The sequence below is a fragment of the Eupeodes corollae genome, chromosome 1, assembly GCF_945859685.1.
Source record: "Eupeodes corollae chromosome 1, idEupCoro1.1, whole genome shotgun sequence".
Lineage (NCBI taxonomy): Eukaryota > Metazoa > Arthropoda > Insecta > Diptera > Syrphidae > Eupeodes > Eupeodes corollae.
Window position 1 is genome coordinate 135948176 of NC_079147.1, and position 144179 is coordinate 136092354.

The window sequence follows — 144179 nt, forward strand, 5'->3', positions numbered from 1 at the left end:
TTGGATTAAAAAAGTTGTTAGTCGTAATTAAAATTTTAACAAGTTTTAGAATCATTTTTTTTGGTTAGGTTTTTATTTTTTGTAAAAACTGTTAATTAGATTTTCCTTAAAATCGTACTAAGTGTTGACCAATATTTTTTAAGAGATAAAAGTAGTTTAAAGCCAATATCCCAAATGTTTGCAAAGATATTTGAGTCGAAAATCAGTTTTAACCAACTTTTTTTAATTTTTTGTTTCGGTTTTTATTTTTTGTAAAAAAAACTGTCAATTTAAAAGAATGTTGAATACAATAATTCTTATTAGTAAAAATTAATTGGAAACCATACCTAATCTCAAATTTTTGAAAAGATATTTGAGTGAAAATTCAATATTTATAAACTTTTGTTTTTATTTTTTATAAAAAAATCAGTCCATTCGATTTTTCTCAAAATTTTACCAGATGTTAAAAACTTTAATTTTCGTGACACAAAATTGTTTTGGAGACAAAATCATTTTGTATTCGTAAAATTTTCGAGGTGCCAAAAAAACAAAAACTGTTCATTGGATTTTTTCCAAAACATATATCTGTTTGGTATCACGTTACAATATATTATAAAAAATTTAATTTAAGTCTTTACCGTTTTTAGTTCGTAAGATATTTAGGGTTAATAAAAATGTTCACCTTTTTTAAACTGCTATGGTATAAAAACCGCCCACGCAATTTTATCTGTATAACAAAATTTATTTATAGTCGATATCTTTTCTGGTTCTTGAGCTATGTCTCTAGGACTCTAGGGACCTTGAAACTTCGAGAAATGTCAAAATTTTCAAGTTGGCAAATCGGACCCATTACAATAACTTCCTAGATGAAGTTAATAATTTAATAACTAAAGTTGTCACTTTAGCCTTTGTAATGTGTACATTTAAGGTTAATATTATGTTATTTAAATTTTTGTAGCCTTCTTTAAAGGACATATTTAAGCGGTAAGTAAAAACTCGTCTATATGTTAAGTGTTTTGAATACTAACAGATACTTTACGGTCGAATTACAATACTCGAATCGTTTTTAAATATATTAAATACATCAATTTACATCAAGCGCACATAATGACCATAAATTGGTCACACTAAATGGGTTGGTGGGGTTAAATCATCGATTTGTTGACTTCTCAACAATTTTTTTTTTCCTCTTATCAGCTCCCAGCGCTACATCCCAGCCTGTGAGCACTGGTTAGAATTGGAAGAACGTCGAACATCGCAACGCGGGTGGTAATAGCAGCAAGCAACAGTAGCCGCAGCGATGACTGACTTCAACCACCAAGCTGTATAGCCTCCGGCTGCGGCGCGGCGGCGTTCGTCATCATCGTTGATTGGTACTACTTGATCTTGGAATCAAATTTAACTCGACTTGACGGCCAATTAACTCTCTCAGTTGTCTCAGCCTCAGTCTCAGTCTTGGTCCCAAACGTAGAGGATCGCGGACAAATTCTGATAATCTTATTAAAATCGAGACGCGCATCTTCTTGCATTCGAAAAGCATGATATCAGGATCTTCTATCTCTATCCAACTCATGACTTATAAACGCCGCGCGCACTAAGGAACCTTATCAGTGTTATCGACTTTTTCTTTATAAAAACCGTGTGGCTCGCTATATACGGTTAAATATCTCGTTATAATTTTTATCAAGCCGTTTATTTTAATTATATACATAAATTGTATATATTCAACAAAAGAAGTGAACATTAAAAACAAGTGTTTCCGGCGGCAAAATGAGGAACCGTCATAAGTGTTCAGTATTATTTTGTATGTTATCGATTTAATTATGATATTTAAGAATTTTTCACCTTAAATATAAAGATTCCAATTTTCTTTTTTAATAAAACTGAACAAATTAACTTCTTTAATTTAAATTAAAATCCTTGTTTTAAAAAATATTTGTGCAAGTTTATTCTCGGAAAAATAACGTTATATATTATATACATACAAATATACAACATGCATATATACAAAAAATGTCTAATATTTTGCTTTGTCGATAATTCTTATCAACATTGTACGAAAGTTTATTTTTTAATAATCTTTAGTTGTGCGCTGCTCAAAAAAATTATATTCAAATTTTATTTTAAATTTCAGTTTTTTTTTTCCTCCAAAATTCATTATTTTTTTTTTAATTCTTGGAAATATACGGATATCAGTGTCAATAATAATAATGGTGACTTCGCCTTTAATTTTATTTTTTTTTTTCTTGATTCAGATTCATTTTTAATAATTATTATCGATGCTGGTAGCACATTTAATATTATTGGAATAAATAAACAAATGCTATATGAATATGAGGGAAATGTTGCGGTAGGAGCGAAATCTCCACAGGACGATGATCATCCCGCACCGCCCGAATCTGGATGGGTTGTAAAAGGGAAATTAACACTACAACGACAAAGCTTGGAAACGCTTGCTGCAGCTGTAAGTTTGTTTTAATAACAAAACTATGTTTTTATAGGTTATTATTATTAGTTACGGGGTCGTATGTACTTATGTTGTAAACAAAATGAAAAGTATGTAATTGTCTATCTATACCCTTAGTCGCTTAAAGTGATGATTTCAGAAGTTTTACTTTTTCTATAACAACTTTTTCAGAAGACTTATCCAAATTAACTTTTTTGTAAACGTTTTTTTAACTTCCCATAGGAAGTTATTGTAATGGGTCCGATTTGTCAAATTGAAAATGTTGACATTTCTCGACGTTTCAAGGTCCCTAGAGTCGAAAAAAAAATTTTTTAGAAAGATTTATGTGCGGTGCGTGCGTGTGTACGTACGTTCGGACGTCCGTACGTTCGCGACGTTTTTTTTGTTGTCCATAGCTCAAGAACCAGAAGAGATATCGACTTCAAATTAGTTTTGTTTTGGCAGAAAGATGCAGAAAGGGTTCTCAGAAAATTGCGTGGCCGTTTTTTTGTTAAAACCAAATAAATCAAAAAAAAACTGAAAAAAAATGTGTCACCTCCAAAATTTTACGAATACAAAATTATTTTATCTCCAAACTAATTTTGTGCAACGAAAAATTAAGAAAAATCAAATTGACAGTTTTTTTATAAATAATAAAAACATAAACAAAACATTGCTTAAAGTTGGTAAAAATTGATTTTCGACTTAAATATCTTTTTACAAATAATAAAAACCTAAAAATGTTTAAAAATTAATTACGACCCAAAAAGCTTTTAGAAATTAAAAATATTGTCTTTAAACTCTTTTTATTTCAAAGAAAATATTGTTTGGGATGTTCAGCAGTTTTAAATTGGTAAACATTTGTTTTCGTCTAAAAATCTATTTAACAAAACTAGACTTTCAAACTTTCTTTATATAAAAAATATATAACAACTTTTTTAAACCAACACGAAAACATACAAACTTTTAAGCAAGACAAATCGACCGACGGGATGGGAAGTTATCAGTGTGGGTCGCATCCCAGCCTTTGTTTTTGTTTTTTAATCTTAGATCATTAGTTGATAATAAATTGTTAAGACTACTCCTTAGGATAATTTCATTCACCATTTTGCTATTGACCTATGCACAGAGAACAACCTAAACGTCTCATGGTTTTACAAATATTATTTTTTGGGCTATATTATTGTATTTTCGAAAAACCACGGCCGAGAATCGCCGTTGCTTAGAAAAAAAAAAACAATTGAACTCATTATTTAGTTTTGTAGTGTTTCATTTTCGCTTACCCTTTGAATTTTAAATCGGCATCTATTGCAGATAAAAAGTTATAGTGTTATATTATATTATTTATTACAAAAAGGTTTTGATAGAAATTTGTGACGGTTTGGCAAACTCATAATTTAAATATTTTAAAATGTTTCCTGTATTTTAAGATTTAAAAATGGACAGGATTATTAATTTTGCGTTTTCCAAAGTAAACGTTTATAAAACACATAATAAAATATATTTGTTCATGATATTTCTTTTAAATATGATAAATAAAGTTTTAACGTTGAAATTATGCTTGAAACAAACTCTACATAAATCATATAAATGACCGCCACACTAATTGTTGCAAGCATCGATTCTTTTGAGGTAGTTTTCGATCACTTCTTGACACATATTGGATGGTATCTCCACAATAACTTGACGAATTTTGATTCTTAAGTGCTCAAAAGTCGGTTATGATAGGACCATAACGCAACAATTTGTTTGTGTTTATTTCGTTCCATCTTCGTTTTCGAAGAGGTGAGGTCCAATCACACGTCCGGACCAAAGATTTCACCAAACAGTGACTTTGTTGATGTAATGGCATCTCTTCAATTACTTGAGGATTTTCAGAACCCCTAATACGACAATTCTGTTTATGAACATACCCACCGAGTGAGAAATGTGCTTTGTCGCTAAAGAAAATGTTGTTCAAAAATTGTCGTCCACCGCCTGTTCATGGTCAGCGGGCTTCAGTTATTGTGTAAGCTGGACTTTAAATGTATGAGGGTGTATTTCCAAATGCAAAATACGCCATAATGACAATCCTAATTCCTGAGAACGACGAGGAAACGACACATAGGGGTGAAGTGAAGTCGAATCACTTTCACTTACAGCAGCGATATTTCCAGTAGCACGAGCGAAACTGTGATGCACAATTGCACAGGCCTTACGATATCTGTTACCAATACAGTTTCATCAAATTTCTTCACATTTGTGCCAATTGCTGGCGTAGTTGGGCGAATATGTGAACCATAATCTACTCTTGCAGCACGATATATGGCTGTGGCAGAATCACTATTTAAGTAATAGGTTTTGACAGTTTGTATGCGTTATGCAAAAGCTAAGCCATCCGTTTTCGTCAGACTTTCAACTGAAAAAACAAAAATTGGTTTAAAAACTTAGTTTAACAGATATCGATTTCTAGCTTTTAAAACCGCTAAATGGATAGCCCGTTACCTGCAAAAAAAAAACTTAATTTTTCAAATTTTTTATCTGAAAATTGTTAGACCAAAAAATGATTTTTTTAATAAAAAAAATTAATTCAAATCTGTTGATTAATTCTTGACAAAAAAAAACTTAAAAACGGTTCTTTGGAAGGTAACCTAGTGGAGCAATACACAAATATTTTGTTGAAAGAAAGCCAAATTAAGAAAAAATAAAAGAGGCTGGGATGCGACCCACACTGATAACTTCCAATCTTGTCTGTCGATTTGTCTCGCTTAAAAGTTTTGTAGGTCTTCGGGTTTTGTTAAAAAAGTTGTTACTTGAAATATTCTTACACATTTTAAAATTACCAACAATATTATTCATATAAAGAAATAGTTTAGTTTGAAAATCTATTTTTGTTAAATAGATTTTTAGTCGAAAACAAATTTTTACCATTTCTTAAATTTCTACAAATTGGGTGAGTGAAATTAATTTAAGAGACATCAAGAACCGAACATCAATATTTACCAAATTTGCGTACAATTTTTGGTAGATTTTATTTTATTATAGAAAAACGAACTGTTGGATTTTTATAAAAAAAACTACTGAATATCGAAAACAATATTTTCTGTGAAATAAAATAGTTCGAAGACAATATTTTTAATTTTTGAAAAGCTATTTGAGTCGAAAGTAAATTTTTACCAAGTTTTAGTAATATTTTTTTAGGTCTTTGTTTTTTTATAAAAAAAACTCAATTAGATTTTTCTCAAAATTTTACTGAATGTTGACAACAATTTTTTTTTAAAAGATAAAATTGGGTTGAAGCCGTAATCTCCAATTTTTGAAAAGATGTTTGAGTCGAAATTCAATTTTTACCAACTTTGAGTAATGTTTTTTTCAGGTTTGTATTTTTTATAAAAAAACTCAACTCTCAAAATTAAACCAGATGCACAAAATTATTTTGGAGTAAAATCATTTTGTATTCGTAAAATGTTCAAATGGTAGACATGTGCATTCAAGAGGACACAAGCGTCCACAGGTTTTTCTCAAAACCAACCTCTGTCTATCAACTCCTACTCTCACCTCCCCGTGGTGAACATCGGGTGCCTAGTACGTCAACTAGAGATTGGGTTCCAACCCCAGTGGAAAGTTGTTGGGGCAGCAAACGAGAGAGGTAGGGAGAGGTGTTTCCACTAAGGCACCTCTCCTTATCCAGACGGCAGCGGAGGAATTCCCGAGATGGAATCAACGGTGGCGTCTATAGTTGCAGTAAGGTTGAACTACTTAGTGAACACCTCATAGGGCTTCTTCGACTTATTCGGAGCCCAGGCCTATAAGGAGCGGTTTTATCCGGCTCCCTATCCTTGGAGTTATACTTAGGATCTGGTGCTCCTGGTTGGGGGTTGTGCCGTCGGGGTGACCTCCTGGCCACATAAAAGCTTTCATAGTTGGGAAGCACCAACAAGCCTCGGATACGGACGGATATACTGTTGACAACCAACGCAAACGAATAAAGGACAACGAACTTCGGATATGCACGTGGAATGTTAGGTCTCTTAACAGACCACTTGCTGCCGAAGAATTAGCGGAGGCCCTAGACCGCTATAAGGCGGATACCACCGCCATCCAGGAAATACGATGGGATAGGCCGGGCAAAAAGAGGATGAAAAACTGCGATATTTACTATGGTCACTGCTACCATGAAAACCAACAGCGCTTATTTGGATGCGGCTTCGTCATTGGAGCCAGACTTAGGCAAAAAGTCTTGAGCTATAGGTGCATCAATAACCATACGCATCAAGGCTAAATTCGGCAACATTAGCCTGATATGCGCGTTCTTCTTGTTCTTAACTATGGACGACAAAGAAAACGTCGCGAACGTACATACAGACATCTTTCTAAAAATCTTTTATTTTGGCTCTAGGGACCTTGAATGGTCGAGAAATGTCAAAATTTTCAATTTGACAAATCGGACCCATTACAATAACTTCCTATGGGAAGTTAAAAAATCAAGAGAAACGTTGAAAAAAAAATGGATTGGTTCGTTGAGAAAATTCGAATTTTCGATGTATGCCAAAAAATATGTTTAGGGACTACTTTCATTTGGGTCATAATTCTTACATAATAGTTAAGTTCTATTATTAAAGATTTCTTTTGAAGATTTGTTAGTAATTTGACGAATAAACTACAAAGCAATTTCCTGTCAAAAAGAACTTAAATCTTTATTTTCAAACAATTTAGAATTTGGAAAAAAACTGCTAATGCTTTGAATTATTTTCATTGATATTTCTGAAAGAAAGACCAAATATTAAGGTTCTTAAAAGAAACCTTGAATAAGAGATCGATAATTTGATTTTAAGTTGTCTTTAAATTTCAGAAACTCGTCTTCAATTCAATCTAATTTTTTCACACAAAACAGTAATATTTTGGAATACGTCCTTAGCATCGGCTACAAGTTAGATAGAAATAAAAGACTCCCGAAAATTTAGTCCGAAGAAAATACGTCAAAAAAAATCGAGAAAATTCTTCATATCAGATTCTATTTTATTTTCCTAAGAAAAAGATTACAATTTGCTGGCAAACTTTTTCATTTTCTAGATTCTTTAATCTACGTATTGTTTTGTATAATTCTTCGCATTTATGCCTAAAAGAACAGAATATATTATTTTTGAAAAAAGCTACTTTTCAACACAATTTCAAGCATTTCTGTGTGGAATGCACCAAAAACCTTCTTAAATATTGTATTTTAATTCTTAGATATGGCATATTTAGAAAACTGTTGAAATGTTTGTATGTGTAGGGTCCAAATTATGTAGAAAGACCATATTTTACTGAACAACAGTGTTCTAAAATAATCTAATAACTTAAGTTGTTTAGCCCTTGAAGCACAGGGTGGGGCGCGGTTACTTCCTTATTTAAAAAAAAAATCATAAAAGTATTGACAATATTAATTATTTTTTCTGTGTATAGAAGTACATTTAAAGTTTTATTTTATTTGGTTTTAACAACGACATCTCGAAGGTGGCCACCATTCTCATCAATGCACTGAGATAGTTTGAATTTGAAATTGTTTTCCACTTTTCCAGCATATCTGTGCTTATGTCGGTGATAGCAGCACGAATATTATTTTTAAGATGACGAAGAGTCTTTGGACGATCAGTGTATACCAACGATTTGAGGTAGCCTCACAGGAAAAAATTACATGGGGCTAAATCTAGTTATCGGGCCGGTTTTCACGCAAAATATTCTTCTCCTTCCTGCCGTGTGGGCTGCGGCGCCATACCTACTGTTGAAACCACACTTCCCCTACATTCATTTCTTCAAGTTTGGCCCAAAAAATTGTGCTGACGTAACGTTCAGGATTGACCGTAATAGCTCTTTTGTTCTTTTCAAAGAACCATGGGCCAATAACGCTGATTCTGGATATTGCACACCAAACAGTCACGTTTCAATATCGCATGTTTTGTTTGTTCACACATCCTGAAATATAGAAATATGACTCATCACTAAAGAAAAAAAAGCCGTCCTGAGGCGGATTTAAATTTTTCATAAGAAGTGTGGCTTATTCTTTTAAGATTCCCATTAAACATGTTACTTAGGTCCTTAGAACTTATTTTGGATGAAATTGCAGAGTTTTCGCCAAGAACATTTGCCAGCTCCTCACACTTCATGGCAAGATTTCCCCTTGTATAGTTATGGTGTGCTGCAGTATTTGTTTTAGTAACAAATATAATTTTAATAATATATTCAAAGTAAATCTTAAGAGTGTCGAAAAATAAAGGTGGATCGGTTGTTTCTAAATGTAGCATATAGTTTGGTGTGCAAGCTGGTAATCGAAAATAATTTTTAAAAAATACCTCAGAATCCTTTCGACTTCTTCGAATTCCCCAAAAACCCAAACTTTTGCCCCATAAAGCAGTATGGAGGTAGCAATTTCAAACTATGTTAAATGTATTTATTATCAATGCATCGGTTCCACACTGAAGAAACTGCCCTTTTTGCATCTTATTTTGAAAGTCTTATCTCATTCTGAGGTTTGCAGTGACTATCACCGCTAAGTATTTATACTCCCGCACTATTGTAACATATTCTCGTTGATATCTCCATTTTTCGTTGTTTGCGTGCCTACCACCTCATTCCCTGAAGATCATTATTTCAGATTTCTTCAGATTGACGGACAGATTCCATAGTTTACAGTAGCTTTCAAAACTGTTCGTCGTTTGCTGCATTCCTTCGACAGATTCAGACAAAAAAAAAATATGTTATCAGCAAACATTAAAGCAGGTATTCGTTTGTTTCTAAACTCGATTCCTCCACCGGTCGCTTTTACGATAGCATTCATAAACAAAGATGAAGAGTAGAGTTCTTAAGACACATTCTTGTCTTACTCCCATTTGTGTTGTGAACTACCATACATACACCACATTGTTCTCGTACATTGCTTTTAATAGAACTACAAAAAATCGACGAAAAAAGCATACAATTTCTTGTCTAGTTTTGGCATCTCTGCCAAACTCGTTCGTTTTAGGTGATGCGCTGTCATGCGATTTTTTTAACATCGTACTTGAAAGAATAGTGCAGAGCTAACACGTCAACACTAGAGGCGCTATCTTTCAAAAGTCTGCCCAACTACTAGCATATGCTGATGACATTAACATAATCGGAAATACTCAGCTTTTGTGAGTATTGAAGCAGAGATGGCGAAAATGAGTTTAACGGTTAATGAGGGCAAAACAAAGTACATGCTGTCGTCAAGAAATCTCATACAATACCGCTGTCTTGGTCAAAACGTCACCATCGACAGACGTAATTTTGAGGTAGTCAAGGACTTCGTCTGCCTAGGCTCCTCTGTAAACGCATAGAAAACAACACCAGCGCTTAGATCAAACGCAGAATAACTCTTGCTAACCACTGTTTCTTTGGCTAAGAAAGCAATTGAGTGGTAAAGTCCTAACTTTCGAGGGACCTAAGTGTCGCTATATAAGACCTTTATCATCCCCGTCCCGCTATACGGTGCAGAAGTATGGACTATGACTAAAGCGGATGAAAGCAACTTGGGTCAGTTCGGGAGAAGAGTTCTTCGTGTGCTTTACGGTCCCGTATGCATCGAAGGTGAATGGAGGAGAAAATGGAACGACGAGCTGTACGGGCTGTACAGTGAAGGATAAAAGTCCAACGACTAAGATTGCTGGGTCACGTAGTTCGCACGGAAACCAATGCTCCGGCCCGGAAAGTCTTCGAATCCACACCCACTGTGCAGCGCAGTAGAGGAAGACCGCGGATCAGGTGGCGCGCACAAGTGGAAAGTGATCTCACTCAACTTGTGACCGAACTAGATGGAGAAGTTTGTTGGGTGAGGCCCTAGTTCACACAGGACTGTAGCGCCACCTTAAGTAAGTAAGTAAGTAATTCCTTGTCATTTACCCACTGCGTAAGCCTATTAAAAATCAGAGCACTAAATAGCTTCGCCGATGCATTCAAAAAAGAGATGCCTCTATAATTGTATTATATTCTTTTGTTAAGACGGCTACGAATTGAAAGAACAATTTTTACAGCAATCTCTTCTAATCAACAAATCGCCTCGAGCTTATCTAAGTAGACAAGTGACTTCACGTTACCCACAAAAAAAAAGTCCAGTGACTCTGCAGATACGATGCGTCACAGGAACTTCAAAATTATCATGATAATAAATTTGAACAATTTGCAAACGCTTTTCAGGAACAAGTCTATTAATTATGAAATGGCAAAACAAACTGAGCACAAATCAAGTGAAAGCTGTCAAAAAGACCAACTTAAAAAAAAAGTATTACCACATTGAAAATAACACGTTTAAAAAAACACCCGTTATTTAAAAACAATCTAAGTTTCGAATAAGTATGAAAATTGTCGTTGAATATGCAATTTTTTATCATATTTATGTCTATACGAATATTTTATTTATCTCAACCGGATAATAACTGGATTGTGTTGGTTTTTGATAATTACGCAGATTCACGTACAGGAAATTAGATTTTTAGAAGGAAGTTCATTAATTTAATTTAAATTATAAAATTTATATGGGTGAATAAAAATTAAGCAACTTAAGTACAATCAATTTTTAGTTGCTCAAGTTTGTTCTTGTAAAATAGTTTCCTTTAACTAGGATTCAATTTTAGTCAAGCTATTAAATTACCAAAGTGGCATTTCCAGTGCCATGGTGAATCATCTGCATTTTTACAAAAAATTGTCGTTCCATCTGCAATTTGTTTTGTATTGTTTGATAACGTGCTGATTAAAATCGAGCAGTTTTTCGCGACGATTGCAGCACTGATTACTGCTTGCATCCTAGCGTTTGGATTGGACGCCAATGCACGTTGCTTAAGCGTAATGTGGCACATTGAAATCTTCCAAAGAAACGCCCGGATTGTGCTGCCCTAGTGGGTACGCGTTTGGCTGGTAAGTCAATCGATGAACAATGTTAATCACGCAACGATACTCAAGGGAAAATTCTAAGGTGGTTCACGATTGTAAAAACCGATATGCCGTTTGAGTTAAACATCAATTTCCAGTCCGTTGTCAATCCTTGAATGTTTGTGATTGGTTATGTGTACGGCTTGAAGAACCAACTGCGTTGTTTGTTCCTTCGACTAATAATAGATCAAAAAAGAGGCTGGGATGGGACCCACACTGATAACTTCCCATCCCGTCTGTCTATTTGTCTTGCTAAATAGTTTGTAGGTTTTCGTATTTTGTTAAAAAATTTGTTTGTTAAATTTAAAAAATTTAAAAATTATCAACAATATTTCGCATTTATGATGAAATAGTTTGATTTCAAAATCTATTTTAGTTAACGAGATATTTAGCTGAGAACCGATTTTTACCAATGTTACTATTTTTTGCAGATTCAAATTTTGTGTGAAATAAATTGACTATTGGATTTTAATAAGAAATTTACTGAATGTCGAAAACTATATGTTTTGTGAGATTAAAACAGGTTGAAGCCAATATTTTTAATTTTTGAAAAGATATTTGAGTCCAAAACAAATGTTTTCCAAGTTTTAATATTTTTTTTTAGGTTTTTATTTCTTGTAAGAAAACTGACTTCGCTTTCTCTCAAAATGTTATCGAACGTTGAAAACAATATTAAATTAATATTAAATTGAAACCAATATGTTAATTTTTGAAAAGATATTTACGTCAAAAAACAATTTTTACCAACTTTTGTTAATTTTTTTTTAGGCTTTAAATTTTGTGCACAAAACTGTCAATTCGATTTTTCTTAAAATTGTTCCTATTGTCGAAAACAATATTTTTTATAAGTTAAAATTAGTTGGAAGTAATAATCTTAAATATTTGAAAAGATATTTGAGTCGAAAATTAATTTGTCCTAACTTTTGTTAAATTTATTTTAAGTTTTTAATTTTTTTTTACAAAAACTGTCCATTCGATTTTTTTCAACATTTGTCAGAATATTGATAACAATATTTGTTAAAAGATAAATCAGTTTGAAGCCTTAATATATTAAGTTTTTGAAAAGATATTTGAGTCGAAATTCAGTTTTTACCAACTTTGAGTAATGTTAAGGTTTTTATTTTTTATAAGAAAACTATCAATTAGAATTTTTTTTAAAATGTTATCAGATGTTAAAAACATTATTCTTCGTTGCACTAAATTGTTTTGGAGATGAAATTATATTTTAGTCCTTAATTGCATTTTTTCCAAAAATATGGTGGTTTGGTATCACGTAACAATATATAATATACCATTTAATTCAAGTCTCTATAGCTGTATTGTATCATGAGGGGTTAACCAAAATGGTTACCTTTTTTTTAAACTGCTATGGTAAAAAAACCCCGCTAACGCAATTTTCTTGAGAGCCCTTTCTGCATCTTTCTGCCTTATCATCCTATGGGAAGTTAAAAATGTCATGTATCACTAGGCACTTCATTGAAGAGTGCAACTTATGCACAAAATTAAATTAACAAAAACAGATTATTAAAAAAAATTAATTTTTAAATTTGTGTTTCCTTAAAAAAGTGTAATTTAATGAAATCCAAATTCTGCGTACTTACTGCTTCTTATGTGGAACAGAGTTCGCCGGGTCAGCTTGTATATTTCAAATAAATTTACTTTCATCGATACGTGTTCTACATTCCGATTTTTGCGATTTTCAAGCGATTTGATTTCGACCACATTCAGTTGGTGTGATTTGAATTGGACTTGAAGAAATTGTCTAAGAACAGTAGTCGCTTCACTTGAAGGAAATAACCCTTAGCTCTTTATATAACGCAATTGATTCGTGAGAAGTTGCAGCTTCTGCTTTGTATTTAAGAGAACGGACAAAGCATTTAAAACGATTTTTTAACACACAAAATGACTTCTCTATAAAATTTCGAGTAAAAGAACGTTCTTTTAAAAACTTTTACGACACATTCAGAAACTAGACTTCGACACCAGAGTTTTTCCCAACCGACATTTGGTAACTGCTTATCACAAAGAATCTGAAGCTAGCTATCATGTGCGCCAACAAAATGAAAATATAGGCACTAACATTTTAGATTAATTTTATTAAAAATCACACAACAAAATAAGAACATAATAAATTAAAAGAGTCTGGGATGCGACCCACACTGACAACTTCCCATCCAGTCTGTCGATTTGTCTTGTTTAAAAGTTTGTAGGTTTTTGTGTTGGGTAAAAAAAGTTTTTAGTTGAATTTGTCGTGAAAAGTTTAAAATTACCAACAATATTTTTCATATAAAGAAATAGTTTAGTTTTAAAATCCAGTTTTGTTAAATAGATTTTTAGTTAAAAAAAAAAATTTTTACCAATTATAGCAGCATTTCTTAAATTTTTAAAAATTAAATAAATGAAATTAATTTGAGAGATTTAAAGAACCGAACATCAATTTTTACCAAATTTGTACGTACTATTTCTTGTAGATTTTATTTTTTTATGAAAAAACGGACGATTGTATTTTTATAAAAAAAAGCTACTGAATATTGGAAACAATATTACCTGTGAAATAAAAAAAGCTTGAAGACAATATTTTTAATTTTTGAAAAGCTATTTGAGTCTGAAAAGTTTTAGCATTGTTTTTTTTTGTTAGAATGTAGTTTAAAGCCAATATCTCAAAGTTCTGAAAAGATATTTGAGTTGAAAATTTTTACCAACATTTAATCATTTTTTGTAAAAAAAACTGTCAATTCGATTTTTCTCACCATTCTTCAGAATGTTGAAAACAATATTTCTTATTAGACAATATAAATTTGAAGCATTTCCAAGCTTTTAAATGAGTCGAAATTCAATCTTTACCAACTTTCAGTTATGTTTTTTTTTAGGTTTTTATTTTTTATAAAAAAAAAACTGTCAATTAGATTTTTTGCAAAATTTTATCAGATGTCAAAAAATTATTCTTCTTTGCACAAAATTGTTTTGGAGATGAAATCATCTTTTATTCGTAAAATTTTCGAGGTGACAAATTTTGTGTCAGTTTTTTTGATTTATAAAAAAATTGGTCAATTGGATTTTTATTCCAAAAATGTATTTGTTTTGTATCACCATAAAATATATTATATACCATTTAATTCAAGTCTCTAGCGTTTTTGGTTCGTAAGATATTTAGGGTTAACCAAAATGTCCACCTTTTTTTGAACTGCTATGGTAAAAAAAACAACCCACTCAATTTTCTTGAGAGTCCTTTCCGCATCTTTCTGACTTATTATCTGTATAACAAAATTTATTTTAAGTCGATATCTCCTCTGTTTCTTCAGCTATGGACGACGAAACAAACGTCGCGAACGTATGGACGTACGAATGTACGTACACACGCACGCACAGACATCTTTCTAAAAATCTTTTATTTCGACTCTAGGGACCTTGAAACGTCGAGAAATGTCAAAATTTTCAAATCGACAAATCGGACCCATTAAAATAACTTCCTATGGGAAGTTAATAACTCCTAACTTCGGAGTTTCAAAATAAGCTGATTTGTGACAAAATGTGAAAATAAATGTATGTTTATGTTTATCTTTGGACTTGGTATTTATTTTTTAGTCGTTAAATGCAGCGTAAAAATTCATTGATGTCTTGCAATACAATTCTTGCTTCATCTTTACTAGATTTATTAAATAGCTTGAGCACTCGTGTGATTGACGCTAAATGGCTGGAAGACGTTGTGGAACACTTCTCAATCCATTTTTAAATTAAATTAAGAACGAGAACAATCCATCCCTGACTAAATTACTCGCACACATTAATAATTGAGAGTTGTGAGCCAACAGTTCCAACAGTTGCGCCGTAAAAAAAAATTAAGTGGCACAGGTATGGGTTGAACCCAAGAACTATAGCATGACAGTCCAAAGCACTAACCATCACTCCAAGGGTACAACACTCTTCTACTTATTCCAAAAAAGGAATTAACTTAAAGCAAATCTCTGGGCAATAATAAATATTTGTATGCACTTTTTTAACTTGCCATAGGACGTTATTGCATTGACGTTTCAAGGTCACTTGATCTAAATAAATGGATGCTTAAGTCATATTGGGTTATGTGATAAAAGATGAGAAAGTTCTCAGAGTCAGAGCTAACGAGCTTGAACTCGCATGTGAGATCTGGGACTCAGTTTTATATGCAAAAAAACGAGTTCACTCTCTACGATTCTGACTCGGTGATATGAGAACGATCTCAAAGCTCTTTGTATGCACTTGCACTAGTTAAAACAGTAGTTTCTAAGCGGTCAGTCGAGTCAAGAAGGAAAAATGTCTTCTGAAAGCGAAAATTAAAGTGTAATTATTAACAATAATGCTGACCATCTAAGTGAATTTATAACAATTTCTGCAACTAAATAATGTTTTACTGGAGAAGTCACAGTTACCAGTTTTAAAGGCAAGGAAAAGGGATGCTATGCTTTAAATCATAAAATAATTTAAAAACAAATTTGGCGAGGACACAAGTGAACAAAAAATTCTAAAAAAAGTATCAAATATGAAGTCTCGTTTAAAAAGCAAAATAGATTTAAAAAAAACTGGAAATAAGAAAATAATTCTTAATGACTGAGAAAAAGAATTGCTTATTTTGATGATTGTAAATTTGTCATCCGCGTTGCACGTAGGACGTAGCCTGTACGTTTATTGAGTAGTATCCTTTGCGGTTGACGTTATCCTCGTGGTGAAAGAAAGGTTTCCTTATACCCACATGTGTACAATCCAGAGCTCCAATTGCGTAAAGAAACTGATACTTACTCCTTCAAAACCTTTGCGCTTCTTCTATTTCTTCAGAAGTGTGTGCGAATATGATCCAATCAGTTGCACGGCTTGCGATTTTTGTTGCGACTTGCTGTACCACCCTAGATATAGTTGATGGATTGACACCAATGTCTTCACCAACACCGCTTTGAGATCCAGGATCTTCTACATAACGCAGAAAAATCCTCATATTTTCCATATTTTCTTGATGAGTCAAAGCACCACCTCTTGTTTCCAGGGTTGGACACCTGTTTCACTTAATCTATACAATTCTCGAAAATCTTCACCAATTGGTCATCTTCTATTTTTATAAACACGATTTGTAACCAAATTATTCAGAAACTCGACCATTTTGATAGTTGTTTATCAACTCGGTAAGAGAAAACCCATCCTCAACAATTTGTGAGATCGATTTCATGCAATCGAGCGTTTCGGTGAGAGATCGATCTCAACACTTTGAGTTAGAACTCACAGCTTGACATCGATCCCGGTCTCTGTATTTTTTTGCATACCACTCTAAAAAATTCTCAGAAAAGTGGGTAAAGAGCTTGAACTCATCATTTTGCATATGACCCAATGACTTCAAATAAATGTTGCTTTACAGATAATAGCATTAAAAACTGCAGAAACCATTTTCAAAAAAACTGAATGTTTGTTTTTTTACTATAGCAATTTAAAGAGAAGAGTGAACATTTTGATGAAACACAAAAATGATTGTATGCATTAAAGAGGTTTTAACATCTGATAAAATTTTTAGACATGTTTAGAAGCATTTTAAAAAGAAAAATACTACTAAAAGATTTTGATTTTCGACTCGCATATCTGGATATTGCCTTCAAATTAATTTTATCGTCTATAAAATATGATTTTGAATATTTAGTAAAATGTTTCGAATTTTGAATAGAAAATAATGTTCAACACGAGTACCTCTAGAATAAACAAAGGTATAGACTTCAAAATGAATTAATTGCATGCAAAGTATTATTTTTAATTAATATAATTTTCCTAGGGAAATAGAATCCTTATTTTTTTTTGTTGATTAAAAATGTTGGGAACAAGCTAAGATATTGAAATCAAACCTTTTTTATGGACAAAATATTTAATATCAATTAAGAGAAAAGACAACCAAAAATTAGTAAGAGCATTGCGAATAAAAATCATTTCTGCAAACCATGTCACTATCAATAAATGTGTGATCAATTTGCATATTATGTCCAAAACTTAACCAACCAATGATATTTAAGCATATTTCTATTAACATTGTATTCTCCTCTATCTCCATCAGTGACACAGTAATATTTAATATTTAATGGTGTATCAGAAGTCAGCTCTTTTTAAAAGAAAAGAAAATCACACATATTATGAAAATTCCGCAACTGAGAGCAAGTAGTGTCAATCAATTTAACCTCTGGGTTTTTATGAATGAAGTGTTTTGACGGATCGTCACTAAACATCTGTTATTAATCTGTGTTCATGGCATTTATTGCCGGTTTTACTTACCCTTATGTTGATTACGACTTTCGTTATCAAGAGCTTATTAAAATGAGAATGAAAGGAGAAACTGCATTATTTGATATCAGCTCAATATTTGTACTTAAAGTATGGTACAGTACAGCTGATATTATTTAATAGTACGTCATTATTTGTTATCAATTTCTCAAGAGTATTTTGCTGACCGAAAAGTCTATTAGGAAACATGTGTATGTATAGTATATAAGCATACTGTTGCGCTTGTAGTAGTAGTGTCTGCTAGCATGTATTTGGAAATGATATCATGGACTACTTATGGACATATTGAATTATATTGTTTATATTTATTTTGATCATTTTTCTGTATAAAAATTAAGAACACATAATAAATTGACGCATTTCTGTTGAGAAAATTGTATCTTTTTATTTTAATTGAACAAAAATTATTAGGTTTAATTGTGAAATAGCAGAATATAAATAAAGGATAATGGTTAAAAGTTTATATGAAGTTGGTTTGGCTTGGATTACATCCGCTTTCCGCAAGACAGTTCTTTTAAACCCTAAAGTTTTTTTTTCAATTTTTTTATTCTGAAAAATATGCTGATATCGATTGATGAAATAGAAACGAAAAACAGAGCCAATACAATTCTGCTAGAAAATGATCATCAGGGATGAAATGGGCTTAGGTGATAATTGTTTTGATTATTGCTACCTTATTTATTTATTTTTACCTTTCTCTATATAAAACTAATAAACACAGTCATCGTTATCTTATTTGCTTTGCTTTTCTGGTCAGACAACACCCGAAGGAAGGTTTGTTGAGGTCTTTGCTGGGCTGAATCAATTAACTCAGCTTTTGACTCCAACTCAATTTTTGACGTTGCAGTTCAATTCTCCAACACTTTGTTTCCTACCTCTGACCCTAATAAATATACAATCAGTGTATTACCGCCTCTAGGCAGATCAGACCATTGCAAATCGTATATGCAAATTGCTCATGTCAAAAAAGCCCAGTTAAAAGAAAAAATCCAATAAGAGAAACCAACTGGGACTGTCTCAACGAATGCTTCAGGAATTTTAACTGGTCACTGTGCTTCGTCGATAGTGACGTGGATTCCAGCGCAAAATTGGTTGCAAAATTTAATTCTTTGTGAAATGAAGAAAGATTTTGTATGTGACATCGTACATTCATCCTAAAGAATCAATTTACATTGCTGCAAAACCTTTGCCATTGCAGAGTTCTTAGAAATGTTGCAGGTTAGAGTTTCATCGCTTTGCATATTTAATAGCAATTTAAGTGCTGCATGGGCTGTTTGACCACCTTCAAGCAAAGTTACTGCGATTTCCGACGAAGCGAGTGCTAGTATTATTGAAACCAAAAAAGTTTTGAATTAATAGTTTGTTTGACATTATCAAGCACATGCCCTCAATTGAAATCAATACTGTATTCTAAATTTCTTCACTGATTTTTAAATTTAGATTTCCCATTTTACTCAAACATTTTCATCCATTAGATTCGTTTTTGTATTTCAATGCCTTACAATGTGTTTTAAACCGAGTTCATAAAACCAATTGGTAATTACTATGAGCGATCATTAGTTGAATGTCGCGCTCGCGCTTCACGCGTTTGTAATATCCGAATTCTTTCACGTTCAATTTGGTCTTTTGGGGTTCTTCTACCTTAATTGCTTCGTCTTATAGGAGGCATATCAAATATAAATTACTTTGTCACTAAACACTAACTAAACAAACACTAACACTATCACTTTGCACAACACGATATACGGATTTGTTTCAGCCGTTTATCAATTGACAAAAGCAAACTTAGAAGATAAGGTAGCAGAAGATCCAAGAAAAACAACAGCAAATTGAAATCCAAACTTTTTTCTTCTTTTTATTTCTTTTTAAATTTGATGAGTTCAAGTCAAATTCTTTAAGCCAACTACGTTTTAGTTAGAAAACATTTGTATGGAAAAAAAAGGGCTGTTTTTATAGTTTTTCCAACAATTATTGAAATTTTTCTCTTCGTAAAATCCTTCAACGAACATTTAAAAAAAAGAATTCGCCAAAGGCGTTGTTGAGTTATGTGGTAACCAACACATTTTGCTATTCATTTTTAAATTTTTAACTTCCCATAGGAAGTTATTGTAATGGGTCCAATTTGTCAAATTGAAAATTTTGACATTTCTCGACCATTCAAGGTCCCTAGAGTCGAAATAAAAGATTTTTAGAAAGATGTCTGTGCGTGCGTGTGTACGTACGTTTGTACGTCCGTACGTCCGTATGTCCGTACGTTCGCGACGTTTTTTTCGTCGTCCATAGCTCAAGAACCAGAAGAGATATCGACTTCAAATAAATTTTGTTATACAGATATTAAGGCAGAAAGATACAGAAAGGGTTCTCAAGAAAATTGCGTGGGTGGTTTTTTTTCCATATCAGTTTGAAAAAAAGGTGAAAATTTTGGTTAACCTTAAATATCCTACGAACCAAAAACGCTAGAGACTTGAATTAAATTTTATATAATATATTGTAATGTGATACCAAACAGGTATATTTTTTGACAAAAATCAATACAACGGTTATTTTTTATAAATCAATAAAACTAAAAAAAAATTTGTCACCTCCAAAATTATACGACTGAAATATAATTTCATCTCTAAAACAATTTTCTGCAACGAAGAATAATGTTTTTGACATCTGATAAAATTTTTAGAAAAATCTAATTGACAGTTTTTTTTACAAATAATAAAAACCTAAAAAAAAATGTATAAAAATTGATTGGCCTTAATTTACTTTTATCTTTCAAAACATCTTGTTGTCAACATTCAGTTAAGGTTTGAAAATAATCGATTTGACAGTTTTTGTACAAAAAATTAAAAACCGAAAAAAAAATTAACAAAAGTTCATAAAAAATGATTTTCGACTCAAATATCTTTTAAAAACTTTTAGATAATAGGTTCTAACTAATTTTTTCTTATAAGAAATATTTTTTTCAACATTAGGACAAATTTTGAGAAATATCGAATTGACAGTTTTTTTACAAAAAATAAAAACCTGAAAAAAATTTATAAAAGTTGGTAAAAATTAATTTTCGACTCAAATATCTCTTCAAAAATTTTAAATATTGGCTTCAAACTAATTTTATCTTATAAGAAATATTGTTTTCAACATTTGGTAAAATTTTTAAAAAATTCGAATTGACAGTTTTTTACAAAAAATAAAACTCTAAAAAAAACAATACCTACTAAAACTTGGTAAAAATTTACTTTCGGCTCAAATAGCTTTTCAAAAATTAAAAATATTGCCTTCAAACTTATTTTATTTCAGAGAAAATATTGTTTTCAATATTCAGTACTTTTTATATAAAAATCTAACAGTCCGTTTTTTTCATAAAAAATAAAATCTACAAAAAATAGTGCGCAAATTTGGTAAAAATACATATAGACAAACTTTTAAGCAAGACAAATCGACAGACGGGATGGGAAGTTATCAGTGTGGGTCGCATCCCAGCCTCTTTTTATATATAAGAATCAGCTAGACGATCAAGATCTAAATTATAACCAATTTTTCACATCATACGAATCTCGGAGAAATGTAAGGCTCTTGACACCTTTTGGTTTTCAACAAATCTACAGCAGAATTTTTCATAAATAACCTGAATAGAACCATAATATCTGCATCTCAGCAGACCGAGTGCGATAAATAACTATGTTGAAACTGGTAAACGGGCTTTAAAAATAAACCTTAATTAAGATAATATAAAAAAAAAACGTTTGCATAATTACTTTTTAAATAGCATTATATTTATTTATTTATGTATAAGGAGTGTTATTTAAAGGCATTGAAAATCCCTAATGCTTCATTCGTGTATTAGACTTAAGTTAACAGGAAGAAATAGTATTTCGAACTATTGAAGAAGTTCTTTACTATTGATTAGGTTTGGTTTTTTGATTTTATTCTATTCTATTTTACATAAAATTTGTATTTCATAATTTACTAGAAGCTTATATTTAACAAATAAATTTTCTTACCTTCACATTATCTATATCATAGTTTAATGTTTAATATTAAAAACAAAATGCTTTATATGATTTCAGCTTTCAATCGATGAAGTGCGACTCAATAACTCAGGTGAAAAGTTCCTACAAAACAAAGAAATGTATCCCCCATATAAGCCATTTAAAATCGTACTCACCAAAGAAGGGATTATATCGCATTTACTATTCAAAGACAACGATCCGATTTGGTCGACAAATTTGAAAAGGGCAATAGCATCCACGCTACAATTCCAAATGAAATCGGTTGGAGCTTTTGTTGTTGATGAGGTAACCAAAGGTAAAGCAGCAAGTAAACAATTCAAATTGTAACCAATTATCTCTGAACAGACGGGTATCCATGGCAAATGCTCCACTGAGTACTTTGTGTCCAACAAGACCAACTACATATCTATTCGAAAGACTCCTGAACTTAAAACTTGTACTCCGTATTCAGAGGCCGTACACATAACCCGCAGTAATGTACCACCAAATTTGTGCGAGTTCGATTTTCAAAAGAACGTTATAATTGGAAACGAAGCTGTCTACGGACTGCTGCCACACAAGGATACCGAATATTTTCTCAGTATGGCCCACGTAAGAGGCAACACTCTTATCCATACATTCGAGTCCACAGGCGAGGCGCAATACATAAACTCAGAGTAAGAGACTCACATTGATTAACCACCTACCCCCATACTTTCCCAACACAGTATACCTAATAGAATGTAATTTGTTTTAAAATGTTTTGTTTCATTTTTACCCCGCCACCCACTTTACAACAATGCTAATTGTTCAGACTTCTGTTGAACTTCCTGAACGAAACCACCATCGACATTCCCATCGATATTGAAACAGCAATGGCATCGACTATATCCGGACTAGAACTATTTCCATTGGATCCAAATGATCCAACTGGTGGCAGGCATCCGCAATTGCAGGAACATTTAAAAAGCAATGCATCGGTTATGCTCAATACAATGGCCGAAGGCCTGGAGAGTTCAGATTTGAAATTTGGCGAACCATATGACAGCACCCTGTCCGAGATAATAAAAGTTCTCTCACAAATGGATTACGAATCGCTGCAGAAACTTTACACCGAACTTGATATCGGAACGTCCTACCGACAAGAGACTATACGTAACATCTTCTATGAGATCATACCACGAATTGGTACAAAAGCTTCAGTACTCTTGACAAGGGACCTGGTGATGGAGAAACAAATAAAATCCACCACTGCAGTCCAATTGTTAATTTCATTGCCATTCCATATTTTTGAACTCTCTAAGGATTTGGTTAAAGAATGTGAAGCATTTTTATCTCTAGGTAAGTACTGATGTACATATTTAAATTCTATAATCATTGCTTTTTTTTAGGTCCTGACCGGCCCGAAGTGCGACAAGCAGCTATTTTGAGTTTCGCTACGCTCGTACATAATGTGTTCGTAGGCAGAGGGATATCAAAGGACTTCTTTGATATGTTTGTTCAAAAATATTTTAATCTATTTCTGAGTAAGTTATTTTAGTGTTAAATTGTATTTTAAAAATATAAAGGAAAAAGACAATTACAAAGCTGTTCTTTTGATCTTTTTACGAAGGTCCTGTTAAAAAAGAATCAATAATTTAGTTAACAATGCCACATTTCCGAAGCATTATTTAAAATGTTCCAAGAAATCTACCGTCACTTATATTCGAAACATTTTTTAAATTTATGGACACTCACGTGTAGTTCAAATTTAAAACCTTAACATTTTTGTTACATTGCTCTCCGTTTTTACTAAACAATTCCTTATTGAAATAAGTAAATAAATTAGGTGGTGGAATAATACGTCGAGAACTAGGGCCTAGTAACTTACAACTCTCAACCATTCCAACACTTCCGGCATGACAGTATAACACACTAGCCACAACGCCACGGGTCCTTCTTTATTAAAATAAGTAAAAAAAGAAGTTGTTTTGATTTAGTTTTCGTGATTTATTTACTAGCTAATCTAGATGAACCCCTTACTTTTTCATAAATTTGATTCTTATTTTTTATAAACGTCATTTTTTGGTTCATTTAAATGTTTGTTTTTAAAATAAATAGGCTTTTGATCAGTTAAAATACTAATAATACTTCCAGGCTTAAAATTAAAAATGTTTTCTGAAGGCGATAGCTTTCTTAACGTTGTTGAAATGTGCCTATATGATGTTAAAAATTATATCAATTTCTCACTTGGTGATAATTTTTAACTTCCCATAGGAAGTTATTGTAATAGGTCCGATTTGTCAAATTGAAAATTTTGACATTTCTCGACGTTTCAAGGTCCCTAGAGTCGAAATAAAAGATTTTTAGAAAGATATCTGTGCGTGCGTGTGTACGTACGTTCGTAAGTCCGTACTTTCGCGACGTTTTTTTCGTCGTCCATACCTCAAGAACCAGAAGAGATATCGACTTCAAATAAATTTTGTTATACAGATAATAAGGCAGAAAGATGCAGAAAGGGCTCTCAAGAAAATTGCGTTGGTGGTTTTTTTACCATAGCAGTTTGAAAAAAAGGTGAACATTTTGGTTAACCCTAAATATCTTACGAACCAACAACGCTAGAGACTTGAATTAAATTTTATGTAATATATATTGTAACGTGATATCAAAGAAGTATATTTTTTGAAAAAAATCCATTTAACGGTTTTTTTATAAATCAAAAAAACTGAAAACAAATTTGTCACCTCCAAAATTTTACGACTAAAATATGATTTCATCTCCAAAACAATTTTGTGCAACGAAAAATAATGTTTTTGACATCTGATACAATTTTGAGAAAAATCGAATTGACAGTTTTTTTAGAATAAATAAAAACTAACAAAAAAATTAATAGAAGTTAGTGAAAATTGATTTTCGACTCAAATATCTTTTCAAATCTTTGAGATATTGGCTTTAATTTACTTTTATCTTTCAAAAAATATTGTTGTCAACATTCAGTAAAATTTTGAATAAAATCGAATTGACAGATTTTGTACAAAAAATTAAAAACCTAAAAAAAATTAACAAACGTTGGTAAAAATTGACTTTCGAATCAAATATCTTTTCAAAAATTCGAAATATTGGCTTCTTACTAATTTTATCTTATAAAAATATTGTTTCCAACATTCGATAAAATTTAAAAAAAAAAATCGAATAGGCAGTTTTTTTTACAAAAAATAAAACTCTAAAAAAAAACAATACTAAAACTTGGTAAAAATTTACTTTCGACTCAAATAGCTTTTCAAAAATTAAAAATATTGGTTTCAAACTTATTTTATTTCACAGAAAATATTGTTTTCGATATTAAGGAATTTCAGTAATAATAAAAAATAAAATCTACAAAAAATATTACGCAAATTTGGTAAAAAGTGATACGAGTACATATAGACTAACTTTTAAGCAAGACAAATCGACAAACGGGATGGGAAGAAATCAGTGTGGGTCGCATCCCAGCCTCTTTTTTATATTTAAAATCTAGCAAAAACTTTTTGAAAACTCTTTTTACTTCAGCCACACCTCTTTCCGCTAAGCCGTTGCTTTGTGGGTGGTAAGGTGAAAAATTACTAGCTATAATGCCGTTTTATTTACAAAACTCTAAAAATTTACTGGAAGAGAATGGTGGTCCATTGTCACTACAAATCTCTCCAGGAAACCCAAAATATAAAAAGCTCGTTTTAAATTTTTCAATTTTTGACAAGATTTTGGAACAACTAAATTGTTACCATAATAAAGGCGTTGATTTTCTACTGAAAGACAATTTTTGTTATCATAAAAATAAATCACATCCGGAGACTTAATTTTTGTCTTCGAAGGCCATCATAAGCCATTAAGGGTCTGACTACGAATGCGATTGATATTTATTGGATCGTTTTCGGACATATTAAATGAATTTGTTAAAGTGCCCTCAATATTAGATAAATCGACAATGCATCAGCATGAGACATTTGTTGAGCTTTTTGTAGACTATCTTATAGTCATACATTGACAAAATGACAGCCCAACGCTGTAACCTAGCTGCTGCTACTGCGGGTGTACTTTTGTTCTGGTAGAAAATTTCCCGAAGGGGTTGATGATCGCTATGAATAATACATTTGTTGCCATAAATGAACTTATGGAACTTGCGCACGTCAAAAATAATAGCGAGAGCTTTACGGTGCAAATACCAATAATTACATTCTGAGGAACTTAAAGTACATGATGCAAACATGATTGGACGTTCTACTTCGTTAACAAGATGCGACATGACAGCTCCAAGACCGTATGGAGATGCATCTGCAGAAATTACGATAGTTTTTTCAGGGTCATACAATTCAAGAATACTATTTTTCAACAACCATTGTTTTTTTCTTTAAATATTTGTTCGCAATCAGATGACCAATTAAATTTGATATCTTTTTTCAAAAGGTTGTATAGTTGATCTAATTTATTTGAGAGATTAGGAATAAATTTCCTATAGTAATTTAAGAGACCCAGATAAGACTAGAGTTTAGTTAAATTCTTTGGATTGGACGCGTTGACTACGGCTTCTATTTTACGTTTACTAGGAGTTAAACGATTGTATGAAATGTAACGACCTAAATATTCAACCTCTTCTGCAAAAAACACGCACTTTTTAAGATTGACTTGAATATTATGATCGTTTAACCGACTTACAACCTTATATAAATTATTTTTACAGTCTTGTTTTGAGGTACCAATTACGATTATATCAATGTACCCGAAAGCATTCTTTATATTTTTTTTGACATGATCAGTGACGCTCTGGAAAATAGCTGGTGCAGCAGGCACACCTAACGGTAACCTATTACATACGTAAACCCCTTTTTTCGTATTTATTACTAGGTCTATGACAAAAGAACCTGACATTAGCCAGTTGTGCAAAAATATCTTCACAAATGGTTAAAGGATAATGTTCCATCTGAACATATTTATTTATGGTTTTCTTGAAATCCAAACAAATTCTTGTTAATCCATCTGGTTTTGGTACCACGACTATAGGACTGGTGTTTTCTGCATATTTAATAGGTGAAATAATGCCTACCTTACATAACCTATCTAACTCCAACTTGTGACCTGTGACTACCTGTAAATTAAATAAATAATTTTTAAGAAGTAAATGAATAAATAATTTAGAATAATCTACACGACTTATGATAGATTGACATGCTCCAGTGTCCACTTATATCTGCACCTCACTGCCTTCAATTATGACAGATGTAATAAGACGGGAACTTTTGTTTTCAGACAAATTGAAAATATTGTTGAGACTCAGCACTCTAGTACTCTATTTAAAGTACAACAATATTTATAATTCAATTCATCATATAGCATGAGTCATACACATCTGTCTACACTATAATAATTGTAATACAATATCATCTTCTTCTAAGCTTCTTTTTTTATCATTTAACTTAAGTTAGCTCTTCTCTATTTCTGACTGTCAAGCGCGCCACATTTAACTTTAATAAAACTTAATGTAAGTAAGTAAAAGTCTTCTTTAATCATTTACAAGAAGTTCAAGTTATAATAGTTCTCAATATCCGATCCCATTTATGAAAAAACTCAAGAGTTTCTCAAGGGAGACACCTGGGTCCATTGTTATTTGTCTTAACTGTTAACGACGTTATGAATGTCATTGGTAATTCAACTGGCTCTATTTGCGCTGATGGCATGAAAATAACAAAGGTTATTTTAACTCATATCTGAAGCTTACTCCAAAATTATCTTGGCTCCCATTCTCTCCGTCTGTTCTATTCACGACCTAGGAGTTGTTTGCGACACTCATTTTCATTATATCAAGTTTTTCGATAGGAGCGCTATAAAAAGTTCTTTTAAAAAAAAAACATAAACGATTGCAGATATCAATGAAATTCTTTTTTCCCGTCAAAGTACGTTCGATGCCATTATGCATGGAACTCGATTGCTTTTGCATAGCCACCACGGGCACGCTTGCAGAAGTACAGACGCTGAACTCAATTTTCAACGTTCGATATTCGTACGAAGTTCATCAATCGTCGCTGGCTTAAGCCATAGACTTGACGTAGCCCCACAGGAAATAGTCTAACTGCGTCAAATCGCACGATCGAGGAGGCCAAGCTACTGTAACATCTCGTGAGATAACACGTTCTCCAAACTTGGTTTCCAATAAATTGATTGTGACATTCGCTGTGTGGCTTGTGGCTCCATCTTGTTGGAACTACATGTCCTCCAAGTCCATATCATCCAATTGGGGCTACAAATATTCGGTTATCAGTGAACGGTAGTGATCCCCATCCACAGTAACGTACCGGTCTTGATCACCGCGGAAGAAACCACACCCAACCGTAATTTTTTCGGGATGCAATGATGAGTCATTGCTGCCTAAACAAAACATCATATTTTGATTATTGACGAAGCCATTCATCCAAAAAGGAGCTTCATCGCTCAAGATGATTTTCCGATGAAAATAAGGACCATTTTCAAGTTGTTCCTCAGCCCAACTCACGAACATACTACGTTTCTGGTGGCTTCAGTTTTTGCGTCATTTTAATCTTGTAAGGATTTAGGCCAAAATTCACCATAACGATGTCACAAAGATGCCCAACGCTTGAGAACGTAGTGTGAAAGACACATTTGGGGTTTCTGCCACTGAAGCCTTAGCGGCAGTAATATTCTCGACACTACGGCATGCACTTCTTTGTCTCACTAGCACGGGAACGTTTTGTATGTGCCTGTGGATTCAAATTTTTCCTCTAGACGGTCTATTGTTGATCTGCTAGGACGATTATCACGACCATAAGTTGGACGTAGCGCTCTTAACGTTAAGGCCACTGACTCCGAGTTTCGGTTGTAAATTTTAATAATTTTGACATATTTTTGGCTCCTTTATCTTTTCATCATGAAATGGCCAACCTTAATGAAGAGAAATGTGAAAAGAGCGGCAAGAAATATTGCGTCGTTTGCTGTTCCTGTCGCTCTACTTTTGTAGCGACGCTGTTGAAAATTCCAGTATCATTAACAATTCTAACTCATCTTTTGACTTCATTAAACGTTGGTCTCAAGAATTCTCGAACCCCTATGCTACTTAATTACTTTACACCACCTTTGTTATACCTCTACTTGAATAAGCTAGTGCAATCTAGTCTGGTCAACGCAGATATCATCGATTTGCACTTGTGAAGATCGCCTAAGACTTATTAAGCTACAAACCCTACAAAAACGCTGCGAAGTCGCTGATATTTTTATTCCACCCCAGCTTTTAGCAAATACCATAGACTAACTATTTCTTTAAGAAAATATTCCTATTTATACAAACCCAAGGTACGTCAGTCAAGCCCCTCTTTTTCACCTTCCTCATAACCATACAAATTATGGGTTTTTGAACCTATTTCAAGAATGCTTAGCTAACAACGTGCATACAATATCCGACTAGAATATCAGTCCTTCCTCCCTTAGAAACCATCGCTACAACTCGTTATAAGTTTGTTTTGTCATTAAAAACTAAGCATTATGTAAAACTTTTTGTTTTTTTATTTTTTTAAGTTACATCTTACAAACACAATTTAATATTTTATTTCAATTCTTTCAGACGAACATGACTATGAAAATAAAATGTTGTATCTGCAAGGATTAAGCAATTTGCAACTTGGTAATGTTGCCAACTATTTAGATCCAATAGTTAATAATGATGACGAAGATGATGATATTAAATTTTTAGCCGCTTGGGCTACATTACCCTTGGCCACAACTCGTCCAGACAAGGTCTAGCATTTAAGATCCGATATTTTTTTTATAGATGTTATACAATATAAAATGTTTATAATTTCTTTAGATCTACGAAATTTACTGGCCAATTTTTGAATCAAAAAATGCAACTCTTGAACTACGAGTGGCAGCTGTAACATTACTTTTAATTTCAAATCCAACTCCAGCTCGTTTGATAAGTATTCATCGGATAATCCAGAGTGAAACCTGCCCTCATATGATAAATTACTATAGAACAACAATTATAAGTATTTCGGAAACTACATTTCCCTGTTACCAAAATTTGTAAGTTACAATATTTTTCACAATTTGTTTTCAAAAATCTTTTAAATAGTTGGTAAGGCATTATTTTAAATTAATCTATTTCTATTATAACCTCTAAGACGCCGTCTTCTTTCCTACATGCATCGACATCTGCCACAAAAACCAGAACCACGTTACTGGGTAACGGGAAATTATATTTTTGACTATCGTGACTCAAAGTTCGGAATCGGAGCAATGCTTCAAGCTTTTATCGTTGGAGATCCCGTTTCCGATTTACCCGTCGTAATGTATTTCAAGTTTGACACAGAAGCTCTAGGCAAATTTACTGGACAATTAGCGGTAAGTTTTGTTTATCAAAAAAAGGATATACCTTCAAAAATTCATTCGTCATCTTACTAATCTTCTGTTTTTTTCATCAAAGCTTTACATAAAAGCTCGTGGTCTTCCTGATGCAGTTATTGGAAGGCTTATGAAGCCCGAAGCAAATACAATAAAGTTTGAGAACCTTAACAAAATTTTAGAACTTTTAAAAGCGCCTCGAATAGAAAATAAGCCTCTTCACTTAGAACTAATTATTCAAATGGAGGGCAAAACTGTTTTGTCATTTTACCTGAACCAACAGAGCTACATGAATTTAAGCTATCAAGACTGTAATTAAGCATCGAATGAGTATCTATGCTTTTTAAATTAATTTTATATATATTTTTTTTTAAGTGATGAGCCGTTTAAGCTTCCTTATTGCAACTGACAGTCATATAAATATGCAGACTGTGCGATGGCCTTTTATGACAAAATACGCTGCACCAACGGTGTTGGGTACGGCAGCTGATGTCTTATTGGAAACGACAGTTTTAACATCTTTAAGGGGAAACATAACCCAACACACATTGCCAAATGCCATAAAGAGGACTCATCAAATCGACGCAAGGTTAGATTTTACTGCAATTTATGTAGGTTTATATTTTTATCGAATTAAATTAATAATATTTTTAGATATTCATCATATGCATCTTGTCGCAGTCGGAGTTATAATCCGTTCTTAAATTTGGATCATGAAATTAATCGTGAACAAGGCTTTTTAATTTATGTTCCATTTAATAATGACGTTGTCTTGAATATATCAAGCCTTTGTGTGAAGTATTCATTTTCTAGGCCAGAGAAACTAACGAGTGGGATGTCTTTCAAATCAAGATCACTTACATCTACGAAGGGTTTCATCACTAAGTCGTCCTCTCAACCATTTGAAGAACTTATTTTGCCTGAAAGAAAACAAGGATTGGTTTGTTTTGTTTTACAAAATACATAGTTCCTACGATCTTAACACGCCATTGTTTTTTTCATTTTAGTTCCAGCTTTTTAAATACGATTCAGATGATCTGGGTGTATCTTTGGCAATGAACACTAATCATAACGAGCTTATTAAGTATTGTGGAATGCTTCTTAAATCGGAGTTCATGGAAAAGTATGTAAAATTACTATATTTATAAAAAAAAAATACTCTTTTACTTTCGATCAAGATGATTGGAATATAACAAATAATATTAAAATATTGTTAAAAAACACCCGTTATTAGCTTAGGAATGTTGATAGCTATTAATAATGGACTCGAGCGATTGATACAAATGTTTAAATATATAACATGTAGTAAGTGTTAAGGAAAAAGAAGATCTTTCTTCTTTAAATATCTCTAAATTGAGGGTTATAGTTATCATTATTTAACCCAGAACTTCTTCTTTAGTTAATTTTTAGTTTTTCAATGCTGAAATCCTTTTCAACAAACAGCTGATTGTTGATTTCAAATTTAGGATCATGATCGTTCTACTGAAAGCGTTCTTTGCATTCTTACCCGTCAGTTCTACTTTCAATGGTCAACTCTAACCTCGAATGCTTGATTCCAATCAGGAATTCCTTGATACCAATCAAAAAATTTGTGTCCAGTGACATTTCTATTTTGAAGTTTCAAAAGTAAACGTAAATATAACAAAGATTCAATATTTGTTTCATGATATTTCTTTTTCATTATAAAGTTTTAACGTTGACATTATGTTTGAAATACTACACCATTTAAATGACCATCATGCGAATTGTTGGAAGCTTCGGTTCTTTTAAGGTAATTTTAGACCACTCAAAAGTTAAAGGTTTATCTGCATAAACACGGTCTTTCGCGTAGCCCCACAAAAAAAAAGTCCAGCGGTGCCAAATCGCATGATCTTGGAGACCAGTTGATATCGCCTCTAAACGAACAGAAATTAACCAGAAAATGTCTCTTGCACTAAAGCCATATGCGGCCAAGATGTTTGGCATGTGGCACCGTCTTGTTGAATCCACATATTCTTCAAATCGTTTTTTTCAATAGCAGGCAAAAATAAGTCGGTTATCATAACGACTTAGATAACGCTCCGAATTGACGGTGACGTTTCATCGTCGTTTTCGAAGTAGGAAGGTTCAATCACACCTCCGGCCGCCGCCAATTGTTCAAGCACTCATTCGACCTATCTACGACGCGTATTTCTGAATGGTCAGCTGGCTATAGTTGTTGTGTGAGCTGGACTTTATTTGTAGTGTAGATCCAATTGCACAATACGACAAAATATGCGGTAAGACAGTCGTAATTCCTGAGAACGACGAGTAATCGACACTTTCGGGTCTTCGGAAACACTCTTACTAACAGCAGCGATATTTTCAGTGGTACGAGCGAAATGATGATGTCTCTTTAAATTTCTTCACAATTTGTGAATTTGGACGATTATGTGCACCACAATCTCCTCTTAAATCACGATATGTGGCTGTGGCAGGATCACCATTTTTGTATTAGGTTTAAACAATTAGCATTCGTTGTGCGATGAGGTAAGCGATCGGTTTTCGTAAATGTCACACTTTCCACTGAAAAAAAAAATTGGTTTAACAACTTAGTTTGACAGTTGTCGAATTCCAGCCCTACACTTTCGAAACCTCAAAATAGATAACCCACTATAGCAAACCTGTCAAAATAAAAAATAATGATTTCTATAACTAGGCTTAAAACAAAATATCCTCTCGTCAAGCACTTTCATGTTTAAAAGCTTTAATACAAAGATTTAAGATTTTCAATTATTTGTGAACCGATTTGTCGAGTTGAAAATTTTCGACGTTGCAAGGTCCCTACATAAAAATTATTCATAGAGATGTCTGTGCGTGAGTGCGATCAGGAAGTTTTTTCCGTCAACCATAGCTCAAGAACCAGTAGCGATATCGACTTAAAATAAATGTTGTTATACAGATAATATTGCAGAAAGATTCAGAAAGGACTCTCAAAAAATTACTTGACTTGAATTAAATTTTATATTATGCATTGGTGCGTGATACCAAAACAAGTATATTTTTGTGAAAAAAATCCAATTAATATTTTTTTTATAGATCAATAAAACTTAAAAAAAAAATAATTGTCAACTCGATTATTTTACGAACATAAAACGAAAAATAATCCCAAACAAATAAATATGCAATGAAGAATAACGTTTTTAACATCTTGTGAAATTTTGAAAAAAATCGAATTAACTGTTTTTTTTTTATAAAAAATAAAAACCTAAGAAATAAAATTAATAAAACTTTTTAAACATTAAATTACGACTGAAATATCTTTTCAAAAATTTGAAATATAGCCTTCAAATTTTTTCTAATCTGACAGTCAGTTTTTTCATACAAAATTAAAATCTACAAAAAATAGTAAGCAAGTTTGATAAAAATTGATGTTTGGTTATCGATATTTCGTGAATAATAGAAAATATTGACTTTAAATTAATTTCATTCATCCAATTTGTATTTGCTTATATAAGAAATAAAAACTTTTAAGAAATGCTACTAAAATTGGTAAAAATTAACTAAAAATCTGGTTAGCAAAAATAGATTTTATAACCAAACTATTTCATCATAAGGCAAACAATTGTTGGTTGTTTTTCATTTTTATTAGAATAATTTTACTAACAACTTTTTTTAACAAAACACGAAAACCTAAAAGGCTCTTGCAAGACAAATGGACAGACGGGATGGGAAAGTATCAGTGTGGGTCGCATCTCAGCCTTTTTTTTCTTTTCCAATTTTTTTTTTAAATTAATTTGTATTCCTTAATATAAAACTTAAAGCTAATTTAAACTACCTATCCTACCTATAAACTACTTAAAACTAAAACAACCACAGCAGCAAATCTAACGTTTTTTGTTTTTCATATTTTGTTATCTTTTTTATATTTTGTTTATTCCATGTTTTTTTAAAATTTTTTTATTTTATTTCTCCTTGTTCCACCATGCCTATTCTACTTAAAACTAAACCCTAAAACTATAAAACAAGTATGTAAGCCGGCCAAGGCTTAAAACCCCATCCCGACTACCCAATATCAAATGCCGATTGAAGCCACCAAAACTGGTTCTCCTGTTTCACCCTATCAGTTCGGTCCCGTTCGGACACAGCCCTACTGAACCGAAGGAGCTCTGCTCCGCCTTGTGCCATGACGTCCCGATTGTACAGGAGTCGCCTATCCATGGTTGATTAGCAGAACTGCCAATCTATCCTGCATCAGACCGCATCTATCTAAAAAGAGAAATGCCTCTGGTGGAATCCAGCCGCTCAAGCGTGCACTCTCAAAATACTCGTTGTTCGGATAGAACGCCCCAAAAATTAAATTGTTGGTCGAAGACATAGTTCTTGCAATGTGACCTCGAACGAGTTTTATCACGAAATTGTCAATTCTATTGATTCGAGCCCCGTTGTATAGGACCTCGTTGGAATAGTAATGCTCGTAAGAAGATTCGACTGTTCGATATTAACCGGTACAGCGCCAGCGTCGTAAAAACTGCCACTCGAACACCCGAAACTCCACCATCTGGGAAGAGGCAACGTTCAACCACACAGGACAACCATAAACGATCATCGGCCGTATGAGGGCCATGTAGCAAATTACCTTCACTCTAGGGTCAAGCAGACTGCTGAAAAACAGCAGTTTCGTCACAGCGAAGGCTGCACTAGCACTGGTCAGAGCAGCATTTCTATGACTGTCGAAATATAAATACTTATCGAACCAGATACCGAGGTACTACACTACTCGCTTAGTGCTGCCCGTGAAGATCAACGTTGACCATCTTGCGCCAATTCTTGCACTATCCCTCGTGGCCCTAGCCAACGGAGTCCAGAACAGGAATGTCTAAAACTTCTGGACATTTATTTGCAGTTTCCTGTTGAAGACCATTTTTAATTGAGAATGTTGTGGTAGAAGTTACATTGCCACTTTTGACAACAAACTTTTTACCGTTAAGCATATCATAAAGTATATATGTATAACAATGGCATGCTTATTCCAAGCCAGCTCAGTTTTAGGTAAAGACCCTCTAACCATACGGTGTCAAAGGCCTTTTCCATATCAACCAGAACAGCACCTGTGCATTGTTGTTTTAATTTATTCCATTGGATTTCAGAAACGAGTTTAGACGCAGCATGAATTGTGTTATGACCCGCCTTGAACCCGAATTATCCGGAATTATTTTGTTGTCCGTAGCCCACTTAGTCAGAACCCTATTGATGATCTTTTCGAAAACTTTGCTGATGCTCGGAAGAAGACTTATCGACCGGGTTGCAGTTGTCCTTTCGCTTTTTCGGGAGAGAATGAACCACAGCGGTCTTCCAATGCACTGGATAATATGCATTATTCAGTGCATTGTTGAAGAGTGTGGTGTAAATGTCAATTGCCTCCATTGGTAAATGTCTTAGTACAACGTTGGATATACCATCGACACCTGCTGACTTTTTATTTTGTATTGAATTGAAGATGAGCTGGAGCTCAACCTTCGTCGCTAACAAGGGACCTGATCCCAAGGGATCGTCATTGAACCGCATGAAACCTCGGTTCTCAGATCGCCATTGTGTAATATCATTTCGAAGGTAAAAATGAAGTAGCTCTGTTTTCCAGGTCGTGGTTGAGGCGAATGCCAACATTCACCTTGTACACTTGCTGGAGAGCAGCACGCACCTCCTCCACTTTTTCCTTCGGATCTTCAATTATAAGAAAGTCTTCTGGATTGCGCTGTCCTAAGTACGTCTCTGTTCTCTTCAGTTCTTTGAAGTTTCAGACAAGGAAGGTTCTTTTTCCTGAATATCTTGTTGATTTTAGGGAACATACTAGGGCCTCTTGAATTAACTGACCGGGTCTTGCGGTCCCAGAACTTGTTAATTGATACCCTATAGTTCTCCTTAATCAACAGATTGACATTTTTTTATTGATGACTTCAGTGTCCTAACCTCCAAGTCGTGTGGGTCTGTAAGTCGTCTGTATACAAGTTTTTGAGTCTTGTCAGTAAGCCACTCTTGTGCCTTCGCGGTGCGTCAACAGTCGCGTTGTAAATGTTGGTCAATTTCTGTATTTGTCAGGTTTCTGTTGTATGGTGGGGCTATGTCACTCGAACGAAGTTCTCTCGCTAGGGCGTTGGTGAAACGAGGACAGCGCCTCTTACTGTAATTGTAAGAATGCGTTGCAACGTATTCCTCTAACTCCACACGTTCGTTCGGAATCTGCATTGCAGCAGCCAGTCCGCAGTGATCACTGTCGTACTCGACTGTCTGTAAGCAGTTTCGAGAATGATTACCCACTTTGTCTGTTACTGTCAGTCTAGTGTCGTACAGCAAAAGATCTAGAAAGGAGCCGCTTCTTGAATACGATGGCTTTTCGGTAGCCAGCAGGTCGACGCCATATTCAACGCTGTAAAGATTCATCAAATTAAAAAGATGGTTACCTCTGGGATTACTATGTTGATTTCCCCAATCTTCATGTTTTGCGTTCAAATCACCGGCCAAGATGATATAGTTTTCTTCCAAGCTCAGCAAAGTAAGTATCCTGCGGAGCTCCAGCCACATAAGCCGCAATCATATACATCCGCTTCCCTTGAGCGAGAGAGATGCATACAACGCAAACTTCCAGCGTCTTGAGCTTTCGCAATTCATTGTTGTATATGACTTTATAATTAATGCCTTTTCGTATAAAGAGAGCGGAACCGCCACCTTGAGTGGAGTCGGGCCGGTCTTTTCTTACGATATTGTAATTTTTATTAGTCACTTTCTTTTCCTATTTGTCAAGGAAACATTAACACAAAACATGAATTCGATATGTGCATAAAATAAGTAAATAATTGAGTAATAAAGTTTAGCTTATAGTTGAATGAAAAAACATGATCAACTGTCATTTTTGAAGTCCCTAATGTCTAAACCTGTCCATTGAAATTTGTCTAGTACATATTGGAAGAAAACTCTTTGCTTCTTCAATAATTGTAGGGGATTATAAATGACGTCATGGGCGCTCATAAAATAGAGCAGCAAGCTAAAAATAGATTAATGTTTGCGCTTAGAGCGTAAGAGATGGGTTTAAAAAGGCCGAAAGTTACGAATTTGTATGTATTCAACTTTAAGCTCAAATATCTCAAGGTCTACAAAACTGCTTTAACTATTATATTCAAACCAGTCTTAGTTTATACAAAATTTGTTAATCTTATGTGTACTTTTTCTGCGCGTACGAGTGTCTTATTAACAAAAAAGCTTGTGCTTTATTTTCGACGAAATGATAATATTTATTGCAGGTATATAAAATTTCTTTCCTTAGTTTTCCATTTTATTTCAAATTATTTAATGCAAGATGTGAATTACTACATGGTTTTTGAAATATGTTCCTATTTTCTTACCCTATATTTTTCATTTCTAGTGGTTTTTCAAGAAGTAGCATCATAAACATACTCATGCATCTTTTTGGAGTAGCTCAACTAAGTTCAATACATTTGGGACATGATCGAAATTTTTCATTGTTAGTAACAAATGACAAAAGCACAAAAGTAAGAACTTTTAAATTTACTCTTTTTGTTTTTATTAATTACTTTTGTTTCTCTTTAAAGATCGAAGGATGTTTTTGTAATACTCAAATTATAAATGGAGACGATAATGTTGGACAACATTTTGATTTTACCATGATTCATACTGATGATATATCAAATGATATTTTACATAAATGGAATACAACAATGGACTTTAAACAATCTACCAAAACTAAATGGTATAATGTTATTGGCAAAATTGAACGTACTACTGGATCGGATGATAACGGATGGAAGGTAATTACATTTTTTATTTTTAGGCATTTTTTCAGAAATACTGCATAAAAAATCGAGTTTACAGAAACGGAATTTTACATAATGACTGCTTATAAAACTCTTTTTTGAAGGCATCAAACCATTGCTTCCTTACAATCGTTACATTTGAGTTTCGGTAAAATATTATTAACCTCCTATAGGAAGTTATTGTAATGGGTAAGTTTTGTCAAATTGAAAATGTTGACATTTCTTGACGCTTCAAGGTCCCTAGAGTCAAAATAAAAACTTTTTAGGAAGATGTCTGTGGCGTGTGTACGTGCGTCCGTACGTAGTCGTCCATAGCACAAGAACCAGCAGAGATATCGACTTCAAATAAAAAAAGAGGCTGGGATGCGACCCACACTGATAACTTCCCATCCGGTCTGTCGATTTGTCTTGCTTAAAAGTTTGTCTTTATGTACACGTATCAATTTTTACCAAATTTGCGTACTCTTTTTGTAGATTTTATTTTTTATATGAAAAAACGGACTGTTGGATTTTTATATAAAAATTACTGAATATCGAAAACAATATTTTCTGTGAAATAAAATAAATTTCAAGCCAATATTTTTAAGTTTTGAAAAGCTATTTGAGTCGAAAGTAAATTTTTACAAAGTTTTAGTACTGTTTTTTTTTTTGAGTTTTATTTTTTGTAACAAAAACTGTCAATTCGATTTTTTTTTAATTTTACCAACAATATTTCTTATGAGATAAAATTAGTTTAAAGCCAATACTTAAAATTTTTAAAGAGATATTTGAGTCAAAAATCAATTCTTACCAACTTTTATACATTTTTTTAGGTTTTTATTTTTTGTAAAAAAAATGTCAATTCGATTTTTTTCAAACTTTAATTGAATGTTGACAGCAAGATTTTTTGAAAGATAAAAGTAAATTAAAGCCAATATCTCAAAGTTTTGAAAAGATATTTGAGTCAAAAATCAATTCTTACCAACTTTTATACATTTTTTTAGGTTTTTATTTTTTGTAAAAAAAAATGTCAATTCGATTTTTTTCAAACTTTAATTGAATGTTGACAGCAAGATTTTTTGAAAGATAAAAGTAAATTAAAGCCAATATCTCAAAGTTTTAAAAAGATATTTGAGTCGAAAATCAGTTTTTACCAACTTTTATACATTTTTTTTTAGGTTTTTATTTTTTGTAAAAAAACTGCCAGTTTGATTTTTTTCAAACTTTAATTGTATGTTGACAACTAGATTTTTTGAAAGATAAAAGTCAATTAAAGCCAATATCTCAAAGTTTTGAATAGATATTTGAGTCGAAAATCAATTTTTACCAACTTTTATAATTTTTTTTAGGTTTTTATTTTTTGTAAAAAAAACTGTCAATTCGATTTTTTTCAAACTTTGATTGTATGTTGACAACAAAATTTTTTGAAAGATAAAAGTAAATTTAAGCCAATATTTCAAAGTTTTGAAAAGATATTCGAGTCGAAAATCAATTTTTACCAACTTTTATAATTTTTTTTTAGGTTTTTATTTTTTGTAAAAAAAACTGTCAATTCGATTTTTCTCAAAATTTTATCAGATGTCAAAAACATTATTCTTCGTTGCACAAAATTGTTTTAGAGATAAAATCATATTTCAGTCGTAAAATTTTGGAGGTGACAAATTTTTTTTTCAGTTTTATTGATTTAAAAAAAAACCGTTATATTGATTTTTTTCAAAAAATATACCTGTTTGGTATCACGTTACAATCTATTATATAAAATTTAATTCAAGTCTCTAGCGTTTTTGGTTCGTAAGATATTTAGGGTTAACCAAAATTTTCACCTTATTTTCAAACTGCTATGGTAAAAAAACCACCCACGCAATTTTCTTGAGAGCCCTTTCTGCATCTTTCTGCCTTTTTATCTGTATAACAAAATTTATATGAAGTCGATATCTCTTCTGGTTCTTGAGCTATGGACGACGAAAAAAACGTCGCGAACGTATGGACGTACGGACGTACAAACGTACGTACACACGCACGCACAGACATCTTTCTAAAAATCTTTTATTTCGACTCTAGGGACCTTGAAACGTCGAGAAATGTCAAAATTTTCAATTTGACAAATCGGACCCATTACAATAACTTCCTATGGGAAGTTAAAAATCGAATTGACAGTTGTCTTACAAAAAATAAAAACTTATAAGAAAAATTGGTAAAAATTGTTTTTCGACTCAAATATCTTATCGAAAATTTGAGATTTTGGCTTCCAACTAATTTTAACTTATAAGAAATATTGTTTAACATTCGAAACAATTTTGAGAAAAATCAATTTGATAGTTTTTTTTACAAAAAATAAAAACCTAAAAAAATTACTCAAAGTTGGTAAAAATTGATTTTCGACTCAAATATCTTATCGAAAATTTGAGATTTTGGCTTCCATCTAATTTTAACTTATAAGAAATATTGTTTAACATTCGAAACAATTTTGAGAAAAATCAATTTGATAGTTTTTTTTACAAAAAATAAAAACCTAAAAAAATTACTCAAAGTTGGTAAAAATTGATTTTCGACTCAAATATCTTATCAAAAATTTGAGATTTTGGCTTCCAACTAATTTTAACTTATAAGAAATATTGTTTAACATTCGAAACAATTTTGAGAAAAATCAATTTGATAGTTTTTTTACAAAAAATTAAAAACCTAAACAAATTACTCAAAGTTGGTAAAAATTGATCTTCGACTCAAATATCTTATCGAAAATTTGAGATTTTGACTTCCAACTTATTTTATCTTATAAGAAATATTATTGTCAATATTTGGTAAAATTTTAAGATAAATCGAATTGATAGTTTTTTTTACAAAAAATAAAAACTTAAAAGAAAATTTAACAAAAGTTGGTAAAAATTGATTTTCGACTCAAATATCTTTTCAAAACTTTGAGATATTGGCTTTAAACTACTTTTATCTTTTAAAAAATATTGTTATCAACATTCAGTAAAGTTTTGAGAAAAATCTAATTGACAGTTAGAAATGCTACTAAAACTTTTAAAAAAATGTTTTTTCGACTAAAAATCTATTTAAAACTAGATTTTCAAATTAAACTATTTCTTTATATGAAAAATATTGTTGGTAATTTTAAAATTTTGATGAATAATTCAGCTAACAACTTTTTTAACCCAACACAAAAACGTTCAGACTTTTGAGCAAAACAAATCGACAAACGGGATGGAAAGTTATTAGTGTGGGTCGCATCCCAGCTCCTTTTTTTACCTATAAATGACATTTACATACATATATAAAAAGTATTTCAAGAGCCAACAAAAAACTATCTCATTCTTTACAACCTACACAAAACACATCTGGGCTTCTGAGCACAAGTTGCAAGTCGAAGAAGTGTCTCGTTACTGATTACGCCTTAAAAAGCGATACATTTGTCCTGCTCACACTACTACGACTCTCCAAAACTTTTTGCACTGAAATTCACTCGGTACTGTATAGAAGACGCACTCCATCATTTTGAACCTGTTTGGTTCTATATCAAAGTACATAGACTGCACTATTCCTAAGCCCCTATTTGGAAAAAACTTCCAGGTATCCATTCCATCCAGAGATACCATTCCGCCTCCCTAATCATTGTAGCGTCTTCCAAGCTGAAATTTTAGCGATTAAAGAGGTCCTCTCCTGGCTAAGAGAACGTGATATCATTTTCTGATATCCGCATCTTCTCTGACAGTCAGGCTGCTATTAAATGTATTAACGATGTCTCAACCAAATCTCTAGGTGGCACAATTTACCAACATGCGCAGCCACAAAACTCATATGGCCTTTACTGGACCTAAGGCGCTCTAAAGACTCGTTATCTCAAAGTAGACTTCATATTAGCTCCTTAATAGGTGTCCTTACGGGACACTTTCTTATAGGCAGACACGCAATACGATTTGATGTTGCCTCAAATGACTTCTGCAGGAGCTGTATGGACGAAGAAGAAGAGGAACCAATCTCTCACCTCCTCTGCACTTGCCCTGCTCTTTCACTAAGACGCAAACTTCATCTGGGAGACTACTCTTTTGATAATCCCATCAGTGAACTTGCTAAAAAGGATATCAAATCTTCTTCGCTTTATAAGAAGCTCAAAATGGTTCGACTAGTAATTCTCTAGATTCATGTGGTATCACAATGGGCCTTTTCTTTTGTCCTAAGTAATCCGCAGCCACGTTAAGCTAACCTAACCTATAGAAGTCGGCAACAAAGTTTTGTGTTGTGCCAATTGGCAGATCGCCTTATTTTACTAATGTAAATATATTATGGGATCCCATAAAGATCAATACTTAAACCACATTTCTTTTCTATTAAGATTAATGATTTTCCGCACTTAGTAAAAAGTGACGCACAAACTTACTCTTATATCCAAAGACTCTGTTTAAAAACTAATTATATTTTAAAATTAACCTTAACGATAAGTTTGTCTTCAAAAATTTAAATGCCATATAATAATTATTAATTAACCAAAAACCTTTGATTTATCAATTTTTGTTTTTCACTTTTTTATATTTTCTATTCTAAAACAAGTTAAAATAATTCACACAATAAATTATGGTAACAAAATATTAAATAAATTCAGAAATTCGTCTGCTAAAAACTAACCGGATTTTTGTCAAAAATTATTAATATTTTGTCCAGTAACCTTTATTTTTAAAAACTTCTTGGCATCGACGATTAATTGTCATTCTTGAAAGCTGCAAAAAGAGAGCTCGTTGAAGTGTGCGTTCTCTTTCCAACCCTCCTTATAAAAACTGCCCACAAGCTCTCGATAGGGTTTAAATCGGGAGATTGGGACGGCCACTCTAAGACACAAATATTTTTTGTTGCAAACCACTCATTTAGCAGCTTTGAAGAATATTTGGATCATTATCCTGCTGAAAAACCAAGCATTTCCTCTTCAGCACATGGCAGCATTGTTGACTCCAAAATATCCCTATATTGAAAACAGTCCATATTTACTGCGATTTGATGTATCGGACCAACACCTGCACCGGAAAAGCAACCTCAGACCATCACCGAGGCACCACCGTGCTTAACCGTAGGGAGTACATTTGCTGGCTTTAAGCGTGTTCCTTTCGAGCGCCTTACTGTCATTCTACCATCGGAGTAAAATAAGTTGAATTTGCTTTCATCACTGAAAAGCACACTTTTCCATTATTATTATGCTTATAGTCCAGCTCAAATTATTTTTTGCAAATTCAACCCTGACTAAATACTTTAATTAAGAAATTGAAAGTCTTTCCGATGCATCTGTCATATTTTAACTTTTTACGGTGTTTTTCAGCAGCTTTTTTGTTGGTCGGAACGCATAAAGACCGAATTCCCTTAAACGACTCCTTACGATTTTGTTGATGTAAAGTGCGCTATAGATAAATTTAGATCCTCACAGATGTTTTTCGAGGACGCAAAAGAATCCTTAAGAACAAAATTCTTTACGCGTCTATCTGTTTCTACTGATTTTCCGCTTCTAATATTTTTGATAATGTCATAAACCGTTAAATTACGAATTTTCAGCATTTTAGTGATTACATTTTCTATTGTACCCGCTTGATACTTTTCTAACACTTTACAACGAACAGCATTTGTGTGACGTGCTTTAGCCATTTTATTAATCGAATTAATTTCTATTTAGACAGCTCACAACCTGCTTAGTTTTTTTAAGTAATTATGTTATCCAAATGACAAGAAAAACCGTTACCTAAACATCAAGACTCGAAGTTTTGTATAAAATCCGGTTAGCTTTGAACAGGGATATTATGGGGTTAATTTATATATTTTATATTTATTTTTTTAACTATTAGATAATTATTTTTTTCAAGTACTTATAAAGTATACTAATATGTTTTTGGAATAAACACAAACAACAAATTCAGTTTGATTTTTCCTAGTTGATATTGAGGAAGGCATTATACAAAAAAATCCGGAATCCGGTTTATAGCATCACTCTATGTATAATTATTTTGTTTGTTCTGAAAGATAATTTTTGTATGCAGTTTTGTAAAGCTTTTTAAGATATGTTTGATTTTTATAAAAAAGTGATGACCCGTTATCGATATAACGAATTTTGAAAAATATCCTAACAATGATGTTTTTGATCATGAAATATTATTAAGACAAGTAAAGAAGATTGAAATCCGTTCATTAATTCTTGAGAAAACTTACAAACAAAATAACAGTTATATGGGAGGTGCCCTTCTGAAGCAATACAAACAATATTTTTTTTAATTGAAAGAAGCCAAGATAAGAAAAAAAATTAGAAAAAATTTTAGAAAAATGAATATGAGTTCGTTTTTGAGAAAATTCGAATTATCAATTTTTGACCAAAAACATTTTTGTGTTTACTGTTATTTTTCGTTAAAAACAAATTTAACGTCTAGCTCGAATTGGCTTAAAATCTAAATTTCTAAATTTGAAGTCAATCAACAGAGAGATTAACTGAATCGGGGACCTACTTTTTTCTACTTCTCTATCCTCTTGCATAAGAAATCGTTTTGTTAGTAACAAATAAACTGTACAATATAAAAAATCGTACTTAGTTCAAAAGAGAATGTATTTATAAGGATATATTTTTGAGACAATCGGTTTCAAATTGTCTTGATTTATGAGCCCGGCATAGTTTAAAGATGCAGTATTGAGATAAACGCGTTTGAAGTTTTGAGAACCAAGTTGAAATTCATGAATAATTTTGAAATACATGAATAATTTACAAATACGATGCTAAATTCTACCTTAAGGTTATAAGAAAAAAATTTAAACAAATATACATCTATCTAAATAAAACTGTGAGTCTTGTTTCCGGACACTTTTAAAGTATTTCAGGTGTAAAGAAGTTTGTTTTATCAGTCAACCGTATAGGTACAATGAAAATGTTATCTTTGTTTATAAGCGTTTTCAAAGTCTGGTTAGTTAAAACCAACAATTTTAGTGTTTGAAGTGAAACTCATTTCTGATCAATAATTTTAGGTGCAATAAGTAAGATGCAAGGGCGGATCCAGACTTTTCATCAGGGGGGGTCACACACTTAGATGAGTTTTTACTTACCGCTGAAAAATGTTCTCTAATGGTTTGTAAAGGATGCTAACAAAATTTAATAATTGCTAAAATGACAACTTTAGTTATTAAATTATTTAGAACACTGTTGTCCAGCAAGGTATGGTCTTACTATTTAATTTGGATGGCTCATGAAAGCATTCCAAGATTCGAAAAGTTGTCTAAATATGCCATGTTTAAGAGCTAAAATACAATAGCTAAGAGTGTTTTTGGTACATTTCGGGCAGAAATGTAGGAAATTGTTTTGAAACATTGCTTTTTTCCAAAAACAAAACACATTTTGACATAGTTTTTTCGAACTCAATTTCCGGGTGTCTCATATTACTATCGTTATCAATCTGCTTACTCGTATTTGGATCTTATAAAGGCGTCAACAAAATTTAAAAATTGTAGAGACAAAAAGGTTTGGTTCTTGAATTTAAGGAAATAGTTGTATTTAATAACATAATTTATCTAAAAAAAACTAAATTAAAAAAAAGTAAGGTAAGTAAACGAATAAGGTGGGAAGAAAAGTTTTGCAGCACTCACAAATTACACGTTTCAAAGCTTTTATATCAATAGATATGAAACTTCTTCACTTAGCCATTATTTTAACAAAAGTGTCACTTGATTTTTGGGACATTTGTATCATTGAAATTCATGTTTAAATCTCAGTTCTAGAGCATAGTAAATTTATTTAATTTTTTAAGATCTTTTGTATTCAACAGAAAACCGATTATGAAAGAAATGAAATGCACGACTGGGACGCACGAACTTGATAATTTTCTCCAAAAAGTCTGTTTAAAAATATTGCCTATATTTTAAGATTTAAAAATGTACCTCCAAAATAAGTTCTTTAAATGTAAAATGTTCATAAACAAAATTAGTATGTTATTAAAAATTAAAAAAAAAATACATTTTTGATCATAAAAAATCATCATCAATTTGATCATTGACACGGAAAGAGAAGAATTTTGAAATCGTTCCAGTAGTTCTTGAAAAAACTTAAAAAGAAAAATTGTTTTTAGGGGAACCATTCTGGAGCAATACGAAAAGAAACCAAATTAAGAACAGAAAATTTTGAGAAAGTTTTAGGATATTCACATGTTTGAACCAAGAAATTTGTGCGGGGACTGCAGTTATTTTTTGTATTAATACAATGATAAAAACTCGCTACACTAATCAGCTGAAAATCTTAATTTCAATCAGAACAATTGTTTGCACTGTAGGGGTCAGGAACGACAGACAGACGGAAGGAATCGAGGTACCCACTTTTTTCGACTTCTCTACCGTCGTAATGTCATATTTGATTAAAAACTCTAGTTTGAAATTGCTTACTAATGCAAAACTTGCTATAAACATAGTTCCTATATATCGCAATAAAAATCACTTCACACATAAATAGTGATATGTGTGTCAAAAAAATGTAATAATAAAATTGAAGGCTAGTTTAAGGAATTCAAAGGCAACTTAATATAAAATTAATGATCTCTTATTCAAGGTTTCTTCTTAAGAACCTCTTTTTTCTTAGAAAAAAATTTTATGAAAATAATTTAAAGCATGACTTAAGTTTTTTCAAGTTCTAAGTTGAGCGAAAATCAAAATTTGAGTTGTTTTTGACCGCAAACCGCTTTTTCTTGAATTTCGTTAAATTACTAATAAATCTTTAAATAAAATCTTTACTTATACAACTCAACTGTATAAACTTTTTGGCTCATATGACCCCCCCCCCCCCTGGACAATTGGTCAAAAGTTGATGAATTTGTGCTGTGGTTTTGAAATAGGGCTGAATATCCATTCATATTATGTTCCTGGTCCTATATTCAGTCAAAAGTATTAGCAACAAAGTTTAAGGAAGTCAAATACAAATGTTGTTTTTTATATACAAAAAATAAATAAATTATCTACCAGGGTGGGCCATGACCCCTACTACCCCCCCCCCTGGATCCGTCATTGAGTAGATTTACATGCCTTAAAATTGTTTCAAAAGTTTAAATCGACTTTATTAGACACCAAGACTTTATTAGACACCAAGACCTAACCGGACATGTAGCAGCTGATAAAGTTGGCCGAAGTCTTAATGGCGTTTATTCTTACTTAAATATAGGAAAGATTCGTACAGATAAAACATAAATGGATGTAAAAACAACTTTAAAAACAGCAGTTTAGGACGAGCAATTTTTAAGTGTGCATTTGAATCTTGTGATTCTGGGGCAAAAAAAGTCTCCCAACAGTTTTAAGAGTTATTACAACTCGAGCTATTTTATACGAATTTAACTTAAGAAAAATCCGCTATACTTAACGAACAACGGAAAGTTATGCTTTTAGAGTTTTTCAAAACTTAAAAAAGAGGCTGGGATGTGACCAACACTGATAACTTCCCATCCCTTCGGTCGATTTGTCTTGCTTAAAAGGTTTGTAGGTTTTCGTGTTTTGTTAAAAGTTGTCTGTTAAATTATTCTAAAAAAATTTAAAATGTTTGCAGATGATGAAATAATCTTCTTTGGTTAACGAGACTTTTATTCGAAATCCAATTTTTACCAATTTAAGTAGCATTTCTTAAAAGTTTGTATTTCTAATATAAACAAATACAAATTGGATGAATGAAATTAATTTGAAGCCAATGTTTTCTATTATTCACGAGATTTCGAAAACCGAACATCAATTTTTACCAATTTTGCGTACTATTTTTTGTACATTTTAAATCTATATAAAAAAATGACTGTTAGATTTTTATAAACAAATTACTGAATGTTAAAAACAGTATTTATATTAAATTTTTGAAAAAAATTGAGTCGAAAATCAATTTCTTAAGTATTTATTTAATGTTCAAAAACTGTATTTTCCATTTTTTTTTTAAATTTATATCGAATGTTCAAAACAATATTTCTTATTAGATAAAATAAGTTTAAAGTCAATATCTCAATGTTTCGAAAATATATTGAAGTCGAAAATCAATTTTCACCAACTTTTGGTAATTTATTTTTTAGGTTTTCATTTTTTTGTAAAAAAAAGAACTGTCAATTCGATTTTTCTCAAAATGTTACTGAATATTGACAACAATATTTAAACAAAAAATAGTTTAAGTTGGAAGCCAAAATATCCAATTTTTGAAAAGATATTTGAGTCGAAATTAAATTTGTACCAACTTTGAGTAATGTTTTTTTTTAGTTTTTTTTAATTTTTGTAAAAAAGAACTGTCAATTTGGTTTTTCTTTAAATTTTTCCAGATGTTTAAAATGTTATTCTTCGTTGCAAACAATTGATTTGGAGATAAAACCATTTTTTTCGTAAAACTTTCGAGGTGACAAATTTATAATATATGGTAAAAAAACCACAAACACAATTTTCTTGAGAGCCCTTTCTGCATCTTTCTGCATTATAATCTGTATAACAAAATTAATTTGAAGTCGATATCTCTTCTGGTTTTTGAGCTATGGACAACGAAAAAACGTCGCGAACGTACGGACACACGCACGCACAGACATCTTTCCAAAAATCTTTTATTTCTACTCTAGGGACCTTGAAAGGTCCATAAATGTCAAAATTTTCAATTTAACAAACAAATCGGACCATTAAAATGGGCAGGTTCAGACGACACAAGATACTTGAAAGTTAGGCAAGTTTCGAGTATCTGTTTGACCAGATGCCAAACAATTACCTTCGAATTAAGGCAACTTTAATGGAAAGTTGGCTGGAAAGTTAGCCAAGAAAAATCTCCCTAACTATTAAGTCAAATCTTCTTCTATCAAAATAACAGTTGATAATGTTTTTTCATACAACTGAAAGCTGAACTTTAGTACTCTATGATTTATTTATTGTCTGCACAACTTCATTTGATACATTCTGTAAATGGGTCCCTTGTCAATTTGAAAAGAAGTAACTAATATTTCTTTACAATACAAAATACAAATCGTGATGGACTTGTAGCTTCCTTGAGGAGTGCTTTGTAGACAATAATTTTGTTGGTACTTTGTGTACTAAAGTAAAGTTCCGAACTTGAAATTCATGACACTTCAAAAACTAACTAGTTGTTTTGGTCAAAATGTACGTTCAAAGAATGAAGTTGACTGCAAATTAAATCCCTTATGTTGCCTGAACCTGCCCAAAAACTTCCTATGGGAAGTTAATAATCTGGAAAGAGAATGGTACGGTTTGGTCTTATCAGACGAAAACTATTTAATTTTAGTAGCTCTGATGTGTTAAAAAGCTTCACCACATTTGTTGTATAACAAGCTTGGACTGGAAATATCGTTGAACAATATCAAAAACTCGTAGTTGATTTTAAAGAATTTTTTTCAAATGCTTTTCTTAACATCTTAAGGAAATAGTTAATAATAAGAGATGGCAAAATACCCAGCAATATTTGAAAAAATTTAGAAGGTATTTCCCCAAATTTGTGTGCGTATTTAGTTAAAACCGAGTTTATGAACCTAATTTTACGATTTTTCCCGGTCATATTCTTTTGGGACATCATTTTTGATTTTGGCAGTTCTGTTAACTTGGCAATAACACAGAGGAACATGTTTTTTTAAACTAGTTATTCTCAAATTATGGTTTTATATTTTAAAAAAATCTCCAATCAAAGTATATTTAAGTTTCTTAAAAAAAAAGTTTTACAAAGTGTTTTCTAAAAGTAAAATATATTTTGGTCAAGAATCTCGTTAAGGTTTCGTCAAAATCTTCTATTCGTTCATTTCTTCTTCTTGTTCGAGTTTAAGCAGCTCTGATATGCCGTCATGCAACAATTTAACTAATTCAAATTCTGTGTGCCCCAAACGACGTCTATTAGAAATATCGATAATACCATCTTCGATTGCAGTGTGTTCGCCTCCAGTTCCACGAATTTGTAAATTCAATTCGTCAGATAGAGTTTTCAATCGATCCATATTTTTTGAAAGCAATGGTAGCCTTATATGCACAGAAGCTCGTAAAGTAGTTCCCAGGTTACTAGGGCATGCGGTTAAGAAACCATAGCGATCATGATGAGCAAAATTCAAACGTTCCTCTAATTCGCGCAAGCCATTTACCATTCTATGGTAAACGTCACCTAGAAAAAGAATTTTAAAAATGTTTTTTTCTTAAGTTAAAATAAAACCGTTTACCTATATCACCACTCGGAGTCTTTGATATAATTCGCAAATGATCTTCCTCGTTCACCCAAACTAAAAAAGTTTCAGCTGGATTGTGAAAAATTCCACGACCTGTTGGCCAGAACCGGTAGCAACCAGCGGTTGCAAGAAACTCGTCACCTTTGTGAAATAGAATCCTTCGACCAACCATTTCTGCTTGGGTGTCTGCATCCAGATCTTTAAGAGATAAATAAACACCAGCATGTTCACCATCCAACGACTCAACTGCTTCAATAACCTGCAATTTTCAAACACTATGTTATTTCAAAGGAAATATTTTAGCATAATACCAAAACCAGCCCACCTTTTGTTCGATTTCAACGTATTGGTCTTCGGTTATTTTGGGGAAGTAAGGATGGTCCACCAAATTGCGAGCAATGCGTATCCTTGTGGAAACAATGTACTTGTGATCCGGATCGAGGTTTTCGATTTCATCAATATCACCCCAATTTGAATCCTTCTGCAGACGTTCTTCGCCTGCATTTTCAGACTGCCCATGGTAATCTACTATAATGGGATCAAAGAGGCTCCGATAGACATCATAGGATGCCGCATCGGCTGCGTATATACCAACCGATGATGAGTGGTGCTCTAATCCAGATTTCACACAATCTAGTAGATTTGCCTCGACGGGTGCTGGGGTGAACAATTTTTTTAGTTCGTCACAAATTTCTTTTGTTAAGTGCTTGCGCAACAGAGAATCTGCACACTCCTCATCTGCCATAAGGGCTTTAAATCCTTTATCTATTAGTACTGCTACTTCATGGGGTGTTAGTTTCCTATTGAGAGAAATAAAATGTTGCATATAATTTTGGTATATAAGATGTGGAACTAAAATAAAACATTACACTTTTGATTTCACCGTTTCTAGTTCTTGCTCAAGGCGATTAATAGTGCGATTAGCTTCTTCAACCTCAGCTTTAAGAGCTTCATACATAGCATCATCTGGACACGTTTCACACATGTATTTGCGTACATAACGAATTGCATCGTCAGGTTTATTTTGCTCTTCGTAAAGTTTTATAAGTGACTTGCTGAGGGCATCAACAACGCCACTTCTTTCCAAATATTTTCGGAATTGGGTGCGCTTAGCTTCGAGCTGTATATTAAAATTATAACAATGAATTAAGTATAAATTAATTTTTTGTTTTAAATCTATAAAAATTGAGGACTCACAGATGTCATATTTACTAAAAAATAGTGTTTTTTTTTTTAAATTTCTGGTACACAAGATTTGAAAACGGTAACTTTATCAAAAAATGATGTATTTATTTTTAGTTTATTTTATGTATTAATTTATTATTTCGATCAAACAAACAATCAAAAGTAAACGTTGCTACGGTATTTTTAAGTAGTAAAGGGTACAGTGTACAGTGAAATGAGTAAATATAAAAATTGAATGCAGTACACGTCAGAAAATTATTGTATTGTAATCGGTCCCATTTTGACACTTCTTGACGTTTCAAGGTCCCTAAAATCTAGATAAAGGATTTAAAAAAAAGATTCTTGTGTGTGCTTGTGCACATCTTCAATAATAACGTTTTTGACATCTGCTAATATTTTTGGAAAAATAGAAGTGACAATAAACAATAGTTTAAAAAAAATTGATTTTAAAATCGAATATCTTGGCAATACTTTAAGATATTACATTTAAAATTATTTCATCTTATACAAAATATTGTTTTTAACATTTAGTAATTTTTGTTTAGTTCCAACTGTCAATTTTTTTAATAAAATATTAAGAGTCTACAAGAAATACTTCTTAAAATTAGTAAAAACTGATGTTTCGTTCCACAAAGAATTAATAAAGACATTCACTTCTTCAAATTGTTAATTGTTTGTTGTAAACGTAAGATCATGTTCTTGGCAAAATTGAATCGCTTTTTTTTGAACAATAAAAACTTTCAAAAAATGCTCGTTAAATTGTTTTTCGAACAAAAATTTTAGGAACAATAACTTATTTTAACACATGCAACATTTTGTTTCTAACTTTTAGCAATTTTTTAGAATAATTAAATTGACAACTTTGGTTTTTAACTTAAACTTTTAACATTAACTTCAAATTGTTTTATCTTACATAAAATGTTGCTTTTATTAATTGTTGAACTTATAAAAAAAAATTAAAAAACTACGGATGGGCAGGGATGGGAAGTTATAAGTGAAGGTTGCAACACAAGCTCAAATTTGAAAGAAAATTTAAGAACAACACCCACATAGTTAAACTAGAGTTAGTTCGGGTAATGTGGAGTGGTCGGATAATGTGGAGCACCAGCACCACTGTATTCGATTTCCTTATAGGCCCCATACACTACACATGCCTGCATGCGCAAGCACAAAAATGCGCAAACACTCTTTCCCCATACACTACGCATGCAAACTGTACAAAATTCAGTTTTGTGTTCACCGCTGAACAGAAAACTTTAAAAAATGTCAAGCTCCGACTCCGCTGCTGCGGCAATTTTGATTGCTTTAGCCCTTGACTGAGCAAATGTAGCACACACACCACTCATGCTTGCATGCACAAGCAAGAAAATATCAAAAATTTTTGATATTGCTCATGCCGCTTGCACAAACACACAGTTCACACCATACACTGGCAGTTTGCATGCGCAAGCACTGTATGCGCATGCAGGCATGTGTAGTGTATGGGCCCTATTAGCAAGAATGAGTTGAAGTATGTTTGTTGTTAGTTTACTAACACAAAGACATTTATCAGTTAAGGGCACGTACGCAGAGGTAAAAGGTTTTGCGCAGTTTGACTTTATTAGTTCATTTGTTGTGGAGTGCAGTCGATGTTAGTTTTGGTTCCGAGAAAAAAGTTTGTGAGAGGTAAGAGATAGAGGTGTGGTTGGTGTGTTATTGGCCTCTAAAAAAATTGATGTTTCAAAATCAACCTTACAACGGATGGCACGAAGTGGTAAGACAATAAGTGAACTTTTATCTACACTCTTGGGGCGGAAACCTGGAAGAAGAACTGGTGCAATATTTACATGAAATGGAAAATCGCTTTTGGGTTTTTTCTAGACATGATTTATGGAGCCTAGCATTCCAAATCGCTGAAAAAAAACAACATCCCCAATAAATTTTCATTACTACATAAGACCGCAGGAAAAGATTGGCTATACGGCTTTCTCAAACGCAATAAACGTGAAATAAGCTTGCGACATCCCACAGGAACTTCAATTGACAGAACCAGACGCTTTGCACCAGAAAATGTGAATATATTTTTCAATATTTTGGAGGGATTATATGAAAAATATAACTACCCCCGATCCAGAATATGGAACGTTGATGAGACCGGTTTAAGTATTGTTCAGTCCAACCAGCCGTATGTTTTGGCAAAAAAGGGAAACGCCAAATAGGAGCTTTAACTTCAGCAGAACGTGGCGCTCTGGTCACAGAGGAATTTTATACCACCCTTCTTTATATTTCCGAGAAAAAGAAATAATCCACTATTAGTGAACAATGCGCCCGTAGATTCCAAGGCCAGTTTTCACAGCTCTGGCTGGATTTAAGCTTCCATATTTTCAGAATGGTTTTATCACTTTCGTTAATTTGCAAAGCCATCAGAAGAGAACTCCGTTCTTTTAATTTTAGGTGGCCACTACACCAACACAAGAAATGTCGAGGTTATCGAAATTGCTCGTAAAAATTTTGTAGCGATTGTGACTCTTCCTCCACATTGCACCCACAAGATGCAGCCTTTAGATAGGGCCTTTATGGGACCTTTAAAAAATGCAACAACGAAGAAATCAGGCAATTTATGAGAGAAAAATCACGAAAAGTCGGGTTGGGTGACTTTGCTCCAACTGGCCAAGTCGCAGTTAGTGCCTTCAAATTTTGTGGAATATTTCAATTTAACATACATATTTTGTCGGAGGCTGATTTCTTAGCAGATGAGACTGAATCTGAGCAATCACATGCGGAAGAACCTCAAGGCCTTGACAATGAGATAAATAATGAAGAACACGTAAAATCTCAAAGCCTTGACAGAGAAACTATGAAGAACACTTTACTTCATGGGAAATTTCTCCTCCCCCAAAATGAAAGAGGATGCCTAAGACTAACAGAGAAAGAAAATGTGAATCACAGGTTTTGACATCTTTCCCATATAAAAACCATCTGCAGTAACAAATTGAGAAAGCTGAAAATCCACCAAAACTTAAATAGTGAAAAAAGCTACAAAGAAGTCAGAAGTGGCCCAATCAGACAAATCATCTATATCAAAACGCCACCGTTTGAGGATTCTGAAGATGGAATTGTTGAGTTTCCGTATTTAAGAGATACCCAATGCAATCTTTGTGATGATTCTTAGGGTGATGACAAAAGCGGTGGAAGATGGCTTCCATGCCTTCAATGTAATTTGGTTTGGGCTCATCAAAAATACACACCAAATAGAAGCACGATGCTCGTTTTGTACATCGTGTGACAAAACTTTTTCTTAAATTTGTACTAATTTACATTCAACATTTTACATAATTGCAATACAAAAATAATTTTATTCAATGGATTACAGTGTAATATCTATTTATGAATTATTTATAATATTTCAATTAAGAAATTTAGTTTTGTTTTTTTTTAGGTTGTTTTTATTACTTTTGTACCTCAATTATTTATATAACTTTATATCTTAAAAAATGTATGTTTCTTTAAAATTATTCAAAGAATTTATTACTTATCTGCTTAATAAGAAGTCAATATCTTAATTTAATTTATTGTTTGGTTTGTGTTTAATAAATTTCAACAAATAACTTGGATATGTGTTCTTCGTTGAATTATTTGTTTAATTTTTCCATTTCGGGTAAAGTGGAGCACTACTCAGCAATACCCGAACCCATGGGTACCACATTACTCGACACTTTACAGAAGGGCCAATTTTACAACTTTTCTAAACTTTTGTAAATATCTTATAAAACAATTAAAAATCAAGTACACGAGTGGGTAAATTTGCTGGCCAACTCTCCAGACAAATATATAACCTTGAAATCTGAACAGAAGACTTTTTGATTTCAAAGATATGACCGAAAATATTAAGGGTACTCCACATTATCCGAACTTACTCTATATGAATCCATATTAATGCCTTTTGGACAAAGAACTAATTTAAACTCTATTACGCTTTTAATTTTTACCAACAAGAATTGAACTTGATATACAGTACTGTGCAAAACATTTTCAACTATCAACGTAAAAAAACGTAAAAGTTGTCAAAAATTCCACAAAAGCACTGCGTTTAAAAAAACAATAATGATTTCAGCTGTGCAAAACATTTCCATCTAGTGGCCATTTCTCCTTTCGTTTCATTTTGATAACCGTTTATCTGATTTATTTTGAGTTTGGTAATTTTATACGTGTAGCTTGATTTGTTGAGTTAGTTTTTTTTAGCCGGGACTTTGTTCGTTAAAACTGTTTTTAAGATACATTTTTTTTTTAGATTGAAAAAAATAAGTTGTGGCGGGAAACAAATATATTTATCTTATATAAAATCCAGAATTTTGAGCGGTTTCTAAAATGGAGCATCACAAATAGAAATTTTCCATTCACAAATTAACTACTTGTAGAATCATCAAAAGTAGAAGAGGAAGGCCTCGAAGCACCACAGCAAGAGATGATTGAAGAATAACAAATTTCTTCCAAAGAAACCCCACGGCATCATCCAGGGAAGCAAAAATTGAACTTAAGTTACCCATTGATCCATCAACTATCAGACGACGCGCACTGCAGGCCAGAATGAGTGGTTTCCAGATATCAAAAGACTCATTTATTTAAATAAAAATGTAAAAGCTCGTTTGGCTTTTTCAAACACTCAACTCAATTGGAGTCCCCAAAAATGGGAAATGATCTTGTTTTCTGACGAATCAAACTTCAATATGCACGGATCGGGTAGAAAACAACATGTCAGGAGGCCAAGAGGTGACAGGCTAATACAAAAATATACTAAAGGGATAGTCAAACATGTAGGTGGTTCAATTTTGGTCTTGGGCTGCTTCTCTGGCCAAGGAGTCGATCCAGTTCGACAAGTGGAGGGCATAATAAAGTCTGATTACTGTGTAGACATCTTTTGTAACACCATGCTGCCTTATGGCAATTGGGAAATGGACGTTTCAACACGACAATGATCCCAAACATAAGTCGAAATTGGCCACAAAGTGCACTACAGAAAAAAAAGATTGAGGATTTACCATGGCCAGCCCATTCCCCACACCAAAACCCAATAGAGAACCTGTGAGAAATTGTGAAGGCAAGAATTGGTAGCAACATTTGTAAGTACAAAAGTGACCTATTTGCTGGAATTCAGAGGCAGTGGAATGACATTCCAAAAACGGTTATTAATAACCTTATACCTTCGATGCCCAGAAGATTAACAGCCGTTATATAAAATAAAAGGTTCGCATTTAAATATTAATATTTCCTTGCCTTAAAGTCAGTGTTGGATTTACGCCTAGGCCCGTGAGGCCCGGCCTAGGGCGGCATAATTTGAGGGGCGGCAACATTTTTGAAATGCCAAAATTTTAGAGGCGCAATTAAAAAAAATTATTGCTTGAAATGGAAAAAAATAATTAAAAAATAACGGTGATACTTATAGTTAAGTTTTATACAATTTTTAAAGACAACATTTTGTTTTACTAGCCAGTTTTTAATTCAAGTTAAAACTATGCACAGTTTTTGAAAAATTTAATTTTAAACTCAAAATTTGAGTAAAAAAAGTTAAAAAAAAGGTTTAAAGTGTAATTTTTTAATACTTCAAAATTATCTACCATTGTTTTTATTTCAGAATTTATCCATTTTTATCTGAACATTTAAAATTGTATGCGCACCCTGGAAGTGGAAATACTTCGTATTTGTCTAAAACAATTTATGAAGAAATTATATTGTTAATTCAGTGAAGTGCAATCTGCTAAGTATTTTGGTATAATTGTAGACTCTACGCCTTATATTGCACATGTTGATCAGCTTTTATATAATTATCAGATATGTTCGTGATAACGGTGAGATTGTTGAAAGGTTTCTAGAATTTCTACCAAATATCAGCCATAAAGCTAAAGATATTGAGGATGCTTTGTTAAAATCTCTCAAAAATAATGGTTTGGACACAATGAACTGTCGTGGTCAATCTTATGATAATGCAAGCAATATGTCAGGTATATATTCAGGCCTTCAGACACGAGCAAAACAATTAATCCTTTAACAGATTACGTTCCTTGTGCCGCTCATTCTTTAAATTTGGTAGGATCATATGCAGTTGAATAGGTAACAGAAGCTGTAGACTTTTTTTCTACTTTGCAAGAACTATACAATTTCTTTACTATATCCACACATCGTTGGGAGATTTTAGTGCAGCGTACAAATTTGAGAGTTGTTTAAGTAAAGAGTCTTTCTCAAACTCGTGGGTCTGCTCGACATGATGCATGTTATGCATTAGAAAAAGAGTGGTCTGCAATAATTGATGCACTGGAATTTATTGCCGAAAGCAGGGATGAGAAACCTACTACGCGAGCTGGAGCTACAGGATTGCAGCGGAAATTTCCGAATTTAGAAACAGCAATCCTAGTCATTATTTGGAATATAATTTTAGATCGATTTAATGATGCTAGTAAGAAGCTTCAAGAATCTCAAGCTGATTTATCATCCGTTGTTCAGATCTATAACTCTCTGGCTCTATTTCTTCAAGACATGAGAGACAGACAATTTTCTGATTATGAAGAAAAAGCCAAGACACTATATGGAGTTCACGATTATTATCGTTATGATACTCATCGCAAAAAAACCAGAAGAATTCAGCCAGATGAGTCACGGGTAAATGAAAGAACACCTTTTTCTGGACAAGAAAATTTTCGCACAAATGTTTATTACCCTATTCTAGACACTCTGAGTGTACAATTGGCCGGGCGTAAAAGTGCATATGAAAAGCTTTACGAAAATTTTAATTTTTTTGATGATTTATCCGAAATAGATACAAACGAATTGAAAAATCTTGCCAATAAACTAGTCAGTAAGTATCCTGACGATTTGGAAGAGACGTTAGGCAATGAATGTATACATTTACATTTTCAACTGAAAGATTCCTTAGCAAATACGAAAGATGTACGCTCTGCACAAAAAATATGCAATGTAATGCATTCACGGAGTCTTCGAGATGTTTATCCGAATGTGGACATTGCTCTCCGTATTTTTTTGAGTATTCGGGCTACAAATTGTTCAGAAGAAAGATCTTTTTCCACTCTAAAACGCGTAAAAACCTATTTACGCGCAAGCATGGGCCAAGATAGACTTAATCCTCTTGCATTACTGTCAATTGAAGCTAACTAGTCCAAGAAATTAATTATGACGATACAATCGACGTTTTTGCGCAGACCAAAGCCAGAAAAAAGAATTTTTAAAATTAATTAATATTGAAAAAAATATTTATGATTTCTCTGTTTAAAGTTTATAACTTATTTATCTGTCATGTTTATTATTTATGTATATTTAAAAAAATATATTCAATAAATGAAGTTATTTTAAAATAAAAATATTGGATCAAAATTAATGAAATTCAATGTGACAAAAAGGGCGGCGCACCGGACTGGGCCTAGGGCGGCAGCAAGCCTAAATCCGTCATTGCTTAAAGTAAGAAAATAGTTTGAAATTTTGTTGTGAGATCTAAATTGCAAATGTTTTTCACAGCAATTTTACCAACTATGAAATTATTTAGTTTTTTTTTGTTTTAGTAAAGAGCGTTAATTTTTCTCCAGCAATCATAACGTAATATTAAAAAAGTTTAGACAACTAAGAACATAATTTTGCTGTTTGATTTCTAAACAATTTTTTTTAATGAAAAATGTTGGAGGTTTTAGTTTCAAATGTTTTGCACAGTACTGTTTACTCGTATATCCTCTAAAAAAGTACTTGCACTGAGTATATCAAAGTCATTAACTAAAGACACTAGCTGGCCCGATCGATATTTTTATTGGCATTTTAAATATTTATCTACAATATTTACTATAAATATTCAAGCATACATTTCTTAAGTTCTTTCGTTTTTGTTGACTACCAAACATTTTTCTGTATTATATTTTGTATTAAAAACAACAATTATTTTGATTTTTAGGCCTGCCTTAACTTTACATACTCACCATTAGTTTTCACAAAACGACCACATACACTTGATGGCAAGATCATATTTGGTAAAACCTTAGGAGAGGAATCTTGTCCAATGGATGCATCAAAAGTTATAATGGTTGCCACTGCAGGGGTAAGTTTCATTCGATCATCCATTTAAAAAATTATAGCAAAACTAATATTTCTCATTTATCCAAATCTAGCCTTCAGAACATGCACATCAATATTTCTTAAATGACACCGAGCTCATCGATACAAACTATTGTCCAAAGGAAGTTCTTAAATTTAGTCCAATACCAACTTCTAAGTATTGCAAACGAATTAATTTTGAAAACTTTACGTCTATTACACGTTATGGTATCGATTTGAAATTTACTGATGTTGGTTTTTATTTAAAGAAAAAAAAGACACATTTTAGATTTAATTTTTGTCCTTTTTTCATAGATGCCAGAATGGTTTGCATTATGGTCTAACCGCTTAGATCATCTTGTATCTGCCCTGTCTAGCAAAAAGGTGGAACGATTGAATCTGGATAAGGAGCTTGATGTTTCTATTCAAACCCCTAACGACAATTTCCAATTGATAATTGGAGTAAACAATGTCACCTGGACCACCTATGATATCCCACTTCTTCAAAAATTGGATTCGAAATATGATATTTCGGAACAGCTTTCATATGATACTGGACTAAAAAGTAAATAATAAGTTAGCTAGTCTTTCAAATGTAAATCGTTTCTTCTTGTATTGTTCGAATTAAGGGTCATGTTCAATAATTAACGGAATGGTGAGCACTTTCGATGATCATCCCCTTAATATTAGCGAATATTTCAAACGTAATGGATCTTGTATAACGCTTCTTGCGGCAGACTGCTCCACACAACCAAAAATGGCAATATTCCTTATTCCACCAGCGGACGAAGAACAAACCAACTATGGCTTAAAAATTCATATCGGTGAAACGTTTTTAACCTTCAATCCTCAGACAAACGTGTCAAGCCAAGGTCCTGTTTACATAGGACTTAATAATACCTACAAAGTAGACATTAGGTCTAGTCCGTTCCATTATCCAAATGATAAAAAAGACTTTGAATTCAGGTAAGGTTACACTCTATCACAGCATAGGTACAATTATCTATTTAATTTGTTTTTGTTAATAATTTTCAGAGTTGGCGTAAACGAACAGAATATTATGAATATAGAGCACAATTCCATGAAATCAACAATACAATTCGATATGAACAATTTACTCAACTTGGAAATATTCGGAGTATTCAAAAGTAAAATCTGTGGTTTATGCAGCAAGCCTCTTAATCGGATCTCGGGCTATACTATTTGTGCTTAAAAGTGCACTTATAATAATATTTTTGACGTTTTATTCTTATTCAAATAAATAAATTAAATAATTAAATATTTTATTTTAAAATTAAATTTAAAGACAAAAATCATAGCATTATAATGTTGTATTTCATACCACTGTGGTATTTTTATTAAAATTTTGTAAATAAAATAAATATAAAACTAGAATATGCTATGAGTTTTTCTATTTTTAAGTAAGTCTGAGTGCTAACTTTCGGGGTAATATGCTAAATTACTTAAGGAGGCCCTACAGTCCTGTGTGAACTAAGGCCTCACCCAACAAACTTCCCCATCTTCTCGGTCCCTAGCTAGATGTCTCTAGTTTCGTGCTCAAGTTGGGTGAGGTCATTTTCCACTTGTGCGCGCCACCACTATGCTGTGGGTGTGGATTCGAAGACTTTCCGGGCCGGAGCATTGGTTTCCATGCACTCTTCGTGACCCAGCCATCTTAGTCGTTGGACTTTTTCCCTTCTGGCTGTACAGCCCGTACAGCTCGTCGTTCCATCTTCTCCTCCACTCCCCTTCGATGCATAAGGGAACGTTAATCACACGAAGAACCGACAAAAGGTGCTTTCATTCGCTTTTATCACAGTCCATGCTTCTGCACCGTATAGCAGGACGGGGATGATAAGGGTCTTATAGAGCAACACTTTGGTCCCTCGCAGAGGTCTCAATTGCTTTCTTAGCCCAAAGAAACAGCGGTTAGCAAGAGTTATTCTTCGTTTGATCTCAGCGCTGGTGTTGTTTTCTGTGTTTACAGCGGAGCCTAGGTAGACGAAGTCCTTGACTACTCCAAAGTTACGTCTGTCAATGGTAACGATTTGAACAAGACGCCGATGTTGTACGGCCTTTCTTGACGACAGCATGTACTTTGTTAACTTCCCATAGGAAGTTATTGTAATGGGTCCGATTTGTCAAATTGAAAATTTTGACATTTCTCGACGTTTCAAGGTCCCTAAAGTCAAAATAAAAGATTTTTAGAAAAATGTCTGTGCGTGCGTGTTCGTACGTCCGTACGTTCGCTACGTTTTTTTCGTCGTCCATAGCTCAAGAACTAGAAGAGATATCGATTTCAAATCAATTTTTTTGTACAGATAATAAGGCAGAAAAATGCAGAAAGGGCTCTCAAGAAAATGGCGTGGGTGTTTTTTTCCATAGCAGTTTGAAAAAAGGTGAGCATTTTAGTCAACCCTAAATATCTTACGAACCAAAACCGCTAGAGACTTGAATTAAATTTTATATAATATATTGTAACGTGATATCAAAAACTTATATTTTTTGAAAAAAATCCATTTAACGGTTTTTTTTATAAATCAAAAAAACTGAAAAAAAAATTTGTCACCTCCAAAATTTTACGACTAAAATATGATTTTATCTCCAAAACAATTTTGTGTAACGAAGAATAATGTTTTTGACATCTGATAAAATTTTGAAAAAAATCGAATAGACAGTTAAAAGCTTTAAAAGTTGTTTGAAAGATGTTTTTATTAAAATAATGAACTTTTACTTAACCGTGTGCGGTTTTCGTATACTTGGGTTTTCGTTCAATTGGAATCATGCAAATCTTTAAACACTTTCAAGTTTTGAAATATGTACTCCTTGTTAAGGGGACCACATTAATAGATGTATCCAAAGAACAGACAGATCAGGTAACGTAGAAGTTGGAAAATTTATTTGGCCAACGTTTCACAAAGCCGAGTGCTGAGTTGGCTTTGAGTTTTATATCGTCGTCGTTCTATGAAATCTCCCTAAGTCCATTTTCCGCAAAAATGAAATAAATACACTACGTTCATGCAAATGACAAAATTTATATTTTTTCAAAACTCCCTAAGCCTAACGATGCACCATTTTTAAAGTATAACGACGATATATAACGAAAATTAAGCCTTTGGTCATATTATAAGAGTCCAAGGACGCGAATAACCTCAACAGAGGCAATAGGTTCGAAATGGAGAAAGTATTGACGGAGTGAAGTTTTTTCTCGCTTTTGTGAAAAAGTAATTAATAGAGATTAATTTTTTCTATTAAGATCTTTTTACACTAGACTAAAAAACTGTCGAGGTCTAGTTGACTAAGGTTAGAATCATCGTCGAACGGATTTGAAATTTTGTGTGTCATCAATGTAAAGTGAGATATTGGAATTTTTAGAAATCAACTCTATATTATTAATATTTAGGCTAAAAAGGAGGGGACCTAAGTGGCTATATTGTGGTACGCCAAAGGTAGCAGGAAAAGGGTAAAAAAGAGCGCTTCTAAAGCGAACATTACAACAAAACAGGTTTAAAGCCATGAGCAAAAAGCTTGAATATTATAAGTCTGCGTTATATTGCGTTATATTGGACAATTTGGCAATTGTGAGTTGGGGTTACGAAGGTTTTCCACCTATAGTGAATACAAATTTACCTCGGAGTGTATCTCTCTCTTGAAAATTGAAAATTTAAATTAAGCTTAAGTTTCCCACGGGAATGGAAAACACGCAAATGCTTGCAAGTCACTTAGTGCATTTGTTAACATTCTCTGAAAGCCGGTGAGTTGTACGTACCAGTAGATGGCTCAATTATATCTTCATCTGTCTGTAATTTTTTATATACTCTGGTGCTTTATCTATAGTTGCTATTTTTGTTCATAAAAATTATTTTTAGTTAATGTTCCTCCCTCTAAGTGAAATTTATTCTGGTATTCTTTGCATATTTTTAAAATTTCTGTTTTTGCGTCATTATCTAAACTGTCTGCCTTTATTTCATTTCGAATGTTATTAAATCTGTCTTCATCTACTAAATTGTTTTAAAACTGTAGTACTGCGTAGTTGGAAACTGGTTCTATTCCCAAAGAAATATGATTTAATTTTGACATGTTTAATTCCTATAGCTGGTATTAATGAATTTGCTATAAATATTCCCTTCATAATTTCTTTTCCATAAATTAAACTGTCTAAATCTAAATTAATTTTTTGAATTATCTCTGTTCCACCTATATCGTGATATTACTATAAATGTCTCTTGTGTCCATATTCATTGGCAATATTATTTCTTCTCCATTTAATGAGATTACCAGAACACATGTCTCATAATCAATTTTGCAATTGTATTTTAATAACAAACCTCTACCCAAAATTTCATCTGTTGATAAATTTAAACTATCATCATTTACATTAAATGTATGTTCCAATTTCATGTCTTCTATGCGTAACTCTATTTTCGCTATACCTTTAGTTAATATTGATTCTTCAGACATACCATTTATCTCGCAATTTCTACCATACTCTACTCTAATAGTACCTAATGCATTATTTTTGATTATTGAAAAATAGGCTCCTGTGTCTATTAATAAAATTATTGGTTGATTTCTACCCTTTTATCTAAATTTTATAAAATTTGTTTGTCCTTCTAAAGTTTTACTGTGAATTATCTTCTTCTTGACATTGCCCACGGATTTTGTTGGCCGGGGACGTACACGTTTCCCTGAAAATTTCACCTGTCAATATTCCCTCCAACTCTGTATTGCCCTCTGCTGCTGTTGTTCTGGCCCCTATTTTGGATAAAATATCTGCTATTATTTTGTTGTGGCCTGTGAAATTTGAAAAGCTATTGACATTTCGTTTGAAGTTACCTCTGGGGTTACTTCTATCTCTCTGTAACCTATTAAAATGCATTATTTGTTTTGATTTCTAATTCTACTTGTACAGCATCTGAAAGCTTTGTTGGCCTTGGAGCTGTCTCTAGTGATTTGTATGGTTCTGTTAGACCATTCTTGTAAGCTGTCATTCCAATCTGACCATTCAATTTTATTATTACTTCCCTTTGCTCATCTCCTTGTCCAAATTTGGAGTTCATTTAAGGGGGTATTCTGGTCTAGAAATAAAAAAAAATCGATTTTTTTTTTCATATTTTCATAGTTTAACTATTTAAGAATATTTATACGAGAGGATTTTCCCAAATTCAAATTATTTTCGGAGAAATAAGTATTTTGCTGAGCAGCCATCCAAATCGGTTGGGCTGCAACTAATCGAACAAGAGACATAATGGGGTACTTTAAACGCGTTTTTCTCAGAACTGTCTTTTTGAATCTGATATCCACGATTTCTCAGGTTCTGCCCAACCGATTTACTTGACATTTTAAGAGAGTCTTCTTTAGGGACTTGTCTACGTCCGGAACTACGGTCATCTCCAAACTATCATTTTTACTATTTTTAACAAATAGAAAAATGTTCAAAATGTGGTACATTTTGTAAAAAAAAATGTTTGTAAATTTTCCGTAGTTCCAGACATTGCGACATTATTGTAGAATAATAATCTTTTAGTTTTTGATTTCAGTTTTCTAGGAGAGTTAAAATCGTGGGTATGGTCACGCACCAAATTTTTGAGACGCACCACTCCATCAGCTGATAACTAACGGAATTTTGATTTTTTTTTTTGTATGCTTCTAATGTGAATAAATAATATATACAAAAATTAATGGCCAAATTGTTGCTGCTTTTTTTTACAGCGCTTCAAAAATTATCTAAAGCTCATGTCTCTAGACCAGAATACCCCCTTAAGGAAGCTAATAGTGCCTCTATTCGTGAACCGTAAGTCAGAACTGATTGATTTCCTTGATAACATTTCGAAAGTGCATTGTGTAACATAGATGCAGATTTATTTGATTTGTAAGCAGTTTGTAGTATCATCTTCAAATCTTTAAATTTTGTTGGCTTATTTTCCCTAAGAATTTTATTTTTTACTGTTTCTGCAAGCTTGGTGGCTAGAATGAACTTTATTAATGTTTCTTTTTGAGTGTCATCCTTAAGAGTGTCGTTGTAGAATTCAATCAAACCCGAAAAATTATTTAGATCCTTTTGATCTCCTCGAAATTTTGGTATTGCCTTTGAGGCAGTAATTTAATCGAAATCGCCATGTTTTTTTTACTAATGTTTATTTTTGGATTAGGCTGCGAACTAGTATTTTTAATTTTTAAAAAACTATTTATCTGTTAAACTATTTTTTCATATTTATCTTTTAATTCTTTAATGTCCTTCAGGTCTGCTTTTTTTGTAATTTCTTTCCATGCCTCGTCAATTTGTTTGTATTTTGTATGTATTCTTCACTATATGTTCTACCTGGGGACTTTTTTAAATTTTTTAATAACTTGTCTAATTTTATATATTTTTATTGTTTATAAAAAATGTACATATTTTTTTTATTAAACATTACTAATATTTTTTAAAGCGTCTTTTCTTTCTAAAAAAAAAATCCAGGAACTATGAGAGTGGAGACGATAGGGAAGTAGAAAATGGTAGGGACCTAATCAGGTCCAAGTGAGAACACATCATTAAATTGGTTTAAATCTCAGACTTTTGTCTAATATTAAATTATATGGAATTGTTTCATAAAGCTTATTGCGATGTCTTTCTTAATGGCCAAATTTGGCATCAAATATAAATCGTTTCTATATTGTTGGACGAGATAAACTTTCTATGGGACCTTAAATTTAAAATTCCATATAAAATTTAATTTCCCATTTCGCTAGCCATACTAGAAACCTTAATTTGGTTATTGTTTTATAAAAGTGTTTCTTCGCGATCGTCACATACATTTAGTCAACACACATTATTTAAAAACAGTATCAATTAGAACTAATTCAGATAGAAAGTTTCAAAATATTTTATTACGTATGTATGTAAATAAACGAACTTAAAAACATTTTAATTCATGTAAGGCATTGACAACAAAAAAATAAAGATTTATGTTTATAAAAAAAAAAAATATGTATATGTATGTATATAAAAAGAAAAGTATACTACGTTAGTGAGGAGCTTTAAAATTAATTTGATATTCTCTATCTCTATGGAGTTGTGAGAGTAAATGAATTCTTAAATGAACAATGTTTTCCAAAGTTTGGTCACAAAGTTGACAGGTTATTGCCACTACAGATCCATCACTAAAAATAAAAAAAGAAACAATTATTAGAATTTAACAAAGAAATAAAAGCAATTTCAAGTCATACAATTGCTTCATTCTATGTAATTCACGGCAATGCACATTCAGGGCGTGCATACGATCGAATGATTCATCGTACAAACGTAGAGCAGAATGCATGGGAAAAATACACCTGGGTCCATAAATAAGAGGACTTTCAATGACATCTTTTTCGTCAGGTCGTACCCAAATATGATCCTGAGAATCCACATGCGTTTCTATATATTTGCGAGTTTTACTCAAAAGCCTTTAAGATGAAATAAGAGATAAGTTTAAATCACCAATGACTAAGTAAATTTAATTACTTTATAATAAGACTCTTAATTTTAGCCGCAAGATCAGCACGAATATTGGGCGAAACGGTTGGTTTATCATCGCCTGGATCTGTGTACAAAATTGTGTCCATCGAGTAACGAATTTGATTTATCTAAATAATTTATATTCATCATAAAGTCGGTCATGTTCTCCGAAATAATCATCTTACCAATTCCAGATCGGAAGTTAAAATCTCCGAGTCCAAGTGCAACACCATGTCGTGCTCTTCAAACAACGATTTATAGTTTTCATCATGTCCAAGCCCAGCTAAAATCGACACGTACTTAGATTTGCTGGAGTTCCTATGAATCTGCATAGTCGGACAAAATATTAAAGTCATCAGAGATGCAAAACCATGAATGTTTGGCATAAGGGTGGTTTGACGTGCTGTGAGCGAACTTCGATCCACCGACTCAGAAACACCAGCAGCCACAATTAACCGTTCATGAACATCCTGAGGATCAGCATCAACTAGAATTGAGTTAACTGATTCCCTCTCGACATGTACACCCTTCCAAGCACCTACACGAGTTGCAGAGAAGATTTTGGCTTCCAGCGGACTAAATGGACCTCGAAGAAAGATATTATTTAAACACAACTCTGGTGGTGGCGGATCGATTTCTAAGTCAACTTCTGGTTGAATAGATCGCAAATACTCCTCGTTCTGTTTGGAAAAATCTTCCTGCATAATTCTTTCAGCAACTGACTGTTTTCTCATACGTAAGTCATGATCAGTCTAAGGATAGTTAGAAAATAAATATATTATGAAAAAAAAAAACATTTATGTTGGTTCAGTCTTACCTTGGACATGAAATTCTCATCAGATTTTCGTGCTAAGCCTTTTTCGACGAGAATATCGTTTACAGTAGAGTTACCTACTTTAATGATGACAGAAGTCACGCTATTCACCACAGAATATACCTCCAATTCAACGACACCAGTGTCCGCAACTTCTTGCATATATTCCATGGCTTCGTCCAACCACTTTCCACTGGGACTTCTCACTGAAGAAGGCTGAACCATTGCTAGACAGCATTCATAAACACGAGGTGGAATATCAATAAGATATTCAGCTTCGAAGCTTAAACGACGCAATTCGGTGAAGTTGACAACAGAAGTGTTACCAAAATCAATGAAAAGTACCTAAAAACGATCATGATGGAATTAACATTCAAATAAAAAAAAACATCGAACTTACCCGGAATTCCAAATGCTGTCGAGAACTGTGTATAACCTGCACCACTTTTGCGCGATAATACTGATTTTGAAATGGTGCAGCAAGTAGCATACCCTTTGAGACTGCAGAAGCATTTCGGAATTTACGTTCATCAGCTTCAGGACAATTTAACAATGCTGTGATTTCTTTGAGACGTTCCATTTCTGTAAGAGGTTGGAAGTAGAACTTTCCACAATGTTCAATCTGGAATATAAGAGTTTCTGTTTATTTTGTCTGACTGTTTAATATTCATTTTTGTCGAATTTACATGCGTCAAATATCCACGTGTCTGTTTGGTAAAAACGTTTGGAATAACTACGAGTTCTGGGTTTTTGATCTGTTTCTTTGTTGGAATCCACGTGCCTTCAAACATAACACCAATTCCACGTTCTTCAGCATAATTTATTCCTGATCTAGCACTGAAATGAAAGAAATATAAACATTAAATTTGAATGCTTTTCAGTTCAGTCTTTACTGCAATTACTTATATGCGAATACTTACTCCATTACTTTAATGACAGTAGGAAGTTTTAAATGTCTCATTTTAATTGCTTTGTACACCTCCAACCGCACACTGCCAGGAACTTGAACACGATTACTACTTTCTCCCCCATATTCATCTTCGGGATCACTCTTAAATGTCACCAAAACTTTTTCACTTCCTGGCTGGAAACGTACATCGATATTTTTCGGATGTATTCGGGCTTGCTTGAAAAGGTCCTTAATTGATTTCGAATACAACTGGCCAATATGTTTTGTGTTAAAATTATTAAAGTAAACCGTGCTACATGGATCATGGCCAAAAATAGTATGATAAGTGGATCGTTCAGCTTCTGAATTATTTAAATTCGAACGCAGAAAATAGTATGGATAGAATGCGCCAGCTATCACAATTTTCAAAATTATTGTCTTTTCCCGATCAAGCCAATGAATGCGCTGATAGGCGGTTGTCTCTTTGATGCCCAAACCTTCTAGACGTTCCTTTAATTCCATAACAAGTAAGTGCATTTCTTTCATGGAACGAATATTTATGAAATAGCGATCAGCCCAGGTATATTCGCCAGATTCTTCGTTCATATTATGTTGTTCGCGCATCGTACACCAAACCTGATATTTGTTTCAATATTGTATTATAATTTCAAACAACTGAAAAATATCAGACTCACCCGATAAGCCTTAAGGATGGCAAATAAATCACTGCCTGAAGCATCCGCCCAAGCTAATTTTTGAGAGTAAGCTGCCAATTCGCCTCTTTTTTTGTCAGAGAAAGTGAAAATCGATTTAACACTCAATCCAGCAGCTAGATGAAAAAAATATATATTTTTTTTGTTTAAATTATAAAACACATTTAAATAAAAACTTTACCAATTATAATAGCTTCTTCAAGAACACTATAAATATAACCGAAAATAATCAAACGGCTGACACGAATATCCAAAGGTAAAGCAGCCATTACTCGACCAACAAATGATAAGTCACCATCTTGGATTGAATACTTTGCATTTACTGTTTTGTAAAGAGCACCTACTTCTTTGAGAACTAATATAGTATTATGGACGTCTGAGAGGTTTGGTGGGGTCATTGCTAGGGCGAGTATAACCGGCGGGGGTTCCATATCAAGAAGTTTTGCTTTTAGAACCAAAGTCTCTAAAGGACAACGAACCATTTCTGGTATTCCAAATTCATCCAAATAATTCTAATAAAATAAATATAGTTGAAATTGTTTATTTTGTTTCCATCTAGTGATTATGTAGATAGCAAAAAAGCGCTCTCACCAAATAAAATTGTTTCGATATCATTCTATACACTCTTCCGTTCATAACACGTCCAGCACGTCCAGCTCTCTGGCGACAATTTGCACGCGATGCCCAATGCAATTGTAATGATGTAAAGTTTGTACTTGTGTCAGTTATTAGAGATTTTGTCAAACAAAAATCAATTACTAAAAGAATACATATATATATTTTTTTATTATGATTAATTGTTTGGTTTTGGTTTTGAAATACCATATTTAACATCAGGTACTGTAATCGAACTCTCTGCAATGTTTGTAGCCAAAATAACTTTGCGGTGACCTGGTGGAGCACGATGAAAGATTTTTTGTTGTTCGTCAGGTGAGATCATTGAATGTAAACGAATTGGCATCAGTTTAACACCGCTACCTTGCCTAAAAAGTAAACAAACATTTTAACATTGTTTTTTACATTCCAAACGAATTGAAAGCACACAGAAAATACAGTGATCTCCAAAACATAACCATAGCATTTATCTACAGTTTTTTTAAAGTGTGTAATAAACTAAAAATTGTAACTAACAAATGCTCTTAACATAATAATAAGTTTGGCGTTATGATATGTTTGACCCAAAGTTTTCATGTGTTGTTATTATTATAATGCTTACATGTTTTGAATTGTCTCAAGTTTCTTATCCATTCTATCAATTTCATTTATACCTGGAAGAAATATGAGGATAGAAGTCTTTTGATTTGGATTATTTGAGCTTTCATGGCTTTCAATATTTTCTATAACTATTATTAATTTTAAAGCAAGTTGGTACATCTCATTACTGATTCCGGGTTCTTCGTAGTCTATTTGAACGTTCTAAAAGAAAAAAGAAAACAATGTTTAGTTTTGATTGTATTATTTATAAATTGTTATCTTGTATTATTAAAATTGTCTACAAATTATTATTATTATTTTATTACAATGTAATGTATTACAAGATAATACAATTTAAATCACTAGCTCCAGGACTATCAGCTTAAAATATAAATAAAAGAGTTTACACGAATTGAGAAAAAGTTAAATAAGCTTATCTAGATTTAATGTTTTTAATATTTTATAGACTAATTTTATATTTTCTTTAGATGGATTTTCCATAATATTTAGGATAGATTTGTTTTTAATAAATTTAGGAAGAATATGGTGGATGGTGAGTATTTCTCTGTTGTTGCAGAAGAGGCATATTGGTGGATCTTTTTTCTCGAATATGTGGCTGTGGGTGATCTTTGAGTGTCCCATTCGGAGTCGTATAAAGCACCGAATCATGGATGTTGAGCAATTTATTGGATATTCTGCCAGTTGAGCTTAATGCTGTTGTATTAATGGCGGTATGTTGCCCATTCCTTTCGTCTTATTTTTAGGAAATGTTTTTTTATCGTTATTGATGTGTATTTTTTGTTTGGTATAAAAGACGTTAGGAAGGGTTCTTTGGGTGCCTGTGTAGCAATTTCATTGGCAAACTCATTGCCTTTGATGCCGACGTGCCCAGGTATCCATAGAAGTTTTACTCTATCTTTGTTTGCGATGAGTATATCTCTTATGTATGTATATTATGGTTGGTGAGTTGCTGTTTATGTTTTTTACAGCGTTAAGGGTAGAGAGACCATCAGTACATATAATTGTTTTTTTTTTTTTTTTTTTTTTGTCGCTGAAAGGATTGCAAGGGCTATGGCAAACAGATGAGAATTCTAGCAGTGTACTCTTGTGTAGAATTCGTTCAGATCCATCAACTACCGCGAAAGTAGTACCATACTGGTTTTTGGTGCCATCAGTGTAAACGAAGTTCCAGTTTGCGTTTTTTTTTTATAATTAGCAAACACTAAAAGGGTTTTTTATGCCTTTAATAAGCCAAAGGCACAGTGTGAGCATTAGGAAAAGAGGGAAGGGTTGGATAGGAGGTGTCGGTGTACATTGGTTTTAAATTTCTGAACATTGCAATGACAGGGAAAGATAGAGCGTGGCAAGGCGTTCCACATTCGCGTAGTACGGCTAAAAAAAGAATCTCTGTACATCATAGTACGGCCGAAGTTTGGCGGAAGGGTAAACTGATGGGCATTCCAAGAAGCGCGGGTATTACGGTTAAATTGTTAAAGGGGAGGAATGCAACTGGCTATTTCACTAGAGCATAGTCCGTTAAAATAACGGTAAAAAGGGTAAGGCAAGAAACCTTGCGTCGATGTTCAAGTGATGTAAACGAGTTGATGATGTTAATGTCACCAATCATTTTAAAAGCTCTTTTTTTAATACTGTCCAAGAGGCTTAAATAAGTTACTGGAGCACCAGCCCAGAGGTGAGAGTTATATTCAAGTTTCGGACGTATATAGGTTTTGTAGATTGTAGCCAGATCAGACAGAGAGAAAAATTTCTTGCAACGTCTCAAAAAACCTAGACATCTTGCGGCATTTTTGGCAACATCGCGTATGTGGTCGCTCCACAAAAGGTGGATAGTGGCAAAGATTGTTTATCTCGCTTTAACGATGCAAGACAGCATTGCGTTTTCGAAGCATTAAATTCCACACGATTTTGTATTCCCCATTGTACAATGCTGTGTAGGTCGGAATTTAATCAGCTAATCATATTTTGTCGTTGCAGTTCCACATCCGAAGAGGAGGGTTGTGAGTCTGGAAACGAATATGAAAAGCTAAGAGTGCTATCGTCAGCAATGTATTGGATTAGAAGTAGCAGACATGAGATCATTTATAAAAATGAGGAAGAGTGTCGGAGATAAAACGGAGCCCTGGGGCACACCAGCGTTTATTTTATGAGTTTCAGACTTGAATCTGTCCAAAACAACTTGTATTGAACGGTTCGAAAGAAAATTTCTAATCCAACGAAGAAGAGATTCGTCGATACCGAAAGCACGCATTTTTGATAAGAGAGCAAGATGCCAGACGTTATAAAATGCCTTTGAAATATCAAGTGCAATAATCTTACTTTCTCCAAAACGATGTAAAGATCTGTTCCACTGTTCGGTGAGATGAACCTCAAGATATTTCTTAAGCTGATAATTAATCAGCGTTTCCATGACCTTAGAAAGAAGGGACGTTAGTGCTATCGGTCGGTAATTTGTGGGAGAAGAAGATTCGCCTTTTTTTGGGATTGGCTGAACAAATGCAGTTTTCCAACTGCTCGGGACGAGCCCAGAAGAATAGGATATATGGAAAAGCTTACGCAGTGGTTTTGCTAGCGTGGAAGAACACCTCTTCAGAATAATAGCGGGATACCATCTGGGCCAGCGGATTTATGAATGTTGGGATCTTTAAGAAATCTCGCCACAGTTCGTGTACGAAAAAAGATTGGTCAGATCATTTACGCGTTCAAGAACTGGGGGAGTCATGGCACTATCTGGTAAGGTGGAATTTTCGGCGAACTGCCTTGCAAATAAGTTGGCTTTATTAATAGAGCTAACTAAAGGAGTGTCATTGACAACAAGCGTAGGAACCGAGGAAGAATTCTTCATGTTTTTTATAAATGACCAAAAATTCTTATTGCCTTTGGGACATTGCAGTATTTTTCGCCGTAATTTTTGGTCATGTAAAAATTTGGTCCTTCGAATATAAACGTTGCAGGCCTTCCTGGCTTGCTTAAACTTTTTCCGGTTTTAGTGTTAAATCTGTAAAAGCAGCTCTGTAGATTTTGTTGTTTGTAGAATTTTTCGGTAGTTTGTTGAGTTCAGTGGTGATTGAGTTTCGTGTCAGGAGCCATGGAGATTCTTTTGTTGCGTTGTTGAATGTTATTGAAAGTTCAAAATGTTATGCGAATGAGAGGATGTTATTAATTGTTGAAGGACATTTGAGGGTTCTTTTCCCCCTTTTGAATGTTTGTTTTGACACTTGTGTTATTGGTGAGTTGGGTTGGCTCTTAGGGCGAGGCGTATTGCTATGTGGTATTCAGGTTTGAAAAGTTGAAGATTAGATTTCGAGCATTTACCATAAATTGCAAGCCCGTAGTCGATTTTAGAAATAATGATTGATTTTATAACTTTAAAACATTGTTAGTATGAGAACAGCTAGATTTTTTTGTTAGGTATTTTATTATATTTTTCCTGGTAGCTAGGGTTTTCTTAAGATACATACAGTGGTTCTTAAAACTAAATTTGTTATGAAAGATGATTCCAAGAATTTTTAAAAAGTTTAAATTACGAATATCGATATTTTTAAAGTTAACGTTTATATGTTTGGTACAACTTGTTTTTCGGCATATACATATGTAGGATATTGCTTTTATTGAAAGATATGACTGAGCTAGATTCCGTGCACCAGTTATTGATGTTAGCAAGAATACTTGAAAAATAATCTATTATTTTTGGAATTTCTTTTTTTTTCGTACAGTTTGATATTTAGGTAGTATGTTACTTATTTCGTTAAAAGATAAAGATGACCACTGAAAGTGGTGAACCCTATGGTATGCCATTTTCGAGATCATTAAGACTTGAAAATTAATTGTGTACGGAACTTTCTGTTGGTTAAAAACGATTAAATGTATCCGAAAATTTTAGGTCCTACTCTCCATTTTATTAATTGGTTTAAAACGACGTGAATACCAATTTTATCAAACGCCTTTTCAAAGTCGATTGATAAAATTGAGATATGGTTTTTTGTAGATAATGACGAGGCTATATATTCGTCAATGTATAAAAGGGCGTCAGTTGTTCCACGGTCATGTTTAAAAGCGACGTGATTTTTGCTAATTAGATTTTTTTTTTCGATGAACCACTGGACTCTCTTGGAAATTATTTTTCCCAAAAGTTTTCCAATGGAAGGTAGAAGAGAGATAGGGCGATAGCCGTTTAGTTCGAGAGGGTTTTTATTTGGTTTTGAAAAGGTATGATCGTAAAATGTTTTCCCTATTTGTGGAATAATTCCCTCATTGAAGATTTGGTTGTAAAGGGATAAGATGCGAGGCTTGAAAGGCAGAGGGGTATTTTTTAACATAAAGTATGATACGCGATCGAAACCCGGCGTTTTACCCTTGACTAGGTGAAGGCAATTTTCCAGTTCGATTAAATTTATTGGTAATTCAATCAGATTTGTTGATGTTGACAAGAGCTTTGGAGATGGATATATTTGCAATGAGGTGTGCTTAGCTTGAAAGAATTCCGCGGGTAAGTTATTATCATGCGATTGCTTTGCCCAATAGTTTGCAAAGTGGTTGGCAATTTCTGAGGGTTCAGTGAGAGTTTGTGAATCAGTTTTGATAATTTTAATCGAATATGGCGTGTAATTGCCCAAAAGGACTTTAATGTCGGACCAAAGTTTTCTGGGTGAAGAGTAAGGGTTTATATTACTGGTAAATTTTTCAAAGCATTCTTTTTTTGCGGTTTTGGCGGCTTTACGAAAATGGGTATTGGACTTGCGGTAGTGTATTAGGTTGGCATCTGTCGGATGTTTTTTAAACATCTTCCAGGCGTTTTGTTTTCTGTTCCTCAGATTGCTTATTTCTTTGTTCCACCAAGGGACATGGGTTTTATTGGCTTTATTTCGAGAATATTAGCTGCAGCTTTGATGGATTTGAGAATTCTGGCGGCTTCTTGATTGATATTTGGTGATATTTGTCTTTCAGAGGAAGAATATGAAACGCTTGTATTAAAAAGGTCCCAATTAGCTTTATCTGTTTGAAATTTTGGTCGAAATTTGAAAACATTATGTTCTGAGTCCATTATTATGTTGATTCCAGTCCCGTGCTTAGCCGTGGCATTTGCGGGGAGATTAGAAAATAAACATTGTATTGTTTGGGTGACTAATTTGTAAATTTGTTTGGATCTTGGTTAATTGGTATTAGAGTTTCTTGGAGTGAGATGATTGATGGATTTTGATCTTTTATTAATAATTGCAGCTCGTGTTAATTATTAAAAAAATCGTTTATGTTCCATTGCAAAACTTTAACCATCATTTAAGGGAGAGCAGCCCTTGGACACAACATGGTTTTTTTTATAATAGTGTGCAAAGGGTAAAAGAAAAAGGAAGGTAGTTTAAGATTTAGTTTTAAGTGAGCACCAACACTATAAAACATTTCTAAAGAAAATTTTTGCAATTCATCTATTAGTAGTCATGGCATTCATGTAGTTTTGGAATTATGCAAAGTTTACTGGCCACCCTGCATTTATATAACACTCTGCAAAAATGATTTCAAATGTAAACAATTAGGAAGAAAAACCTGAAACGCGCGGCAGTAAAAAGGTTTTATCTCGGAAATCGGTAAGAAGCATAGTAAGATGCTTGAAGTCCTTACCACATTTGCCTCAAAAAATTAAAATTTGAATAAAAGTGTGGACACATTCAAAAGAATATTGAGAAGAAATCATCTCAACGCCAGAAGCCCAAGAAGTCCCACTTTTAACAAAACAGAGAAGAGGAGATACCGATGCATATTGGTCTTAAAGTTCTGAACATCAAAATGGGAGGGAAAAACAGAGTTGGCCCAAGCTTTCCACATTCTCGATGTGCGATTTAGGAAAGAATCTCTATACTTGACAGTACGCACGAAATTGAGCTCAAGGTGAAACTGATGAGCATTCCTGAAATTGCGAGTACTACGGCTGAATCGATTAAGGCTAACCCAAGATAACATTGTTTGTAAAAATATCAATAAAACAACGAAAGGCGTGAAACATTGCGGCGGTGTTCTAGCGATGTAAATGTTTCGAAAGCCCTTTCTTGTATTCTATCCAAGAGATTTAAACTTGTTTTAGGGGCACCTGCCCATGCGAATTATATTCAAGCTTTGGACGGATGAAGGCTTTGTAAATTACAGTTAGATCAGAAGAAGAAACATTTCTTGCACCGTCGGAGAAATCCTAAGCACCCGGAAGCATTTTTGACAATATCAAATATATGATCATTCCATAAAAGGTGATCTGAGATACACATACCAAGTACTGACAGCTGATTAGTTTCCTAGATGCAAGTGCCATTCATGAATATTGGTATCGTGGGTGTGTTACGCTTTAACGACTGGAGACAGCATTGAGTTTTCCAAGCATTAAATTCTACACGGTGAATTTCAGACTAGAAACCATCCAATACAACTTGTATTGAACAGTTAGAAAGGTAATTTCTAATCCAACGAAGAAGAGATCCATCAATACCAAAAGCACGCATTTTTGATAAGAGAGCTTAATGCCAAACTCTATTAAATGCTTTTGAAATATGAAGTGCAATAATCTTACCTTAAAAAAATGGTTGCAGTTTCAAGATCGACCGTCATCCTACTGTGCCCTACTTTGACTCTAGAAATTCAGTAAAAAAAAATAAAATAAAATACATATAAATGTATTGTATGTAATGCAGTGCATGAAAAATATACATATTTTAAAGAAACATTACATAATTTTTATAAACAAACTTTTAATTTAATTTTGAATGATACTAAACAGTATTGAAAGATTTTCCTATTCTTCCCCACCACCTTCTTCTTCTTCATCGAATTCACCTTCTTCATCTGCTGTTGCCTCTTGATATTGCTGATATTCTGAAACTAAATCATTCATATTGCTCTCAGCCTCAGTGAATTCCATTTCGTCCATGCCCTCTCCAGTGTACCAATGTAAGAAAGCCTTTCGTCTGAACATAGCGGTAAATTGTTCTGATATCCGTTTGAAGAGCTCTTGAATAGCAGTTGAGTTGCCAATGAATGTTGCTGCCATTTTAAGACCCCTAGGCGGAATATCACACACGGCTGTCTTACAATTATTAGGAATCCATTCAACAAAATAGCTGCTATTTTTGTTCTGAATATTAAGCATTTGTTCATCCACCTCCTTCATGGACATTCGACCTCGAAAAATAGCAGCCACGGTAAGATACCGACCATGTCGGGGATCGCAAGCAGCCATCATATTTTTCGCGTCAAACATCTGTTGAGTGAGCTCGGGGACTGTTAGGGCACGATATTGCTGTGAACCTCTGGAAGTCAAAGGGGCAAATCCGGGCATGAAAAAGTGCAGTCTAGGAAATGGGACCATATTTACGACCAATTTCCGTAAATCAGCATTTAGTTGTCCGGGAAACCGCAGACACGTCGTCACACCAGACATAGTTGCTGAAACTAAATGATTTAAATCGCCATATGTTGGAGTAGTAAGTTTCAGTGTGCGGAAACAAATGTCGTACAATGCTTCATTATCAATGCAATAGGTCGCATCTGTGTTCTCCACCAATTGATGGACACTCAAAGTTGCGTTGTATGGCTCGACAACAGTATCAGAGACCTTGGGAGATGGAACCACAGAAAAAGTATTCATAATTCTGTCGGGATATTCCTCTCGAATTTTTGATATAAGCAAGGTTCCCATCCCTGACCCAGTTCCTCCACCCAACGAGTGTGTCATTTGAAATCCTTGCAAACAATCACATCCCTCAGATTCTTTTCGTACGACATCCAGAACAGAATCGACTAGTTCAGCACCTTCGGTGTAGTGACCCTTGGCCCAATTGTTTCCAGCACCAGATTGACCAAACACAAAATTATCTGGTCGAAAAATTTGACCAAATGGTCCAGATCGTACTGAATCCATTGTGCCTGGTTCCAAATCGACCAATATTGCTCTGGGCACATATTTTGCACCGGTTGCCTCATTGTAATAAACATTTATCCGCTCCAATTGTAAATCACTATCGCCGTAGTAAGTTCCAGAAGCGTCAATACAATGTTCGTCGGATATAACCTCCCAGAATTTTCCTCCAATCTGATTGCCACATTGACCTGCTTGAATATGAACAATTTCACGCATTTTCTTGAATTATTTTTTAACCACGAACGTTTCTGAAACAAATGCAATTGCTCTCGATAAATAATTAATAGAATTCGTTTTACAAAAATAAACAAAATTCTTACCAATATCAGGAAAAGCAAACTTATTTATTCTAATTCTAGATTTTTAAAGGCGATGAATCGTTTTTTATTTATGAAAAAGTATATATTTTGATTTTAATTTCTCATTGCCTTCTAGAAGATTGTGAGTATAAAGTTATAGTTGTGTAAAGTGTTTTTGTAAATTAATCTCACGGTTGTTGTATAGAAATTAGAATTCACTAATCAGCGAACTGTTATTGTCAATTTATGCAATAAACTTAACATTTTCGTAATGGTAAATTACACAAATAGGAAATTTCTGAAAACTATACAAAATTTTCTACCAAAGCTCGGAGTCGGTGACCGTTACTTTTAGAGAGTTATGAATTTCATCGCAAAATCATCTTTAGTAATAAAGCTTATTCTATGCTCAATATGCAAAATATGGTTTATTGGTCGGATTCAAATCCACTTTTTTTTGCTTCATAAAACACGGTTTAATGGACAATAAATAAATGTTGGTGCGGTTTGCATGCAAGCGGCGGTTTTGGGTTATCGCATCATGATTGCTCCTTTTTGCCAGAATTACAAGACATGGACTTGAACGACAGGTGGTTTCAACAGCATTGTGGCACAAGCCATAAAGCATACCTTATAATCGATTTATGGAATAATAAGTTTGATGTGCGTGTTATATCAAAATATAAGCTAGTTGATTTACCGCCTTGTTTGTGCGACTTAACGCCTCTAGACTTCTTGGTTTGGAGGCTACATTAAGTCGTTGGTTTAAGCCAACAAGCCAAAGACGTTGGAAGAACTCATACCCAACATTGAACGCAACCGTTTTCGAGTCATCGAAAATTAGGTCCAACGAATCAACGGCTGCAGACGTGTCAGCGTTGGCCACATGAACCAAGTCGAGTTCCATTTAAAAATGTTTTGATTGATTTAAAAAAAAGTTAACAAGTCCTTATTGGAGAACCCGATATTTGTAAATTACTCTACGTATACCTTCGTTGTGCGCACGCCCCTACAGAAGAGAAGGATGACAACACCAAAGATATGTTCTTCGAGCTCTTGGACAAAATATATGAGCAGTGTCCTAGATACGATATTAAAATTGGCCTGGGCGATTTTAATGCCAAGCTAGGAAGGGAAGACATCTTTGGTGAAAAAATCGGAAAGCGAAACGTCGTGGTAGCCAGTGCGCGTTTTCCATACCTCAACATTCACAAAGGAACTTGTAGTCCTCCAAATCAATCTATTGTCCACCCTATTGACCATATTGCTATCGAATCCAGATACGATTCCAGCATCATGGATGTTCGAACTCGACTCGGACCACTACCTCTTTGTAGCCAAGGTGGCACTTCGGGTTTCCAGACCCAAGGCAAACAGGGAGATGCTGGGAGAAGATACAACGTCGAACGGTTACAATCGCAAGAGATCGCCAAATCCTTCTCCGGGCGAGTTACAGGTAACCTCTCTCGAAGTTCTCTGCCGCCACACAATGTATCAAAATCCAGCGACGACATGTGATGTGCAGTGTTTCAAGAAACCATGATGAGGAATGTCGACAGGCAAATGCGGCCAACAACAGGCACGCAAAGCGGCGCTGCATAAAAGGACGAGAGCTGCTCATGACCTCTATGAGCAGAAGAGGCGAGAGAAACACCGACTTTTCATAAGGAAAAAGAGAGGGCATGAGAAGCGTGCGGTAAAAGATGTTGAGAGGTTTAAAAGCAGACGAACCGAATTTCGCTGTCAGATAGGATGACCCATTCAACGTAGACGAAGAAAGCAAATGTTAACGTCTAAAGGCCTTCGTCAACAACCTGATAGGTCCTTATCAGTGTCGTTTTAGACCAGGAGAGTGCACAGTCGCTCAAATATTCACATTACGCAGAACATGGAAAAAAACCTAAGATAACCAAATCGAGAACCACCATCTTTTCATCGATTTTAAGGCCAAAACAAAGTACAAGCTGCCGTCAAGAAAGGACCTACAACACCGACGTCTTGGTCAAAACGTCACCATCGACAGACGTAACTTTGAGGTAGTCAAGGACTTCGTCAGAAAACAACACCAGCGCTGAGATCAAAGGCAGAATAACTCTAACCGCTGTTTCTTTGGGCTAAGAAAGCAATTGAGTGGTAAAGTCCTCTCTCGAAAGACCAAAGTATCGCTATATAAGACCCTTATCATCCCCGTCCTGCTATACGAAGAAACATGGACTATGACAAAAGCGGATAAAAGCACCTTGGGTGGAGGAGAAGATGAAGTTTAAAAGATCAATAAAAATACTTTCTCCTATGTTTCATATATGTATATAATGTACAGTACATGTTTAATTTCAGGCATATCAAATATATAGTCTAGAAGTTTTGCCTCAAATTCGTTTCCAAGGTCTAAAATTCCGGGTCGGTTGTTGATTTGTGTAAACAAAAGTAGTAAGAGTATTTTTAAGAGCTAGGTAGTTGAACAAGTATTTCTTAACTTATTATGATGGAATGTAATTTGTTTTCTTTAAAATGTATTTAACTTAAATAATTACAAAAAAGACAAACTTATTTTATTCTATGACTATACTTAAATTTCAAATTTTATATGCATACTATTAGGAACACGGAAAGAAAATACCTTATCGAGCAGGAAAAAAATGAATGCTAGCTTTAATAACGCGAAACCCAATTTCGACAGACTTGAAATAGTTCAAAGAACTTACAGATTAACTCATAAGCATTAACAGGATCCCTTCAAGAGTCTAAATTAGTGACGAAGTCCTCTGCTCAATGTTCAAATTCTGTCTACAAATGGCCAATCGCTGGAGACACGAAAGCTAAACATATTCCATATTTAGAGCCATCACAAATTTTAGCTTCTAGTTTTGCTGTTATACCAACGATACAACTTAACTGTTCAATTTATTAATATTATGCTTACTATTCTTCTAGAAGCCCTGGTGCTACTGCTAGGAGTTTTAACTACTCCCTTCTATTACTAAATATTGTACATAAGTAAATTAGTGCTATCACTTATTCCATCGCAATCGGAAACTTTTACGAATTCCGACAAACCGTATCACGAAATCCACTTGAACGAATAGGGATTCGTAAAAGTTTCCAACTACAATGGAATTCGTGATATGGCCGATTTTATATATAATATTTTGTGCAAAACAGATTATCCACTGTTAATTAACGGAAGAGATTGCCTAAACTAATAATTATTCCATGTAAAAATAATTGTGTGCTAATTTAACTGCATTTATTACGACAAAGTAAAATGTTTGTAAAGGTTAAACAACAAAAAAACAGCTTAAGTATTAAAATTGTTCTGTCCCAACAATTAAAAGCGAAACTTAATAACAAGGTGTTGCTTTGAAAACCAAGTCAAAAAAGGTTTGCGCTCTTTTATTAAAACGTAAGGGGACTTCTAAACAAGACTGCTGACTCCCAATCATTTTCACACGACATATTTGTTTTGACAGAAACGTGGCTTAATTCAAGCTTGTACGACACAGAACTTTTCAGTCAAGAGTTCGAAGTTTACAAAAACGATCGTCATGTTGGTAATGCAAAGAATTTAGGTTGAGGTGTTCTCATAAAAAAATACATATTTCTCTTCTTCTGTATCTTTTCCATTTGAAATATCAATTGAACTGGTATGTGTAAAGATAATAATACAGACTAAGATTTTTTTCATTTTAAACGTCTACATTCCTCCAAGAAGTTTAGAGTCTGTTTATAACAATCTTTCCTTTGCATTAGACTATCTTATAAATTTTTCCAGCTCTGACACCAATATTTTACTTCTAGGTGATTTTAATTTACCACAAATTGACTGGATTCCATCCGAATACGAATCCTGCCTTGAAGCCTCTCCTTCTTCTTCACAATTAAAACTATCTCTTCTCGATAAAGACCTTTTTACTGGCTTATAGCAAAAAAGCTTTTCTTCTGACGCTATTAGTACTCTTGTTCTAGAATCTAGATCGGGAATTACTAATATTGATAAATATCACCCCCTTGGACATTTTTTTTGACTTATGTAATCGACTTACTGAACACAATAATTCCTATCATTGCTTATATAATTTTGATTTCAGAAGAGCTAATTTCCAGCAGTTGTCCGAAGATTTAACCATTTCTGGAATTGCTGATACATTAGCATTTTCTAACATTGACGAAGCAATTTCAAATTTTTATAAGATTCTTAATTATTGTTTAGCAAAAAAAAATTACCCTTAAAGAAATCAAGAAATACAAACTTTAGCCACCCTTGGTACACGAAAGAATTGCGTTTACTGCGTAACAAAAGAAATAACGCATGGAAAACGTATCTCAAAACTCTGTCTCCAATCAACTTCTCTTTTTATGTTGAACTTTTTAAGTCTCTTTCTAATTTTGTATATGCTTGTTATGTTACTGATATGGGCACCTCTTTGAAAGAGAATCATACAAAATTTTGGAATATTGTAAACTCAAAAAAAAATCAGATGGCTTTCCAGTTAACTTCACTTACAAGAACCTTTTATTAGATAAAACTATTGATATCTGTAACGAATTCGCAACAAATTTTGTGAGTCATTTGTTAATAGCCCTGAACAAGTTGATGAAGTATATTTTCATAATCTTCACTCCTCAACGATCGACCATATATTTTCACTATACAACATAGTTGACTATTATCTTCAGAACAAGAAAAAACTGTATGTGTTTTTCGTTGATTTCCGTGCAGCCTTTGACTCCGTCACCCGTGATCACCTCTTCTATAAGTTATCCACGATTGGTTTGTCAAGCAAAATAATAAATACGCTAAGAGCACTGTACACCAACAACACAGCTTATGTTTGGGACGGAAAATCTATCTCCGATGAATTTAGAACAGAAATGGGACTCAAACAAGGATGTATCCTAAGTGCTTTGCTTTTTGTCTTATATATAAACGACATAACAGATGCTGTTGGCGGTGGTATCTCGTTTGGAGGAATCAAAATACCAGCCCTAATGTATGCAGATGATATAGTTTTCTTCTCGGAAAGAGTAGATGGCTTGCAACTTATGATGAACAAATTGAAGGACTATTGCAAATGTTGGAACCTACAAGTCAACTTATCGAAATCGAAGGTAATGATATTCAGAGGTGGTGGTGGCAGAAATGCTAGAAATGAAAAGTGGTCTTATAATGGGGAAACGGTAGAAATAGTGCGAGAATATAAATACCTCGGGGTTTTATTTACTTCGAATCTTAACATGAAAAAACATCTAGAAGGAAAGTTGAAAGAAGGAAAGCGTGGAATTTCAGCAGTTTGGGAACGCTGTTTCAAAAATAGATGTATTGAGCATAGTGCTAAGCAAAAACTTTTTCGATCTACAGCGTCAGCTATCCTTCTATATGGCTCCCAGGTATGGGGATACAACTCTTTCGAACTATTTGAAAAATGCCTCCGATACTTCATCAAAAGAATATTTTGTCTTCCAAATAATACACCAAACTACATGCTGTATCTTGAGACAGGAGTCGCTCCAATGTTTATGGAAACATTATACCTACATTTTAACTACATCGTTAAAATTTTCGAAATGTCAGATGAGAGATTGCCAAAAATCATACTGAAAAACACCATTAGAACATCAGGAAGTATGCCAACAGAGTGGAGAAATCTTGCGGCTTTCTGTAACTCAACGCTAACGGTAAATCAAAATGAACAACTCGTTTTGCTCCAGGAAAAGTTCAAAGCGTTATTAGAACGATTTGGAAAAGCGCTCTATGACAGATACTTATCCGAGGCACGAGAGTCAACCTTTAGAAGCTACTACAGTCGGTTGATTTTTGACAATAGACTTAATACATATTTCCTCAACTCGAACCAATTACATAAGATTAGTATTATCTTCAAAACACGAGGAGAACTTCTCCCTCTCAATTTTATTCCCCACCGTCCTGACCTGCCAATACTCTGCAGTCTGTGCAATCGCAACGAACGTGAAGACATAAAGCATTTCATCGCAATTTGTCCAATTTTAAATGAGTTTAGGATCAGACACTTCGGTAAACAAAGTCTGAATGATACTGAGCTGCTTGACATACTAAACGGATCCGTTGGATGGGATGCACTTTACTCGTATGTTGTTGCTGCGCTTCGATATAGAAATTGTATAGTAAACGAAGATTTCTAGATACCTAAAATTGTTATTTGCTATAATTTTGTTTTAACCATTGCCACTATAAATATTATTTGTATATTTCAAAATGTCAGTCTGGTAGACGGCCATAGGCCAAACCATTGTGACTTAAGATAAGCTTTTGTTGACTATATAACAAATTGTTACTTTGTACTTAAAATGAAATAAAGAGTCATTAAAACTAAAACTAAACTAACTAATCTTCACTCCTTTTCACAAACTAGCTGTAATCACACCTGTGCTACAGAGTACAGTCCTTGATCTTTTATCTGCGTTGAATGATGACTGTTCAGCCGGTCCCGATGGTATTTCACCGAAAGTATTAAAAAAGTGTAGTAATGCCTTAGTTGAGACCTTACGTTCTGGCATATTTGCCAGTATATGGAAAAAGTCATTTCTAACACCAATTTTCAAGAAAGGTAACAAGTCCATTGCAAAAGCTTTCTTGCATTCCTAAATTGTTTGAACAAGTTGTTTGTGAAAGTGTAGCATTCTTTAGCAAGAATCTCATTTGCGAATAGCAACATGGTTTTGTGAAAAAAGATCAATCGTAATCTCCTTACATTTTCCAACATACGTTCACACGCTTTAGAACAAGGTTATGAAGTTGACTGTGTATACACTGACTTTTCTAAAGCTTTTGACCAACTTAGCCACGGAATTATTTTATTTAAACTTAAAGCTGTTAGTTTCCACCATTTTTCTAAGCTTGGATTAAATCATACCTTGAAAACATATCCTATTAGGTAAAATTTAGAAATTGTCATTCTGTACCTTTTGTTGCTCAATCTGGTGTTCCCGAGGGAAGCCATCTTGACCATTTTATGTTCATCCTGTCTATTAACGATGTATCGTTATGTCTACGCTCAAGTGAACTTCTCATTTTTGCTGACATAAAGATTTTTAAAATAATAAAGTCCAACCATGATCGTATTCTTTTACAAGCCGACATTGATAGTTTCACATTTTGGTGTGGGAAAAAAACCTTTCACTCAACCCTTTAAAATGCCAGACGATAACTTTTACTAAAAAACTTATCAGTACTATATTTGACTATTATATATCACAGCAAAACCTATGTCGCGGCTGTTCCAGCTTAGAATTTACACATCACATTAATTTCATTGTTAATAAAGATAGTTCTATGCTTGTTTTTATAAAACGCTGGGCAAAGGAGTTCAATGATCCCTATGTTACTTTTTCTTGAATATGCTTCGAAGGTATGGACTCCCTATTACGAAATTCATAGAAAACGTATTGAATCAATTCAACATAATTTCAATCGCTTTGCCCTAAAGGGTCTTCCTTGAGATGATCCTTATGATCTGCCTCTCTATGAACATCGTATTCTGCTTCTTCAAATGCAATCTCTATATAAAAAGCGTCTTAATAATGACTTAGAGTATTTTTTCATCAACTCATTAATGGTTAAATTGATGCACCTTATTTGCTATCTTGTGTACATTTGATTTTATAAATATTGACTTTCATAGAACTAACTTACAACTTACAACTGTTCATCGAAAAGGTGGGATTAAAATCATTGTTAAGAACCAGTGCTCCACTATCGTAAACGTTCTCATTTTATTTTTTGTTCTGTAATAGTTAAATGTTACTTATGTTTTGTATTTTGTGCGTGTGTTAGGCTATAATTGTATTATCTTTTACTAACAACTAACACATGCACCTATGATCGTATTTTGACGCTTGCTTTAAGCTTACTACTTTCTGAAAATTCTGAAGTGTAAAAAAAAATTTTAAAATGTATGTTTTTGAGTAAAGCATAGGATGCCTCTCTTTGAACCTTGTCCAAATTAATGCTCTTTGAATTCTTGTATTTTTTTGACCAAAATTGTCTATTTTGTGAAACACAATACAGACAGCTTTTTCCCGCTATATTTGAAATAATTTGGTACTTACATTATTAATTCTGGATAATTCACAAAGGTAGTGCTCTTTGACGACAAAATTTCTTCTTGAATCCACCTTAATTACTGGCGCGGGAGTTCTTCCAAATCTAAAATAGTCTGCAAACTATATAAAATTAAAGTAAAAATTAATAGAATAAAACGCTGAAATTTTCTTAGTGGAAAAGTAATATTTTTTACCTCTCCGGTATTGATTGTGGCCGACATAAGAATCACTTTTACATTCCTTGAATTTGTCATCATCAATCGGCGAATAACTATCAACAAAAAGTCCATATCCTGGTCACGTTCATGGACTTCATCCAAAATAATATGCGTGTAGTTTCTTAGAGATTTTTCTTTAATAAGTTTTTGCAAAAGAACACCAGTTGTACAGTATAAAAGGCGTGTATCTTCTGACATGTTAGCATGTAATCCAACCTGAAGAAGTAATACGTGCTTGGTTAATATGAAGAATATTTGCATTGTATTGCAAAACCAACCTGATAACCAATGATACTTCCTTCTTCCCATTTGCGCTGCGAACAAACACGACGGGCAATACTTATTGCAGCTATCCGACGTGGCTGGGTTACGATTATGTTTACGCGCTCACGGCGTTTATAAGCGTCTTCAAGAATGTACTGCGGCACCTACATAAGACCGTAAAAAAACTTTAGACTCTTCATATATAAAACATAAACAGGTAGGTATTATTCACTTGTGTCGTCTTTCCACATCCTGTATCACCCTCAAGAACGACAACACGTCTTTGACGTATTGTCTCAATGATTTCCTTATGAGAGTCATGAATTGGAAGACCATCATTCCATTGCATATTGAAATGGTATTTATCATAGACAGGATCATCAGTTGGTCCCGGCTTTTTGTCTTCAATGCCATCTTCGTCGTCATCAATGTCATCCAAAGTTTCCATTTCTGATAGCATAGATGACTCGGCGTAGGTAGATGGTGGGCCTGCAGCAACATTTTCTTCCTACACAAGGAGCAATAGATTTTTAAATAGTAAAAGGACAGGCTGCAAAGAACAATGTCTTGAACCAGACATAACTCACCTCCATCATACGCTTCTTCTCAGCAATGCTGTACTCGAGAGCATATTCATTTCCTTTTTCTTCACGTTTGACTATTCGAGGGTCAATGGATGTTTGTGGATAATAAGTTGTCGTCTGGCCAGTGAGGCAGCCAGTCGGCACAGTTACTCGCTCAAATTTTTTAGAAAAGTCGAAAAAATCATTTATTTCATCCATGGCTTAGTACAGAGTATTTAGTTCTGATTTTAAAATGTATTAGTAAAATAAAGTTAAACAATGTAATTTTTCATAAATTCACTCGGCTTTTGTGCCGTTGTCCTGCAAGAATAAACCAAATTTTAATTCCAGTTTCGATCTTCGATCAGAAGCAACCAAGTATCAGATTTTAATTGTATGGAATATACGAAAAATATGCACTCTACACAAAATACAGTTATTTGATGTTTTCTTCTTGTTTTGTTGTTGTTACAAAACAAAATGTGATGATCAAATCAGAGATGGTATACTTTAGTCCCTGAATGCTTTTGAATCATGACAGTTCTTTATGATATGACAGCACATACAGGACAGCAGTCTAAAGGCCATTGAAGTTGGTTTGTATAGATGCAACCTGCAACTTTGAGAAGGCATTACAAAATTAAAAGTGGCTTAAATACATTCAAAAAGTGTAAGTTTCAGAAAAACAGATAAGTGTACATTTGAATAAAGGTAGCAAAAGAAAATGTGTTCCAGATAAATTTGATTAAATTGTTCAAAGTTGAAAATTGTTAACCAAACTTCCCATAGGAAGTTATTGTAATGGGTCCGATATGTCAAATTGAAAATTTTGACATTTCACGACGTTTCTAGAGTCGAAATAAAAGATTTTAAGAAAGATGTCTGTGCGTGCGTGTGTACGTACGTTCGTACATCCGTACGCTCGCGACGTTTTTTTCGTCGTTCATAGCTCAAGAACCAGAAGAGATATCGACTACAAATAAATTTTGTTATACAGATAATAAGGTAGAAAGATGGAGAAAAGGCTCTCAAGAAAAGTGCGTGGGTGGTTTTTACCATTGCTGTTTTAAAAAAAGGTGAGCATTTTGGTTAACCCTAACCAGAACGCTAGAGACTTGAATTTAATTTTATATAATATATTGTAACGTGATACCAAACAAGTATATTTTTTGAAAAATAATCAAAAAAAAATGTGTCACCTTGAAAACATTTTTGTGCAACGAAAAATAAAGTTTTTAACATCTAATAAAATTTTGAGAAAAATCGAATTGACAGCTTTTTTTATAAAAAATAAAAACCTAGAAAAACATAACACAAAGTTGGTAAAAATTGATTTTCGACTAAAATATCTTTTCAAAAATTTGAGGTTATGGCTTTTATCTAATTTTTTCTTATAAGAAATATTGCTTTCAACATTCTCAAAAATTTTGAGAAAAATCGAATTGGCAGTTTTTTATACAAAAAATAAAAACCTAAACAAAAAAATTAACTAAAGTTGGTAAAAATTGATTTTTGACTCTAATATCTTTTTAAAACTTTGAGATATAAGATTAAAACTACTTTTATCTTTAAAAAAATATTGTTGTTAACATTCAGTAAAATTTTGAGAAAAATCTAACTGACAGTTTTTTACAAAAAATAAAAACCTAAGCAAATTACATTTAAATTTTACATTTTATAGTTATACAGTTGTGTTCATAAAAATAGCAGAAATTCTTACAAAAAAAATTAACATGTTACTTGCATCTAACGGTCTTTCGTTTTTATATTAGAGACTTTTAGCTTAAAGTTATACTCTACTTTTCCCAGTGAACACCCATTATTTCAAACTCTCTGGATATAGTGTTCATAAAAATAGCAGTACTTTTGATTTTATAATTTTAAAGGTTAAAAATTGATTTTATTTTTATTTTTTGGTAAGTAAATATTTTACTATTTAAAGTTTTAAGTATTTGTAACATACTAGTATATAAAAAATTAATAAATATTAGCTTAAAAATAAACAATGGACGGTCAAGACACTGCGCCGCAGAAATTCGAAAACTTATTCGAAAACTTATTCGAAAACTGTGTTTGGAGGGAAAAACCTACCAAAATATTCAAGACTTCCTAGGCTGCTCAGCAAAAATGGTCAGTAACGCCTTAAAATGACAAAATAAACCGAAAACGCAAGGCTCAAACAGGATGACTACTGAGAGAACTAAAAGAAAAATTGTTCAGTTAGCAAAACAGATTCCTTTCATGGGCTTTCAAATAAGGAAAGGACTTCAACTGTCTGTTAGCGCTGTCACAATACGAAGTCGTCTTTTATAAGCGAAGTTACCAGCCCGAAGTCCACGCAAGGTACCATTCTTGACGAAAACGTATGTGGCAAAGAGAATGAAGTTTTCCAGGGAATGGACAAATGAGAAATGGAGGAATGTTCTGTGAACCGGTGAAAGCAAAGTCGTCCTTTTTGGGTCCAAGGGTCGTTGAGAATATGTGAGAAGACCGAAAAATGCAGCATTCCATCCACGGTACGCTATAAAAACAGTGAAGCATGGTGGAGAAAAAATTATGATATGGGCTTGCTTTTCATATTACGGGGTCGGGCCTATTAATTCCATCGGGGTATAAGGAATGCAACCGAGTATGTGAAAATTCTCGAGGAGGTTATGTTACCCTATGCGCATATAGCCACCAAAGAGTGTAACCCAAACTTCAATTTAAAGAACGTATAGTACATAGGCTCAAAAATCAATAAATAATTTGTTTTTAAAAAAATCTTTGTATTCTTCAAAGCAATAAACCCCAAAAAGGGTTGGTGTGAAATAAGTTCTAACTCGATAATAAAACATGCTTTATAGAAAAGTACAATTGAACAGTTTAGACTATGAATGTGTTAAGTGACATTGTTTAATTTTTCGCAGATGAAGGAGTCTGCATACCAAATTAAATTTCTGTCCTATAAAAACTTCTCTATTAGATCTAAAACTATTTTGAGCTAAGAATGATGTTCAATGGTTACCATTCACACTATGCTGTATAGGCGAACAGACTTTGAAACGGTGATGAAGTTTAATAAAGTTAAGCCTTAACACCAAAATTCAATGCTCAATATCAAAACTCGAAAGTAAAGGCTTATCTTTATTTAACACTTTTTTGCAAAAATTACAAAAGTGAAGTATTAAGAAGTATCTAAGAAATTTAAAACTTCTAAGACAATGTTCTTGTTCTTGATTTTATTTAGCATTGGTCTGCCTATGAAGTCAAGCCTAAACAATTTCCAAAATCTGGGCGAATAAATGCACAATCGAAAGCAAAAACACCTATAATGATAGGTCTCTCCTAAAATGTTGTTATGATCTATGCAGTGTAGTGAATTATAGGTAAAAATCATTAACCCACTAAAAAAATACTATTTCTTTTAATATAAAGCGTTTTTCTGTAGACTCCCTGGGGTTCAAGAAAATATTCAATTGCAAACGAATGCAAACATTAAACCACTATTCTTTTTTTTTTGTTATTTTAATACTTCCTATTTTTCGTGATTATTGCGCAAATTGTGTTTATTTATGATTTAGCAGGAAATTTCAAGTTCTAAATTTTGTGATTGCTTTATATAAATCTTTTTTAACCGACGCCAATACAATTATAAAGATTTGTACGTATTTTCTTTCAAAAATCAAGTATCAGACAGACACATAGTCTTCTCGTGTAGACTTACTTAATCACTGAATGTGTCCATTTCACCGAAATTTGTCATACATCAAAAATTGCGTCTGCGCATTCCGATCATTTGTTTAAACATTTCAATAAAATACTAACTATTTATTTATATTTTGACTTATCAAATGACATCAGGTCGTTTACAAATGACTGATGGATCAGCAACAGAACATTTGAAGAAATTCGTCTTCACAAACGTTACTCAACCAAACCATCAAGGGATACCGCCAGAAAAGTCGCTTGAAATACTTATCCCCGAGGTAAGCTCTTTGATTGACAGTGGTCATTTTACATTTGTTTTTCTAAATAGCTTTGTCTTTGATATAAATTTCCTTATAGCTCTTGCAATCCGGCTACTCATTTTACACTTGGCCTTGTGCACCAATACTCGCTTGGTTTTTGTGGGAAAGACGTCATTCTTTGGTTGGAAAACGAGTTTTAGAACTTGGAGCAGGCACAGCCCTGCCTGGTATACTAGCCGCAAAGTGTGGTGCGCAGGTTATTCTAAGTGATAATTGTATCCTACCCAAATCTCTGGCACATATACGCCGAGCTTGTTTAGCAAACAACTTGGTTCCTGGACAAAGTATCGATGTTATTGGTCTCAGTTGGGGTTTACTATTGAACAGTGTATTTAACTTGGGTTCTCTTGATTTAATCATAGCTGCAGATTGTTACTACGATCCAAGTGTATTCGAGGATATTGTTGTAACAGTCTCGTTTTTATTGGACAGAAATCCCGAAGCAAAGTTCATATTTACATATCAAGAGCGTAGTGCGGATTGGTCAATCGAAGCATTGCTAAAAAAGTGGAATTTGCATGCAGCTCAGATAAATATCGACGACATTGGAAAGTATTCTGGTGTAGATTTAATTGAGTTAATGGGCGGCCATACCATCCATTTAGTTGAAGTATCTAAGTAATTATTTAAACAAAATAAATATAGGTATAATGTCTCAGGCGTCATTTCTTCGCAATTCTTATAAACTCTTTGTTGGAAACCTACCATGGACCGTGGGAAGCCGGGAGCTGCAATTGTACTTCTCGAAATTTGGAAATGTTGCAAATGCATCAGTTATATTCGATAAAAACAACGGATTCTCGAAGAGCTATGGTTTTGTTGTATTTTCAACGCGCGATGCATTCAATAGCGCTTCCAATCATACCCACCATTTATTGGATGGAAGAGTACTAAGAGTTCAAGAAGCAAGCAATTAATTTATAGAATTTTATTTTATTAGACTTTTTGTAATGAAGAAATAAATTTTAAAAAAAGATGATTATTTTTATTTTGATTCAGCTTCACTAAATCGGTCTAGCCCGTTCTCAAAAGAAGTGCTTGGCGTCATGATTATTACATAAGCGAATTGTTAAAAGAATTTGACAGTAAAATCAAATAATTGGAAGATCTTTTCAATAAACCAACCTCTCGAATGACAAGAAGTTCACAATTTTGCTATACGCAGCTTACTATGCAAGAACTGATTTCAAGTGCTCTGTTTATTTCTGAAGAATATTTCTTACCAATTATAGAGGTATGTAACTTATTAATATAATTGGACTAAAAAAAAATGTAATGAAAAAAAAATTACTGTCGCTGCGGACAGGATTCGAACCTGTGCGGGTAGAACCCAATGGATTTCAAGTCCATCTCCTTAACCACTCGGACACCGCAGCTGCTGAAAAATGCGTGTAAAATATCTAATATTTGTATCTTATTAACATGGAAAGACTGGGTGTATCAGGTGTACTGCCATAGAGAAAATATATCATATAATGCTATAAAATATAGAGGAAATATGTGTATCATATGTATAAAAGAATACATGATATTGTGTTGCTTAGTTTTTGATTTGAATGGGCAAGGTTTAGACCAGAGTATATCTAACACAAACACGAGAAATAGATGGTGGTAAGAATTGTTACAGTGTAAAAGAGAAAGAAGAAAAAGAGTTTTTCTTTTGACTGTAGCAAAGGGTGTTCCGAAAATAAAGTCATACCTACCTATATCATTTTTAAAGTAATTTTATTTAGGTCTTATAAATAATGTTTTACATATGTGTAACGCTTAAATATTTATGCTTATTGCTAGATTTTTTCATTGAAATTCTTAAGGCTATGGTATACTCGAACTCGTATAAAAACTTTACAATAAAGTCCTTATTTTGGTTCTTACAGCAATTGTAATCAAATTCATTTTTAAAATATCAATCATTTTCATTTCAAAGTTCTTACAATAATACAAATTTGGAAAATTTGTTATAAATTTTTGGTCGAGGCTCTCTAATGCATCTAATGCATCTTAATCAAATTCTTTAAAGTCTGTGGAATGAAATATTATGGAGAAAATATTATGTTGCTGGCTCAGTTCCATTTCACACTTATGGTTTTGGCGGTATTTTTTTCAAAATATAGCCCGCAAAATAATAAAACGCATTTTGACATTTGTAAAAAATGGCCTTCTAAATGCTTTTGCTTTAAATTGGGATGAGTTGAAAACATCAAATAATATGTCCATTTTTTCAATATAAATTATAATATAAATAACAGCTGAAACGGTTGAACTTATTGACTGAAAAGCAAGTCGGACACGCATCTTCTGAAAATTGTTTTTGAAAATATGTTCATCAGTCAATTTTGGAGCCATTTTAAATGCAGATTTTTTGTCTTTTAAGTAAAAATCAATGGCATCTTTCCAAGTTGCTTTCTTGGTACCAAGTGCAACAATTTCATATATGATGAAATTACGCCAAAAAGATTTCCAAATATGAGGGGTGTCATACATGTAAAACATTTTAGTATTTTCAACATAAAAGAAAGGTTTTTGCAAAGGAATGCCTAAAAGTCTATTAAGTCCAATAAAATTTCCACCTCAGTCTGAAATTACAAGCCTGGGTTTCATTTTAACTATAATCAATTCTTTAACACATTTGACTATGATTTCCTTGGCTGGACAAGAGGAGTTGACAAAGTAATACCCAAGTAACTGATTATAATTTGCAGCTAAATGTGTTTTATTCTGTCCATCGTCTTCCAATCCTATTATTGCCAGAATTAACCTTCTCGACCGCATGCCAAACACTTTAAATAATGTTTACCCTTATTAATTTTTATTTTAATCACCTTAAAGATACATAAGATACACTCTTAATTTAACTCACTGAAACGCTTCCGCACAAATGGTTACAATTCAAACCAGATCGCCTTTAAAAATGCATTGTGAAAAAATGTAAACAATTCCCATTCCACCCCTAATGACATTTTAGTGTTACCATCTGTTTTAAATACGTACTAAAGAAGTAAAAAGTACTGTTTCTTATACTACGCTAAACATATCTTTTTTTATGTTTTTAGAAGAACAAAACAAAGATGAAGTGTCAATTTTCATATTTCAGAACAATACATTTATTTAAAAATTACATAAGAGGTATAATTTATAAAATAAAAACGTGACACAATAAATAAAAGAAGAGTAGAGGCTGGTCACATTCAATTAATGAAAAGCACAGCAAAACCACACACACACATGCGATCACACTTGATCTAGACCCGTGTACTTACAAATTTCTAGTTTTAGCGTACTTGGGCACTGGGTGCCCATGAAGGATTTTTGTATGAATTCCTTAAAAAGTGTCAAATAAACATAAATTTTTTTTACAAATATTAATTTTGGTTTGTATATTATTTATGAAAAGCAAAAAAAACTTTTAAAAACTGGATACATTTTTTTATTAGGAAAATATATAAAAACAAAATTCTTGAAATTACGTGGTATTTCTTTTTTTTTTTGGCGCTTAGCTGGTGGACCTGCTGAAGTTGACGGAAGTAAATCTTCATCAAAATTATCATCTTCTACGGTTTCCCCAGCATCCGGTGTAGTTTTGGCAAAAAAACATTTCTCGCACACCCTGACATAATGTTTACTGCAAGCTGCAACATAGCAGAGATAGCAGACAGCCGTAGTTTTTTTTGTCTTTTTTGCAGGAATCACAGCGTTGCCTTATATTATTTGCAGGAATCACAGCATTGCCTTATATTATTTATTCGTATTTGCGGTACGGTTTTTACGGATTCGATTTCGTAACCTATTAGTTTCATAGCTGTTTTTACATTTTTGTTTGAAGAGTTGGTTTAGCTATACGATTTCTTATATGGCTATCAGCAAGCTCTAAAGCCAACTCCTTCAAAAACGTTTTCCTCTTTTCCGATCTCTTCTTGATAGTATACCAATTGGGCGGACAGACATCAAACATCCTGTAAGATTCAACTCCTGCACAATCCAAAAGGTTGTAAAATAAAGTAACTGGCCACCGATTACTCTTCCTCTTGCAGGTGTAAACTGTCGCCATACGGTCGAAAGTGTCATCTCCACCTTTCGTTGAGTTATAGTCCATAATGACAGCCGGTTTTTTAGTGACCTCATCAATTTTGTCCTCATGATTAGCCGTTGAGAGCATGAGCACATTTTTTTTTGTATTACTTGCTTAACTACATAACTGCATACACCTTGAATAACAAAATTTTGTCGAAAATTTGTCCCTCGATTGCTTGAAAATTTTATCCGAAGGTGTAAACTGCTTTGGCAATTGCGGCTTATTGGACTTTATAGTACCAATTGTTGTTGTGTTTTTGCTCATCAGTCCCAAGGCTAATGGTACTGATGTAAAAAAGTTATCTGTTGTTATGTTATAACCTTTGCCTAAATAGATTCAATATACCTTTTTATAGCCTTTTTTCCAATACAAATTTTATGAAAACTTTACCTAAATATCTTTCAGCTAATCGCATTACAAGCCGATGAGATATACCATCGGAATGATTATCAGATGGTTGCTGGCCAACATAAATTTCGTCCTGAAGAGGATATAGCTGTTTATAGCGTCGACTATCCAGAAAATTTGTATTCCATATTTTCCAGGCTTGTTTGGCATAAACATTTTGAAAGGGCATCTTCCACTTGAGCCGACCAATTGTTCATCAACTGTAAGCTCTTTTGATGGTTCGTAGAACTCAACTAGGTTCTCCTGAAACAAATTCCAAATGTACCTAGTAATGATAAAAACAATTATTTGTAAATGCACCTGTCATTCATAAAATATGTATCTTATATACCTAAACGCAGCCATTTTATCAGTTTGTAGACGAAACGCTCTAGTTCTTCCATCATCAAAACGATTAAAACGTCGTATTTGTTCGAATCTTTCTAAAGACATCACTGCGCGGTAGAATGACATATTGGTTTGATCGTAAAGATCCTTCGCTTCCAGCCGGTAGGCTTTTTTAGCACCAGCGTGTAACAATATTGCCATGTAAGCATACATCTCTTCTTCAGATGTGTCATACCATCTGCGCATTTGCTTTGGGTTGCTGGACAACCGATTCTCTTCATATGTCTAATTTGCTTTTCTGTTCGTTTCAAGCACGATATTTTGAACAATATATCTGGTGTAACTTAAGACTTGAAAACCTCAGACTTTCTCGAAAACAAATAGGAACATTTTGGAACATGTCTCAATCGTTCATTTTTATTCCTTATTGTTCTTTGCTTTCGCTTTCATCTGGCATTGACCACCAAATATCATTGAATTTGACATTCCTTGACATACTGTATCCCTCTGTTAGGTGCACAGGGTCATCGTCTTCGTGGTCATGTCGGTTGCCTGTTGCTGCTGTCTTTCAGCCTCCATTTCTTCTTCCATGTCCAAACCAGCTTGCGTGACGCGAGTATCCAACAAAGCTGTATTTGGCTCATAATTTGGATCATCAGAATCGGACAAATCTCCATCTTTGTCACTGTCATCTTCTGATTCATTGTGGTGAACTCCCTCCTCTTCTGCCTCTAGGAACCGAGAGTAATTCTCGTCAAAGAATTCTTGCTCCGCTGCAGTCAAATCCCGGTTGGAAGATGCATTTAGGAGATACACAACGCGATCCATAATAGCATCCATACTTCTCTATTAGAAAAGGAACTCGTAAATTATAGACATAAATTACAAGGAAAGATTTACTTACTTTAGTTGATAGGTAAACAAAAAAAAAATTTAAATTTACTTGATATTCACAATAAAGCAATGATATCGCACTGAAATCACTTGTTCGAACAAACTAATATTTACCGGTGTAAAATGTTAAACAAAATAATTACAGTATTACAGAACAAAAACAGTCGATATCCTGCAACACGAAAGCTTTTTAATTATAATTTTCCTTGTTCAAATGTTTTCAAAACTTTCTAATGCTTTTCCTGAAAGAAAATAATCATCCTTCAGAGTCATTATATTTGCAACTTTGCTAAAACCTCCTTAGTACTTGTATTTTTTTTACAATGAAGTGTGGGTTAGAGGACTCTGACTGTAAGAAATATTTGTATTCAAACTCAAAGTAGCGGCGAAAAAATAAGAACAGTCGACGTCTTGTAACAAGTAAGTGAAAAAAACCTGTCCATACTCGAAGTTTCAAACTTTTTGCAGCTTTTCTATCCAACACTATTTCCCTACTCTCCCAATTACTATACCCTCAACTTGGCTAAAACTAAATCTGGTAAAAAAAAATAAATATGCTAAGAGGTATTTGACTGTAAAACATATTCACATCAAAATACCGTAAAATCAACAATAAAATCATTACTATCATTTCCATACGAAAAGGAAATGATAGCAATGATTTCCTTTTCGTATGAAAATTCGTAATTTCGACATGTTTTGCTTCCAGTCTTATTTTGTCACCAATAAACAACTCAAACTATTCAAAAGTCTCTTTGTGAGTACGTTAACATTACAAATTGCGTTATATGAGTATTTAATTGGCACTGAGTGCCCAGTACACGGGTCTAGGGTTAAAAATCCATAATGAAAAAAGACCTCATTTATGCATCATACGATCGAAGGTGTATGTGTTGGTGTTGGGAAAACCGATTAAGGATTAAAACTGACACATTTGACCTGTTTTCACTTATAATAATTTGTTGTTTTGTTTTATTGTTCATTTTTAATTGTATTAGTAGGTGTTGCATTTGTGTAGAGAGTATCCCTACTCATTATGAGATATACTCTGGTTCAGACGACCTAAGTGACTTAAAAGTTAGGCAAGTTTCTAGTATCTGATTGGCTAGCTGCCAAAAAATTACCTTCCAATTAAGGCAAATTTAGTGGAAAGTTGACTGAAAAGTTAATCAAGAAAAATCTCCCTAACTATCAAGTTAAGTCAACTTATTTCAAAATGACAACTGAACATGTTCTTTCATTCAAGTCAAAGTGAAAGGGTTCCTTCTCAATTTAAATCAAAAATAAGTATTATTTCTTTACAATATAAAAGCCAAATCCTAATCGACTTGTAGCTTGTCTGAGGAGTGTTTTTTAGCCAATAATGTGTTTGGTAGTTCTTGTACTATGAACTTAAAGTTACAACTTGTGAAGTGAAGTTCTGAATTTGAAATTCATGACATATGGAAAACTAACTAGTTGCCTTGGTCAAAATGTACGTTCAAAGAATGAAGTTGGCTGCAAATGACGTCCTTTTTGTTTCCTGAATCTTCCCAATGTTTTTTTCATTCAAATGAAAGCTGAACTATATTATTCTATAATTTATTTATTTTCTGCACAATTTTTTTTTAATGCTTTCTGTAAAACGGTTCATTATCAATTGGGAAAAGAAATAACAAATAAGTAATATTTCTTTACAGTACAAAATACAAATATTGGTGGACTTGTAGTTTGCCTGAGGAGTATTTTGTAGACAATAATTTTATTGGTACTTTTTGTACTATGAAGTTAAATTAGAGGTTTGCGAAGTAAAGTTCTGAATTTAAAATTTATGACGCTTGAAAAACTAACTAATTGCCTTGGTCAAAATTTACGTTCATAGAATGAAGTTGACTACAAATGAAGTCCCTTACTTTACCTGAACCTCAACCTATTCAATGAATTGATGATTCAGACGACATAAGGGACTTGAAAGTAAGGCAAGTTTCTAGTATCTGATTGGTCAGCAGCCATATAAAATTTCTTTCCAGTTAAGGCAACTTTAATGCAAAGCTGACTTAAAAGTTAGGAGTTTTTTATAGATGTTTTTGGTAGTTTCTGTACTATGAACTAATAGTAAAGGTATGTAAAGTGAAGTTCTGATTTTATGCCAGGAAGAGGTTAGTGAAGTAAAGATCCAAGTTTGAAGTTTATGACACTTAACAAATTAACTAGTTGCCTTGGTCAAAATGTGCGTTCAAAGAATGCAGTTGACTGAAAATGAAGTCCATAATGTTGTTTGAACAATGCCCAAACCCAATGCCTTTAAAATTGATGCATTTTTACTGAACTGCAAAATGAGAAAAAACCCATTTCGTTTTACTGATGGAATTTTTATTTGTTTACTGTACCATCATTTAGAAAATTACTGTTGGAATCAAGAAAAAAAATGTTTTATGTTTTAAGCTCGTGGTAATTAAATAAAAATACATTTATTGATTGCTATTTACGATCGTTATCAACACATTTCAGATCCCTCCTGTTGAATTTGTTTCAGTTTATTTAACAGAAAGTTTATTATATAAACAAAACTTACGTCACTTTCAACAAAAATCTTACAGTGTTCAAAATAGATTATACAAATCTGATGTGATTGTGAGTGGAAGCCTTATAACAATACCAAAAATTCCCCCATTCACACGATGGTTCAAAGCGACTTATTTGATTTTGAATTTCTCAAAGTATAGGAAACAACAAATCTTAGCTTAATAATTGGATCGTGAATACGTGACCCTTTCTAAAGAACATTTTCCCTTCTTATTTCGTTCTTGAAAAAAAGTCTTTTGAAATTATATCACTCAACTCAATAATATTGTATTATTTACCTACCGAAACACACAGCGTCGTTGTTGAAGAAGCTGATGTATACTCGCCTTTAATTATTACCAATCTTACTAATTCTGTTGTAATATCTGAAGCATAGACGGAGCTGCTGTAGATGTCAAACTCACCAGCTGCGCCATCGCGGCAATTTCCGCATAGCGTTGTGTACTCGATAACTGTACGGTTGTGATAAGGATCAGTCCAGATTTTTAAAATTATTTTCAAGTTTAAATTATCATTTATTATGAGCGAAGCTAAAGATAAAATTAGTGATGACGAGCATTCGAGAAAAAGGAGCGACTCGTCGGAATCGTCACCATCTTCTTCCGAAAGTGAAGGCGTCGCTTCACCTCCTCCAAATAAAAGAAAGAAAAACATGTCCAAACATGTTTCTTCTATGGATCAACGGGTAAATGATCTAATGGACCAGGTTTGTCAGCTTTCGCAGTATGTAAGTATGCTTTTACCACAGGACATTATGACACCCAACCAGCCGAGTACCTCCTCCTTTTTATATAATCCAGAAAGTTCACGGAGAACTTTAGACCTGGGTGAGTTGCATACGGAATGCGATTCTAATTTAGTTCAGCCAGCTAAACAAGAAAATCTGAAAGAGTTAATGCAATTGCAGCACTTTGGTTTGCCTACATGGAGGAGCGTCAGGTATTCTAAAGCTATGAAATCATTAGCTGCGACCCCGGGTTTTGTGGAACTAAAAGTGAACGATGAGTTATGTACCCTAAATAAGGGAAAAGATTACCTCGCTTCAACAGAACAAGTAATGGCCGCATTGTCAAATGCATTATTGGAACAAAAGTCATTACTCAAGTCCGGGTTGCAGTCTATTATTGATTGGGCGTTTAAATCACCGAATGAATTGAACCCAAATACTCTTTATGAACAATTCACTGCAATATTCGGATCTTCGTCTGCTTCTTATAAGATCTCTGAACTGGCACTTCAGGTGGTCTGTGGCAAGAGAGCAGAATGCATTGAGGTGCGGAGAGAAAGGCTAGTGGGTGAAATAGCTAATAAGAACGTCCAAGTTGCCCTTAGAGGTGTAAATCCTAGTGCTGAGAACCTTTTCGATAAACAGGAATTGTCTTCCTTAATACAGTCATTGGGGGGAGTGCAGTCATGGCTTAGTGTTTCGTCTCACGTTAGAGAAAAGAAAACTTTTACTCCAAAGCTAGTCCACATCCAGAGTAGAAGAAACGCAGTTGATAGTAGAGTGGGTTCTCGAAAGCATTACAAGTATAATCATAAAGACCAGAAAGTAAACAACTCAAATAAGGGCCAACGCAAAAAGTTTAATTCTTCCTTTCGTTCCAAAGAACACGACAGAGACAATAAATGATTCAGGTTCAACTTTCAGAGGGGGTCAGTTGCAAGCTTACCAAGAAAGCTGGAAGGATTTGGGTGCAAACTCTTTTATTTTAAAAACTATTTCAGGAACAAGAATCCCGTTTTGCAAAAAACCCCATTTAACATACCCTTCAAGAGCTACTCGGATCAAGTTTGCAACAGCATTTTCAGACAAAATGGACATGCAGATTACAGAGATGAAAAAACTGAAAATCTTAGAACCCCCTTCGGAAGTTGGACCAAGTTTCCTTTCAAAAATGTTCTTAATAAGGAAGTCGGATGGAGGTCTTCGTCCGATTTTCGACTTGCGAGCCCTAAATTGTTACGTGAATGTAAAAACATTCAAACTAATTTCTCACTCTGCGATTCCAGAGTTTTTGCAACCAAGAGATTGGATGATAAAAGTGGATATTTCTCAAGCATATTTCCATGTGCCAATAGCAGAGAGCCATCGACGTTTCTTAAGATTAATGTACAAGGAAGAGCTCCTTCAACTGACTTGTCTGCCGTTTGGCCTTGCTTCGGCTCCAAGAGTGTTTTCAGCACTAACTTGCTGGATCGCGGAGATCCTACGCAAAAGAGGTATGCGAGTGTTAGTTTATTTGGACGACTTCCTTTTAGTAAATCAGGACCCCTCCATACTAGAAACACAGGTTGCGGAAACCGTTCGAATTCTAGAGGAACTTGGCTGGGAGATAAATTTCAAAAAATCAGTCCTTATTCCAAGTCAAGAATTGGAGTACCTTGGAATTACTTGGAACACTTTCAAAAACATTATGTTCCTACCAGCAAAAAAGGTGGAGAAGATTCGATCTTCCCTTCAGATAATGTCAAATTTAAAGTGTTGCAATCTGCATCGGTTGCAGCAGATACTGGGCCAATTAAATTTCGCCAGTTTTGTAGTGCCCAGAGGTCGACTCCATTCTCGTTACCTTCAGATTTTTTCAAGGCAGTACGACAAACGTCCGAGACAAAAACTCATCATCCCTCGGAGGGCTCTGAAAGAGATAGATTGGTGGCTCCAAGCGTTAACGAAGGACGAGTTAATACACAAAAAAGAAGTGACACATTTTCTGGCAACGGATGCTTCAGATACAGGATGGGGTGCTCATCTGAACGAAACAGTCTTATCAGGTCAGTGGTCGAAAGATCAGAAAAAATGGCATTGCAATTTAAAGGAAATGTACGCAGTTTTCATGGCAATAGACAAGAGGGCATCAGTTCTGAAAGACGCACATATTCTTCTGCAGTCAGACAATCGAACTTTGATTGCTTACATACGGAAAGAAGGAGGCACAAGATCAGTGAACCTTTTAAGTTTAACATACCAACTCCTTCAGCTTGTCGATCGGCTCAATATAACAATATCCGCATTTTATCTTCCGGGAAGATACAACGGAATAGCCGACAGATTGTCAAGAGGTCGTCCGACGCCGGAATGGCATCTTCTACCCCAAGCAACTGCGGAAGTTTTCAAAAAATGGGGAATTCCAGAGATAGATCTCTTTGCTTCAAAAGAAGCAAAAGTTCTCGACAACTATGTATCAATAGACTGCAAAGATCAGGCCGCAGCTTACATAAATGCTTTCAGCCGGAGTTGGGATTATTGCCTAGGTTGGATTTTCCCACCGCCCAACTTAATGCCGAGGGTTCTAGCACACTTGAACCGATCTCACGGGAAGTACCTAATTGTGTCACCAGAAGGGGACCAGACCTTCTGGATGTCCGATCTCAGAGCTCGAGCGCTGGAGCCCCCCTTTGTAATTCAAAACCTCGAGGCGAACAGCTTCCATTCTACTCTTAGCGTCAGGTAGAAGAGTTCATGACCTCACACTTTTGAAAATATCATGCGATAACTACATAGAGAATGATGGCAATATAATTTTGCATCCCTCATTCGGATCCAAGACTGATTCAGCCAGACACAGGCAGTCTAGTTGGCAGTTAATTTGCCATGAAAATAAGAATGTCTGTCCTGTTTTTTGGATAAAACAGTTGATTAGACTATCTCAAGCTAGGAGGGCTCTCCAGAGCAACTTAGATAGCTTGTTCATAACCATTCATGGACCGGTAAAGTCGGCATCAAGAACAGTAATTGGAAGCTGGATTCGCACTGTCTTAAAAGATGCGGGCGTTGGTGCTCCTCCAGGAAGTTTCAGAGCAGCGGTTGCTTCATTGGGTTGGCTAGAGAACCAACCATTAGATGAAATTTTATCAAGAGGAAACTGGAGTACTGAGAATACGTTCCGAAAGCATTACTGCAGAGAGATAAGTTCAAATACTAACCTAAGTTCAACTTTTCTTTTTAAAAACTTTAAGCCAATATAATTATAAAATTTTAAGTTATGTTATATGATAGTCACGGAGACTTTTATGTTATTAAAAAATGAATTTCTTTATTTGTAATTAGTTGAATTATTTATAAAAATAAAAAAAAAAAAAAAAAAAAAAAACATTCATCATAGCGTTGTGGGCAAACACCAGCAGATAACAGACAGGTCTTCAACAACGACGCTGTGTGTTTCGGTAGGTAAATAATATGTCGGTTTTACACTAAAATAAAACCGATATTATTTGCCGCAAAACACACAGCGTCGGAGCAAGTTCCTTGCTGGTGAAGACACTATGAGGAAATTGCCGCGATGGCGCAGCTGGTGAGTTTGACATCTACAGCAGCTCCGTCTATGCTTCAGATATTACAACAGAATTAGTAAGATTGGTAATAATTAAAGGCGAGTATACATCAGCTTCTTCAACAACGACGCTGTGTGTTTTGCGGCAAATAATATCGGTTTTATTTTAGTGTAAAACCGACATATTTAGTAGCCTTTCTTGTTTAACAGAATTGCATATGACCCTTCTCCTATCGGTAGATTTGTTTTAATTTGGCCTTAAGACGAATACATGTTGTTAAATTTAAAAAAATCGTAACTTTGCAGCGTTAAGATTGAGATTGATTGATAAAAAATGTTTGAGGCAACTTTTAATGAAAGTGAGTTGACATGGGCACCATATTTATAATAGGAAAACAACGCAAGGCCTACATTATCTGATCCACTTTTTATTGAAGGCAGAGAACCATTATTGAGTGGTCTTTTTAAATAAAGTTTGCCTTGGTCCAAATCTCTGGAAACTTCAGTAACTATATTCTATATATGTACAGTTGTGGCCACACATTTAGAAACGAGATATTGTTAATATTTTCATCAATAAGATTTTTTTAAGCACCACTGTGTTTGGCTATAGTACCGTTAGTCGATAATGGCTGCCATGTGTATTCCAATCATGTTTTTTCCTGAACGCGGGAACGGGAAGTTGTCAAAACGTGGTTATTTTAGGGAATTTATTTAAAGTCGACATTTTTTGCTGGATAGAAAATTAGAAACGACAACTAAAATCATGGAATTTGTTTTAAATTCGTCTTTTTTATCGATGTGAGTTGATTCTTTTCATTATTATTTTTACAATATTAATTATAATACAGTGAAAAAATGGGTAAAAATAAGTCATGCATGAGAATTAGCAAAGTCGATCCGTTCTTGACTTCTGGTAAGATAAAAGATATTGTTACGCCCCAATCGTCGAGAACTGACAGTTAGAACCATAAGGCGACGCCTCTTAGAACCTTAAGGCACGATTGACTTTCGCTAGACTGCACTCAATTAAAACCTTACAGTTTTGAAAAAAAAAATACTCTGGAGTGATGACTCTAAGTTCAATTTGTTTGGGTCAGACGGTAAAGTGTACGTTAGACCTCCTTAGAAAAAAGAATAAGACCCGAAATACACGCTGAAGACCGTGAAACATGGAGGAGGAAACATAATGGTTTGGGGTGCATTTTCTTGAAGTGGATTAGTATTGTATTGTAGTATTGTAATCACTCATACAAAATGGAGTATTCCTAAAAAAACTGGTGGTGGGACTTTTTGTCTCTTTTAGTAATTACAGTTAAATAGTTAGCACATGCTAATTATTTGACCTAATATAACATGTAATTAAATTGTAAAGCCAAAATAAATTTGAACAAATTAAAGCATCTTGGTTTAGTTCTAATTTTAAATTGGATTACATATGTATGTAATCCACGGGACGACTGGTGTAACATTTTGGTTAATAAGGATAAACGGTCGTATGGGTCAACACGTTTATAAAGGCATACTGAAAAATGTCATGGAGCCTTATTTATTCGCACACATGCCCATTAGTTACGTTTTTCAGCAGGACAACGATCCGAAACACACTGCACGTTTGGATTGGCCCGTGCAAAGTCCGGACCTGAATCCGATTGAAAAAAATGGGCAGACGTCGAGAGAGGATTAAAGTCCAAAAAATCTAAAAATTCGAACGAGCTTTTCCAAAACATCAAGATACCGCGCTCTGGTTAAAAGTATGGAACGAAGGTTGGCTGCGGTTATACAAGTAAAGGATTCCTTACAAAATATTAATACTTACTTTATGTTAAATTGAAGATTTTTTAATGAAATACCATTTCATATGTTCTGTTTCTAACTGTATGGCCACACAAAATTTGAAATATATACATGTTTATTTTTATATTTAATATTGTCTAGCTTTTTTTCATTATTTAATGTGTACTCTTTATAAATTAAACCTCTTTTCAAGAAGAAGAAATTTCTTTTAAAAAAGTTATGCATACTTATATTACTTTCTAATTGTGTGGCTACCACTGTACATACATATGTACATCAGACCATGGGTTAAATCCAGTAGTTCTGATTTTTTGGTTACTTGTTAATGATGTTGGCCTTATTAATGATTAAGTTTCGAACCTCGAGCGTCGAACAAAAGATTTTCAAAAATCTGGAATCATACAATCATATTCTAAGATCTTAGGGCAAAAGAATTAACTAAAATACTAAGAGAATACAGTTGTTAAACAAATTAGATAACTTTTTTTTACAAAAGAAAAAGAAACAAATTGTGAGAGATGGGGTTTATATCCCACTGTTAGGCGGGAGGGGTAGTTTTTGAGAAATGTGAGTTGACATACAAAATCAAATATTTTTTGAGAGCCGGAAACCTATTCTTGCTATAAATTTCTTATAAATGTTTGCTTTTTTCCATAGTCTCAGAATATATATATTTAGTATGTCAATGATTAAAGTAATTTTGTGTTTTTTTTTTGAGTGTAAGGTTTGTTAATAATAAGTTTTGTTTATTTGATTACTTTGTTCAAAATGCAGAACCTAACATGTGCCGACTACTGAAGACTCTATTGGCCAACTACTAGTCGACTACATAAGATTCACTTTTCTTTTCAGTTTTTTTTTTTTTTATGCAAGGAAATAGTTCTAAAGTGTAGACATTGCAAATAATAAGATAAAATAAATTTTATAACCAAAACTCAAAGAATTTTAAGGAAAATTCAAACAAAACAAAAAGTTAAGTGGCAAATTACTGCCTCCATCACTCTAGGCGTGTTGCGGTTCTGTACACACACATTTGATCCTATGTTTATATTTTCAAAGGCACAATATTTTATTTGTATCAGTGTATTTTTATAGTTCCAAATTCTTTACTCCAAAATAACATTCCAGTTCATTTAAATAATCGCCGTTTTTCATCTCAGTTTTCAGTTATCCTGCTTTGTTATCAAATCATCAGTATTTAAAAAAGGAATATTTTATTGGTATTTCAGGAGTTTTTAGCTATTTCTATTTTCTGAAAATCTGCTTTTTCCGGCAAAAGATATCATTGCTCTCAAATTAAGCTCCCAGCTATCATTATATGTGCATGTGCAGCTTGATTTAGAAAAGAATAAAAACAAAAAAATCGGTTGAATTAAATAATTATATCTACATATACAAGTATATATAACAATCATTTTGTATTTTTATTCACATTTTTTTAAAACATTATACTACGGTCTAACACTAGTAACGAACAATTTCTATGAAGTCTCCTGGTCTTCTTTTTGCATTTGTTCAATAAGACGCTTGCGTTCTTCAGCCTGTCGTAATTGCCTTAAAACTAAACTTTCAAAGTCATTTGATGATCCAAGATGGCTATTGCTGTTTGCTTGTTTAGACGGAGGTGGTGTAACCCAGTCCAAAGTCAGGGGATTACTTAGATCGCCTTTCTCATATGACAAGGCCATTTCACTGGATTCTAGTGTTTTAAACTCTACCAATGCACTACCATTCTTCTTGGACATAACAAAAGCCTCAATTTCCCCATACTTTTTAATATAATTCAATAACTTTGCCTCAGAGTAGCCTCCGTTTGACGTATCACCCTTTTCTGCCTTCCATTTGATTTTAATACGATGCAGAGTAGAATCAAATTTAGAAGCTTGTGTCGATAAGGTCTTCTTTAACTCACGGTTCATAGAAGACAATTCTTCTTCAAGCAATTTAGAGCCCTCTTTACGCAGTCGATCGATTTGTTCTTGAAGTATTTGTTCATCGGTTTTTGGCGTTGTTGAGTACCCTTTGGAGTTATACTGACTAATAACAATTGCATCCCGTTCGCGTTGCTCCAAATCAGCTTTTAATTTTTGTCTTTTACTATCTAGCTGTTGATTTCGGAATTGGGCTGCTTTTTTTGCTTTCCAAACTTTGTCATAAGCTGCTCTTGCTGTTGTGTCAGTAAGAACTTCTAAGGCTCGTGAAAGTATATGAAAGGTCTCAGCTGCTTTTGGATTGTCTGGATTTTTGTCCGGATGGCAGGCAAGTGCCTTTTTTCGATATGCTTTTCGAATATCTGCCTCTTGGGCATCGACATCCACACCGAGGTATTCATATAGATTTAATTTCGCAAATTCAACCGACATAGTTTTTTGTTGTTGATTCTTCAAGATCTTTTTGGAAAACAAACGTTGTTGTCAATTTGACAATCTGATGATTTGAAAAGGTTTGTTTGATGTTGGGAATAGGCGTAGTTCTGTTCGATTACTATCTGTAATAAATCCATAATACCCTTTTCACACTGAGAATAATGTCAAGGTCTTGCAAAACTTTTAAAAAGCCTAAGTAAAGCGTGAGTTTTCCAGGTTCATATATAAGTTTTCCAAAAACTTGTCAACCTGGCAGACGTCAGACGGCATTGGCATATTGCTAATTGTGGTTTTTAAAATTAAAAATGTGTTAAGAAATAATGAAAATATAATCTAATCTAAATCTAATATATTCAAGCACTATGTAAAGCGTCGCCATCCTGCGCGTTCTGATACGTCAAACACGGTAAGCTTTCGGTGTTATATTGACCCAGCTCTAAACGTCAAGGCACCTCTTTTTTCTCTGCTAAACAGTAAAAGTTTGGAATTTAAGTTAATAATGTAAGTTTTTCGTGAACAGTGAGCAACAACAAATGACCAGCAGCAACAATGAACACCAATATAAAGATATAAATCCTCAGGAGCTTACAAACGTAAGCGAACAGCTGATTCATAAAGTAAATCAAGTATGTGTGGCATTTAACCTCAAAATTGTGACATTCCCCATCAAGGGTAAGTTATAAGTATATGTTTATATGCTTACTATATAGTTGATATAGAAGAATTTTAAGTATTTATTCATTTCTAGAAAATGGTGAGGAAGGAACAAATATAAAAATAAGGTTATGATTCTCCAATACAAGCTTAAGCACATTATAGTGGTCAAAATTGTATATAATAAACTGACTGGTTTCCATTAAACATTTGTTTGTCTTCTATAAATCCCTGGACGGAGTATAAGCATCATCTTCATATTGGGTTGTTGATAATCCTAAAATTTAATATGAAATATACATATATTGTACACGAAAAAAGATGTTCGACAATTTGAGTGAAATAAACGTTCTTTTTAATATACTCACTTGGCTAAACAGAAACAACGGTTAAACTCATTTAAGCAGCTTTGTGTAAATAATAAATTTATTAAAAATATAAACTCTTGATGTGAATTGGACTTAATTTATTTATACGTTATTAAAAAATAAATGTCATCTGCATAGTATGGAAAATATGTAAATGTAATGAATTTATAAATCTGTGTTTACAAATTTTTCGGACTTGAATTATGTTGGTCATTTTTACCTACAAGTGGTTATGTTTATTTTAAAAATAAGGGTGCACATTTTTTTTCCAGCAGTGGCAATCGTAGATATACCTATCATCCACTTGAATTCAATTCAATTGAGGTATTAGCTTTACTTAACACGAATACGAAGTGAAGCAAATGCGAAAAAATACGAAGAAAAGGAAAGACAAACGTCAAAAACATGCAAGGAATAGCTTGTACGTGCATGCCGAGACAGATTTATTTCTATTTCATTTTTTTGTATTCCTTTCTTTTTCGCACTTCATTGATGCATGGAAAAACATGCGCTGTGTAATACTGGACTAAGACATGTTTTATGTAAAACTTGTTAACGAAAATTTTTAGCTTGACTTGAGTTTTCGATGTAAGTTTTTGGCCAAAACCGATAATTTCGTGAAAACCGGGGTTTGGTGTGGAAAGTATATTTTACATAAAATTTCAAATAAACATCTTAAATATATATTTCCCTATTTTTAATTTTACTGGGTCGTTTTTATTATGTGGTATGTCGTGTCGTGTGTGGGGAATTAGGGGACCCAAGTAGTTCTGTCTGATTACACAATTTCAGCTTATCGTCTAACAACTAGCGTTTGATATGTTGTGTGTTTTTATATCCAGTGTTAACATGGGGACTTATTTCGATGGTATCAGTTAAATCATTTTTGGTTTAAGTTTTCCATAAGAATTATACACACATACTCGTACATTGTACATATATCGTAATAGTTCTAGGGAAACACTTGGCCTGATATCTTTTGGTAGGCGCATAAAATTGTATCGAAAGTTTGAGTTAGGTCATGAAAAGACATAATGTGGTTTTTCGCTTGGTCGGGAATGAAGAAAATTAAAAAAGAAATAATAAGGCAAAAAAGGAATCAAAGCACAAAGTTTTTGTGGTTGCAAAGTTAAGAAATTAAGAAAGCAAAAAAACGTTACTTTAGCCATTTGTTCGTTATATACACATATTGAAAATATAAAATCAATTTTTCAAAAAGAAATCTAAAACACATACAATAAAATTTAAATTAAGAAAGGTTGTTCTGATTTCCAGTCGAATTGAATTTGCAGTGTAGGCAACTAAAAATCAACAATAAACACTTTGTAGTCCGACCACACCTGTAAAGTACATACAAAAACGTTTTTAAAATGCACTTCAAATTCGAGGCAAATAGTTTACTTTTTTCTATCCAGTCACATCTCTCTTTGGGAGTCCTAAAGCATTTAAGTCTTTCGTCAATTCTTTCCACAATCTATCCACATGCTCGGCTCTATTATCTGTTTTAACCCACCCTCTTTCAAGGTAAGGATATTTCTCTATAAACTCAACTAATATTGCAAATTGTTGCTGTGTTGTATGCTTTCCCCCAAGTTTCATTTATTATTTGTAAAAATAGGTTTAGTTACTCTAATTTTATTAAAAAACGATAAAAAAACTTACGTTTTTGTTCCACCGAATCTGTTTTCGCCAACAAAAATACAACCGAATAGAAAACGTCAAATATTTAGCGTTTTGTAGATCCGTTTGTTTTTTAGAACACCCTGAAATACATAAAACGTCAAACAATACGGAAAAGAGAACTAAACAAACTCGAAAGTGGTCGGTTTGGAAATTCGAACGAAAATAAGAACAGGGGTGATAGCTGGCCCCTTTGTAGACAACGGGCAACAAAATTACATTTTTGAACGCTGTTTTTTTAACCAAACAAATTTATCTGAATTCTTTCAGTTCACAAACGTCTCACATGTCATTTCTTTGACGTCACTCTACTGACATTTCCGAAAACTGCTGCAAAAAATCCTATAAGTCATAACATGTGTCTTCTTAAAAACATCATCAAAGCAAAAAATTGCCAAAGACCAACGATTTTTAAATATTTCTGAATTTATTTATAATTTTTTAATGTTATAAAACAAAACGATGAGTATTTATCATGACGAAGTTGAAATTGAAGATTTTGAATATGACGAAGAAGAAGAAATGTATTATTACCCCTGTCCCTGTGGCGATAGATTTCAAATTTCGAAGGCAAGCCTTTTAAATTCAAAGAGAATTTATTGTGCTTTTGATTTTAATGAATTAAATAAAAATTTCAGGACGAATTAATTGAAGGCGAAGAAGTTGCTACATGTCCTAGTTGCTCGCTTATTGTAAAAGTTATCTACGATCCTGTAAGTGTAAGCAAAACAATCATTTAAATCCATTTAAAGTCATATTCCAATTTTAGGAAATGTTCAAAGCAGAAGACGAAGAAGAACAGCTTCACACTAAACTAAAGGACTTAAGCCTGGAAAAGAATTGAACTTAAACAATTAAATTTGTATCGATATATAATTTTTATTACTATATTTAATTATAATTATTAAGTTACATGTTTACAGAATGTAATTATATACGTTGACTAGGTTAAACATTGTTTTTCTTTTGTCTTAATTCAAGGGGGTTGCAAATACTGATGACAAAACAAAAATAAAATAATATTCGAAATGAATCAGCAGCAAAGTGCAAGGAAAGGGGTACCATATTCTGTGAAATCCGTTGGCGAAGGAAAAATAAGGAATTCGATATCCCAAAAAAAGAGAATTTAAAATGCTTGTTAATTGCCATGTAAAAATTCGATTGCATTTTGCTATGGAATGCCAGCATATTTAATACAAAAAATATTCAGATTTTGTTGGTGTTATCATTCCTTTTGTTTTTATAAAAAATTTCTAGCCTAGCTAGAATAAATTTACGTTAAAAAATGTACAAATGGACAACGAAGTATGTGTGTTATGTGAGATTATTACATTGAAGACTTTGTTGTATGTTTTTATTTTTGTTTGGATTCGCGAGAGGTCTTTTATTCTTTTATTTCAGTTAAGAAGATTAAAACATACATACATGGAGTTAAAAATGTTTAATTCGGGTGCTGTTCCCAAAGGAACTTTGGATGGGATATACTTTTGTTTTCTAAGTAAATTGATACTCGCGGTGGAGATTGCATTCAACACTACTGCTCTAGCCAAGAACCTGTTGATGTGTTTGGAGATTTCAACTGCAAAAACAAAACGTATAGTTGTCATTATAATCAATATGGATGTAGGCCGAAAGCTTACCTTTATGTTAAATTGCTTAAGAGTACTCTCTAGAGCTATAGCATTCCCTGAAAAATAAGCAGCAATAGCATTATGCAAAAGCACTAGTTGCTTGTGCATTACTTTAATCTTAAATAAAAGAAAAAAATTAAAAGAATTATTAAAATCTACATGTAATTTAAATAACAAATAGATTACCCTATTCTCATCAAGAAACTGCATCTTTACAGCCACATCTGCTCTTAGTTTTTCGTACAGTTCTTTTTGTCGTAGGAAATTCTTTTGCGCCTCTTCTGATATTGGGCTCTGTGGTATTTCTGGTCTTGAATTTTCCAAGTCCATTCGGTAGGCATCAAATTCAACTCTATAAAAAGAAAGGTTGAAAATTAAGTTGTTTACTTCAAAATTAACTTGAGAAAAACCCAAGAGAAAGACTCATATTTTAAATTTATAAAAATCTTTTAATATTTTTGGAAATAAAGAAAATTCTACTTAATATAAAAACCTCACTGTGGCTGGAAAATTTGGTCAAACATTTAATATGTAGAAATAATAAACCTACGTTTTCATTCGGAATTAATTAGATTAAGATACATTTAGTTCCTATTGGCTTACTGGGCTATTTTACTCTAGCCTATATGACAATGACTTTTTTGACTGAATAAGAAAAGAGAGTTATAAATGCAACTATTGACCCTTTTTCGAGTCAATGTTCATGACCACAAATGTACATAAGTATACTTAATTTGTGGTATTTCCTTGGGTATGTATCAAAGCGAAATTCAAATGCAACCCTTACCAATGAGAAATTTATTTATTTATCAAGCAGAGACACAGCTCTTAAAGACTACTTAGAACAAAGGTAAGTTTATATAAATAATAATAAATAAAACAAAAAAAAAAAAGAATGTACAATTAACATTAACCACCGAAGTTTATTATTAATAACAATTTTTATTTAAGACAGTCCCTGCTTAAATATAAATTAAAATCGATAGCATTACAAACAGAATTAGCTTGTCTTAAACAGCGAGTTAAGGGTTCATTGATTCCATAATTGACCCTATGAAAGGGTACACAAAATAAACGATTATTACGTAATTCACGACAAGGAACATGAAAGCCAATCAACGAAAGCAAGTGAGGGCAATTGATTTTATAATTTATTAAATCTGTAACAGGCATTACATCGAAATAAATACGTCGTGATTCTAGGGATAGAATACCCAACAACAAACACCTGGTGTTATATGAAGGCATATCCGTGTTCCAACGCAACATCCGAATTGCAATTCTAGTAAAGCGTTTCTGAATTCGTTCAATTCTCGCCGAATAAGTTTTATACATAGGATTCCAGGTAGATGAGCAGTATTCTAAAACTGAGCGAACATATGAAAAATATAAGGCTCTAAGAGTATATGGATCAGAGAAGTCTTTAGCGTTTCTGGAAATAAATCCAAGCATAGAACTGGCCTTAGAAATAATATAGTCAATGTGATTAGCGAATTCGAATTTTAAATCAAAGATTACACCCAAATCTTTTTTCTCAGTGACTTGTGTTAAGGTTGACCCAAGTAAACTGTAATAAAACATAATTGGAGAGGTGCCGCGATAGAATAACATACTATGACATTTAGAAACATTTATATGAAGATCGTTGTTAGAACACCAAACGGAAAGATTATTAAGATCATTCTGCAGCTTTATACAATCGGAAATAGAATTTATGCGCAGGAATAATTTAAGGTCGTCAGCATAAATCAAACAAGAACAATTTTTTAGACAACTGGGAATATCATTGATAAACAAGAGAAAGAGGAGAGGGCCCAAGTTACTTCCTTGTGGGACACCGGAAGTAACAAATACAGGGTTGGAAGTAACATTATTAATGCGGACATATTGAATTCTGCCAGTAAGATAAGATTTAAACCATGACAATAAATTGGAATGAAAACCGATGTTATGCAATTTGGAAATTAATATTGAGTGATCAACTCTGTCGAACGCTTTCGCGAAATCAGTATACACCACGTTACATTGGTTTCCTTGTTCTAGAGCTTTGAGTACATAATTACTAAAAATTATAAGATTAGTTGTAGTTGATCTATCACTGATAAAACCATGCTATTTTTTTCGAATAGCTTAGGGATCACAGATATTTTGCAAATCGGACGATAGTTGGTTACATCATTTTTGGATCCTGATTTAAAAACGGGATAAATAAAGGAACTCTTCCATTGTTTTAAAAAGCAACCTTCACGGAGAGAACGGTTGAAAAAAATAACCAGAATTTGTTGAGTTTCCATATTTTTTTTTATGAGCCACATAATTTTTGGCTTCGTATTGGCTGTAAGGTTAATGAAGGCACAGAACACGATGCTATTTAACGCATTCGTGTACGGACAGATACGAAAAAAATCAAATAGATCGAGTTTCAAAGTGGTTTTTGGAATTCTATCAAGCAATTGACTTTCTTCAAAATAAAAACACACCCACAAAAACAAAGCAGTTTAAATACGAAAAATGTTACATATGTAGGCTACAGAAAAATAACGGCTGCTTTTTTAGACGTGTGATTTTCAATATGGAAATACTTTATCGAAGTTGGCCTATTTAAAAGCTGCCACTTCATTTATGCGAAGTTTTTTTTTCAAGAATTGTATCTGAACGACCATCAAGCGCTTGGCACGTTTCGGAAATAACAATTTTAATAACAAAAATGTTGTTCAACAATAAACCTTATTTTCAAGAATAAGGCCGGCTAAAACGTTAGCTTATAGTCAATGGGGAACGCTAATGACTTTTCGTGAATTTGATGTTTATGTGGACGATCTTTGGTTCTAACAAGACTGCGCTACATTCCATATAGCCAACAAACAAACAATTTATTCAAGGAATTTGTACTTGTGGCGTTGCATCCAAGATCGCGCGATTGGACTATGTGTTAGGACTATTTCTTGTTAGGTTTTCCTAAAAATAAAATTAGGTAATAAATGTTTTCCCTTCTGGTCTGTTTGTAATCTCTATAGACTTTGTCTAAAGATCAAATGTATCTCTCACATTACGGCAAGCACTTGTTACTCAATATGTAAATAGCTCAAAATATAGTATTGGAAATGACAATCAATAATAATAAAATAGACATTTTGTCAATTTCAATTACGGTCCCGTAATGGTTTATGCCATCTTATATTTTATCAATATCATCATTTTAACCGAAATTAACAAGGTTGACCATTCTTCTTGGAGCAATAGGTTAGGTTAGGTTGAAGTGGCTGTCCAAGATGGAAACGGACACACTTAGGCCAGTTTAATGGCCCATTGTGATACCAATTGAATCTTGAGGCTTCATCATAAGCTCAATGGAACCAGTTTCAGTACCTTACGAAACGTGAGAGGCTGATTATACTGATATGATTTAGATCGTTTAGATTTTTAAAGAAGAATTCTCCTAGGTAATTCTTGCGTTTTCGAGCTAGAGCAGGGCATGTGCAGAGAAGATGAAGAACTATTTCTTCCTCTTCCTCGTCTATACAGCTTCTGCAAAAGTCATTTGAGAATACGAATAGTCTCGTGGCGTGCTTTCCTATTAGACAGTTTCCGGCTATGACACCTATTATCGAGCTTATAGGCGATCTGTTTAGAGAGAGCAAGCACCTTGAACGTTTTAAATCCAGTGTTGGCCAGATGATGTTTGTGACTTTCACACGTGGTGATGTTGTTCCACCTGGTGCCTGCCCTCCTCACAGCGTCTTGCATTAGCAACAGTGTACAAGTAGCGATTGGTATGCCATTGTGTGCCAAACGTGGTAGGATGGACTGCACTGTACCGTTTCTAGCGAGTTCATCTGCCTTACAGTTACCTGGAATGTCTCTATGTCCCGGCACCCAGCTAAGGTGAATATTAAACTTTTGTGCCATCTCCATTAGAGATGATCGACATTTATGAACTATTATAGAGTTTATAGAGACAGAGTCCAGAGATTTGATAGCGGCCTGGCTATCTGAGAAAATACGGATATCAGATATTGATATCACGTTTTCTTTAAGCCAGGACAAGACTTCCTTTATCGCCAAAAGTTCCGCCTGGAACACGCTACAATGATTGGGAATGGGCGGAATGAGAAACTTAATTTCAGTCGTTAAAAGTACACACCTCCACCAACCCCTTCTTTTGTTTTTGACGCATCAGCAATAAAATGTAAAATTTCCTCGATTGAAAAATTATTGATCTATTAATTATTTCTAAAGGAAAAACAATACCTGATTGAGAAGTGTTAAGTAGTTAGAATAAACCTATGTATGTATGTACAATGTGAATATATATGTAGGTACGTATAATTTAAATCTGTAATGTCCAAAAGAAAGATGATAACTTAAAAAAAAGAACTATCTTCATTTGTATGTTAATTAAACAATAAAAATAATAAAAAGGTAACCTAACTTAATTTTTCAACATTATGTTGAAGTTATCATAATTCTCCTAAAAATGAATTTAAAAAAAATTAAAAACGTTACCTTGCAGTTTCATATTGACGAATAGTCAGCAGAGTATCGTCAATTGTTTTATTGCACAATGTGTTCACAGACGATGTAAAAAAGTTTAAAGCATTCAACAGAAGTTCTCCGTTCTTGGTTAGATTTCTTTGCGTTTCCGAATTACAAGTGAACTCTTCCTGCAGTTCAGGGCTTTTTTGGGCTAAATCCGAGAAAGCCTCAGCCAAGGCATGTTGCGTTACAACTACATGATGGAAATGTGAGCTAAACGCTCTGGTAAGACGCAATATAGACAAATATTTCCTTTGAGTTTCTCTCAATTGCTCGATTTGAGCTTCGAGTTCAGAGTCAACAGTTCGCTGTGATTTGCCCAGTTTTTCCAGCATAATTTGGCGCGTACACTTGTAAGTTGATATACTCCAATTTTTAATGGTGTCAATTTTCGACGCTCCGGTTCGAAGAAAATTCGTATCGATGCCATTTTGTGGACTGCTTGGACTCATAGGAGTTACCGGGGCTTCCGATTGAAACAGAAAAAACAATATTAATCAAAATAACAAATGTTTTGAAAGTGATCTGGACAAGAAAAAACTAACTAACCGGAATGATTGCTGCGCAGTGGCAAACTATTTGGTGGCTTATATTGCCTGCCTTCTGTGCCCGAATGAATAGCACTGCCACTTTCATTCATCGGCGGGGTATCTTTAAGCATTTCGTGTATACTTCTTTCAGCGTGCACTGAGTGCGTCATGTCTACAAAGGAAACTACTTTTTAGAGTTAAGTAATATTGGTATATTTTCTTTCTTTTCAGAATTAAGTCTCGATGAAAATGACCGAAAGCGAACGCTCCTTTTACTTTGTTTGATGAAGATAAACAAGAAATCGATTTTAATAGTTTCCGGTGTTAAATATAATTTTGAACTGAAGAATGCTAATAATTACGTTGTTTTACCTTATGGATTGTTTAAAAAATAGTTTTTAATACGAATATTTAGATACGAACAAGTTTACAAAATAAATATAAATGACTAAAGAATGTTTTAAGATTTGCACTTTGCGTTTGCAGTGAATAAAGTGACGATCTGACGAAGATTTTTTCTTGTTTCTTGACAGCAAGTTCAGTCATTGAACAAAAGTGACGTGAAATGCATACGTTCGTTGAGGGCTTATTCGGAAATATAACCCCATAAATCCTATAAGAAAATTTAAGGGCCGACACCTACTACGGGATTCTGATGTGAAACACTAGTTTTGACAAGTTATTGTTTGGGTTTCGGTGTATTGATTGGGATATATATTTTGTAAACAGCATTTATATTCTTAAAAGCTTCATATTTCAAGACCTCCCTTGAAACCTACAGACCTCACTTTAATATTCAAGACCTCCCTTTGTATTTCAAAACCTCCCTTGAAATCTCCAGACCTTCCTTGAAGTCTCCAGACCCCTTGATATTTCAAGGACTCCCTTGACATTTCAAGGCCTCCCTTGATATTTCAAGTTCTCCCTTGATATTTGAAGACCTCAAGTAGCAAGTAGCTTAACTGTAGCCTTACTTTTATGTGATGGAACTGGCCCTTGACGAAATGCCCATTAATAGGCTTTATACACCAAGTCCTAAACCCCGTTTTCGCCGAAAACCTACATCGAAAACTCAAGTTTTCCCATACATTTTTGCTAAACCACAATTTTTCGTAAACAACAAGTTTCATATAAAACCTCTCGAAAACTAGTAGCAATGCAAAAGTTGAACTAAACAAACAATCTTTTCGAAACATTCAGCGCTCAAATTAATGTAAACAAAACAGCTGATGGATGCTGTCAAAACAAATAAATAAATTGAAATAAATTTGGCGTGGTAAGTAATATTATTTATTCAATTTCCTTGAAAATAAGAATTATTTCTTTTTGGTTTATTTAAAGAATATGAAAGAGAAAAAAAAAAAACAAAAAGAAAGGAAAAGGAAAAAAGGGAAGGAGAAAAAAAGCCCCGGTGACTATTTGCTGCACTGGTGGTTCTTTTATGAACCTCCCTAGTTTCAAACGCTCATTGTTAAGCGAGGAACCGGAATTCACTATGGCTACTTTCGTGACTACCCCAAGGACGAGGAAGACTTGCTCATAGTTCGTAATGACGTTTCCAAGGGATGATTTTTCGAACTCGACACTTTCGCTTACTACCTGGAGAAAGACTTTCCGGTAACTTAGTCCAATCACAATTATTTTGGAGATATGAAAAAGGCGGTAAGTTCATTTGTGGAGTATATGTATAAAAGAAAATTTCTGGTGGAGGCTAAGTCGCAGCGCGCTAGGAGAATTTGCACCTAAACACTCCACAATGTGGGAATCGTTGTTCCAGTGAATAAAACCACAACAGTGGGCTATCGCAACTTGATGAACAGCCTGCCAACATTAAGAAGATCCTCAGTGAATTGGAAAAACCAGGCGAGTCCTCAAACAAAGAAGCCAAAGAGATAGTCATAGAGAAATTGCAGCCTATCATAATAGCTTCAGTGATAGCTTTGGATGATTGTAATTTTGGTACGAATCTGGAACTAGGAACTGACCTTTTCTGCTCCGGCCATAAGGACCTACACGAAATCGTTCACAATCTACTCAACCCCGCCTATCAGTTGCTCGGACGGCCACAATATATGGCCATTCTGAAGACACATTTGGCCAACAGAAGCAGTAGTCATAAGCTCAGTATTTTGGATTGAATTTGTTGTGAAGAAAGAAAATGAATTTTCATTGTAACAATTTTGTTTGTTGTTGATTCTATGATATATTTTCTACACAATTAGCTTTTCCTCAGTGAATTGTTTTAACTGGTTAAAGTGAACTAAGAGGACAGCTGCAGTCAATCGAGCTTGTAGTTCTTGTTGGTTCATGTCGTGACCCCATTCCACCCGTCCCCAGAACTTCAGTGTTACGTTAAAATCAATTTGAATTGGTTAGAATTCATTTTATTTTCAGAAATAATTTGAGAAGAACAAAACTTTTTACTCACAAATTTGTTCATCAATACAAAATTTGACAGCCGGTGTTAAACAAATTTAAATGTCAAATGAAAACGTGTAAATGTTCGGTGTGAACGATTTTCGGGTTTTCGAAAACATTTAGCTGAAAACCTGGTTTTGGGTTTGGTGTGAAAAGGCTATAAGAGACGTTTTAAGAAAATCTTTTTTCATTATGGATATTCTTCAATCAATCATAGTTATAGCTAAACCACAATCACTTGTTTGAATAGAAACAATGGACTTTAATGAGGTAATCTGAAATGTTAATTCATGCCTTGTGCTCTCTTTAGATCGTTAATATCGTAAGCTTGAGCTCAACGCCTAAATAGATCTAGTTCCTGTAACACTGACAACTGTATTGTAATTATAATTTTCTGATCTTAACTTAGTTTTCTACGCCCGAGGTTTGAATTTACATTACGTTTTGCAAATTCTTTGGTCACGCTTTATGACATACGATATCCCCAAATATCTTAAAGTTGGTCAAAATCCCGACCGACTTAACGAGTGGTTGTGGTTTAGCTTTTATACCCAAAAAGAAACATATCTATCAATCAACGCAACAAGTAATTTAGAGGAACGAGGTGTCTGCTCAATTTCAAGTAAGCGTTCTCTTTAAAATACAGAATCGAACACAGAAATTGCAGAAATCCATGAGATTGCCATCCTCCATTGGATATATCATGTTAAGTTCAGCCGACATGCCATAGAGGAAATATACTATCTAGAGTCCCGACCGGTACCCGTCCTACCTGAAACACCCTCAAATTTTATTCGAGGTGAACTCTCTCAAATTCCCTATCGGTGAATACATGTGAGTGGTGAAAATAAAATGCACGACTGGGTCGCACGAACTTGCTCCTGTATGCAAAGAGTCTGTTTAAAAAAGTACTTATATGAGATTTAAAAATATACCTGTAAAATAAGTTTGGCTTCAAAGATGTAAATGCCATTTGAATTGTCAAAAAAACCGCACGATCTTTGTAGGTATATGAAAACAATAGTACTCTCATGAGCAGAAACTTTTAGGGCGACCAGATGCCGAGTCGTTGGCGTGGCGTTAGTATCGAAAGTGGAGAAATTCAGCGGGAGCGAGAGAAAAATATTATTCCCATTCCCATAAGCAGCCAGCAGAATAAGGGAGGTAATTAATTTTCGACCCAAAAAGTCAACACAATTTCCTTCATTTTATTTGAGTTTCACATAAAGAGCTTCCATATGAAGGTTGATGAATTTGTTTTTGTTATATTTATATCAACGCACTTTATATAACAAACAAAATGGCTTAATATTGTATCTAATAAGGGGATGAAACAAACTTTTGCATGCTTAAGTCAGCTGTTTAGGATCTTTTACCGATATTTGTTTTTATTTACATTCATAAGTCTTGTTTTACTTGGGTACGATCTTTGTATATGAAAAATGGTTTCTATTACCTATAAAGCTACAATGCATTTTATAAAGATTCAACTTTTTCCTTAAAAGCTTTTTTTCTTTAGATAGCTTTATTGTAATTTCATATTAGAAGAACCAGGATGGAAAATAAATAAGATAAGAAAGAGGCAGACCATGAATGTTTAAATTGTAAGGCGATCGCCTATTGGTTGTGTAGTTAGGTAGCAGGTAGATGTCTAAGACGACCATAGAATAGTTCACTTGGCGTGCTTAGCTTTATGCAGATAGATAGATAAGGACATGTTTATGATGATAATGAAGGAATGTTATTGGTGGCTAGAAGGTACATACTACATTCCTTCTTTACTACAAGTTTTCAGCGCAAACATGGAGTTATTACGTTTAGTCTATTTTTTTCACTAAAGTTTTAAAAAACAAGCATACGAACAAGTACAAGAAATTGCTGTTCATGTGTTGTTTACAGTCAGGCTCTTGTGCGTTTTGAATTTTTGTTAAGAAGTGACACGTAAGCAGTAGTTGTAGAAGTTGTACGTAATACCTTTATAAATAGGTTCAATGTGTATGCGTTGAAAAAGTGATTCTAATAGAAAATACATATATTCTCTCTGGCCAGTTTCTTTAACTTGTAGGTACTAAGTATTTATTTTTTTTTATATAGGCGAAGGCCAGTAAATCATATGTGAAACAACCTTTTTCGTAAAGAATAATATTTTAAAATCATATATACAAAGTTACCAAGATAATACTTCTTGATAGACTCTTTAAAATAGATTGTTGATTAAATAAATCATATAAATGTGTACCAAATGCACAAATTTGGATGAAAGTTAGGAATGTAATTACAATTTTGTCAAAATAATGCGATATTTCGGGCTCATGCACCCTAAAAATAATTTAAAAAATAATATTTAAAGATTCAAAATTTTACCTGAAAAATAAGTTTGCCTATAAAAATTTAAATGCTATTTTATAAATAAAAAAACCGTTGATTTTTCAAATTTTTATTTTGAAAATCGTTAGAGCGGTTTTTTTTAAAATTAATTTTTTATATATAAAATTTTCCAATTTTGTTCTGAAAATATTTTTGGAATGCAGTTGTTTAGTGATTGTAAATATACGTCTTAAGTTTGAATTTCGTAAAAAATTGTTGACCCGTTTTTGAGATATAGAGTTTTGAAAAATAAAAATTCAATATTTTTTAAAAAATCCAAACAATTAAAAATTGCATTTTTGTTAATTAAATATTGTTAAGGCAATATAGGAGCTTATTCAGAAAAAAAATTATTAAAATCAGTTCATAAGTTGCTGAGAAAATTAAAAAACAAAATAACGGTTATATGAGCGGTACCTTTCCTGAGCAATACAAAAATATGGTTTTCTTATAAAAAGAAGCCAAGTTAAAAAATAAAATTTTAGAGAAAATTTAAAAAAAATCTATCGGTTTGTTTTTGAGAAAATTTGAATTTTCGGTTTTTGACCAAAAAAATTGTATGGGGGCCACTGTTAGTTTTGATCTGAAAAAAAAAAAATGAAAAAAACGCCTAACGCGAATCTGCCCAAAACCTTAACTTCCAAGTTTGGACTCCATCGACCCAACGGTTTAGGCTGTAGGAGCGTGGACAGACAGACAAAACCGACCGGACGGAATCGCGGGACCCACTTTTTTCGACTTCTCTACCATCGTAATATCATGTTTGATTAAAATCTCGAGTTCGAAATTTTGCACGAATGCAAAACTTGCCATATAGTTCCTATATGTCGCAAGTAAAAAGCAAAATGGGGGATTTCCCTTATAAAGAAATGTATGGAAATTTTGTGACCTGTCAAAAATTACAATCAATTTTGCAAAACAAAACAATGGGTTTCGGATTTTAAGAGTAAGTATTTGTTAATTGTTCTGATTTTTAATATAATTTGATATTTTTCAGACCAAAAATCTTTATAATAAAGAGAGGATATACAAGTTCACTTAATTAAATAAAAAGTAAGTCAAATTGAAGTGAAGGAGGTACAATAATAATCGATTTATTTTATTGTCTGTCTTTTCATTTTAGATGCTGCCAATAACATACTATAATGCAGGAAGCATTTTCCTTGAAGAAATCTGGGAGACAAAGCAACAAGGTGCTGATTTGCAGGCAAGTTTTGTGTATATTATATTTCTCTTAAAAAATAATATTAATGTTTTTAACGACAGATACAGATTGTGTTCTCAATGTCCATAGCTGCCGCAGGTGTTTACGGTGGAGGTGTCGCCATCAAAAACCATCAGCAAAAACACCACCAAGTCAATGATACAAGTACAAGAGGAAGTTTTGCCATGCAATAGTCGACCGCTAACGCCCTTTTCGATCAATTTCGTAAGTACGTATCGAAACAGTCATATCGTTGCCAACTAGCTTAATCCTCATCTTCTAGGTGTAAGGAGTACTACCAGAGACGCAAGAAAAGCAAGAATACAATCCAAAAAGTTTCAGCCTTGACTGTAAATTAAGTGAATTCAATTCAAACACTAAGGATTGCACTGGCTTAATAATAAACAATAAAAACAAGAATACAATCGCAGGAATACTCAAAAAAATTTCCAACCGTGACTGTACGTGAGTTTAAATTTTAAATCTACAACAAATCCATTTAGTTTGGTCCTAAGAATCGCACTGGCTTAACGGTGGCAATCTTTCGGAGGCAAATGAGCTGGCCCGACAAGAATCCCCAAGAAGCCAAACAGATTCACATCAGTCTCTCGGCAGCTACTGACGATGTCGGCGAGTTGAATCCATCGATTTTCACACAGAAAATCAACATCAAAAAAGTAAGTCAACTTCCATTTCAGATTTCCTTATATAATGAAAATTAATTTCTTTATAGTCACTACTCCTAGCGGAAGCGATCTCTGCGTTGTCGACAATGCGAACCCAATGTCATCAAGCCGGAGTACCAACCGGGGCTCTTGCATTGCAACAGTGTGCGAACATCAGTGTAAATGCGAGGCAGCGGCTACTGCTGCCGCCGAAGCTGACACCGCCTACATAGAAGAGGTAGGTGATACGAATGCCGTTTTAGAAGGAACTTGTTGCGACAATTATAGTACCACCTAAATGACGGGAGTCGAAAATCATTGGTAAGCCTTCTTAAAAAATGAAATACAAAATAATCTGAGCAGTTTTGTATGTACTATTTTAGAATTCCCTGCAATTTTAAGAAACTTAAAGGCTGACAAAAAGAAGCTGAATTAAAGGAATTCTTAATGCCTATTGAATCACAAAAGCTTCTGTTTAGAAGTAACTGGCATCGATACAAGAATGCCCCTACCAATTGCCCTAATGATGTTCCAAGAGTTGCTGCGCAAATAGTAGCGAGCCGGCAACCTTCACGTAGTGAGAATATCCGATTGGAATTTGCCTCGTAAAAGAATGATGGCAAGAATACTTCAAAGTAAGTTCCAATTAACAACAAAACTCAAAGGCACTAATTGATGTTTTTCTTTTTCAGCTACAAATCAAAATGAAGCTTAGTCGATTTGACTTCTGCCGTTCGGTTGATTTGACGATATGCTAAGAATCTTTCCATGATTAGTAAAGATTCGTCGTGGAGTACTTAGTTTTTAAGTGAAGTTTTAATTTTTTCAAAATTGTATGTAATTGGGTATAATTTTTGTTTTTAAAATTCAATTTCATTATAGATTATAGGTTTTAAAATGTATATTACAGCTCCCAAATTGAGTGAAATTAAATCTAAGTATAAATTGAAAATAAAGTGAAATTGTTTTCAGGGTTCTATCATTATATGAAATTGTATATTAAAAAAACATTTTGATTGACTGTTATAAATTGTATAATTTATTTTGTTTCCTTCTTTAAATTGTTTTAATTTTATTTAGTTCTTTTAATAAAATAAACAAACAAATTATGAGTATTGTATTCATTTCTACAGTTTTGCAATTTCGAAGTTTAAAAGCAAAAGTATGATGTAAAAAAGTTGTATGCTGACAAATGCATCTAATTCAATAGATATTGGCGATAGGGCGTAAGTAACGAAAATTAAAATACAATTTGTTTGCTATGTTTTAAGATTTTTATCGTATTACCGGATTAATAAAAACGATTTCGAATGTTTTACGAAAGGGTTGCGCGGTATCTTGAGAGATTTGCGATTCGTTTTGGAAGGTACTTTTCAAAGATCGGCTGCGAAAGACTGATGTTGCTATATATTGAAAGTTTTGCCATGTGTCTTTAAAGTTTAAAAGAGTTTCATGAAATTGGATAGCCTCTAAAAGCCGTATATGTGTTACGAGTATGTCATAAAGCTATAATAAAATTAGTTTTGATATTTAAGGAAATATTATTTAAAAATGCGTTTTTTAATAACTTTCAGGCTTTGAAGGGGTTATTAAAATCTTTTATGTTTTGTTAAGTGCGAGCGTCAGGAAAATAGGGAAGGATTTGAGAAGATACAGTTGCACATTGGTCTTTAAATTTTGAAGGTCAATTATCAAAGTGGATTATTCCTTTTTTATTTTTTGTTTCGTTTTCAGCAAATAATAATAAAAAAACAAATAAGCTGCTTTAAGTAGATTTTATTTTTTTTTTTATTCAGACATATGTTTAATCTAACAAAATTGAAAACTTGGTATTTTTAATACTATTCCTATGTTTTGGTTCATCACGTTCGTATGTAATTCTTAGTGATTTCATGTGGTCAATAGTATTAGTCAATCGTTTTTTTTTTGAGAGGATTAAGATATCCTGACTTCGAACCTCATTCGAAAACATGACGTATCTCTTAACTTTAAATTGCAAGATTATTTTGCAAAGTACATATCTTTGCTTTTAGCTCCAGCTCAAATCATTTTGCTATTTCACTTAGTTTTCGTAATTTCTTATTATTTATGAAAGACTCATAAGTCTGCATTTGACTTTACCTGAAGTTTTGAAAAAAACTAGATTGTAATTTTTTTGTGGTTATAAATAATAAATACTTCGTTTAATTTTTGATGCTGAATTGCTGATTACGAAAACCAACTCCGATTTTATTTTATATTATATTATTTATTTTTGTATTTTTTCAATATATTACAAGAACTTGATGTAATAATCTTAAGACTACAAATTCGTTATAGGAAATAGTAAAATATTGTAAAGGAAGAAAATATTTTAGGCAGATATTATAGATTTTGATAATCATGAAACATTTTTTTGAAAAAAAAACTATTTTATAAAATTGGTAGCTTCGAAAAGCCTTTTATGTATGTATATAATAGCTTTCCAATTACAAACATAATATTTCAAGAGCCTAAATTGATAGATTGGATTCGGATTTGAATTGAATTGAAGATATTGACAGAATCGAAAGCAATAAATCATGAATGAAGGAAGGTATTTCAATTGAATTCCAGAGACCTAAAATTTAAATTAGAAAAAGCGAAAATTAAGATAGTTCTTATTTTATTATTAATAAACACATCCTTACCAAATACATCACAGAGTTCCAAAAAAAATGTAAAAAGAAGATATTCAAATGTGAATTTCTGCAAAAAATAACATAGAAACAGATCAATTGGCGAATCCTCGGTGGTGTCTTGAAAAACTGACTGTAGATTAAATTAACTATTGTTCACATGATGAGGAAGGACTTGCATACACTGCGATCTTTCGCCTATCCGTAGCTGGCTGAAAAAAGTGCTTTGCATTGTAACATTACGTAAATGTGCTACTGCTATCACACGCAGCAATTGATTCAACTTGTATTTGGCTTGGCTATGAATGCCCACCAAGTAAAGAGATTCCTCAACTTTATAGCAACTCTTGAGTTCTCGACTTGTATAGCTAAGCGAAGCTTTCAGTCTTCTGCGACATTGATCCCTTCGCTGTAATCGGCCTTTCTCATTCCTACAGTGTTGAAAAACAGGATATTAACCATTAGAATAGAGCGATTTGATTGCCAGGAAGTCTTGTCGAGAAGTGTAATTTTAACTAAAAAACAAAACAAAAAATAATTAATATGAACACATTTACCTTCAATTTGTACCTATTCACTCCAGAATAAATATGTCGGCGTTGCTGGCTTCCTACTCGGGGCTTCCACTTTTCTTGTTGGTTTCTTCTTTATCTGAGGATTAAATTAAATTCATTATATATTTTTATTTCAATAAATTAATATTTTTGTTTTACCTTCATTTGCATTATTGATACTGAATTACTGAATTTTGTTTTGTTTACATTTTCGTAGAATTGTCAAAATACTCACCTCGCTGTTAATCTGTCAAAACTTGACATAACTCAAATTGGGCAACGTTCGCATTACAGTTCTAGGGTGCGCTTATACTTTCAACACGATTTTTTCTGTTTTTAGCTAAATTTTTCATAAAAACCATAGAATTTGTGTGCCAAAAGCATACAAATATTATTTTTAGCACAGTTTTCACTGAAAAGAAGTTGTAAAATTCATTTTTCTAAAAATATTGCATTTATTTTTCAATTTTTGAATTCAACGGATTTCTTTTGTGAACGGCTGAGTTCACCTCATATTGTTTTTCCCCTAATTGTTCAATTTTCACCAAAAGCCCATAACAACTACATAGAATCTGGATTTTCCCATAAGAAATGCACGGGAGAACTAACACATGCTTATGCTAACGGGCAAAATTCTTTCAATTTAGTTTGTAAGCCGAAAGAGAGCAAACCCATTAAGTCGGGACTCTAGATAATATATTTCCTCTATGCGACATGCAATGAATCATCCACACTGTGAATTCTACCTGTAAATGAGTATCCTCTGAATGCGGCCATCATTTTTGGTACTAATTATCTGTCAGTCTGGCAGCTGTATGATAAAATCCTATGTAATTACATTCCAATTTCATTCAATTTCTATTCAAATGAAAATAAAAATTATCTAGTTTTAGTCGGCAGTACTGTGATTTCTAACATGACTATTTGTTTAGGGTATGAAAGAGTGTTATAAAATTTCACATAAAAGTAAACAAATTACAATTTCGCGATTGTTCTGAATTTTGCTTTATATGTGTTAACCTTAGACGCTTCAATTTGCGTTTGCGATTCCGATTGATTGCTGCTGCTGGAGTTGTTAATAAGCTCGCGAGAAGTGAAGACGTCCACTATCATTCAACATCGATCCGCTTAATCACTACTTTTAAAAAAATGGAAAGTTTACCACATTATGCATCTGGGAAAATTGTTCCTGGATTTGGACGTGGCTCTAAAGAACTCGGAATACCTACTGGTAAGTTCCTTGTAGAGTTGCATAATATTCATTGTATTGTATTTTTTACTAAACAACTTTTATTAAAAATCTCTTGCGAAATAGCTAACTTTCCATTGGACGTTGTGCAGGCTTTGCCTTCGGAATTTATAACTGGAGTCTATTATGGATGGGCGAATATTGACAGTGGAGAAGTGCACAAGATGGTTATGAGTGTAGGCTGGAATCCATTCTACGAGAATAAACAGAAAAGCATGGTAAGTGAATCAACAGGCAGTTACGTTTAATTCGCTATCAATGATTATAAATTGATTGTGACCTTTGTTTTATATCAATGATTTATTAATTGCGTCATAACAAGGAAGAATACATTTGAAAGTAATGATTATTTGCAATCAATTGGGTATTTAGATAGATGATTGGCGATTTATCTACAGTTTTTGGCATGATAACATATGTAGGTATTTGAAAAGAGTCTATAGAAATTTGAAAATACACGTGATACCTATTATGAATGAATCATTCTTCGATAAAAATGATAAAATGCAATGTAATGTAATACATAAATACATAAAAAAAACCCTTTAAGAGTTCGGTAGATTTATTCGCCTGATAGGACTTAATTAACATACAATTCAAATAAAAATAAATTCGTTCATCATTTTAAATTGTAATGCCGTCCTAATACTTAGTCGTTTAGGTAGGTTTTTATTATTTGCATTTAATTTATTTTATATAATTTATAATATAATGCCATTAAAAAGGAAAGGTTTTATTCCAAAGCGTAAAAGTCTTTTGAAAAGTTTGTTAGATTAAGATTAATTGATATTTTTTTCACAATATATAATATACACAATCATTTGAGCATGATATTTCCATTTGTCTGATTGATAAAATTTAAAGAATTAATGCGGAGTAAAATTAAGATTTAAATCTTCCCTTTCAATCGAAACTTACATGAAATAAGTTTGATTCACGAATTGTTTTGATTAAGGTCTTGTAGCGAGCTAAAGGCTCCTTTCCTGCAAGTCTCTCTACACTTTTATTCAAACGATTAATTAGTTCATACTGAGTGCACTTCCATGAACCCCGTTCGTTTATTTCTATCTCCGCACCAGTTTCCTGATCCAGTTCTAACCACACTTTAAACCATCTTGACGTGGTTTGAATAGCTTGGAGGGCTGCTTTTTTTCGGTAGACGTTTGTTAGGCCTATTGAACACTTTCAAAATGTAATTCACTTGTGATTTCAAGGTGGAGATATACCGGTTTACATTAGTAGAATGTAGTTTGGAGTGTTTGGAGGAAGGAGACAAATTCGTTTTATGTAGAAACCAAGAAGATTTTCCACGGTTTCATTCTTCTTTACTACCCGCACTTGAGTTGCTTTAAAAATGTTATATTTTCTACTTCTTACTATTAAAACATTCTCTGAACGTCATTTCAACGGTGGTTTTCGCCAACTTTTCGTTGTGATTAAAACACTATTACTCCTTGGTGTTAGACCTGCCTCTACCTTTTTTTATTACCATTACCTACGACTTATGCAAATTAACAACCAGGTTTTATCTCGTACAGTTTTTGGACAACTTTTTACTATAAACTGCAGTGTTGGCATACAGAACTGTATCATCTGCAAAAAAGAACTTTGATAGCAACTACAGCATAATGTAATGCTCTTGTAGTGTTTCGATAAATAGTGCGGATGACCAAAAATGGGTCAATTGTATCGAAAGTGGCTTAAGAGCTTCCTTAAAATGTATATAGTTTTTTTTATTTTTTGAAAGGATATGGTCTGTTGTGGAGTATCCGGATCTAAAACTAGCTTGAAACTCACTTAGAAGTTTATTTGTTTGCATCAATGTGTTCAATCATTTAAAAAGTAAGTTATAATCGATTTTGTATTAGAAAATTCTTGAATCGAATGACTAGTACTCAAATTTGTATTCAAGTGAAAATGTTACGACGTTTGTAAATTTGAATTTCAAACAGAAAAACATGATAAAGTTCTTATTAATGGCGTTCTGAAATGTGAGTATTATGGCCTTGAAAACAAAAACTACAGTAAAAATATACGAACACGTAGGAATTCGATCTATTTTCTTTTTTTTTTACTTTAATATTTTAAATGGAAATATAGGTTAGTGTAACGTTATCAAAGAAAAAATAAAGAGGCTCCGATTGTGATGTGGTTTTAGTTAATTAGCTTTTTAATTTAAGGTAGCAAAATATTCTCATAAGGGTGATTCTTATTTTGCAAACTTTATTTTTTTGAAGATTTATTCAAGAAATACATTAAGTTTCTCTGAAAAACTTTGGACTTTAATTTTTGGAGAGGTTTTTTTTTATGAATTGATTATTTCGTAATTTTCGCTAAGCTGAAAAATAATCAAATTTTCTTAAAAAGATTATTTTTATTTATATTAATTTCCATAAACACAAAATTATTACAATTTGTCTTCTGGTTCTCTAAGAAAATTATTATAATTTGTCTTCTGGTTCTCTAAGATTTGGACTAAGAATGTGCCTTGAAAAGTCTAAACAAAGTTTTTATTTATTTATTTGTTGTTACATCAATGGATTTTACACCTGCTTATTATGTTTAATGTTTATAAACATAAGCACAAACTGAACTAATAACATTAATGTTACATTATAATTGAAATTAACTCAATATCTGTAAAACAATGCTTTTAAACTGCTTTCGAAACATTGTGATGTCAACTTCATTGCAAATCGAATTTGAATAGTGACAACGAACGCGAAATGGGCTCATTAATTCCATGATTAGTTCTGTGAGTAGAAACATGGAAAAGTACACATCTGTTCCTTAGTATTCTTTCTGGGACATAGAAGTATAAAGATTTAGTAATACAATAGAATTTAATCGATTTGAAACAATATATTTGATTAAAATTATGCTTTGAGCAATCAGGGCACACCTGGAGAGATAATTTGGCATATCGCCAGACCAATTTAAATTTCGTAAAGCAAATCGCGTGAATCTTTTTTGAATTTGCTCAATTCTAAGTATTCCATTCGCATAGAATGGGCACCAGATTATAGAGCAATATTCCAAATAAGGAAGCACTAATGAATTGAACAACGTTTTAAGTGTATAGACATCTTTTAAATCAGATGAATTTCGTTTTAGAAATCCAAGCATTGAATTTCCTTGCAAACTATAAACTCAGTATGGGCACGAAAATCTAAATTAGCGTCAAGAAGTACACCCAGATCTTAAATCAATTTAATTCTTAAAAGAGGATCATTTCGAAATTTGTACATAAAATTAAAGAAGTTTAGTGATCGAATCGCACTGAAAATTTTACATTTGGAAAAATATAATTGAAGGTGATTGTGTCTGCGCCATAAATTGTGTGGATGGCATAATAAATTTTGAAATCGTCAGCAAACATTAGACAAATGGCGTTCTTTAAAACTGAAGGTAAATCATTTATAAATAAAAGAAGAGCAATGGGCCCAAATGACTACCTTGGGGAAGCCCTGAGTTAACATCAATAGGACTTAAGTAGTACGCATTTATTTCCACAATCTGTTTTCTATTTGAAAAATACGATTCCAACCAACTTAGAAATGAGCTATTGCAACCCATCTTCATTAGTTTTTGAATGAGTAAACCGTGATGAACTCGGTGGAATGCTTTAACGAAATCTGTGTAGAGTACATCCACTTGATAACCTTTCTCTATTTGGGTTAAGCAATTACTCGTAAAGAGACATAGGTTTGTGGCTGTTGAGCGCCCCTTGACTAAACCATGTTGACTAGGCGACAGTAACTCTTTTAAAGAAAAATAGAACTTTCCAGTTATGATTTTTTCTAGAGCCTTTGGAATAGTTGATAGCTTCGAAATGAGCCTATAATTTTTGGTTAGTTGCTTAGTACCACTTTTATAATTCGGATTAATGAATGAAATTTTCCATTCCTCTAAAAAAGTACTTTATGAGATAGATTTGTTAAAAAGTAGTGTTAGGGGAAGACATAAATTGAAAGAGCATCTTGATAAAAGAAGAGGTGGTAAATATCAATTTCGCATAAAGCAACCAAAACCAAATGTGGAGGCACAAAATTAATCGAGGCATCAACATTGGAGTACATAGTTCTAACATCTGGAATAATGTCTATATTATAAGAAGATTAAAAGAAAAAAGTTGGCAAGATGATTCTATGTCCTTAGATTTGTCATTATCGTATTCCATTGACTGAGGAAAAGACTATTTATTTATTTAAGGCAATGAAGTCAGCATTTACATAATTAAATTTTCTTAGCTCAATTGGCAGATCATATGAATATTCATAAATATTTAAATTTACTTGTAATGCAATATGGTGAATCGAGTTAGCTAATAAAGTATCTATACTATATTTAAAGTTATTATTTATAAATATAAGATCTAGAGATCTTATCAAGTGAAGATAGTGAATCGACAACCAAACTTTCGATTTCCCTATTTGTATTAAATGGAACTAAAACTTGTTCTTCTTCCATAAAGCACCAGTCAATGTCACGAGGTTAAAATCGCCTAATACACATGGGTACTGATTATTTGTCAATTCACTAACTATAGCATTGATATTAGATAAGTGTTTAGAATATAGTTCTATACTACTACGTGCTCTTACATAACTTACGATAAAGTACAAATCTCTATAGCAAAAGTTCACAGGAATAACCCCCTAATGTTTTTTTTATTATTATATTAAATGGATATGAATATTTGTTTTTGTTATACCATAATGACGAACAATGTAGGTCTCAGTTATTTATTTATTTTTAATTTTCCAAGATGAGAATATTTAAAAAAGTTTTAGTTGAGAGAACAAGTTTTAATGTATAGAAAATAAAATAGTTCTTTTTGATGTCATTTAAACTTTAAGTAAGTTTAATACAATGGAATTTTTAATCTTATTCTATTTTCATGGAATAAATGCGTTTGAACAATAATGCTTCTGGTTTCGAGATTGAGTTAAATTGAAATATGAGAAATTCAAAAAAAAGCATCATATGAACACAGGATAGGATAAAAATAAATATTAATAAATTTTTCGAACAGAACAGAAGAGAAGATATAGATTGCTGCTATACACAAATAATGAAATAAAACGAACAAAACTGCAATGACTAAATTGTGTATAAAACCTAAAGTACTATCATCGTGTGGTTTTACGCAGTCACGTTTTATGACACATGATATCGTAAAGCCAGTAACAAGTCCAACCGACCTAATGCGTAGTTGTGGTTTAGTTAAAACAAAACAAATCTGCTTTCACTGGTTACAAGTTCATCATTATGTAGAGTTTTGTATTTTAAAGTAAGAATCATTATTGGGGTTTGAAAACTACAACAACAACTTGATTGTGCTACCACACGGTTGGAATTATATATGCTTCACAGGTGCCAGCCGATTATGAGATATCTTTATTAGTGGTACATAGTCTTTGTTTCGTTCATATTCATTGAAAAAACTTTTCCTTACGGACCCGATTCACTTCGTATCGCTTCACCGCAGCTGGCCGATAGAGATCCTCTTAATGCAAGCTTTATGTTTATCCTTATTCCTTTTCAATATGACAAGGAACCATTTTAAACAATATTTTAAATAAAATTGTATCACTAAATTAACAAAACATAGTAAGTAAGGGAGATAAAAAGAGGGGACCTGCAGTTTGTATTCATTGAATCCGAATGGATAATTATAAAAGTACTTTTCTTGACAAGAGTTAATCTTGAATTATTTTTAAATACCTCGCCAGAAACAGTACCTGTGAAGAACCACTTATGTAGGTGTTTTTTCCTCTATACTTTAAGTTTTCAAGGAGAAAACTGTTCTATGGGTATTTTCCCTTTTCCGTCTGATGTTTTGGTGCATCTACTTCTACTGCCTACCTGCCTTAAATTGGCTGATATCAGAATAGTTTCATAGGTTTCGGGGTTCCAAGATAAATAGTTATACGCAAAAGAAAAAGAGTTATTTTTTGGGAATGTTCTTTAGAGCGGAATACAAACAAGAGACTGAGATCGAATTCAGTGTTTGGGATCGATCGCTTGAAAAAAGTTCGATGCCAAATGGTTATAGCTGTGTATAGTTATCAAGAGCGAATTCAGATTTAAAATAAGGGGGAGGGGTCACGCACTTAACATATATACGACCGCTTAAAAATGTTCTTTAATGAAGGCTAACAAAATGTAAATAACATAATGTACATCTTAACCTTAATTGTACACATTTCAAGGGCTAAAGTGACACCTTTAGTTATTAAATTATTTTAGAACGCTGTTGTCCAGCAAGGTTTAGTCTCAGACTTTCTTTGTATAAGAGCATTCCAAGATTCTAACAGTTTTCTAAATATGCCATATTCAAGAGCAAAACACAATAGTTTAGTGGTTTTTTATTGCTTTCATGGAGAAATGTACGAAATCGATTTGAAACTTTGCTTTTTTCAAAAAAAATATATTTTTTTTTGTTGACATTTATATAAATTCGAAAAACGCTACAAAACAAATGAGAAAGAATCTGATATCAGGAATTTCCTGTTTTTTTTTTGACGTAGTTTTTGTCGGACTCAATTTTCGGGAGTCTATTATTACTATCGCTTCCAGTCAGCTTACTCCTAGATTGGAGCTGATGCTTCATCATAAAGGAGTCAACAAAACCTTAAAATTGTAGAGAGGAAAATGTTTGGTTCTTGAATTTAAGGAAATAAGTGCATTTAAGTACATAATATCTCTAAATATAAAATAAAAACAACTTAAGGTAAACAAATAAGCTGGGAAGAAACTTTTGTGTGGCAGTCACAAATTACACGTTTCAGAATCTCTTTTCACTTCAGTTCTCAAGAGATTCAAATCTTTTATATTTATAGAAATGAAACGTGCATTGTGTTTTTCAATTAGCCATTAGTTTAACACTCTTGTGTTTTTGGGACATTCTGAACATTCATTTTGGACATCTTGAAATAAATTTTTTTAAAAATGGTTTAAATCTCAGTTCTAGAACATCTAAAGCAAATTTCCTTCAACATGTAGATTTCTTTAATTTGTTACGACTTTAAAAGTTTTATTCAACAGAAAATCAATTTTGAAAGAAAAATGTTCTTACAAATTTAAATGCCATTAAAAAAAATAATGACATTTTCGATCATCAAAAAACATCATCAATTTGAAAATTTGACCATCGACTATTGAAATCTGATTTTGTTCTTGAGAAAATTTGAAAACAAAATAACGGCTTTATGAGCGGTACCCTTCTGAAGCAATACGAAAATATGTTTTTCTTGTAAAAAGAAGCCGAATTAAGAAAAAAAATAGAGAAAGTTCAAAAAAATCTGTCGGTTCATATCTGAAAAAAAAATCGAATTTTCGTATTTGTATGGGGACTGCTGTTATTTTTAATATTAAAACATAAAATAAAAAAACGCCTTAAGCTAATCGGCACAGTGGTTTATGCTTTAGGGGGCAGGACAGACAGACGGATGGAATGGGGGACGTACTTTTTTTTGACTTCTCTAACATCGCAATGTCATGTTTGATTCCAAATTTTTTACGAATGCAATACTTGCCCTATACATAGTTCAATGTTCACTATTTATATACAAATATACAACAGATAAGATAGAATTGAAGGCTAGTTTCAGGAATTTAAAGGTAACTTAATATAAAATTGAAAATCTCTTAATAATCTTTGCTATTTTTCTTGGAAAAAAAAATTATGAAAATAATTTAAAGCATTACTCAAGTTACAAAAATTGTACAGGTTTTTGACAACAAGACACTTTTTGGTGAATGTCGTTAAATTACTAAAAAATTACAAGACACTTTTTGGTGAATGTCGTAAAATTACTAACAAATATTTACTTACACAACTTAACTGCATAAGCTTTATGACTCATATGAACCATATACCATAACCATATCTCCCACCACACGTCTAAAAAACACGCTTTTGCATTCAATCACATGCATATCTGATGAACTGGGGCGTGTAATTGCTCAAGAGAAATTCAGAACAATTACCGCGTTTGCAAGGAGAGTTGAATCCGAATTGAGTCTGGATTTAGCGCCGTAGCGCATTGTTAGTTATCTTAGTCTTGTCGTCGTCGTCGTCGTTAAGAGTGTTATAAATTTTACATGTTTATTATCTTTATTATTATCTTTATCATCTTTATTAATTTATTAATCAAGGTGATTTCAATTTTAACTTTATTAATGAAGATGATTTTTAAGTATAAATAGAGTGTATATTGTGTGCAATTTTCAAATGTTGAGTGATCGTTTCAATAGACACAATGGTTAATCGGCAACAACTTCAACGGCAGCAGCAGCAGCAGCAGCAGCACAGTCAGGAGCAAGAAGACATTCTGGTGCTGAATTCAGAGGTGAATTCAGAAGTGGAACAGGATCAGGAGTCGGACGACAACGATCACCTTCCATGTGGTCAGAAGATGGAATCACAAGTGGACGAGGTAATGTTTTCACAGGAGGTACCAACAGAAGCAGCACCAGTGCCTTCAGGAAATACATCGAGGCATGCACAACAAGACGATACTCTAGGAGGATTGTTCCCGCCTACAGTTACGAGATCCAGCACTGGCTTGATTTGTCAATCTATTTGGAAAAAGACCCCAGACAGCTTGTGTAATTGCCAACGCTGACGACGATGATTTATTATTGCAAACCTATGAATATTTAAATTTAAACTAATAAAAATGCGCAAATTAATTCAAAGATTGTTTTGTTTTATTTAACTACTAATATATTACATTATAGAGTTTAAATAATTGATATGCAGCTAGAGGATTCGGTTTTCTATTGAGTGATTTTAATTGCGGACAGCTTTCCCATTGATATTTGTACATTCGTGATCGGAATGCTTCATCTTTTGGAAATATATCGTTGTTTGAGAGTATGATTACAGGTGTTCGGGTTATTTCTGCATCCGGCATATATTTCACCTTTGCGTTGACAGTGTCACCTCCGAGGATCATCTTTAGTGTTTCTTCAGCAGATGGTTCCATCATTGGCTCGCTCCATAGAATCACACGTCGGTCACAGCACTCCATCAATGGGAAACTGCAATACCTGTTAAAATTGCCCATTTGGCCAAAATTAATAAAATAGTGTATAAAAGTATCTATGAAAAAATTTGTACCTATAGAGGTGAATAGAATCGAAAATTTGTTTGTAAACCCGAATCGGGGAATCGAGTTATTGGTGTGTAAGGTTTTGCTTGTGTGCGTGCGATAAGTGTTTTCCCTCTTGTTTGTTCTAAGCAAAAATACTTCATTTAAATTGAGTCTTTTAGGTTCCAAGCTGAATTTAATTTGGCGCTCGTCTTTGTGTTGAGAGCATTGTTATAAAATTTGAAATTTATTTGAAAGTTATTCACGTAGCAGTACGCACACAAATAAAACCCAAATGCCATTTCGATTCCATTTGAATTCGATTCCTCGATTCAGTGCCACCATATACCTGGATCGAAATCTCAATTCGATTCCTCGATCTCATCTTGTAACCAGGGTAAATTAGGATCTTAAAATGGAACTTCAATAATGATGGACAAAAATAAGTGCTGAAGTATGTGTTTTTCCATATCTCCTCAATACCTCAACGCCTTGAAGAAGCTATGAAATCGAATGGAGACGCAGCACGCAACTAAGTACTTAATATTAGGTGCCTGATTATACAGGGTATCCCATACGTAATGGTCCAAACTGTATATGATAAATGGTCAAGTCATGATCTACCAGAATTTTGTAACTTGTCTATACCGCATCCCAACGGTTTTCGAGTAACGGTTGTTTTAATGAAATTTTCAAAAACACCTACTTTTAGACGGTTTTTCAATCACCCTGTCCACAAACAATCTTTGTTTTTACTATACGTTAATATTTTAGAATTCTGAATAAACATTCAATATTTGTGAATTTAACAATTTAAATTTTCGGCACTATATTTTAAAATAATAATACTTAAAATCATATTTTTATCAAACTTGATATTTTACATCGAACTTTAAAATATCATATTACACAATACTATTATTATTATTGTTTTAAAAAAATTTGCTTGATTTTTTAGCTTTTCAAAAAAGTATAAAACATTACAAAGCTAGCTTTGGTTCAAAAGTTATAAGCATTTAAATTTAATAAGTCACGATTTAATAATCAAATATAAAAAGAAAAAAATTGTTTCTGCTAGAATTTGTTATTACGTCACTAGAGATATCTTGTTTCCAATTCATTGGATATAATATTCATTATTTTCACAATTGGCGTGAAGAAAATCCACATTTAATATGAGAAGGAAGATCTCAATACCACTTTAAAATTAATTTGTGGTGTGGAATTTTAAATGGGCAAATCATAGCACCCTTTGAATTGCCCGACACACTAAATAGTGAAAATTATTTAGTAGTCCAGGCCATTATGGAAGAAATGTCAGAAGCTTTTTGAATAGAACTTTCTCCGAGCGATGGATCGGTCGTGGTGGAACAATAACATGCCCCCCTATGTCACTGGACTTGAATCCATTATGGCTGAATCACATACACGCTTCAGCTTCGGCTTAGCCTGACGTTTACGAGTTCAGCCATAGGAATAGCATGTAATGTAACGTAATGTGACTCCAAACGGAAGCTCTAGTTCAATTTTCTGAACATTTGCTTTGTCTGACAGCTCATCAGCAGTAAAAAAATGTCAACAAACAAAATATTTGCTCTTTGGAGGGATGAAATAATAGAAATGTCATTCAAAGCAACCTCGAAGCGGGCCTAACGTAACGGAGACGAAGCCGAAGCTGAAGCGTGTATGTGTTTCAGCTATTAGATTTTTGTATTTGGGTCGCCTAAAAGAGAAAGTTTTTGCCCAGCCAATACGCAGTGTTATTGTTACTTCGGCCGAGGAAATAAGAAGCTTAGGAAATGCCAGACGTTTGAAATGACAGTTTTTAAAACGTTGCCGAGTATGTTTAAATGCAGGAGTAGGGCATTTCGAACAATTGCTATAAAAAAAATATGCGTAGAGATACACCTTTTTTTTAACTTTCGAACAAAATCAAACATCTTCCTACCTTTTATGATCATGTTATTCCAAAATTCAAATCCCTATTTTCAAAATGAAATAAACTGTTTCATAAATTTTGTGTGGCAGTAATGTTGTCAGGGATGGTGGCAACCTTCGGTTTTAAGTTGAATTTGAACGGCTACTTTGAAAGAGCACTTTTCATGTCTAAAATTAGTCTTTGAGGATATGTCAATTCTCCGCAAAAGACAGTATGTACCAGTGAAAAAAAAAATAAGTAACATAGGTTAGAAATTGAACCCAGACCACGGGTACTACAATAGTTTTCATTGCAAAACTGATATTGATAGATTTTTGGGTGAGCCCTATAAGAAAGAACTTGACTATATATCTCCGCTTAGTAAGTATTACTTCTGTAAATACCAAATAGAAATTCGAATCTTTTACACACGTTCCTTCGTGACGTGTAAGATTTTTTTTGTTATTTTCTTAAATTATTTCTTCTTAATGAAATAAATAAAGTATTGCACTATTATAGCTTAACAACTTCATTGATTTAAAAACGGCGATAATACAAACAGCCATATTATTTCCGGTTCAAATAATAAAAGCGTTAGTACAAGTACTAGACGTAGCAGTAGGCGTTAAGAAGCACTGCTTGATGTGGAAAAAGATTGCCATTGTTGATTGCACTAAACTAAAAACATCACATGATAAGCCTAATTCAATGAAATTGAAACAATATGTCTTTAGTGACACGACGTAATAAAAAATTCTAAAGAAACATATTTTTCGTTTCCTATTTGTTTTTTAAATAGTGACTTATTAAATTGAAATGCTTATAACTTTTGAACCAAAGCTACCTTTGTAATGTTTTATAATTTTTTAAAAACAATAACCAGTATTGTGTAATATGATTTTTTTTTTAAATAAAACTATTTTAAAGTGCGATGTAAAAAACTAAGATTGATAAAAATATGATTTTAACTATATTAATTTTACAAAATAGTGCCGAAAATTTAAATTTTTAAATGCACAAATATTGAATGTTTATTCAGAATTGAAAAATATTAACGTATGGTAAAAACAAAAATTATTTTTGGACAGGGTAATTGAAAAACTGACTAAAAGTAGGTGTTTTTGAAAATTTCATTAAAACAACCGTTACTCGAAAACCGTTGGGATGCGGTATAGACAAGTTACCAAATTCTGGTAGATAATGACTTCACCATTCATCATATAGAGTTTGGACCATTACTTATGGGACACCCTGTATGTGATTTGTTGAATTATAGAGTTGTTTTGTTTTTAATATTAATTCGCTGTTTATGGCTGTCACTGGCTTATTCAAAATTAAAACATGTTTAATTTTATAAATAATAGTTATAAAGTTCTTCACTCTCCATACATTTTCTTCGAAAAATAACATTGCAAAAATTTCTTATTCATGTGTTCGATTAGTCCGGCAGCCACTGTATAAATTTAACGTCCCAAATATCTTGACTGAATACAACTCAACAATTGCTTTTTGATTACATAATTTTCTTCTTTAATTGACAATTTGATTTTAAAAACCCATCATTTGCTATTTGCATAAGGTCACCAAATACATGTTATCAGCGTGGTTCGCATCCCAGTCTCTTTTTACATATCATTTGGGAGCGTCTTTATTTTTACTTATTATCTTATCTTAGGCTATATTTAATGCCATGCATGCAAACTACAACCTGCCGACATATTTCCGTTATGTTATCTCTAAAACTGACTTTATGGGAATTTAATAATTAATCATAATAAATGAAACACGCGTAGCAAAATTACACATGATGTTTGATTACTCTAAAAACCAACATTTGGAAAAGTGGGAAGGTAAGGTTGTAGGTTGTTATCACCTTTTCAACAACCTAAATTTAGGTAGTTATGTACATTACTTAGGAAATTTACTGGTTGACTTAAAAAGTGTGATATGAGTTTTCAAGAGCATTCCCATATTACATAAGCAAGTGTGGCAAAAAGTTTTTTTTTCTCTAATCATTTGAGGGCCAAAAATAATCCCAAATATTCTCACGCGTTCATTTTTAAGCATCTTCATTAATCTTTTTCAATGTCACTGGAATAAAATATCTGATTTTCAAATCCTGTAATTATATTTAATTTGTATTTCTTTACTTGCAGGAAACGCACATTTTACACGAATACAACAGAGATCTCTATGGCTGTTTACTTAAAGTAATTATAGTTGGATACCTACGACCAGAAAAGAACTTCGACTCTCTTGAAGCCCTGGTGGCTACAATCAAAAATGACATTCACGAAGCTGAGTTAGCGCTTGACAATCCCGAATATAGCTTTTTGAAAGATTCAAATTTCTTTAGGGAAACACAAAAAGAATCGAACAACAATGGTACCACAGCACAAACATGATTTCGCCGTCGTCTGGCGACGTTGTCGTGATGTGTTTACTGTTTAATAATAAATGAAACTCAAATTCCTGGTGGTTACTTAATTTATTATCATAATAGAAATGGTATTTTTATTAATTTTTTTTTTATCGCCGTAATAATTCTGTATATGTACAAATTACGACAAATTATAATGTATAGCTAAAAATAAAACAATAAATAAAAATAGAAAAAATTAGTGCAATATAGAATATTAGAGCATATTTTGATAATCTTGTATTTCCAATTCTTTTTCAACTATTTGACTCAACAAATTCTCGAGGGTTTCCTGTAATCGTTGTTTGAGTGTTGGGTTTTGTATAGAAGAGATCTCTTGGGACTTCTGCGACTGTTGCACCTTTAGATCGTCACACTGGCCCCGAAGCTCAGATATTTTAGACGTGATTTGTTCTCGTGTCATTTGCGCTTCATTGGAGTATTCGTCATCAGAATCATTTCGTTTTTGTTCCTCATAAAATCCACTCGGACCGGCTAGACTTGAATTGGAGCCTCCGAATGATTTGGAGGGGTCTTTGGGGCTTCCGAACATGGACTTGTTAAACTCAGTGACTATATCCTTGGTGTTGTTATGAGTTCCAGACATTGAATACTCTTCTGACATGCGACTGTCATCTGCTGACAAACGAGATGTTTCCTCAATGTCGCGGCGCACTGGACGATCTTCTTCGTCGGAAGAGGAGACTTCCTCTCCAAAGATATCATGTTCGGCAACATCGCGCATATTACTTGGCATCGACGATGGTCTTTCTTCTTCGCCATCAGATTCAACATTGATGTCTTTGTTTGAGTCGTTAAGTAGTTTGTCGTCTTGTAGTGTTTCTTCGTTGTCGGTGGATTGATCTTTGGAATTAAGCATTGCCCCCGACTTATCGTCGTCCTCATTGATGATCTCGTACTTAACATTAACGGCATCGTTGTCCACGCGGAGAAGGCGTTTTACTTCCTTTTCAATTTCCGGAGCTTCGACGTATTTCTTTTTGAGAGTTTTTCGAAAACGGCGCTTTCGGACGTTCTTGCATGGTGGAGTTATGCCATGGGGCCAAAGGAATTTCTTATCAACCTTGTTTGGATCCTTCTTTTTAGCTTTGTTCGGAGATTCATCCTCGGGAACTGGGGCATCGGGTTCTTCTTTACAAATCATCTGTGAGAATATAATAAGTATCATTTTATTCTGAATATATGTAGTTTAAAAAAAAAGTTACAATTTGGCAAACATCTGCAGTTTTATAGAAACTTTTGTTGTCGATGGTTTTCAAACATTCAATGATTGTTGGTAAATCAACAATCTTTGCATGAAGCAGCCAATGATCGAAGCGCACTTCACCATAACGCAAATCGTTATCCATTTTAATAGCAAGACGATCTTTAAGGTTCCCAGACAGAAGGGCTTCATGTAGAAGCTTTGCGGGTTCCTAAAAAAAAAAAACAGAATACAAGAACAAAACCACTTGAATATGGGGTTAATGCACTTATTTACCTCTGGAATCCTTAATATAAACTGATTTTCCAATTCAACGCCATCGTCTCTAGGTTTGGAATCATTTTGTTTCTTCTCTGTTCTTTTTTCGAACATTTCGTCCTAGAATTAAACAATTTATTTTGAAATTTATAGAAAACACAAATAATGCTCTGTTTTTAAGTGGAAAAATAAGAAATCAAAAATCAAACATGACATTTGACAGATAAATTTTAAAATGGCACCGTCTAGTGCATGAGTACTAAAAGCCACTTCTTTAAAAGTTGCATTTCTTATTTAATGGTACACTTCCATGTTTACTCTGTCTATGCCAATAACCCGACAACGAGAAAAAGTGTATTCTCAAAGATAAACACTTGCACCTCCTTCTGCATGAAAAGTCTACATTTATGATAATCTTCTATATGTTGATATAAAGTCCTCTTTGTTTTGCAGGAATA

At 33.3% G+C, this 144179-nt stretch overlaps 11 protein-coding genes, 3 long non-coding RNA genes and 1 other non-coding gene across 18 annotated transcripts; 7 read left to right on the plus strand and 8 right to left on the minus strand.

Annotated features, from left to right (window-relative positions):
• The first annotated feature begins 1422 nt into the window (after positions 1-1422).
• Positions 1423-60535, plus strand: LOC129939278 (uncharacterized). Its single transcript, XM_056047245.1, has 20 exons — positions 1423-1783; positions 2235-2443; positions 21673-21900; positions 21961-22271; positions 22409-22935; positions 22986-23120; positions 29180-29352; positions 29423-29640; positions 29739-29958; positions 30041-30269; positions 30334-30547; positions 30613-30898; positions 30966-31081; positions 37337-37463; positions 37524-37739; positions 59001-59144; positions 59215-59391; positions 59456-59705; positions 59770-60106; positions 60176-60535. The coding sequence occupies exons 1-20, from the start codon at positions 1750-1752 to the stop codon at positions 60351-60353; spliced, it is 4329 nt and encodes a 1442-aa protein (XP_055903220.1). The 5' UTR covers positions 1423-1749; the 3' UTR covers positions 60354-60535.
• On the minus strand, positions 49402-51246 carry LOC129939279 (arginine kinase). Its single transcript, XM_056047246.1, has 5 exons — positions 51086-51246; positions 50758-51008; positions 50214-50688; positions 49883-50147; positions 49402-49827 (listed from the first exon to the last, which is right to left on the minus strand). Exons 1-5 carry the CDS (start codon positions 51092-51094, stop codon positions 49463-49465), a joined length of 1365 nt encoding a protein of 454 aa, XP_055903221.1. The 5' UTR covers positions 51095-51246; the 3' UTR covers positions 49402-49462.
• A 5447-nt stretch (positions 60536-65982) lies between the features above and the next one.
• Positions 65983-88009, minus strand: LOC129953809 (probable ATP-dependent RNA helicase spindle-E). The gene is made up of 18 exons (XM_056067285.1): positions 87599-88009; positions 87244-87519; positions 87026-87175; positions 86724-86963; positions 86536-86649; positions 70253-70452; positions 69859-70019; positions 69628-69794; positions 69218-69548; positions 69019-69152; positions 68355-68959; positions 68121-68271; positions 67835-68056; positions 67438-67779; positions 66806-67372; positions 66627-66748; positions 66350-66568; positions 65983-66283 (listed from the first exon to the last, which is right to left on the minus strand). Exons 1-18 carry the CDS (start codon positions 87791-87793, stop codon positions 66148-66150), a joined length of 4332 nt encoding a protein of 1443 aa, XP_055923260.1. The 5' UTR covers positions 87794-88009; the 3' UTR covers positions 65983-66147.
• On the minus strand, positions 76889-78614 carry LOC129953810 (tubulin beta-2 chain). Of its 2 annotated transcripts, none has more exons than XM_056067286.1 (2): positions 78469-78614; positions 76889-78396 (listed from the first exon to the last, which is right to left on the minus strand). In XM_056067286.1, exon 2 carries the CDS (start codon positions 78362-78364, stop codon positions 77024-77026), a length of 1341 nt encoding a protein of 446 aa, XP_055923261.1. In that variant the 5' UTR covers positions 78365-78396; positions 78469-78614; the 3' UTR covers positions 76889-77023. The 2 variants fall into 2 exon arrangements, with proteins under 2 accessions (XP_055923261.1, XP_055923262.1); XM_056067287.1 differs by having other exon boundaries at positions 76889-78416; positions 78469-78559.
• Positions 88010-91337: 3328 nt separating the features above from the next.
• Positions 91338-92239, plus strand: LOC129938773 (histone-arginine methyltransferase METTL23). Its single transcript, XM_056046513.1, has 2 exons — positions 91338-91542; positions 91622-92239. The coding sequence occupies exons 1-2, from the start codon at positions 91408-91410 to the stop codon at positions 92204-92206; spliced, it is 720 nt and encodes a 239-aa protein (XP_055902488.1). The 5' UTR covers positions 91338-91407; the 3' UTR covers positions 92207-92239.
• On the plus strand, positions 92235-92563 carry LOC129938774 (SRA stem-loop-interacting RNA-binding protein, mitochondrial). The gene has a single exon (XM_056046514.1). It carries the CDS (start codon positions 92235-92237, stop codon positions 92499-92501), a length of 267 nt encoding a protein of 88 aa, XP_055902489.1. The 3' UTR covers positions 92502-92563.
• Positions 92564-92878: 315 nt separating this feature from the next.
• Trnas-uga (transfer RNA serine (anticodon UGA)) lies at positions 92879-92960 on the minus strand. The gene has a single exon. It is a non-coding gene; the product is annotated as a tRNA-Ser (tRNA).
• A 14364-nt stretch (positions 92961-107324) lies between these two features.
• On the minus strand, positions 107325-108339 carry LOC129939349 (dnaJ homolog subfamily C member 17). The gene has a single exon (XM_056047326.1). It carries the CDS (start codon positions 108282-108284, stop codon positions 107403-107405), a length of 882 nt encoding a protein of 293 aa, XP_055903301.1. The 5' UTR covers positions 108285-108339; the 3' UTR covers positions 107325-107402.
• Positions 108340-111289: 2950 nt separating this feature from the next.
• LOC129940889 (diphthamide biosynthesis protein 3) lies at positions 111290-111942 on the plus strand. Its single transcript, XM_056049413.1, has 3 exons — positions 111290-111559; positions 111628-111702; positions 111759-111942. The coding sequence occupies exons 1-3, from the start codon at positions 111452-111454 to the stop codon at positions 111831-111833; spliced, it is 258 nt and encodes an 85-aa protein (XP_055905388.1). The 5' UTR covers positions 111290-111451; the 3' UTR covers positions 111834-111942.
• On the minus strand, positions 111849-118219 carry LOC129940888 (arfaptin-2). Of its 3 annotated transcripts, none has more exons than XM_056049409.1 (6): positions 118059-118219; positions 117706-117858; positions 117127-117622; positions 112807-112972; positions 112630-112737; positions 111849-112568 (listed from the first exon to the last, which is right to left on the minus strand). In XM_056049409.1, exons 2-6 carry the CDS (start codon positions 117854-117856, stop codon positions 112524-112526), a joined length of 966 nt encoding a protein of 321 aa, XP_055905384.1. In that variant the 5' UTR covers positions 117857-117858; positions 118059-118219; the 3' UTR covers positions 111849-112523. The 3 variants fall into 3 exon arrangements, with proteins under 3 accessions (XP_055905384.1, XP_055905387.1, XP_055905385.1); XM_056049412.1 differs by having other exon boundaries at positions 117706-117870; positions 118059-118216; XM_056049410.1 differs by having other exon boundaries at positions 117706-117961; positions 118059-118216.
• A 5158-nt stretch (positions 118220-123377) lies between these two features.
• LOC129940221 (uncharacterized) lies at positions 123378-123682 on the plus strand. The gene is made up of 3 exons (XR_008780637.1): positions 123378-123417; positions 123469-123524; positions 123595-123682. It is a non-coding gene; the product is annotated as an uncharacterized LOC129940221 (long non-coding RNA).
• Positions 123683-123737: 55 nt separating this feature from the next.
• On the plus strand, positions 123738-125366 carry LOC129940220 (uncharacterized). Its single transcript, XR_008780636.1, has 4 exons — positions 123738-124352; positions 124409-124661; positions 124724-124975; positions 125033-125366. It is a non-coding gene; the product is annotated as an uncharacterized LOC129940220 (long non-coding RNA).
• Positions 125367-126590: 1224 nt separating this feature from the next.
• On the minus strand, positions 126591-127729 carry LOC129941406 (uncharacterized). The gene is made up of 4 exons (XR_008780855.1): positions 127711-127729; positions 127555-127648; positions 127010-127512; positions 126591-126939 (listed from the first exon to the last, which is right to left on the minus strand). It is a non-coding gene; the product is annotated as an uncharacterized LOC129941406 (long non-coding RNA).
• Positions 127730-128354: 625 nt separating this feature from the next.
• On the plus strand, positions 128355-142455 carry LOC129938985 (putative riboflavin kinase). The gene is made up of 4 exons (XM_056046830.1): positions 128355-128484; positions 128577-128782; positions 128867-129018; positions 141976-142455. The coding sequence occupies exons 1-4, from the start codon at positions 128468-128470 to the stop codon at positions 142222-142224; spliced, it is 624 nt and encodes a 207-aa protein (XP_055902805.1). The 5' UTR covers positions 128355-128467; the 3' UTR covers positions 142225-142455.
• On the minus strand, positions 142289-143930 carry LOC129938984 (transcription initiation factor TFIID subunit 7). Its single transcript, XM_056046829.1, has 3 exons — positions 143740-143930; positions 143465-143674; positions 142289-143403 (listed from the first exon to the last, which is right to left on the minus strand). The coding sequence occupies exons 1-3, from the start codon at positions 143833-143835 to the stop codon at positions 142456-142458; spliced, it is 1254 nt and encodes a 417-aa protein (XP_055902804.1). The 5' UTR covers positions 143836-143930; the 3' UTR covers positions 142289-142455.
• Between the last annotated feature and the right edge of the window lie 249 nt (positions 143931-144179).

Bases quoted from the DNA above. Each gene is read 5' to 3' on its own strand.
- LOC129939279 (XM_056047246.1), bottom strand. The intron at 50,689-50,757 runs GTAATGTTTTAT...TTCTCTCAATAG, and splicing joins GAAACGGTGAAATCAAAAGT to GAAACTAACACCCCATGAAG. The intron at 50,148-50,213 runs GTGGGCTGGTTT...TGAAAATTGCAG, and splicing joins ACGTTGAAATCGAACAAAAG to GTTATTGAAGCAGTTGAGTC.
- LOC129938774 (XM_056046514.1), top strand. From the start codon at position 92,235: ATGTCTCAGGCGTCATTTCTTCGCAATTCTTATAAACTCTTTGTTGGA.
- LOC129938985 (XM_056046830.1), top strand. The intron at 128,783-128,866 runs GTAAGTTCCTTG...CTTGCGAAATAG, and splicing joins AGAACTCGGAATACCTACTG to CTAACTTTCCATTGGACGTT. The intron at 129,019-141,975 runs GTAAGTGAATCA...CTTTACTTGCAG, and splicing joins AGAATAAACAGAAAAGCATG to GAAACGCACATTTTACACGA.
- LOC129939278 (XM_056047245.1), top strand. From the start codon at position 1,750: ATGAGGAACCGTCATAAGTGTTCAGTATTATTTT. The intron at 22,272-22,408 runs GTAAGAGACTCA...CTAATTGTTCAG, and splicing joins GCGCAATACATAAACTCAGA to ACTTCTGTTGAACTTCCTGA. The intron at 59,145-59,214 runs GTAAGTTTCATT...ATCCAAATCTAG, and splicing joins TAATGGTTGCCACTGCAGGG to CCTTCAGAACATGCACATCA.
- LOC129953810 (XM_056067286.1), bottom strand. From the start codon at position 78,364: ATGCGTGAAATTGTTCATATTCAAGCAGGTCAATGTGGCAATCAGATT.
- LOC129940889 (XM_056049413.1), top strand. From the start codon at position 111,452: ATGAGTATTTATCATGACGAAGTTGAAATTGAAGATTTTGAATATGAC. The intron at 111,560-111,627 runs GCAAGCCTTTTA...TAAAAATTTCAG, and splicing joins ATAGATTTCAAATTTCGAAG to GACGAATTAATTGAAGGCGA. The intron at 111,703-111,758 runs GTAAGTGTAAGC...TTCCAATTTTAG, and splicing joins TAAAAGTTATCTACGATCCT to GAAATGTTCAAAGCAGAAGA.
- LOC129953809 (XM_056067285.1), bottom strand. From the start codon at position 87,793: ATGGATGAAATAAATGATTTTTTCGACTTTTCTAAAAAATTTGAGCGA. The intron at 87,176-87,243 runs GTGAATAATACC...GGTCTTATGTAG, and splicing joins GATGTGGAAAGACGACACAA to GTGCCGCAGTACATTCTTGA. The intron at 86,964-87,025 runs GTTGGTTTTGCA...TTACTTCTTCAG, and splicing joins GAAGTATCATTGGTTATCAG to GTTGGATTACATGCTAACAT.
- LOC129938984 (XM_056046829.1), bottom strand. From the start codon at position 143,835: ATGTTCGAAAAAAGAACAGAGAAGAAACAAAATGATTCCAAACCTAGA. The intron at 143,675-143,739 runs GTAAATAAGTGC...TTTTTTTTTTAG, and splicing joins TTATATTAAGGATTCCAGAG to GAACCCGCAAAGCTTCTACA. The intron at 143,404-143,464 runs GTAACTTTTTTT...ATATTCTCACAG, and splicing joins CTGCAGATGTTTGCCAAATT to ATGATTTGTAAAGAAGAACC.
- LOC129938773 (XM_056046513.1), top strand. From the start codon at position 91,408: ATGACATCAGGTCGTTTACAAATGACTGATGGATCAGCAACAGAACAT. The intron at 91,543-91,621 runs GTAAGCTCTTTG...ATTTCCTTATAG, and splicing joins TTGAAATACTTATCCCCGAG to CTCTTGCAATCCGGCTACTC.
- LOC129940888 (XM_056049409.1), bottom strand. From the start codon at position 117,856: ATGACGCACTCAGTGCACGCTGAAAGAAGTATACACGAAATGCTTAAA. The intron at 112,973-117,126 runs GTAACGTTTTTA...TTCTTTTTATAG, and splicing joins CGTCAATATGAAACTGCAAG to AGTTGAATTTGATGCCTACC. The intron at 112,569-112,629 runs GTAAGCTTTCGG...TTGTTTTTGCAG, and splicing joins TTAAGCAATTTAACATAAAG to TTGAAATCTCCAAACACATC.
- LOC129939349 (XM_056047326.1), bottom strand. From the start codon at position 108,284: ATGTCGGTTGAATTTGCGAAATTAAATCTATATGAATACCTCGGTGTG.